Consider the following 141,792-nt stretch of genomic DNA (forward strand, 5'->3'; position numbering starts at 1 on the left):
CCAAAGAGGACATCCGCACTTTCGCTCTACTCAGGCCGTGACCGAGCGGTGCCGCTTACCGGACAGAGGCCAGGGGTCGGACGGACAGGTCTGCAGTCAGGTGGAGTCACCGGCGACGAGGCTCCAGCGCTGCCCAGAACCTTGTAGTTTCAGGTTAGGTCGCTGCCCATAACCTGCAACCTTGATCTCCTCCGACCTCGATTGCTACCCAGAACGGCCTGGGATGCCTCCAGCCTCTGTCTGGCAAGCCCCAAGCCGCCATCGTAGCCTAAAACACCGCAGAAGGGTCGACGTCAGCACTTTAGCAAAGTACCAACGTCCGCTTCAGAACCCGCCTGTATGTGTGTGTAGGAAGGATATGAAATGGACGCTCGTACTTTCGCTAAACTGTGGACGTCGATGCACAGCCCCGCTGAAGCCTCGATGGCTGCGCGAATCAGGCCGGAGGCATCCCAGACCGCTTCTGGGCAGGTATCGAGGTCGGAGGAGATCGAGGTTGTAGGTTTCTGGGCAGGTACCTCATTTGCAACTGCAGGGTTCTGGGCAGCGCTGCAACCTCGTCGCCGGCGACTCCACCCGATTGCAGACTGTCAGTCCGACCCCTGGCCTCTGTCCGGCAAGCGGCGTCGCTCGATCTCAGCCTGAACAGAGCTGCAGCGTCGACTTCCGCACTTTAGCGAAAGTGCGGACGTCCTCTTTCGAACGGCTCCGTGTGTGTGTGTGTGTGTAGAGAGGTTCTGAAGAGGACGTCCGCAACCCAGAAAAAGTGCGGACGTCCAGGATTTCTTCACGACCAAGCTCTAACGACAGCGCTCCTCTTGCCAGACGAAGGCTAAGAGCATCCCAGACTAGTTTGTAGTGAAGACAAAGGTCAAAGAGATCGAGGTCTGGAGGTCTGGGCAGCGTGGTCGACTGCAAAGTGGTAGTCCGATCAACTTCGACTGGAAAGTGATAGCCGGCTGGTCCACCCGACTGCAAATTGGTCTGGGATATCCAGAGGGTTCGTCCGGCAACCGCAGCACAACCATTGCCGCCTTCTCGACGCCGGAGGAGGGACGTCCGCACTTTTTCTGGGTTGTGGACATCCTCTTCAGAATATATATATATATATATATATATATATATATATATGTTGGAGTAGGTTGGTCAGAAGAATTTGAAAATTTTGGAAGCAAATCTCAAATTAAAATCGAAGAATGAAATTGCCCCCTTAAGGAAGAATACAATTAAGATACTCCCGAAAACTCGGAACTAATCCGTAACCTAGCCCAAGGTTTCGTGTTGCAGTGCGGCGGTGGCCTCATGGCTTTGACTACAATAGGACCCCCGACGTCGCTCCCTCAAGCAGAAGCGGTAGTAGGAAGATGAGGTTGGCTTCTCCTCGTCGTGAAGCAGAAGCGTTTTGACCGGAGATGGGATCGTCTCCTTGTACCGGGATTGATTCATGTGGGTGGCAGCGTCGGGTGTTGCTTGGTCACTATTTGGATAGTTTTTCGTGGAGTCGGTGATCTCAATCTGCTTCAGACCTTGATGGCGTCATCTGGATACCAGAGGAGGCGCACAGATTTCCTACTTGGCGGCGCTTGTGGTGTATCAGTCTCTCCGGGTGCGGGTATTATTCATGTCGAACTTAGGTGAAAAACCCTTGCAGCCGCTTCACTCTTTTTGAGCTGCAGTTTGCAGTCTGGTGTATTGGGTCCTTGGGCTAACCCATCTCTCCTTCTTACCCTTACTTAGATTTGGCTTGGTTTGGGGTGCATTTTATGATTGTTGCCTGCTTGTAGTGGCATTCTCTATTGCTTTTTGGTGGCATACAACATGATGTTCTTAGGCGATTGCACTTACGAGAATTGGAGGATGAGTCTGGGTTAGAATATGTTTATTTTTAGATCTTTTTCGTTTTAAGTTATTTCCCTTTTTTTTGTTAGTATTTCCTCTCTTCTTTTTTTTTGGTTACTGAGCTATCGTTTTATATTGATTATCACTAGTTTGAAACTTAGAATGGTTTCTAGTATGGCCGGCTTGTGGCTTTGACACCATAATAAGACTGGCTTTGACACCATGATAAGACTGTTCTTTTGAGGTGATTTGTATAGCCTAACCTAGTACGGTCATATGATCTTTTGATCACAGGAATGACTTCTTCTTCTCTCGAAAATCAAAAGACTGAAGATAATTATTTGATAGCTTAATAGTTAATCTTCATCCATGCTCAAATACTACATAACATACTGCTAAAGTAGAATAATGTACTAGCACAACAAACTTATCCAATCCACCAACCCACTCATGACTCATTTGAACTTCATATTATCAGCGTTCTCTCTGTTTTTTTTTACATGATATAGAATCTGATCGGTCAAAGTCAAAATTCATTGTGGTAAATACAGACTTTCTAGGACTATAGTATATAATGAAAATGGGTCTTTCTAAATGTACCCAGCAAATTTTTATGTAGACCTAGCAAATTAATTTTTCATAAAAAGACAGTTATATTCTCGTACGAAATGACAATAATAGTCATGGACTCATGGTGAGCTTGAGAGGCCCCGTCGATGTTGAGTTTCAACCTTCCTGAAGGTGGGCAACGCCACTTAGCACCAACTCGTTTTGTCTTCTTTGAATGAGTTGGTATCACTTTCTTATAATCCTCCAGAAATTTCCAAGCTCCATGAATCATGAACAAAGGGTTAAATAACCTTTGTCTCCATATTATATTGTTTCTGTCAGACCAAATAACCCAAAACATGACCAGGAATAATTCCAAAGACTGACCATGCAGCTTCTTGAACATCAACCTAACCCAATCACCAAGTGATAAATGCAAATTATCAGCCAGAATGAGTTTAAGTGGACTTTGATACCAACAAATGCACCTTAATTGCAGAGCACCCATGAACAAATGTTTCCCATCTTCGACCAAGTCAGAACAAAATATGCAAGCCAAATCTGGGAGCTGCACTCTTTTAGAAAGCGCCGCTCTTGTGGGTAATATTCCCTTCACTATGCTGGAATTTCAGGAAGAAGAAGAAGAAGAAGAAGAAGAAGAAGGAAAAGAGGGGAAAGAATCGCGAAAAGAAACGAGAAGCTGTATTGTGATTGGATTTTCTTGTTACACTCATTTTTGCAGTATACTCTTCATATACTAGAAGAAAATATAACTAATGCTTTTTACTATACTACCCTTAACATCCCCCCCTCAACCATATGCTCGGGTACCAAGCATAATGGTTGGAATGGGTCATGTAATCAACACCAACATTCGTAAAGTATGACTCTGCTTTCTCTACAACATCCTTGAGCCAATCTTCACTAGAAATTTTCACACCATCAGGTGCATGTTTACTAGTAAGTTGCTTTTTGACTCGCTCAATTCAGCTTCACTATTACAAGAGGAAATATTGAGCTTGGCTCCCAAATTTGCAAGTTGCTTAGCAAGAATCTCCCCAATTCCACGGCTAGCACCAGTTATCCAAATAACTTTGTCTTCAATTTTGTTGAGGTTGGCATGGTGTTTGGACATCAAAGTGAAATCATCATCAGCTATGGCAAATTTGATTAATGCAAACAAGAGACGAAGAAAGAGAGAAACGAAGAAAAGCACCACCATGCTGAATGATAAACCCCCAAGCTGGTTGTCTTCTGAATATCCTTTGGTTACTGTGGTTTTTATGTTTTTACTTTTCATGGTATCTGGTGCAATCATGTCCTGTAACTTAGTCAGTTCTTCATCATTATGATTCTCTTCTCCATATGAACAAACAAGTTCTTGAGGTTTCTTGGCCCCACAGAGAACACCAAGTCCGCCCAGGGATTCTTCTTGCTAAAATGTAACAACTTTCAGATTTTCCATGTCAGCTTCTAAGTTTCTTAGACAATGCTTTTCTCTTGTAATCTGAAAACTTTGAATTTCTGGTTGCACCAAGTCTATTTCCATCATCTCCTCTTGAGCACTTTGATGATTCTCACCAGTAATCACATGGCAGGAAGGTTCTCTAGTATTCCCATAAAAGATCTTGTCTCTGTCTTCTGCTAGTTCACTAGATGAAGTTCCAAAACCAAAATTACTTGTCGGTTCCAATGTCTTGCTCACATCTTCAGGATTATGGCTTTGTTCAACATAGTATTCATCTTTGACCACTTTTGATTCCGTCTCATAATATTCTGATAGGTTGAAGAATGTCAGGTTGTCATGAGATTCCGAAGTTATATAATAAACTTTAACTGACTTTGCATCCATCTCATAATGCTCTGGTATGTCAAAGTACTTATGTTCTTCGCAATATAGTGGCTCAGTTTCACCCGTAACAGACTTTTGCTCAACCAGAGGTTCACTAGGAACATTATTTTCATTCCCCAGCATTCCACTAGAATCAAAATCAATGTACTGAGAGATGTCATCATCCGCATCGAAGTATGTAAGGTACTCATCAAGCATATCAAAACCTGTAGAATTCGGCTCAACTTGATTGTCTGGATTTGAAAGATCATTAGTTTCTAAGAATTGCCCATCACCGAATGGTGGGTTTTCAATAGCATTTGAATATGGATCATTAAGAGAACATGTGTTCACATTTTGACAAAACGACTGAAAATGCTGCTGACTAAAAACAGAATTTTGAGGGGAACAACCATCGTGTAGCTGTGATATTGCACCACCATAAGGAACCTGCATACTTCCACTATTTTGAGTGATTCCTCTGCCATTTTGAGCAATGAAGCCAGTTGGTTGAGAGAAACAACCATAAACATTTTGCTATGTGGTACTAGTGTATGGTGCAGATTGATATCCAATAGATCCACATTCAGAGACATAAGTACCATTGCTCAAGATACCATTATTCATCATTGCATTAGTGTTGAATGCAGATTGATATCCAATAGAGGGAGCATTTGGACTAGTTATCCCAGTAGACACTAAACAATTATAAGGTGAAGCAACACCACGAGACCCATTCCATTGAATTTCTTCTAGTAATGTCATACTATTTTGAGCAGCCATAACAGTAAAAGAGGATAAAGGCAATGCCTTGTGCACCAACTCAATCTCAAATTCAGTAGAGAGTAATAAAGACCTGACTTCATCCATGGTTATATCATGTTTCCCTCTAATAATTTGTCGTGTGTGACCATATTCTCCAGGTAGACCAGCAAGAATTAGAAACTTAGCATCTTGATCAGACATAGAAACACCAGCTGCTGTCAATCGATCTCTTATAGATTTAAAACGCAATAGGTACTTTTCTATAGATTCTGAGCCTTTTTCAATATTTTGTAGAGTTGCCTTCAATTGCATAATATGTACTTCAGACACAATAGCATATCTTTGCTTCAAAGTAAGCCATACCTCCATTGATGTTTTGCATCCAATGACCAGGGCAAGTGCTTTTGCTGAAAGAGTATTTGTGATCATTAAAATCAAGGAACTATCCTGCTCAAGCCAACACTCACAAGCCTTTGAATTTTCAGAAGTAGGTGAACCATCATTTGCAATGTGGAGCTGAGATGGACAAGGGTGAGATCCATCAACGAATTTGAGTAGACCATGGCCTCTAAGATAATGAAACATATGAAAGAACCAAGTGGGATAGTTGGTTTCATCGAGCCTCACAGAGACAGCATTACAGCTTTGAGTGTTGAAATACGCCATTATTGATGAAGCTTGAAACTTTGAAGATTCTTGATGAGTAACAGATCGAAAACTTGAAGAACTAAACAAGAAACGAAGAGATTTTGATGTTTTGAGAGGTAATTTTACAGAAAATCAAGAACAGACTGAGAGATTTGGTATTTTAACCGGTAATTGTACAATTTTTAGGGTTTTGTTTAGAGCTTTCTATTATCTTTGCAGATTTCTATCACATAACAACTAACATTGCAGCGGAAAGAAGAAGGATGAGCAATGGTCAGGCCGCCATGGGCTTTGATACCATGCTGGAATTTCAGGAAGAAGAAGAAGAAGAAGGAAAAGAGGGGAAAGAATCGCGAAAAGAAACGAGAAGCTGTACTGTGATTGGATTTTCTTGTTACACTCATTTTTGCAGTATACTCTTCATATACTAGAAGAAAATATAACTAATGCTTTTTACTAGACTACCCTTAACATACTAGACGCCAAGCATGCATATGGATTTTTGGGGGAACTTTAACTTTCCAGAGCCTCTTCCAAAACGCATCAGTTACACATCCTAATAGAGGGTTTCCAGTTTCTACTCCAAATGGAGATGTGGGTTTTGCTGGGTATTATTGGAAAAGATGTTGGGTGCAATTAAAAATTCTATCATTTTGCTGGATGTAAAAAACTTGCTGGATCTACATAGATATTTGCTGGGTACATTTAGAAAGACCCTTCTTTTATTTCTGGTCAAAATTGTTATTCAACTTTTACGAAAAACATAATTTGTGAACTAATTAATTGAATAAAAATTAAATTAAATTCAAAATTGGGAAATACTGCAATAAGGTGATTAAGGTCTACTCACTTAAGGGACATTTTTGAAGAGGACTGTGAGGGACAAGTGAATCTGACGGCTGAAAAAAAATACGCATGCCTAAGTTATTATAATTTAAGCTTTTAAATTTAATACATGTGGATGTGATGCATCTGTCCCTCATAGTCTCTTAAAATTGTTCCTTAGATGAGCAAAACTGATACTGCAATATATAGATAGTAGCATTATATTTTCTGAAAATATGTATAGTAGCGTTACATGTTTGAAGGGAAACATAATTCAGGAGACAAAATAGCACATTGACTCAATCTGTTGTTTTACAGACGAAAACTTGGAACAACCCAAATTGGTAGTCGATTGCTCTTCTTCACCAAGTTCTTAGCCTGTTTGGTGTAAGGCTGTGAAAAACTTTTATCTTTGATGTTATAAACACCATAATCATGAGGTCCGTAACGGCTAAACAAATCACTATCATGGTTGAAATATATTTGATTCGGTCGACATCTGGAAAATTTTGAAGGCTTCATAGCTACTGAAGTGTTATCTCCCAAAAAGAGCGCAAACTCACCTAAGGTGGTTTCTTCAATCCACTTGCACAAATTGAAATTCAATTTGAAAATTCTAAATTTCTTTGTCACGCGTATATATTTTTCATCGTCAAACTCAATGTATTTTTGAACCATCCACAGTTCTTTCTCTTTTGTTTCCACAAGGTATCTCTTGATTATGCAATTTTCTTTCAATCCGGCCGGTACAACCAATTTTACATTTGAGTATGACTCAGCAGTAACATCAAAAGATATGAATTCACTCCAATGGTTGACAGCATAATATTTACCTTCAAGGCAGGTAACTTCTTCAACCAAGCGGCACCCTCGATCAGTATTATCTACACTTGCATCAACATAAGTCCATGTTGTGTCTTTACCCGGTTTAATAAAAGCCAAGAGAGTTTGTTCCAAATATATAACAAAAACTATGCAATTGTTTGGATCTTGTATTGGGTCACCTGACATTGTAGCCTTGTAGACATAATGCTCACATCGTCTAAGCCACTTTTCCCAACCTGGAGGGGTTAGTGGAGGAAGGCGAATGATGGAGTTTTCTTTCTCTCTTCTTCCTCTGACCCTAAAGAATGGATTAATTAGGGTTACTCCAAAATTCTTATCCGCAACATTTTTATCCACAAATATTAACCAATCTTTTGAAGACCCACAAAGCCGCTTATTGGGAACTCTCACTTGCAAATCCAGGAACCTGTTAACCATGATGTCGTATAATTTCCAATAATCTTTTTTGCCTGTATAAATCAAGAGCAGTGGAGCTGTCATCCTTGCACGAATAACTTTATTATCCTTTGCTGCAGAATACCATGACGTACAAACAATGCTGAATCGCAAGTAGTCTCCTGGTAACACTAATCTCTCAAGAACTGAATAAAGAAGGTCCTTAGGCAAAGATGCCCAATCTGGAAACAGAAGAAAAAACAAAATTAGAGACAGACGATCTCAATCTTCTTAATCGACCTCTAGTTTTTTGAACTGGAAACAGTCTTAAAACAAAGTATTTCTAGTTAATTCAGGAGAAAAATAAATGTAAATTTAAGAGACTATAACACAAAACTATACGCGTGCGTTGATCAGATCTATCATCTTAATTATATATAACGGCCATCATAACAATACTAACAAGCTTGCAGTATCTACTGATAAAATCATGTAAAGATATAGAAACAAAAGTTTCACCGAGAAAACGTACCCCGAGGTCCTGGATCCATAAAGACTTTCTAACTCAGAATGGTAACTCGTGCTCTAAAAACCCAGAAGATAGAAGATATGGAAGGTAAAGATCACTTAATTAAATTTATTTAATTGTCTCCCACTCTCACCCTCTCTCTCTTTTCTCACAGATGGATATATATCAAGGCACTAAGCTCTGTTGTTTATCCTAATCCGTACCCATTTTGTTTTCGTTTCCAATGTTGGTTTGGTCACACAATTCTCGTGCTACCGGCCCACAAAGAGAAATTGATGGTGTTTTCGTTTTCTTTTTAAGTAGATACTATATGTTTATGTTTTCATCTGTTTAGGTTTCTGCTATGTATAACCACTGCAAGTGGCATAATGATTCTTGTCTAGATGGGTGTGCTCCCCAACCTAGGTTCGAACTCCAAAACTGTCAAAATGGTCAGGCACTGTGCTGCAATGTATAGTTGGAGCATTTCACATGCGCCGAAGGGGTTTATCTTTGGCCTAGGAAGCCTTTGGATTCCCCTTAACAAAGTCAAAAAAAAGGTTTCTGCTATTTATTCTCATATCTCAAATTATATCAATTGCATCTCTCACTGGAAGCATTTATTGTATGATCTTTGATTTACAATATATATATATATATATATATATATATATATATATATAAAAGGAAAACAACAAAAATAGAATTATATATATTAAAATAACTTTCAAATTTAACATCTTCATTGGAGCTAAAATTTGTCAAAATGTTAACATGTCAATTTTTTTTTTGTTTTTTTTTAGAAGAGAAAATAACCATTAATCAACAAAGCTTACATTTGGGGGGGGGGGGGGGGGGGGGGGGGAGGGGACATGAACCAAAACCCCAAGAAACCGCGGTTACAGAGACCATTAGGCCAAAGGGCCCAAACTCTAACCACCAAACGCCTATTTCCAAGGCTACGTTGAGCATATAAACTTGAAAATTCCAGTAAAACCTCGTAATCAACTGCGAAGAAGACAACGTCCTCTTCAACACCGTGTCTGAAGGTGCTAGACCACATGTAAAAGATCGCTTATTGGCAAATCGACAACAAAAGTAAACCAGAGTTGAACAAAATCGTCCTCGTCCTTGGGAATGACACCATTTACATGGCAAAACACCTAAACCAATTCCTACCTCAAGAGAGTAGGAAACCAACCCTAGCTCAGTAGAGTAGGGACTTATTAAACTCAGACAAACCAAACTAAAAACCCTAACTAAAACCAAACGACACCAAAGCCCAGAGACAGGGGCCCGGCCCAGACCCCACTTCCCCTAACAGCAACCAAGCACTGCAGACAACCAATCCCACCGCCGGCAAACACCATCGTCATCACCCCACTGCCTCGCCACTATCTCTCCATGCCCAAGTCGAAGGTGACCAGCGTCAGTTCTGCCGCACCGCCAGCCCCCCTGCAAGTCCCGTGTTGTCCTACCACCGGCAACATCACCGGCAACCCCTGCTTTGCGCCGAGATCCCTCCATCCCGCCATCAATCTCAGACCGCTAGCAAGGAATGTCATCCTTACCACCATCCACCCTCCTCGGATCGAACTCTAGCAACCCAAACCAGATCGCCATCTGCCGATCTGATCTGCGCACCATAGATTCCTACAATGCCATCACACGCCTATCGCCATCCGGCGACGTCGTACCACGCGCCACCCAATCGGTCCATGTACCAGTCTCCGAGCTCCACACCACCAGCCACCCCTTCCTCTCCCTGGCAAAAACCCCAAGCGTTCTAACCAGCGAAGCATCTCCCACGCTGCCATTCCATCGACTGGACGAATCACCGGACACGAGGTCCCCGTTAGCCCTTCTGACGCCGTCGCCGCAAGGGCATGTCGTCAGACAGGGCATGAGCCTTGACTGAAGAGACCTAGATGGGCAGCGCTCTAGGTCAGAACAACAACAAAAAACCTTCCTTGGCTTCCGTTTAGCTAATAATGTTAACATGTCAATTTTGCCATGTCATATGTCAAATTCAAATCTGACCAAAGCCAAAAGACATTGCCATTGGAGATGCTCTAAAAAGCCTTGTTTTTTTTTTTTTTTTAATACAAATATTAAATTCAAAATTCTTTTAAAATATTTTAAGATTTTTTTTTCTCAAAGAATTAAGAAAATTACAAACAAAAATGTGTAGGGCAACTAAAATTAACCTAATCTAAACTGAAGTTGAAAGGGCAAAGAGCGAAATTTGCTTTGACCAAGTCTAGGGATCTATTTTGTTATGGCCAAGAGATGTTATTGCATTAGCCATGTAGTTAGCTTCATGAAAAACATAGTGAAAGGAAATAATATTTCGATAAAAATAACTAGACACAAGGATGAGTCTCTTAACTAAACTCGGATCCAAACCCTTTTTCTCTAAAAAAAAAGAAAAGTGATTTACATATGTATCACAGCTGTAACTATTGTGATTGCATATTGCGATTCCATCAATTGAAACTACGGTTCAACTAATCGAAACTTACTACACTGATCAAAACTGTGACTGCACTAATCAGTATTGCGACTGCACTAACCAAAACTATGATTGCACTGATCAAAATTGTGACTGTACTAATTGAAATTGTGACTACATTCACTGCACATGAGTCATAATTGTCACTCCGTATTGATAAATTTTCACAAAGTCAAAGAAAGTGAAATTTAAAATTTTTTATTTGTAGGGGCTGCACTTTTTTGTATCAGTTACGTTAAAGATAACTTAAACTTGGGTGCTATCTTTTATTGTCGTGCCTTGTTATCATTTGCAATCTTTTTGTAGTACGTTGTTACATATCATGTGTAATGTGTAATGTTTGGTCTTAAGGGTGACTAACTGACTATTCATATAATCATATCTCTATATTATTTGGATGTTTGCTTCTGGTGTAATGTCTGGTCAAGGTCCAACTCTATTTCAAGAAACTATGAATGACCCCTTTTGCTTCTTTGATTGTGTGAGACTTTAGTAGCTTTTCAGTCCAGTACACTATTAAATTTATTTGCCACAATAGAAAAAGAAAGATAGTTGCAGCAGTTGTCTGTAGAAGACAGCGTTGTCACATTGAGTCACCAACACCACATGCCATGTGAACCTAGAAACGGAAATAATCAACACAATGTTTACATTCTTATAAAATAAATAAATAAAAGCACAATGCTTTACATTCACAAATAAAAATAAGACACAAAAAAACGATATCGGGTGTGGAAAAAAAATCACCCATGTAAAGGACAGAAGACAACCAAAAGAAGCTAAAGCTGCCAGAATTTAGCACCAAGTTTACTCCTAAATCATTAAGGCTTCGCGAGGTACCTCCTACAATGGCACAGATACAAAGTGTTGAAGCTGCTGGAAAAAAGAAAAGGAGGGGCGCCCTCTTGGAGCTCAGTACTCGGTAGTTCAAGCGTTTATCCTGTTTTACGCGAACCAGTTGTTCTCCATCCTCCTTAGGTTTTTCACTTCGAGCAGCATCTTCAATGTTAAAAGGCAAAACAGCAGCCTTATACAGTACAACTTTCTAAATTGCACCTCCACCTGCTGTGAAGCGCCTTTAATTGCCATAACAGGAACAGACACAATCCTTTGAATGACAATAGTCGATTCCCAGGGCTCAACGCCACCACGTACTTCACCATCTGACGGCTCACAATCTCCGGCTGAACCGTCACGACTCACTGAACCGTGAACTCCTTCCGTTTCTTACCACAATTAAACGCCATGTTCTTCCCGAAGACCCGAAGGCACAGATCGTCTGTGCATGACCGCGTATCAGAACCTTCTGGTCCTTCAATGCTGAATGAGCGGCACGTCACCATAGTTAGCGGCGAGCGGGTCCTCTGGCTCTGCAGACTGAGCGCAAGAGCGAGCCGCGGCGGTGCCGCTTCTTGCTCTTGGTTGCGACGGAGCTTCTCGAGTTTAGCCTCTTCTTTCTTCGCCGCCTTTTTGCTCAGAGATGCTGATTCCTCGTTCTCTGGCTCGTGGTTGGGCTGGGTGGCTGGCTGGCTGAGGTTCTAACATTTTGAGAATCTAGGGTTTATGGAATGAAGGCGTTGTTTTTTGTTCGACGGACTAGGAACCTGAATTGCTTGTTGTAATTGATAGAGCAGGCTTAACCGCTTAAGTTCCTTATATAGACAACCATGGGGTAGCAACCTCTCATAAAGTTCCTAGTTCTAGGTTTGCAATCCTGAATATCCATGATTACTTGTTTTATCATAATGCTGAGTTCTTAAAATTTTAGGGCCGGGCATGGAATTGTAGGGTTCTTAAAATTTTAATTTACTTTGTTTGACAATAAAAATAAATAAAATGAAATACTTAGTTAACAAAATTTTAAATATATACGAAAGTCCCGTCCAATCAATGTGGCAATTGACATGGTTTGACACTTATGGGTATGGAATATGGATTAGGGATAAACTTTTTTTTCACGCAAACTAACTGATCGATTGACTTGCGGAAGTAGTACATTCTTTCTCGCCAAGCAAAACCAGTTTTAAAAAAAAAAAAAAATCCTTAAATCACACCCAACTCCAAAAACCAAAAACCAAAATGATCCAATATGGTTGTTAACCCTCCCCTAATCCAAAAAAAACCCTGCTAATTATGCCCCTGTCCCTTGCAAAATTTCTTGCTGGTCAAGCTGCAGCTGCTGCTAGGAGCTCTTTTCTTCGACAAACGAGGCGGTACGGATCATCAACATCATCATCATCGAGTCACTATCAGAGCACCACCATAATGCTTCCATTGATGAAACTCGGAACTCTGGCCATCAGAACAATTTCAAAGCCCATTGCTGCTCGCCTCAAAACACATGCTGCCGTGCACCCCAGGTTTCGTGCCGCCATCATCTGGATGGCCCAGGTTAATATACTCACTTCAATCCATCATTTGTTCTTCTTTTCTTTTGTTTCATTTTGTGAAATTTTATTTGTTTTTCTCTGAGTTCAGATTATATATATATATATATATATATATATATATTTATATGTTTTTCTGGTATTAGTGATAGGTAGTAATTTTGAAATAGTTGGATGGATGGTAATTAGGTCAAAATCTTGCAAAAAATCTGAAAAGGGGAAATCTTAGTCTTCATCTCCCTAGCTTCTATCTAAGTAGTTAATTTTCGAAGCAATCTGCTAATATTGCTCAAGAATAATGTCAGATGAGGTATTGGTTTTGTAAAGGTACTGGGTATTGGTTTTGTTAATTTCGCATGAACTTCTTTTAGTTTTCCCTATACTTTGATCAAGTTTGCTTATCCTTGGTGTGTCATTGTACCAATGGGGGAATACAATAAGCTGCAAGCGCTTCTTTTTTTTCTTTTAATGGCTAAAATGAGTGGGAGGCTAGGCCATCACATATGTGATTTCATTAGATAATGAAGAATGTATTGAGAGCCGGCATAATGTCAGAACTAGGGGTTTAGAATTTAGCCTGAAGCATAAGCCCTGCGCCTTGAATTTAAATAAATAAAATAAGGATCCAGGTTTTAATAAAGGAAAACAACAATTTTCGTGAATAAATTTTAGTGAACAAATATGGTGAACGTAACCTTTTTGTATAGGTGAGTCAATAATGTTAAATATGCTGAAGAGTTCCACAGTTGCCTCATATTATTTCACTTCCCAACAAAACTTGAAACTTTAGCTTAGCGTGACTGTGTGATTACAAATTGCTCTAACTGTAAAGACCAACAATGTTGGTGTTCGGTGAGGTTAGTTTTAAAGCCCTATTTACCGCGAGAAAAGATTTCGAGTGGTGCGCAAGGCGTCAGTTCATTTCCAATGATTCTACATCAACAAAATGTTATGCAAGTTGTGCCTCATGCACTCTACTGAGTTCCAATTCATGTAGCATATCATGCCATTATAAGCATATATAATATTCTTGCGCAGCTAGACAGATAGTACTTCGGTGCTGAAGCCATTGCATTAGCTAGCAATATGTATTCTGGTGTTTCCAACTAGCAAGAGCTTTAGATTACTTATTTTCAGTTGAAATTATCAGACAAAGTATCGTTGGGCAACACAATTGCAAAGACGTGTGCAATATGGACGTGCAATAAATGTTGCGATCCGCCCTCTCGATGAAGCAAAAGCTATTGCAGCTGCTACAGATTTTCTCGGAGAACTTGTCATCTTCACTGTAAGTTAGCACCTCTACATTAGACATATCAATATAGTATGTAGTTTAGGATATTTGACTGTGCAATAATCCATTGATCCATAAATGTTGACCAGCTCTATGTTGTCGTAATAAGCTTCATCCATGGCAAGGTGAATGTATCACTAGCTATTTCCCACTGGTTTACCATGCACTATTTGGTCTAAAATCATATGGTACTGGTCTACGTACGCTAATTGATGCATCATTGCAGTGAATGGGTGCCCTAGTACTTTTTAGTTGGCAATTGATATCTTTGATCCCTCAGATGCTTTGTCTTACTTAGGTTGCAGGACTTGCTATTGTGTATGAGGTGAATCGGAGCTACAAATCAGAGGCTAAGAAGGAGGCACAACGCAAGAAAGAATTAGAGGTATATATCCCACTCCAAGAAAGAATACAACTGCTTTGAAGTGTTTTTGGTAATTTCTGGCAGAACTTCCCAAACAGGCCTTCTGGGTTATATAAGCACTTTCAAATTAATTTTACAGGAAGTAATCGAATTTCCATATAACAAGCATTGTTGTGATTCTAAAGAACTGCATCGAATTTCACTATAAGGAAATATCACTCTCAAACAGTCCCGAGGGTCATATCTAATCATTGTGGGATTATCTTCTTTCGACTTGGACAACCCTCACGGACTTGAATTTAAATTCAGATGTTTACTGCTACTTCATGTGATGATGAACTATTTTCCGGCTTGAAAATGATAGCATACACAATCCTTTATTAGCTCACGGGACCTTTGGTTCTTAATGTGAATCTTAACCTACTTTGTCAACATTGACTAAGAGTAATTTAGGTTGTTCATCTACAGTAGCTAGTTTTCTCTTTGAATATTAGAAATTAAATACTGATAACCATCATAATATGTTGATAGGCACTGAAGCTGAAGGACAGAGATTTAGAAAAAGAAGTGGAATCTCTAAGGCTCAAGCTGCAAGAAATGGAGAAACAATTACAAAGAAGAAGCAGCTGGCTGGATTACTTGAGGCTATCATTACTATTCCGACAAGCTGCTGAACAACAAAAGACAGCATAGTCCTGCCTCTAACTGATCTTTGAATCAATTCACTGCACTCCCTTCGTTAAAATTAGTATTCTTTTTTTTTTTTTTTTTTTCTGGGAGTTTTCCTTACTCTTCTCATTGGAATTAGCATTTCCTTTCAAAAAAAAAAAAAAAATTAGCGTTTTTGACAATGAAAACGGGTAGTTAACTGCTTCTGTGAATATATTAATTGTAGTGTTCTTGAGGGATAGTTTCACTTTCGGTCGCTTCGTGGTGCTCAATCTTCGCCATCTCGATGTTGCAATTTCAGCTTGTGTTTTAAGATCAACTTCTATCATCTCCATCAATTTTTGAATACTTTGGATGCTCTCATAATGAAGATTATACTCACACCTTATGAATTATCATGCACACATATATGATTTTTTTAATTTTTTTTTTTTGTATATATCTTACAAATATCTTAATTTTATCAGACTCTAATCTACCTCCACCACCAAATAATCCATATCTACTCAAAACTTCATTTATGGCGTAGGACTATGGCGGAGAAATTGAGTGAAAGACTCAAAAGTTTTACAAAACATTTTAAGCGGATCTCGGAAGTGTGATTCAAATCACCGAAAAATAACAGGGTTATTTCTTCCTTACTACATAACTAAAAGAAAAAGACAGTTACATGTGATATAGAATGTTGGGCAACAGAATCTGTGTGGGACACTTCTAGAGTTCTAGAGGTAGCACATTGTAATGATATTATCTTCACTTATTTATATCGGTATTTATTTCAAACGATTTCGATATTCTCATTTCATATTCTTAATTTATATCAAGCCACACAACTCTAATAGAGTAAGAATCTGTGAGTGTGAGCCAAACCTTGACCACATACTGATTATACTTTCAACATCAATTTATTTTTGACTTTGCATGATTCAATCTCATCAATATTTTACCTTGAGGGACAATTAATCCAGAAGTAGAGTAGATGTATCATGGGGTGGGTCAAAGTAGTAGAGATCTAATCCCTAGCGTTTGTGGTGGCTCAGCCATGGACCACCTGATCTTTTAGAGGTCGAAGGTGGTGCATTATGAATCTATGATCGAATCATGTATTAGAAACCTCAAAAACCAACCTTTTTAGGGTTCCCCTACAGTTGGCAATAGCATTATCTAACTTTTCGGCTTAATTTTAAAAGCCTACATGGTTCTTTATTTGAGTCCTAAATCTGCTTTTAATACTTTGTTTTGTTTGCTTCTGGTGTAAATGTCTGGTCAAGGTCCAACTCTATTTCAAGAAACCATGAATGAATCCTTTTGATTCTTTGAATGATTGTGTGAGCCTTTAGTAGCTTTCTAGTCCTATGTATTAAATTTATTTGCCACAATAGAAAAAGAAGGATAATCGCAGCAGCTGTCTGTAGAAGACAACGTTGTCACATTGAGTCACCAACACCATATGCCATGTTAACCTTGAAACGGGAATGATCAACATGATGTTTATTCTTATAAAAAATAAAAATAAAACACAATGTTTATGTGCACAAATGAAAATAAAGCCATAATAAAATAATAATGAGTCATACTGTGTAAGTAAATTATAATTTTTTTATTATTTAAATTCAGTTAAAAAAAATTGCATAATCCTTGCAAGATATTGAAAAACAAAAGACTCGTAATATGGATGTTAGTTCACGACATCTACCGTAGTTTGTATGCAAATAGGAGGTTGCTGGCCCTTCGTGTATTGGTACCTCCTGCTTCTTATTGGTTTTGGAATATGTTCGAGCCAACAAACAAATGAACAATAGACCTAGCAAAGTTAAGTAGCTTCAGACCATGGCTAACTGACACAACCCTAGCACAATAGGATTGCCATATATTGTCACCATTGTCATCAGCCACCACGCGTAGCATTACGGCCCAAGATTGTCGTTGTGGCAAAGTTCAGTAGAGCAATCACCGAAGCCACCATGTACACCACAATGTAGGCACTTATCATTGCCTTATCGTTTTCAAAATCATCTGTGGGCAACATCACACCCTCGGGCACCAACAACATACTGATCAGCTGAGCCCGCGTGTCACAGAAGCAAATCATCACCCGTTGTTTACACCACGTACTACGGTCAATTGACTCAACTCTCCTAAAAACGTTTATTCTATAATTGCAACTTAAATTATTTAATTATAATTTAGTTAATCCTTTCAAAAAAAAAATTATAATTTAGTTAATTGAGGTAATCTTTTATATTATTTTCTTCCATTTGAGTCATTAACATGGCAATGTAACCATTCCAGGTTGGAAGACATTTCTCGTTTGTCCTTCCCTATCTAGACATATATCTTCTCTGTTCTAAAATTATCCTCTGATCCTTTATCCCCATCACGCGCCACTCATGTGCGCTTCTCTATGTCAAGACTCAAGCGTGGTACCATAGTACATCGAGCACAGAGCTCTCCCAACGAGGCCCTTGCCCTTCCTCCAAAGTCCAACCCACTCTCCAATCAGAGGCGCGTAACAGTATTGCTCTGGCACACGGACCGTCAGTCATCCCCCCCGCCACCGTACATTCCACGCTCCACTGCAGCGCTTCAACAAACGGTCCATGGTCTAAATGGTCATGATGGACACAATGAGTAAATGACCATATGGTCCATGGTCTAAGGTCTAAGGTCGTGGTATTGATATTATCGGGCTTTTTTCGGACTCGGGTCACGTGCAAGTTTTTGGAGTCTTCTCTGTTTGGCTGTCGGACCCTCCATGTGATCCCGGCCTTCGGAAAAGACTGCCTTTCTGGCGAATAATATCGGAACTGCCACTGCGTCTTTGTCGCGACTCGCGAGGGAAAGAAAGCGGCCAGCGGTGGTGGGCCGGGTTGGTTCGGTTAACGAAAAGCGGGGCAAAGTGCCACGCGGACTGGAATGGTGATTGATTTTGATTATTTGATGTGATATTCCCAATACAAACTACTGGCCTTTAGTTTAACTCGTCTCTCCTGTCTCGCTTGTCTCATTAATTCACCGCAAACTTTACTTTACCCTGTACGCTTTAGTTTAATTACTTTATTTTCTGGAAAACTACAGGTCACTTGTCTTGTACCCGTCTTTTACATCAGATACAACTCACCGTCTCATGAGCTTAAGGTTTCATGGGTCACCTTGATTTCGATGGCTCGATGCAAATCGAAGCTCAACGTCCCTCTGGTTGTTTGCTGTGTTGTCTCTGGTAAACGGTGCAAAATGCAATGTTCTTATTTGAGAGTTGACATTTATAACATTTTTTTCACTCTCTTTTCAAATTAATCGCAGGACGATCAACAGGCATTGCAACTCATTCTCTGACTATGTTTGTAATTTAGTAATTACACTGAGTGAATTCAGCGTTCGAGTACAGGATCTGGAGTTTCACATTTCGAACATTTATGTGAGGAGACCCAGTGTATTCATGAACTATTTGTCGCTGATATTTTTAGCATTTTAAATAATAAAATATCACTTATTTTGTCAAATTTGTTGATTTTCCATATTTAGAAACCCAAATTAGACATCTGATTATACTTTTTTTTTTTTTTTTTTTTGATCAAGAAGAAACTTCATTAATAATGAACTGGATACAATGAGTTTTGGCAACATCTCATACACAGAGATGACCACTGGACTTCACACTGGAACTCCAAAATGACTGACTGATGGAGTCAAAAAGACCCCGACTCAACTACAGACTAAAACTTGCACAACAATTAAAGGCAAAGACAATATGCGCAGGAGCAGTGAATCCATGACACACAACTTTGTCAACACTAACGCGCCACTCAGAGTCCTCTTGACCTGCCTTTGATCGACCAAGTCTACACTCGTTGTGACTTCGAACCCGACCAAATTGAAATGCTGGACCGCCAGACCTGAGACTAAATGAAACCCTAATACCATTGCCACCCTATTGTCAACACCGTCAATCCACAAATGCTCCAAATCGTCAACACCCTAATACCATCTGATTATACTTTAGATCCGATAATTTTAATACCATCTGATTATACTTTAGATCCGATAATTTCCCACACAATATTTTAATGTCATTGTTAGTCGAGTAATTACATAAATTCCGTCAAGCTAAATAGAATTCTTCTGTTTGGTACTGTTATCAATTAATTTCATATCAAAACGACTCACGAACCAGATAATATTGAATCAAACAAGTGATAGGAAGCCACAGAGAACACAAAGAAAGTAAGAGACTAAATGACTAATCATAATTATCTAGTGTAACAAACGTTGTACATCACTAACCTATTCCAATGAGTACACCTGTGACCAGTGCATCAATACTGTGGTCAATGAAAGTAATTTCCTTTACCTTCCCTTTTCAGTAAAAGCTGGTCTTTGGTGTGGCAGCGGTGTGACCTCAATTTTGCTGCTTTCCCACACATTTGCGCACCAAGATTCGACACCTAAACGCCAAAGAAAGCTTTAAAAAGATCGAGCCCCCATCCCTGTGAGCGCTCACAGTCTCCCTAGTAATAATCTCCAAACTCAAAGGTCACCACCGTCATTTTAGACCAACCCCAGCAAGCTTAGTTGTACTGGCCATGTAACCAGATCCTCACTCTCACTCCCTTACATTTTGATACAGACAAACCACCACTCTCTCTCAACAAATCTTCATCAATCCAACGCACCCATCTTGCTCTGTTGTGTCAATGGCCGCAACAGCTCAGTCCCACAAATAATTTACGCTAAAAAATAATGATGGTGGAGTCAGAGAGACCCCATCGCAGCAAGAGTAGCAGCGGAACCACGAGCGAGCTCTTCATTTGCTTCAGCACTTCTCGCCTCTCCTCTTCTTCATCCATGAAGCTCTCTTCCAAGTCCCTACTCAGCCCGGGCCGTACTCGAGACCAGACCCCCCAAATCTCACTCTCTTCCTCTCTCAGCCGCCGCCTCAGAACCAGCAGCAGCATCAAAGGCGGCGCCTCTCCGATGTTCCCGAGCGGCAGCGGCGGCGGCGGAAGTAAGAAGCGAGGGGGTTTCGAAAACCCGGAGCCTTCGTCTCCCAAAGTGACGTGTATTGGGCAGGTGAGGGTGAAGACGAAGAAGCAGGGGAAGAAGATGAGGATGATAAGCAGCAGATCGAAGCGGAGCAGGAGCGGCAGCGGCGTTGGCGGAGCCGAGGCGAGTTTCCGAAAAGCGGAGCAGAGTGTTAACCAACATGAAAGTTTCCAAGCACTTCATTTTCCGACTCACCAGATGAGTAGCAGCAGCCAGAGGGAGTGCTTGCGGCAGAGGAATAACCAGAGGTGGGTGCATCTTCCTTTAACCATTTGCGAAGCGTTGAGGGCTTTCGGGTCGGAGTTTAACTGCCTGATTCCGAATAAGTCGTCGTGTTTGAGCGGCGGCGAGGCGAAGAAGGATGAGGAGAACAAAGGGGTGAGATCGGAGAGTGGGAATAGCTCGTGTGGGGCGGTGTTTGCGAGGTGGTTTGTGGCGTTGGGAGATGGGGAGGATGGGAATAAGAGGAGGGAGATAGAGTTGGTGGTGGGGGAAGAAGAAGAGGAAGAAGAGAGAACGGAGATGAGCAGTGGGAGCCATAGTTTGAGGAGGCAAATTTTTGAAGGGATTGAGTTTAAAGAAGAGATAGTGAGTGAGGCTTTGATGAGGGAAGAAGAGGAAGGTAGAGTTAGTATGTGTGTTCCGCCCAAGAATGCGCTTTTGCTCATGAGGTGTAGATCTGATCCGGTGAAGATGGCGGCGCTCGGGAATCGGTTTTGGGAAATGCCGGCCGCTCCGAAAGAGGAAGTGAGTGAAGATGAAGATGAGGATGAGGGTCTTGAAGAGAAAGAGAAACCACATGAAGAAAAGGAAAAGGGGCAAATTGGGTTACAAACAGACGTTAAGCTTTTTGGAGACGATGGTATGTGTGAGAAATGGGTTTTGGACGGCGAAGATGTAGAAGAACAAGAAGAAAAAGAAGAGGAATTGAGTTTGGTTTTAGAGGATGAGAAACCAGAGCAAAGTGAGAGCCTTTATGAGCAACCAGAGGTAGTAGTAGAAGGAAAGGAATGCCGAGAAGAAGAGCCAGATCGAGAGGAAAATACGAATGAGCCAGCATTGGTAGAAGAAGCTGTGCTGGATTGTTCTCTAGCTGAATTTTTTGCAGATCCAGAAATGTCTGAAGTTGAAGAAATGGGGTTACAATTTGAAGAAGCACATGAAGAACAGAGAGAAGAGGAAATGAGAGAAGTAGAGCTTTCAATATCAGAAGAAGTACTGTATAAACAGGAAGAAGAAGAAGAAGAAGAAGAAGCAGAGTCTTGGGCTGAAACTGAAGCAGAGGTGACAGAGGATTCAACGGCGGAGGAAGAGAAGGAGTCCAGAGAGAGTACTAGGGAAGAAGCAGAAGAGAGTCGAGCGATAGTGACCCAAGATAGACCCGAACCCGAATCCGAGCGCCCGAAGGCCCAAACGGATCTCCAACCGAAACCGTCAAGTCAAAACCAGGTCTTACCGGACTGTTTGCTGCTAATGATGTGCGAGCCGAAGCTGTCCATGGAGGTATCCAAGGAGACTTGGGTTTGCAGCACGGACTTCATCCGATGCCTCCCGGAGCGACACGTCAGCAGCAACAAAAAGGACGGTAAGGATGAGGCGAAGAAGCCGCCGCGGGTCAGCATAGCCTCGAAGCCCGCGGCGGTTCAGCAGCAGCCGATGATTCAGCCGCCGAGGTCGTCTTGTTCTTTTCCGATACAAGCGGGCGGGGGTCCGGTTTCGATGGCCGAGATCATAGGGCAGAAGCTGGTGGGGTCTAATGCCTATGAGCCGTTTGTGCTCACGCGCTGCAAGTCGGAGCCGATGAGGTCGGCGGCTAAGCTTGCGCCGGAGGCTTGCTTTTGGAAGAACAGGAAGCACGAGCCGCATCGCCACCCGGGTCCGCTCGGAGTCGGGGCGACCGGAGTCGGGTTTTAATCTTAGGTAATTGGGAATGTGAAACGAAAAAAAACCAAAAAAGTGAAATCGTAGGGATGTTGTCTTATGGGATCATGATTGTAGGTTTTTACTTTTCACAGAGGGGTTATCATTGCTCTCTCTGGTTTGTACATTTTCATGTAGTGTTTTTCTAGAAATTCGTTTCTTTTTTACCCTTCTCTTATAAATCTATAATCTTTTTCAATTCATCTGTTTTCCTACTAATTACTCTTCGTTCCAATTCTTTTTTCTTTTTCTTTTTTCCGAATGGATCTCTGGTGGTTACTTCAACATTAGCTCATCGGTTAGCATCAAAACCTTAAAAGTTCATCAATTTTGGGTACACAAATTATTAGGAGATATCAAAGTTTATCACTTTGGAGAAACCAGTATTTGAAATTATCAATTTTAGTCCGTAGAAAATAATATTTGGGCAAATGGAATGTCTTGCGTCAAGTAATTGATGGATTTTTTTCAAGGAAAGGGGGAGGGGGGGAAGGGTATTTCATGGACCGGCTCATAATCTGCTTTATAGATCTTTTCAGAAGAAAAGAAAAGTTGAAAAATGGTACTAAGCTACAACCAATTGATTATCTTTCTGTTATATGGGTTCCAATGGAATGAATGGTAACTTTCATTGGGCAATGAATAGGTAGTACAAGGTGCACGTTTGTTTGTACGTAAGGTGGTGAAACACATGGGCTTCTTCTTAGAGCAGAGTGCACTGGTAGATTTACATAATGGAGTAGCAGAGAAATGCAGCTTTGCGTTTGAGCCACAGTAAATCACAAACCTTTAGATAGGGACTCGAGCTCCATGCCGGAACTTCTCCTTTCTCTTTTCAGAGTCAGTGGCTACAGGATTCACATACTTATTAATATTTGAAAAGTTACTCTTCTACCCTAATTTGTTTACTCTCTTATTTACATTATTCAGATTCCTTGATTGCTCTGTGTTTCCTAGTCATTGTAGAAGAGAAAATTGCCCTACATATTTGAACCGAACCGATCTTCACTATTGTGAAAGTGAAGACCTATATTCGAGAAGCAACTATGATGTAAAGAGAAGACTTCTCGTGAAGTCCTTTTGGTCGGACTCGCATTTGCTTTGCCACAAGCCCACAACCACTAAACTATGCCTGGGCATTTTAACCCGAAAATCCGGATCGGACTGGTCCAGACCGCCGGGATCGGGGCGGGTTTTGGAGAAAAAATGTAAAAATTTAAGGCCCGGACTGTTTAAGAATAAAACGGGCCAGTCCCGGGCCTAAGAGTACACCAGTGTGAAAGCCCGGATAAAAGCCCGAATAGGTTTTATATGTCATTATGCCATATGTCTTTCTCTTATAGGCTGTACATACAAGCCTAAAGTCGTAGTAGATCATCCAAAGTCTTCAACTTCTTCATCAGTCTACTTTTCTAATCCGTAGTTGACCACTTGACCCCATTTTTCTCTAACTCAAATTCTCTCTATTCTTCAAAGAACAAGAACGAAGAATCCTAAATTTCTCTAACCCCAAATTTCCAATCCCAGCCTCTATTCCAAAATCCCAATCCACAGCACAATCAAGGATAGATGACTGCCCACCTACTTCCATACCCATCCAGATTTTAATCAATTCGTCGAACCCAGCCTTCAATCCCTTTGTTGAACCCAGATTTCAATCAGTTTATTGAACCCAGCCTTCAATCCCTCCGTCAAATCGAGATTTCAACCAATTTGTTGAGCCCAGCCTTCAGTCCCTCCATCAAACCCAGGTTCCAATCAATTCGTCAAACCCATTCTTCAATCCCGTTGAATCCCTTCCTTGACTTCATCAAATATTTGATTTCCCAACCCTATCCTTAACCCCAAGCCTCTTTTTAGAAGAATGAAACCTTGGAACCCTAATTCCTAAATGGAAACCGCAGCTTCGGTTTATGGGAGTGAGATGGTGGTGGTTCCTGTCATTCCATCCAGTTTAAAGGGTTAGAAAGTTTGAAGATGGATGCTATTTTCTTCGTTTTGTAGTTAGTTTGTGATTTGTATGATGCGTTAGGCTGTGCTCTAAACCCAAAAAATCAAATCATGATGAAATTGTGGAGAAGATGAAGCTAAGCCGAACTGAACTTTTGGGCCCGAAAAACTGGGAGGGCTAGCCGGTTCATTCACGGTCCTGGCCTTCCTAGTTCTAAGACTGAAAAATGTGATTCAAGCCCGGCCTGTTCAATTCATGCTTGGTCCCGGGCTTGCAAATGTCACGTCGGGCTGGGACCGTGCCCAGGCCTACACTAAACTGAAGAAAAGGGGACTGTATGGCTTGCCCGGCTGGCTGAGATAGTTTACCCAAGAGATCGATATAGAAAAAGTCGCTAGGAGGCTTCTATCTGATCATGTCTTTCTCTAAAGGCCCAACCCGAATTCAAGGAATAGAAAAACAAAAGTTAGTTACCGGATCCCAAGCCTTTCAAATGGTTGTCACTGGCGGAGCATATGAACCCAAACCTATCGCATCTAACAATCTTAAATATGGGAGAGTAAAATTTTGGTTTTAGTATTAAACCAGGTTCAACAATTGAAGCCAAAAAAAAACAACAACAACTAAATATGGTAATAAACGGTAAAACATGACCAAATAGTGGAAGAACGTGAAAGTACCACTACTCCGATTACAATATGAAGTACAATATGGGTTCAGGACCATGAAGTGAGGATCAAGAATACAAACAATATAAATTCTCAAACTCAGGCTGAAAAGAGGGGCAGAATGATGGCTAGCAAGGTAACAAATATCAACTCAATTTAATGTTTGACTCATCTTGACTTGACATTGACTCTGGTGTTGGAGTGATTTTCAGTTTTGCAGGTTTCATTTCCTCTTGGTACTTGTTAAGTGTTGTATACCGAGAGAATAACAAAACAAAATAAGCCCAACAAAACAGAAGCCTGCCCCTTTCCAAAAAAAAAAGAGAAGCGTGCCTAGTCAAAAAATAATAACTCTTCCTGTTTACTAGAAATAGAAAAATCTAATTTTTTTGGGTCGATATTATCCAATGGAGCCTGCACCGTGGCTTTAGGGTTATAGGGTGGGCTCGCGAAACTGAAAACCTAAAAAAACCGCATCGAAACCCTAACTGAAGCCGAACAAAACCGCACCAAAAAAAAAAACTGAACTGAACTGATTATGTTCGGTTTGGTTTTCAGTTTCAGGTTGGTATAAACTAACGAACCGAAAATTGAAACCCTGTTCACATATGCCAAAACGACGTCATTTTGTTTTAGGGTTGGAGAACAACTAAGCAACCTTGAGTCGAATCCCCACAACCTCACTTCCTCAGCCACTCAGCTCTCAGCCCCGACTTTTTCCCTCTTTCTTTTTCCTCTTCGTGGGACTCGCCGCTACCAGAGCCAGGACCGTCTGCCGCCACTCAATTTCGAAGACATGAAGACAGGAACTCACGAAGCCTCCCGAACTCGAAGTCAGCAGCTTTCCATCTTTCAATCTCTGTCTCTCTTAAAGGTAAGTTCAATTTCGCCTCCGTCTTTGATTTTCACTGATTTGAGATTCTGAGCTGTGTAGCTAGTTGGTCTCTAGTCCTATGTTTAAAATCTCTAATTGTGTGTGTAGCTAGTAGTTCCCGATTCATTTTGCTTCTCCTTAAACTCAAGTCCTCAGTCCTTACTAGCAGCGCCATCTTGTCTTCTTATTTTGTGTTTTTCGACTTCAGAGATTGAAGAAGACTCGGTATTCTTTTCTCCTCCATAGCAGCAAGTCAGCAATGCTTCACTTTTGAATTCTAGGTTAGGTCTGAACCGATTTCAATTGCTCACAACCAACTGCTGTATTCATTAGGTGATTGCTTCATTGGCTTGTATCCAAAACTCACATTTCTGTTTACTGATAGGAGTAATCAATAGCTCGAAGTTGTCTTTCCTCTTAGTTCTAAAGGAGTGAACATACTCGTGTTGACTATGTTCCGATTGAAAGGTAACTAAGTTGTGCTTTTGTGCTTTTGTTTAAGAGATTTCATTGTTTTAATTATATTCTTGCTAATTTTTTGTTCTTCTGTCTAATTTGCATATCAATACCAGGAAACATTATGATGAGGCAATCTAAATCAACTGCTACTAGTTCTGGTGCTGATCCGAAATCAACTTCATCATCTCAAGTAGCTGACTTGTTTACTACGGGTTTACAATTTTCGAGAAATTGGATATTTGGATTGGATGTGTTGAGACTTATTGTTGCATTTATAACTTTGAAAACATGCTAGTTTGTGAATTAGAGAAGGTGACTTTTGAGCAATCATTCTTCTTTTGTATGTTTATGTGGCAGATTCTATATGTTATAAATGGTTGAGACTTTAAGCTTAGAATTAGCTTGTTGGTATATTAGTTTAAGTGTTCTTCTGTCCTATTAATACTAAAGGAGCTACTGGTAATCTGGTATATATAGTATATATGTGCTGAAGGATTTGTTGCCTTGTTGGTATAATAGTTTAACTGCTAGCTGCACTTTGAACTTGAAGTGACTCCCTTTTTTTTTTTTTTTTTGGATTGTTAAATGTTGATGTAAGTAACTAAGTAAGTGTGTTCCATTTATCGGTTTATTGTTCAAGTAATGCATTTGCTGCACATTTTGCGCATGTTGCTGGTTTGCATGTTTGCAAGGATTTGTTTGACTTGTTGCTGTTTCTTTTTTCTGTTTTGTTTTCAATTTGTCTTCCTTGTGCAACATGTGATATGCTTTTATGTGCAATCTATATCAGGCTAATAGACTCGAGGATTTGATGGTCAAGGCTAATTGATAATATCCATTAGTACATAGGTGATGCGATCTTATATGACAGCTCCTACTTGATAAAAAAAATTATAAGACCCTGCACATTTGCTGCTAAAATATTATATATTGTGATCATATATATTGTTTTGCTGCTGGTATTTTTCAGAAATCTATTAGTCGTATTTTTTATCAAAACTGTTTTGCTGCTCATATATACTGTTTCTGTTTAGCAGTTTCTGTTTTGCAGAATCTGTTATTCTGTTTGCAGTATCTGTTTTGCAGTTTCTCATTGCAGTTTCTGTTTTACTGAAACTGTTTTGCTGTTTGCTGTTTCTGTTTTGCTGCTCATATATACTGTTTCTGTTTAGCAGTTTCTGTTTTGCAGAATCTGTTTTTCTGTTTGCAGTATCTGTTTTGCAGTTTCTCATTGCAGTTTCTGTTTTACTGAAACTGTTTTGCTGGAACTGTTTTGCTGTTTGCTGTTTCTGTTTTGCTGGACTGTTTTGCTGCTGTTTTGCTTAGTTTTGTTGGACTGTTTTGCTGGAATGTTGAATTATTATGGAAATTGAATCAGTTTTGCTGTAAATGCTGTTTTGCAGATCAACACTAGTGTTGGTGAATTGACAACACCAATACTGGTGAGAGAAGTAATGCTGCAACTCTGGAAGAAAAAAGAGGAAGTCAAGCAACCGAGCTTGAAGATGACGGAAGTGTGGAAAGCATCCTTGCTGCATTGAAATGGAAAGAAAGGTCAGATATTTGGAATCATTATGATAGGAAGGTGGTAAATGGTAGAATTAATGATGAATGCAATTATTTCCATAAAGAATTCTATGTTGATCCTAAGAAGAATGGTACAACCTCTCTTATAAATCATGTAGAAAAATGTCGAAAGTATCCCCAGAATATTAAGATGCTGAAAGCTAAGAGACAAAAGATTTTTTCTTTTAAAAAATCAACTAGTGAGTTGTGTACTGTAAAATGCACTAAAGAAGAGTTATCCTTGTTATGTGTGGAGTACATTATTCTAGATGAGTTACCATTTTCTTATATAAAGGGAGAAGGGTTTAGGCGTTTTATGGGTAGAGCTCTTCTTTATTAGAGAATTTCTTCTTGTAAGACAATAGCAAAGGATGTGCATAAGCTTTATTTTGGGGAAAAGAAAAATTTGATGAATCAATTGAGTAGATATAGGTTGTGTCTTACAACCAATACATGGACTTTTATTCAAAACATTAATTACATGGCTCTCACTGCACATTTTATTGATAATAATTGGGTGTTGCATAAGAGAATTCTTATTTTTTGTGTGATCTCAAATCATATAGGAGAGAGTCTGTAGCTAAGCTTTTGGAGGATTGTTTGTTGGAGTGGATATAGAGAGGATTCTCACAGTTACCGTTGATAATGTTTCGTCAAATGATGTTGCATTGAGGGAGTTGAAAAAGTGGATAGGTGATTGGCAGATCTCTAATGCACTTTTGCATGGAGGGAAGAATTTGCATGTGAGGTGTGTAGCCCATATTTTAAATTTGATTGTACATGATGGGTTGGGTGTAATGAAGATGACCATTGAGGCCATTTGTAATGCAATGAGGTACATTAGATCCTTCCCACAAAGACTTTGTTTCATCAAAGAGTGTGTTGAAAGGGTGAAACTAGAGTGCAACGGGCTTGTGATTTTGGATGTCCCTACTAGGTGGAATTCCACATTCTTGATGTTAGAATGGGCTTTGAAACTCCAAAAAGCCTTTGATAGAATGACAGAAGATGATGCCGGTAATTTTTGGGTATGGCTCCAAGGTGACACGAATGAGAAGCCAAAAGAAGGGCCACTGGCAAGTGTTGATTAGGAGTATGGGGAGCAATTTGCAGATTTCTTGAGACTATTTTATGAAGTCACTTTAAATGTGTATTGTTCTAATTCTTCTACCATTCATAACACTTTTGGTGATTTACTTCATATTTATGGTGTCTTGCAAGAACAATCTAACCTGCAATTGTTGGAGATTGCATTACCCATGCAAGACAAGTTTAACAGGTATTGAGATAGCTTTGAAAAGTTGAATCCCTATTTGTTCATTGGTATTGTTCTTGATCCACGTCATAAGCTTAAAAAAATTGTTGATTATTTTGAGATTATTGATGGGGAGAAAAGGTGGAAGCTAACACAAAGAGTGTGAAATATTTCTTGTATGACCTTTACAAGGTGTATGAAGAAGAGGGAAGTGAAAGTGGTGTTAGTGAGGTTAGTGGTACTCAAGCATCAAATGAGGGGTTGTCTTCTTCAAGTAAAGGTTGTACGGAGTTAAAAAGAAGGTTGAAAGAGAAGGAGCAAAGGAGAAGAGCAAAGAAAGTCGAGATCATCAACAATGATGTGGATAGATATCTTGGAGATCCTATTGAATGTGATGGTGAAAACTTTGACTTATTGAATTGGTGGAGGGTGAATGGAGTTTGTAAATATCTCATATTGGCCCGCGTTGCAAAGGAGATTCTAGTTATTCTGGTGTCAACCATAGCTTCGGAATCTTCCTTTACACTACCAGAAAAAAGGTCTTTTACGGCCAACAATGTGCGCCGTAAATGACATTTTATGACCCACAAATGTAGGCCGTAAATGGACATGCCATAAAAGACAATTATTATTTACGGCACGCATGAAGTGCGCTATAAATGAGTCACAATGTGCGTCGTAAATGAGTCAAAAGTGTGCCGTAAAAGAGGAGTACATTTATGGCACACATACCGTGCACGCTGTAAATGAGTCAAATGTGTGCCGTAAAAGAGGTTACATTTACGGCACACATACCATGCACGCCGTAAATTAGGGTTGAAAAAAAAAAAAAAAAAACAAAACAAAACAAAAAATCCACAATTATATATATTATTTCATATTTCTATATTTTGTTAGTAAATAAATTTCATTTAGATAATTATTTTACATCATATAAAATTTGCTTACAAGCAAAGAAAAATAACCTTCACTACTACTTTACATCCATTTTCTACACTACTTTACATTCATTCGCTCATCCACTCTGCAAGATAAGCATATACTATACCAGCTAAAGTAATTTGAATTACCCTCTTCCCACCGAATAACTTGTGTCTTGCAGTCAACAATACCAATGGGAGCTGACAAAAGATGCTCCAAGTCCAGCATTCTTTAAGACCCCAAAAAAAACATATGTGATCCCCGTTAATTATCAACTTCATTGATAGAGCTCAACATAATTGTGGAATATCACGTAACAGTACTCCTCCTATCATTCTGTATAACAGCTACAAAAATCTTATTGAAGACTTATGAATTGCATATCCAATATCAATTTTCAAAATAGAATGCAAACCAACTTCTAAGCTTCAAAAAACTAATTCAAAGGCTATAAAAAATAGTGATAAGAAAGCAAGCAAATTGAATTTGTAATACAGGCACTACTACAAAAATTGAATCAGACGATGGCTAAAAATCGTCTGATATGAAGGCAAATCGTCATATATCGAGGCACCGTCTGATGAAGGTCGATTATAGGGAACCGTCGTGTGAAGGGCTCGGCAGCATGCCAGCAGCCTGTCGACAGCATGCCAGCAGCCTGTCGACAGCATTAGCTATTACATGACTATTCTTTAGACGACAGGTGACTTTAGAAACTGTTGTGTGATTGCGATTTAGAGGTCGCTTTATTTTATAGCCATTGTGTGAGTTTTATTCAGACGACAGTTTTTATTTTGTAGCTATCGTGACTATTGTATACATTCGACCGTTCTTTTGACAAAAAACGTGGTGTGAAGACTAACAATTAAATGTATTTATGCTTTGAGACGACACATTGAGCTTTTACCATTGTGCTATAACGTGTTGGACAATACTTTTCATTTATTCTTGTTGTCTAATTGTTACAAATGTTCTCAAAAATCAAATTAACACAAATCCCACTATATATAAAATGTATTCAGTAAATTGATATCAAAATGGGAGTATCCCTAATCTCCATACATAAAAACACTAAAAGCATTTGGTCCTTCCATGCATCAAAACCAAGTCTCTTTTATCTAACTCTCATCTTCCTTCCATTTTTGCTGCTTGAAATCAATAGTAATATGCAAAGTAAGGCCAAGAATCCCATTTCTTGACTAAGAGGCATCTCTTTGCAACCTCCTGTTGATATCAGCAACTTATTTATAATACATATTCACCATACTCAAAACCGAAGCCTTATGAATTCCTGCAAAGGAGTACATACATCAGCTACTTATCTTGCATGAGTCCAAGTAGTTACCAGGTTTAATTAATTAAAGAAACTGAGTATTAATGTGTATTACACTATTTTAGTATCCCACTATGATGTTAAAGAAACACAGATTGCATAATGAAGATATTGAGATAATTACCTATAAAGCCATTTGTTATCATACCAAGAGACAAGCTTCACAAAGTAGTCATTCAAAGCAATTCCAGACTTGGCATCGAAAATGCTCGACCTACAACATAACATAAGGTGCACTCACTGAGAAATAGCTCATGCAATATTTGCCATGAAAGGCATACAAACTTGCCATAGCAAGAAAAAATTCCAATTCTATTATAATCACACACACACACACACACACACACACACACACATATCCATCATGATCTAATCAAATCCCATTATAAAAACACATACAGAACACCGAACCCACCGTTTATCTAAACTAGAAAAAACCAACTAAGCAATCATATGCAGGTAAGGTTAGTTAGTTAGTTACAACCATTAGTCAGCTTGAAAGAATCTTTATGATCATATGCTTCTGCATTTTCTAATACCATGTGCTTGAAAGAATCTTTTTTCAGGATCATAAGCTGCATTTTGTAGTGTAGAGCCTTGTGAATCTGTACTTTGGCTTCCTGGCTCTCTATCACCAAATGCACTTGGAGCTTCCTTGTTCTCCAATTCTAACCCTTTGTTATTATTTGTAGTGTTTGTGCTTTCATGAAAAGCCACAGGCGGATCTGCAACAAATTCAGTTGTAGCTACCCTGGCAGCAACCACCACCTCTTTCTCATTTACAAATCTCTGAAACCATAGACATAAGACTAGTTAGACATAAGAATAGAATTTGCGTATGTTACTGCTTCTATACAGATATAGAAAGTAAGTAAACTTCTCAGATTGAAGGTATAGCTCCAGTTTTAAGAATAAAAATGAAAAATAAAGTAGAAGTTTATTTTAAAGTGAAAACACAATTTCAATATACATGAATTACAAATTGAAACACAAGATAAAACTAAATTAATGGAATGGATTCCAAGAAACAAGAAGAACATCATATAATGGTATTTTTGAAAATTTTCTAGAACCAAATACTGTAAGAGCAAATCTCTGGATGCTTATGATAACACCAAACAACTGATGAGGTATTAACTTCAGACAATCTAAAAGAAAAGGCTTTATCATTTTAGCTTAGTCAATTCTGTTCTAATTACAAACTAATGAGGCATGCATTTCTAAGAACTGCATAAATCAAAGTACACACCCAATAAGACAGAGAGAGATCCTCAAAGCATTTTTCTTTTGATCTTAACATGCCTAAAGTTTCAAATTTCCAACCATCAACACCTTGAAAAACAAGAACCATATGCCAAAACATAATCCACATTTGATCTATTCAAGCAAATTAACTACCATACCATACCATACATTCCAAGTAAAAAACCCTCAACACTATCAAAACCAACCACCATTTATGCCAATTATCCTAACCCAGAAACAACCAACCAAGCAACTACATCACACCCACTGAACCCAAAAAGGAAATCCACCCAGAAATTCCAAACCAACAAGATCTTACAAGCTTCACAAATTGCAAGACACAAATGAGCCCCAGCTACCCCAGATCTGAAACTCACTTACCAAATGTAGAACCTTCCAAATCTTTAAACCAACTTTCCCTGCAAAACACAAATCTAAAAAAAAATTAGACCCAGTAAAACACACAACATAAAAAAGCAACTCCAATCATTACACACATAACATCCAATCCACCTCTGAACCAGAAAACCCCAAACCAATCAGTTCACACACAAAAACGCAATTCAATTCCTTCAATTTCAGAAACAAAACAAGAAGATGATGATGAAGAATATGCGTTGGAAATTGCAAGAGAGATGAGGTTGTTATCGGTGCGATTGTTGGATTTGATGTTGGCCTGAGCGCGGTCGGAGTAGAGCTTGGAGTTGTTGGAGTTGACGGTGATGGCCTGGGTGTAGAGGTTGACAACAAACTCAAAGTGGTCGTCGATGAAGGCCTTCACTATTTCCCAAATCGAATAACCCATTAGGTTTTAGTCGGGGTTTGGCAAGGAGAGAGAGAGAGAGAGAGAGAGAGAGAGAGAGAGCTTTTGGTTGGGGTTTGTAGAAGAAGAGAGAGGGTTTGACGAAAAAGGATTTGTCGAGTAGAGAGAGAGAGGTCGGGTTTGTCAAGAAGAGAGAGTTTTGGGGTTGCCAGTGAGTGCTGAGTGTGAGGCGAGTCGAGAGAGGGTTTTGTTATAGGTTTGGATCTGTCGAGACTCGAGAGTGAGGCGCTGTCGAGAGAGGGTTTTGGTTTTGGGTATGTTTTGTTATTTTTTTGTGCAAGGCCCGACCCTATCAATTTGGACAAGGACTCACACAACAGATTTGTATAAGAATGCGGTCTGAATGTAGTCATTTAAATTTCGGGTTTGTCTCCTATTAATTTGGCTTCCCTCATTAGGGAGTTGGAGAAAAATTTTGGTGGGATATCTCCCTTCTTTCTATCAAACATATGAATCAGACCACAGTTTTATTGTTTCTCGTCATATGATTAATACACATTCAAGGAAAATTTGGGGTTTGAGATCAGGTTTGGCACCATATACATGGTGGGAAACTTGCCACTCAATTTTTTTAGGGTCATACAAAGGTTTTGTCCTTAAACGTCTTCTGAACTAATTCATAATTCTATATCAGACGACGGATTTTATAAAAATGATGTCTAAAAAAATTAATATCAACCAGATGATGGAAAACTATAACGCGTCGTCTGATTCATTTTTTGTAGTAGTGAGGGAAGTAGAGTAACTTGTAACCCAAGCTGTGATTGGGCTATAATTGGCACAATTGCCATTGCGGGTTCAACACTATGTGAGAATTTGGTTTCTATTCGGGTCTAATGTGCAGAACCACCATTCTAAGATGCATCATTTGCATTGGGCTACAAAATTCTTGGTAAAAATATCTGAATCCAAAGTCACAGCTGCTATGCTCATTGGCATTGGTTGAGCCAACAGCCCTTGCATTACTGTCAGTTTGGAGAACTTCCCAGACTTCATTCATGTTTTTCATGTGTGCCTCAACAAGTCCGGGAACATGATGTCTCCTTTCTCCAGCTTCTCTAATTTCAAGCCTACAAGACATTGCAGTATTGTTAGATACCATTATCTTGGAATTCACCTCACTTGTAACCTTCATAGCACTGAAAGACGTGGCTCATCAACAGTACCCAACAGATTGGTGGATTGTTAGAAATGAAAATATAGCAACAAGTACGGAGAAAACATGGATATCACATATAACTCTATCTTCACATTTTAAAAGGAGAGTCATATTAAAGTAACAGAAAGGATTTCAACTTTGAGATAAAGAAATGAGAGACCATGGTGCTATTCTAACTGCAGTTAAACAAGTGGGAATTCATGAAAAGTAGATTATGCAATGTCTGAATAGGTAAATGACTTTCCATCTAAACAAGGAGATAAGAGAACCCATATATCAAGAAACATACAAGATTATAACCATATAGTAAGATACAAGCAAGATCATATAGAACTTTCAACACATTCATGAAGGGGGAAAATATGAGAAATGTTTAAGGATCTCTTGGACCTTTTGGCAGCTGCTCCCGGCTAATTCCTTGGAACAAGTAGATCCTGTATTTGCTCGTTGTACACTTCTACAACACTAACAGACACATCATATCTATGCAACTTTTCTTGCTATTTTATTATACAAAACAGTTGCTCAAGAGTCCTAAAATTGAATCCCCGAGCTTCTTCTGTTCCCTCTATTGTAAAGGTTTTTCCACTTTCAGTTTGCCGGTAAGCAAATATGCAGACATTGTACCCATCTAGAACTGAGGTTGCAAATGGAACTGTACCTTCGAAGACATCAACTAATATGACAAACAAAAAGGATGTCTGTTATTCAAAGGTGCTTTTTGTACTTCAGTAGATAACCAACAGAAGACTTGCATCATATGCATGTATATATGCATGTACCTTGGTCTGCTTGAGGGCTGAAAACTGTATCAAACTTAAAGGTCCTTCTTGTAACCCCATTTGACTTGACAGCAAGCTCACCTTCTTTCGCAAATTCAAAGTCAATAGCCATTGAAGCCCCTGCTGAATCTTCCTCAGTGTTTAGAGGCCTACAGCTGCAAAAGACCCTTATGTTTCCTACAAGAGAGCAAAACTAATGTCAGAAACCCTCTCCAGAATCATAATCGATTGGACCTCTATAGAACAACATACACCTAACCTTTCAACTCTAACACCTTGTTGTAAAGTTCTTTACATTCTTTGGCCCCTTTAATAAACTTTGTCTTCAGATCATTATCCAAACTTACATGCTGATTTACTGTTGGATTAAAAGACAGGATCAAAAAAGGAAAAACATATATTATATCTCAAAAGATTGGCATTGTCAACTTACAACGTTGGCACCTCAGGCTTTTGGCTGATCAGAAGTTTCCAGCTACTCTATCCGTCTAACTTTATACCCTAACAGCTAATGTAACAAAGAACAAGTCATTTATGATGTATTAATATATTAATCTAGGAGGTGAGACTCTTCTTGAAACAAAGGATGCAGAGGATGATCAAGTTAATAAGGGCAGTCAATCACATACCCACAGACAACCAACTTTTGAACATGTCATTAGGCATCAACTCAACTTCAGGACCACAAATTCAACAAAATATCAGCAAGATTTACACCAATTAACAAATAAACCCATAGCACACGCGCATTCAACAACACAAGATTCCATGTTTAAGCTTCCATATTGCTAAATGATAAGCTTAAACTACAATCCCAATTGAAAATTATCATGCCTACTATAATTTAAGAAAGATAAGAAACTGGAAACTTGACTATCCATGTCCGGGAAAACGGCCCTAAGCTGGTCGATCAAGCACGAAGCAGTAAACGACGTCGTCGGAGGGGAGAAGCGTAACGGAGAAGAAGAAGAAAAGCAAATTGGTGCGGAGGAGGAGGCGGTGGCAGATTAGCGCTTGGCTTTGGCTCCTAATTTCATGAGTCTAACAGTAGCGGCTGCGATCTAGGGGCTCTACTACCACCCTAATGTACTTCTCTGCTGCTCCATTCAACCCAATTGCAATTAAGATCAGCCCAAACAAATTCATAAAATCATGGCCAAATTGGGAAGGGAGAGTTGTAGATTGTAATTACCGTGGCAGATGCGAGCTTTGGGATCGAGGCCAAACCTTTGAAAGGTTCGATGATGAACTGCTTCTTGCCGGGCTAAGGGGGCTGGGCCTTTTGCAGGACATATTATAGGGCTGGGCACGGCTATCGTCATAGTTGTCCGAGTGGTGGTGGCGGCGTTGGGAGAGCCAGAGGCAGTACATATCAACGCAGAGAGATCAAATCCAGTTTACAGTGATGGGCTCGCCCTTCCTTGTATGGCTGCCCTCCCGAACACTTGACGCTTTGATCTAATCTTGTTTGGAATAAGATAAGAGAACGAGAGAGATGAGAGGTAACTGGGAATTTGGGCGAGGCTGAAGATAAGAAGAGAAAGTAAGAGATGAGAGAGATTTTCGAATTACGAAGAGGGAAATTAGAATTTGAGCCGAAAATATTAGCGGGCTTTTATGACATTCACAGCGCTCATCAAAGCAAGCCGTAAAAGATTATTTTATAAACATGATACTTACGGCGCAAATCAAAAACACGTCGTAAAAGATCATAAAATGAAGTCTTTTACGGCTTAGAAAAAAACACGCCGTAAATATACTTACGCATTTACGGCATACATGAAAAACACGCTGTAAAAGACAAAAAAGAGAAGTCTTTTACGGCGCACAAAAAAACACGCCGTAAATGACCATCTTTTACGGTGCACACGATATGCACGCCGTAAGTTACGCATCGTAAAAGACAAGTTTTCTAATAGTGTTAGCACAAGTGGGAGGATTATTGATCCATATCGTAGCTCCCTAAGTCTTAGAATGGTGGAGGCCTTGATATGTAGCCAAAATTGGCTTAGGAGTGAAAATGTGTATTTACATCATGTGCCTACTATTAAGGAGATGGAATTGTGTGAAGAAGCAGAAAGAGGTAATTGTTTCTATTTTATTATTTAATGTTTTTTGGGTTAATGAAGTTGTAATTCTAATGTTATTTATGATTGTATGTATTTCTTTTTATTATTCTCTTATGCCAATGTAGAATTGCTTAAGATGCCATATGGAGCTGCAGTGGGAAATAGTCGGAGGGGTATGTTACCTCCAAAGTCAAAAACTTCATCTTTCCAAGCTTGAGATCATGCCCTCCTTTATATGTTGATGTTCGTTCATTCTCTTTGTGATGTTTAATCTTTTAGTGAACTCAAACATTTTTAATTTGTGAGGTTAGTGTTGATGACTCGATGGACTTTATAAACTTTAGACTCTATATTTTTTGGGCTAAATACAAATTACTACCCTGTGGTTTAGGTCCAAAATCAATTCAGTCCCTGAACTTCTAATTTCATCAAAAACACTCCTGCACTTTCAATTTTGATCTAATAGGTCCAATTTGTTAGTTTTCCGACAATTGAGTTATTTAACTTGTTAATGTGGCTCATATATGGCCTATGTTTTATGATGTGGTGTCGAGGTGGTCTGCATAGTCAATTTAGGAGTGAGTCCTACTAATAAAAATAAATAGTTTTTCAACAAATAATCCAACTATAACTTGAATCCATAACAGAATATTAACGAATTGGACCTATTAGATCAAAATTAAAAGTGCAGGGGTGTTTTTGATGAAATTAAAAGTCCAAGGACTGAATTGATTTTGGACCTAAACCACAGGGTACTAACTAGTATTTAGCCCATATTTTTTTATCATTTCATATGTTGATGGACTATATTGCTGATGGACTCTATAAATTTTGGACCAAATTCTTTATTTTGAAGCTTTGAAGTTGGGTTATTATCACAAATGGTACCTGAACTTATCATCTATTTTATCGATGGTACCTGAACTTCAATTTTGATCACAACCAGTACCTGAACTTTTCGATTTCATTTTAAATGGTACCTAAGGCCACCTTCGAACACTATTTCGGCCAAAAAAGCCAAATCTAAAAAAACAAAAAATAAAAAAACAAGTTCAAGGCAAGTCTATTACCAAAAAATCATCACTATATATGTTCGCAACCCTCGAAATCATCAAAAATCATCACTATGATCGCCTCCCATGCCCTTGTTAGTCGGAATAGTGATCAGAGGTCGCTCTAGGTACCATTTAAAATGAAATAGAAAAGTTCGGGTACTGGTTGTGATCAAAATTGAAGTTCAGGTACCATCGATAAGATTGAGGTATAGTTCAGATACCATTTGTGATAATAACCATTTGAAGTTTGAATTATGAACTATGGATATTAGATATGGACTATGGAGTATAGATTATTGTCTATTGGATATAAAGCATGCATTAGTAAACTTGTAAACTCATTGTTATGGATTGTTATTATAGGTTTGAAGAAACAAAGAACTTCTTGAGTTAAAATACCAAAGAGGTAGAAGTAGAAGTGGTAAAAATCTGTTTTTTCAAAAAAAAAAACGAACTGGACCGAACCGAAGTCCGTTCAGTTTCAGTTTCAACTTCACAAAACACAAAACCGAACCGAACCGAAGTCCAAATTCAGTTCGGTTCTCGGTTTCAGCCCTAAACCGAACCCACCCCTAAACCGTACTCTCCTTTATATAAAACCTTGTGCTAGGTATGCCACGTACACGTAAAATACAACCTCTTTGGTACTTAGGGTTTGAAAATTCTTATTTGATCAAAAAGCATGGATTCTGTTAGAGAAGCACGCGTACGTTCAAGAAAGCCAAAGCAACAAGGAACAAGGGTCATCATAAGCCATTCTTCACCTTCCCTGCGAGATAATCTTTGAAATACTTGGCAAGACTTCCTGTCAAGTCTTTGCTACAATTTAAATCTGTGCGCAAGTCATGGCTGTCCTTAATCTCAAGTACTGAGTTCGTGAAAAAACATCATTTAATTCCGTGTGCTCAAAATTATTACAGCAGCAGCACGACTTCCAAAAGACTGAACATAAGTCGGGACTCTAAAGTTCTAATGTGTTACTCTCCAGAATCCACACTGTGACAAATTCCGATTGATGTCCTCATCGAGAAGCGTAATCCTGCTAGTGGCCAAAATCGTCATCAAGTCAGACTCGATTTCGATATCATAGGTTCTTGTGATGGTTTGGTATGTGTAGAAGTCCATGATAGTTAAAAGGTTAGGGTTTTCTTGTGGAATCCATGTACCAGAGAGTGTGTTGAAGTAAAAGAAGGCAATGGTGAAGATAGTCATAGTTTACCGCTGTTCCATGGATTTGGTTATGACTACAATAGTGACGACTACAAGGTAATAAGTGTGCTTTACCAGTCGAAAACTGCAACTTTTAAATCAATGATCTACACATTAAGAACAAATACTTGGAGAAGGATTCAAGACTATCCTCTTAGTGCCAGTCTGACTAAGAAGTGTGCTACTTTTGTAAGTGGAGCTCTATATTGGTTGGTGAGAAGAATAGTAAATATTGACGCGGTCACTAAGGTAATTATTTCTCTTGATCTAATAAGTGAGGCATACATGGAAGTGCCACAACCTGATTATGGAACAAATACATGTTATGATCAGTACGGAGTGGGTGCTTTAGAAGGGTGCTTGTGCCTACTAGTTTGCAACATAACTAGTCGTGCTCAGAACGAACTATGGGTGATGAAGGAATATGGGGTGAAAGAGTCTTGGACTAAATATCTCACAATCCCACAACCGTTGGGATGTGAATTTTTGATAACCTTATCACGATGATATGGTTTTTGGGAAACGATGAAAACGTATTAGACTTGGGTAGGGAAATGGTTTCGTACAATGCAAAGACACAATGAAGAACGTATCTCGGAATTCAGTATGTAGTTATTATGAGAGTCATGTCTATGTAGAGAGTCTTGTTTCACTCAATGCTTACAATGAGCTTGGAAGCAAGTAATATCTGGCATTGCACGCAAGAAGTCTCATTTATACTTTTGCAATTCATTTTTTGGTTGAAATTAATAGAGGAAATAAATTCATTATTAAGCTTTTCCTTCTTGTTTTTACGTTTATTAGGATGAGGAATTTACTGGGCAATGATGTAATGGGGGCAGCAGCTTTTTTGCTCTGATATTACCCGATCTTTTCTTTTTCAAGTTAATGAATTTCTCCTTGAATAATAAAAAAAAAGTTTATAAGGATGTTAAAATTTGTTTTGCTCCATCTGGGGTTAAGGTATTGTCCATTCCCCAGGTTGTAATGCTATTTTCTAGCTATTCTTGTTCTCTTTATACGACCGAGCTCTCATTTGACAGAAATGTGTCCGATGTATTTTTTAGGCTTTGAAATAATGTGGTGGCGCATAAAATTACTACACATGCGTAAGAGGTCTTGGTTAAGAATGTAAGATATAAAAAATGATGATGAGGACCTATTGTTTGGTTTTTATCATCATCGTCATCATCATCATATGAGAAGTCGGTCACAAGTAAATCCAATAATCTCCTCTACTTAACCAAACCCACTATATTGGAGCTTAGCGTTTAGCCAGGATAATATATTTATTAAACCAACCAAACCTAACAATTTGTTTGTTCATCTTAGACTCTTAGCTAAGAAAGAGAGACTAGTATTTGTTTCTCTTTTATTCCTAGTTTTATTTCTCTCTCTGTGTGTGCGTGTGAGAATCAAAAAAAGAAAATGGTTTGGAAGAAGGAATACTTGGATTTAATCTTGGTCCCAACTGGGTTGCTAATCATGTTATGCTACCATCTCTTTCTCCTCTACAGATGCCTAAGGCATCCTGAAACCACAGTCATTGGCAATGAAAACCACTGCAGAAAAGCTTGGGTTGAGAGAATGTTGCAGGTCAGTCCAAGTTTATTTTCACCAACCAAATTAAGCTCTAATTATTACTACCAACTCTTTGATGGGTCTTTGATTCATTGTGGTGCAGATTGAAGCAAAGGATCGAGGTCAGTCCCTAGCAGTAATCTCCAGCACTATAACAGCAGCAAATTTCTTGGCTTCAACCTCTTTAGCCTTGAGTTCTTTGATTGGAGCATGGGTTCTAAACTCTTCAAACAGCATCCTCCTCACTAGTTTTACGTATGGGGACACAAGTCCTGCAATGAATTCTATCAAATACGTTAGCATTCTGGCCTGCTTCCTATTAGGTCTAGCTTCTTTCTTACACTGTATAAGAAGCTTTGTCCATGCCACTTTCCTCATTAGCATGCCAAACAGTGATACTCCTCTGAGTGATGTTCAGAAGGCTGTGATACATGGCGGCCTTTTTTGGACATTGGGGTTGAGAGCAATCTATTTTGCCACTAATTTACTCCTCTGGGTTTTTGGTCCAATTCCGATGTTTGTTTATTCAGTGACCCTGGTGTTGATTCTACACAAGCTGGATTCGAATTCCACTCCATTGCATCAGTTCCAACCAGCCAGGAGTCATGACAATAGGTTGATGAATAAACTTGCTGAAGAAAAACCCCAAATAGATAGGGTTATCGAGCAACATGAAAAATCACACATGGATGATGGCAGAATTCAAGGTTCCAACTGTCAACAATCACCTGCCTCTGGTAAAGATTTAAATTCAGAGGTAACAGGTTAAACTATTGACTAAAGGATATTGGAGACATAACGAGAGATGCATATGCTGTGTAAGCTTATTTCTATCTAAACTTTTTTGTAACAAAACTGAACATGATCAATTTGACAGAAACCGTGTTTGTTAAAATCCCCTGTTTTTCACTAGGCATATTCTCATTCAGCAACTTTATTCTGATAGATTCAACATATTTATGTGCTAGCATCAATCTGAAGTTATAGACAAATGCAAAATCCATAGGACAGCAAAGTCATGTTCAACTACTCTTTTCAATAATCAAAGTTGATTTTGCAGCTCCTAAACAAAGATTTTCAAAGCTGTATACAAGTTCACCAATTCTGCGGGTTGCAGAAATCACAAATTTTTGGGCAGCTTCTTTGAAGGCAGAATCCCTTTTCTGCATAATTTTCCTACTTTTGACAGTGTTCAAGGTAACAGACAGGAAAACATAAACTTGTTACCAATTAAGCACATGATGGATGGACTGCAACATGTTTTGTTGAATTGTGTACATCCTACCAATTCTAGTAAATACGATTGACGTAGGTATGAAGGCAGTATCAAGTTTCATCCAATAGCCTGAAACTCCTGGATCATCATTTCTTGATACTTTCTCGCCAGATGAATAAGTAAGATACAGAAACATTACAACTGCTTCTATAAACCATTGCCCCTATTATAATCATATAATAATGCTTGCAAAGAGGATTTGATGAACAAGGAGCATGAAATTACATGGCTTCCATTCAAAAGAAATTTTCATACAGTTAAATGATGAAATCCTATTCCTCTGCCTCAATCTTGGTTCTACCCCTTTCTATTGTGGCTCATCTGAACTTTGATCCCCCTTGCTACTGTCCACAGCACTATCTGTGGGACTCTCGACCATTGAAGTCGGTGAGCCTGACTGGTCGTTACTTTGATTCTCAGTTTCTTTACTTTTAAACTCGTCGTTGATGAAAATCTGGCCAGCATAAAGAACTAAACCAACAGCATTGATGCCAAAAACAAATGTTGCAAGGTAGCACAACCCATTGATAATGGTCCTGCATATAGAAGATTAGAAATGATCATTCTTGAGATGGAGGAAAAAATCACAGCACATTTGAAGGAAGTAGTACCAGGACCTACCTTATTGTTATTGTAATCTGACGAACCTGAAAGGAAGACAAACAAATATGGTGTTCAGAGTCTAGATTGAGTAATCAAGTAAAAAGACTTGACACTCCAAGAAACAGGCTAGTATTCAGTACATTTGCCAGTCATTTTCTTCTTTTTCTTATTACGCAAAATGAGAAAAACTGCTAAAAGCGGCATCAGATATCAAGGAACATACTGAAAAATTATCTGAAATCGTTTGGCGGTTGAGAGATGCCTCAATTGTAGTAGTGAACTTGTAAAGAATAAGTGCAATGACTCCGGCAGATATTCCACCCAACAATGCCTGAACAGGTGAAGGTGTCTTTGATTCAACGGACCCTGAAGCCATCACTTTCAAGCTATCCAAAGCCTCCTCCTTCAATGACTTCTTCGCTCCATTAGACCTAAATTTCTAGGCACCAAAATTACTCCATCAAAGTCCACATATGGATTTCAAATATCAATGTAAACTGAATGGCACAATGTCAAATCTCAATTCCTCAAAATCCAAACAATACATTTACATAGTAAAATCAAATAAAGAGTATCCATTACAATCACTCCAAAATGCAAAATCTCAACTTGAAACATAGTAGAGCATAAACACCCAGCTCACAAAAAATTGAACTAAATCTCAACAATACATAAAGGGGTGGCATTAGAATCAAAGCAGCAATACCCAGTTCCTCATCATTCATCACAAACACAAAAACTTACAGTTACAAACAAAAGGGTTAATCCCATTTCATAAAGTTCCAAACTTTAACACAACAACAGAGTAATTAGAACACAAAAACGAAGAGAAAGCCATGATCTTTACCAGCTCTTTTGCACGCCTCGCACGACGTCGTAGCGAGCGAAAGAGGAAAACAGTGATGGCTCCAGTGAGGAGAACACTGGTGGCAGTTTGGATAAAAGAAGGGTCATCACTGGTAGCAAACACTGGAGAATCAGAATCCAAAATCTCAATGGGACCCTCTTCGTCTGGAATCGTATAGGTGCCGGTTCCGGCGGAAGGTTCTGGAACTTCGGCGAGCCATTGGTCCGGTCTGGGAGTAGAGTGCGCTGAGAGGGAGACGTGGTTGATGGGTTTGTGGAGAAAATGGAGAGGTGAGGAGGAGAGATTGGGAGGAAAGAGAAAGTGGGTTTGGGGAGGAGAGAGAGAGATGGGGAGATTGGAACGGAGGAGGTGTTGGGTCTGCAACATTTGAGGGTTTTAGAGAGGGAGAGAGGAGCTGCTTGGTTTCGTGGTTGGTTTTTGCTCTGTTCTTGGATAACATCTTTGCTCATTTGGATTTCTGGTGGGCTTTGGATATTTGAAAATATCTTGCTATGCAATTTTCGATTTGGTTTTTTGTTAATTTTGTTTTTATTTCCCTTTAACCAAAAAATTTATTTCAGTCTAAAAAAAAGAACACTTATACAATAATGCTAAATCTCATTAAGTGTTAACTAATATTTAGTCTAGTGAATAAAATATTTTATATCAAACATAATGTTGATAGACATCTCAAGTTCGGATGCATACAATTTTCATATCATATACACCAACTGGTAATGAATTTGGATTGGATTATTTGAGTTGGGGAGGAATCATACTGTTACAATATAATCAGACTATGAATTAGCGTGTGATTATTCAAGTCAATAACTCACAAAAATTTCAATGACAATTTTTAGCATTTCTAGCGCACATTAGATGCCACAGCTCTAGCCCAGAACTTGATTTGTGCCTTCATGTCTTCAGCAGACATACTTACACCCAAATTTGGAGGTGGAGGAGCACAGCTTTGCACCATCCATGCCTCCGAAAGATAAGGCCGACGTACCATATCCGGGTTTAAATCCTCATTGCGCTTCTTTTCTTGCAAACCAGGAAGTATGCTAACCACACTTGGGGCTATGTCTTTCTTGTCAAAGGTGAATCCCAAGTCCTTGAACCCTTGCACTTCTTCAATTTCAAGGTCGCTTAGGCTCTTTCTAGAAAGTAAATTGCGTCTCATTTCCTTGCTAACATCTGCATTTTCCCCTTCTGTGCTTCTGACTGGAGGTCGATATCTTGGAATGCTTGAACATTGTGTCATGCCCTGCAAGATTCAAATGTAATAATGTAAGAACAACCGGTGAATAGCAAGGTAAGTTGAATATGGATAGTTGGCTAGGGGAACTCTTGCAGTCAAGATTCACTCTCTGCTGACATTTCTAGCCAATATTTGACAAGATAACATTACCCAATATTTGGTAGTGCCTAACGTTGTCCTAAAATTATAATATGCCTAGTGATTCTAAAAGAAAGGATGATTAGTACCTTAGGTCGCGGTGGAACACAGTCTTGGTTTTTCTCCTCCCTCCCTAAACACGGTGGCAATGATGGTGTCCTTAGCAAACTGCGCTGCACCGATTGCCCATTTGATTTGCTTCTTCTACTATCACTCCCCTCTCTATCTTGAACTTCTTCTTTCGTGCTTACACAAGGTGGTGATTTGGTTGGTGTCTGCAGCACTTTCTGATGTGATGTCTGCCGAGTCAATTTGCTCATACTCTTCTTCGGAGTACTCTGTTTCACTGCTTGCTCAACTTTCTCTCCTCTCCCTACTTGAAGTGGCAAAGACGGTGTTCGAAACAAGGAGTTCTTGGCCTCTGAGTTCTTCACCAACATTTCTTGACCAAAGCTTGATGATGAAGGGCAACAAGGATCAGAATAACACCTCAACATCCTCTGCTTTCTGATGAGCAAGTTGTCAAAGAACCAACACTCTTCCAAAAGATCATTGGCTTCTACTTTTTGGTTCTTACTTGAGGATGCCTCAAAAGGTTCATCGTCAATAGGCTCCATGGCTCCACACGACTAACTATTGCACATCTAAGTTTTCAACTGGTAAAGGCACACCCAAATGCATATGGTTTGTTGTTTAGTTATTTATATTTGGGGATGCAAGAATATTAAAACTAAAACTATGGGCAACCCAGCTGAGGTGACTACGGAAGCCATGTGTTATGGTTTCAGAATCAAAGCATATTATAATGTGGAAATAGCATTTAATTTGGAGAAGATGTTCCATGATTTGCTCCAGGGATAAGAATTTAGATTTTAAAGTCTAACAACTAAGAAGTTGGGGGATGCATATTCATGACAGGGTCAAGCCAGCTCAGTTCCCATGTGCTGGGGCATTTGTTTATAGATAGATACACTGAAGGGGTCCTGTTTGACTGGTTTCTCTCCCCAATTATATGACAGCCAATGGTTTTTTAGGTTCTTTCTTTTGTTATAGCTACAGTACATATGTGTGTGTGTAATATGCTCAGCCTTAGACAGTGAGATTAAACTAAGAATCTCATCCGACCCCATAAATAAGAAATACTACTAAGCTTACATATATATGATTAAGAGTACCGACTTTTTCTTTTGACAAAAGTTAATAGTATTAGTCAATTCCTTGTTAATATTTTGAAATTGGGTATTGCTTTTTCCTTTATATATCATATCATTGCAAAGAAGTAGTTGAAATAAACAAAGAAAACTTTTTCTGTTACCCGGCAGTAAGATATAAAAGGCACTGTAGAGTGGCTCTTTGATGATGATGTTATCTAAGACTCTAAGCTTTTATGTCCGAGGCTCATATGGAAATTCAAACCTGTGCAGAAGAGAAAATAACCAACAAGCTTATCTTCTATTTTGTAGCATGGTAAAAAGTCTGTAAGTATGATTTCCTCACACAAAAAGGAAAAAAGAAAATTAAGCTTGTGATCACCTCTCTAGGAAGTCTGTTCGTTTAGCACCAGTTTATCAATCTTTTCAAAGATGATCAACCAAGTAATTAAGATCGTCAGCCATATGTTTCAAGTGAGCTACTTCGATCAACGGCTGAATCCAACACAGTATCCTGGAAAAGCAGAGAGTACTGGAAGTTGCAAATATTTCAGTCCAGCAATGGGCATACAAATTGCAGTTATAATTATAAAAAATCTCTTAGCAAATCATGCACATGGAAATTATGCCTTCAATATGGGGCATCCGATCAATATGCAAAATGTAAACCAAGTTGATTGGCCCAATGTGGTTTGTTTGAATATAACTAAAATACTATTAGTTTGGAAGAGTTCCTGTCAATCCTTGTGGTGCTTTAGACGTGTGTGCAAGTCAAGGGTGCTGCTTAATCTCAAATCCTCAATTAGTCAGAAAAAAAAAAACATCCAAGCACTATCTATCTACCATAGATACTGACACATCCAAAAGAATAATCATAAACTCATTTTACAATGTAATGATCTTTGTCATTGACGAGCTTTATCATCCTTGGGATTCCCTTGTTCTTGAGGTTGTGCAGAACAGCAAGATAAGCAAAAACAAATAATTACAAACTCCTAAGTCCCAACAGAGAAGCGACATATATCTTGAGGTTATATGTATTGATTAATTTGGTAACCGAAGCAACAAAACATTAAAGAGGTAAAAGACTAACATTCAGAACAGATGAGCAAAAACAATTACAAACTCCCAACTTACAAGCTACATATACTTCGACTAGCTAGCTAAGTACCACCCTAAACCAGAAATCATCAGATCAAAAATTAGAAAGAAAAAAAATTAAAAGATAAACTAGAAGATCACCTTATGGCTAGAAGAGCATTTTTGGTACTGCGCCTTTGGATTGGTGCTGTTTTTTTTCCAACTTCACTACAAGATCTCCATACCTCTTTTGCAGAGTTTGTTCGAGCTCCTTTTGTTTCTGAACTTCCTCCCACATATTATTTATCCGGCTTGTTGCTGCTAATTGTTCTTGCTTCTGTAAAGCTTGGAAGCACTCAAGTTCTTTTGTGGCTGTGTCCATTTGCTTGAAAGTTTCCTCTATTTTTGGCCAAAGAACATCTTTAGCTCGCTTCTCATAACCATCTGTACGAACTTTAACCTTGTTCTCAATGATTTGTGCCTTCTTCTTCACCTTCTCGAATTCATTCTGCACCTTCTCAAATTCACTCCGCAAACAAGCCACAGGGTTCCCATCTTCAGCAATGCTTGATAGACAACAACCAGGACTGCAGCTTTTTTGTGCTTCACCAGGATACTGAGCTTCTTCAACTATCATTGAATCAGCCTCCCTCAGTTCATCTTCTTCAAAAGTAGTTACCACTTTCTCATCAATTGGATACTTTGCACAATCATGCTCTTTTAAGCTAAGAAGCTCCTTTCTGATTATTTGGTCAGCCTGCTCAATTGTACTAGGAAGAACAGCTACCGCGCCATGCTTATCCTCATCTGCTCTCATATTCAGTACTTTTGATCTCTTCTTCGTAACTAATGCCTGATGTCCCGCTTCTTCATTATCTTCTGGGACTGGTTGCACAACTATTTGGTACTCACTTTTGGGTTTTGGCAAATTGCTTAAACCCTTATGCAAGTTATTTATTCTGAACCGCTGAGAACACTTTAATTGCTTCAAGTTTACTCCATCATCTTTATCAATGCCTTCATTGATATGGAGTTCATCCCTAATGACAGTACCCTTTGATGGTGTTAAGCCAAATCTACGAGTTGCATGAGTAACCCCGAAATAATTTGCATCTGTGAATCCATTCTCGCTACCAACAAGATCACCTGCATTGCTCATCTTAGCAATCTCCTCCAATTCAGTGTCAGATATCTGCGGTGCAGGAAGCATAAGTTTTGATCTCTTCCTAACTGTTTCCACATTGGAAAAATCATCAATATTCAACTTGTTGGAAATTTTGTTCTTTGCAATATCTTGTTTTCTCAGCTCAGCTTCCACATCAACCCTTCTCTTCCCTTCAAGCTCCTCAATAGTCAAGGGAAACTGATCATGCTGCTCCAATACTACTTCTCTGTCCTCATCACCGACATTATAAAACCCCAAAGGAGGCTTCTTCTCAAAGGGAATTTCTGCATTGTAGTCTATTCCATTCCTTTTCCTCTTCTGCTGATTCCAAGTACTCTTATCATCAATCCCTGCAGCCTTTAATTCTCTCCTCTTCTGTAGAGAAGCAATCCTTCTAGCCTCTTCGAGCTGCGCCTCTCTAGCCTTCCTCTTCGCCTTCTTCCCTTTGGTGTTAGCCAACCGAGCTCGAGCCTCTGAAAGCATCTCCTTCTCATCCTCATCCATGTCCACAGGGTCCGGGCGAGCCGGCCTGGTCTCGGGGTTGGGATCAATCTCTCCTGCCCTCAATCTCCTCGGATCTTCATAGTTATCATTACATGCTGCATCGAGAAGCTTCTCATACCTCTCAATGCATTGAGATGCAGTACGACCATTAACGTTTTTGGCTATTGTTCTCCACTGTGAAGGCATGAGCTTTGCAAGATGGAGAAGCTTCTCGTCCTCTTCTCGAGTCCACTCGACCTTCTTGATTGAGGGTTCGAGCCACTGGAACCAGCGAGCCTTACACTGCTTTGCGGATTTGCTATTCAACAGCGTTGAGATGCGATCCCACTCGTTGATTCCATATTTCATGACTGCCACCTTCAGGATCTCATCCTCAGTGTTCTTCCACAGGCCTCCTCGGATCATCATCTTGTTGCTCATCTTTAGGTCACAATAAAAGAAAAGCCTGGGGTTGGGTTTAATATTGGAGTATTTTGATCAAACCCTAGCCTTCCGGTGGAAAACGTACCTTAATGAAAACACTTCCGAGTCCTACTCCTTTTCCAACATGGACAATGAGTGTAACTTATGACCTAAAAAAGAAAAACCTATTAATAATCATGAAAAAAAAAAATTACACACAAGTGTCAGTTATAGATGTACAGATATTTAACTCCTAATATATTCCAATATTTGTAAAAATCGACATACGTGTGATGTGGGCTAAGAGTATTTAAAAAAAAAAAAAAATGGTCGTACTTGTACCGCCCCCGGCCATTCCTTCTCCCTCAAATTGTTTCAACAAAGAGTGCTTTGATAGATCTTCAAAGATACCGGCAGAAAAAGAAAAGATGTCTTCATTGGCTAACTGGTCAGATCTTCCTCAAGATCTTGCTATCTCTATTGCTAAGCTGATGGTTTGCATGGAGGACTTTTTATCTTTTGGGGCGGTCTGTAAATCATGGAGATCCACTGCCACAAAAGAAAACTTTACTGGTGGATTAAAACGTCAAGTTCCGTTCCTTATATTACCCGAGAAGGAGGGCACGGCCAATCGTGAGTTATACAACTTGACAAAGGTTAAGTGTTTTGAACTTTCTGGGCTAGAAGTTAAGGGTCATAGTTTGTTTTCTTCTCTTGGATGGCTGATAACTGAATCAAAAGATGCAAAAGTTTTAACGCTATTGCATCCTTTAAATCATACCCAAATCAAGTTACCAGAGAACTTCCGATACGAATTTATAAAGTCGTTTGCCTTATCAGCAAGTCCTTCCTTGACATCGGATTTCGTTGTCATGGTTCTTTATCATTGCCACAGGGGATTGGCTTTTTGCAGAGCAAAGGACAACGAATGGACTAGAGTGGATGCAAAGAAAAGGGGAAACAATTCCTACTTTGATCTCACTTATTATAGGGAGCAATTTTATGTCTTGGATCTTCATGGCCGTGTTTTGGTTTGTGACATTGAAGACCCTAAGAAAGCAAAAACACGGGTAGTTGTTCCACAGATACCAAGGGATACAAGTTTTGAAGATTATCAGACCAGATTATACCTGGTGGAATCAGCAGGAACCTTACTTGTTGTACGAGTGAGCTATCAGGATAAAACCATTGGGTTTAGGGTTTTTGAGGTGCCATTTAGCAATTGCGATTGGTCATACTCCGAAGTTAAGAATTTGGGAAATAGAACCTTGTTCTTGAATGTTTTCGGTTCTTCCTTTTCAATTGAGGCTTCAAACTACTCCGGCGTCAAGTCCAATTGCATATACTTCAGATCTATTCTATTCAGTTTGGACGAAGAAGCGGGCTCGGGCATGTGTATCTTTGATACGGAAGATGAAAAAAGTGACTTGCGTGGGGTTTTTATAAACTCTTCTCGTTTTGCAATGTCCTATTTATGGATCCAACCCAGTTTTTAAGTAGGATGGGAACTGCTTTTATATAACGATCTTTTCCATAAGCAGATTGGAAGCTTATATTATCATGGTTGTAGAAAGCGCACTCTTCACACTGATGCACTCCACTTCCACTTACCCTATGTTAGGAGTCAATCAAGGCCTTCCAAAGAACCACCAAGTCTTCTTTAATAACTGCACTTGGCTTCGACTCATCCACTCATCCCCATGCACAGCTGCATTTCTTTCTTTCCAATTTGACCATACAAGATAGTGATCAAAAGCTTCACACATCACCTGGAGCCACTTAATCTACAAAAATCTAGGTTTACAACTTCATTTTCCTCAAGTCTGACTAAAGCGAGATAGTTCTAGCTAAATCAAGGCTTTGGCATATATATTAAGTCACGGACATCATACATGCATATGTATATGTCTAGCTAATGCTCTGCATTCACTTCATTGCATTACTCTGGTATTGCTAGCTAGTCTAGCTTTAATTTGTATCACATGTCCTCTGCTTATCTTTTTGAAAAGTAATTGTATATCATATGTATCTAGGAAAGTGGCTACTGTCTTAGGGTGGTTCTAAAATAGCAAATCAAATAAATGAGGAAATTATTGGTTTGATATGTTTCTTGACGACCACCATGTTTTTCGTCTCTTACTACAAGATTGTGGGCTATGCATGCAGCTGCCAGTCATGTTGCAAACTTTGATTTTTCATTGCATATACTGCATTCATATATGCACATTGTGTTGTAAGAATTCCCATATATAAGTGATAAAGTGGTACGTTGTAGTTTATCTCAATTAACTCATTGAAGAGTTCATCAATAAGACAGCGCGCAGAAGTTAGTCTTCCAATTTCTCTCATCTTTTGTTTTGTTATATTCTTGTTTCCTTTCTTTAACTGTGAGTGAGAGTGTAGTGTAATTTTTTTGTAAACTTATCACCCATTCTAGTTGGTGTTAGTTTGAAAGCTTAAATACCAACAAGGATAAGCTTTCTCTTTTATTTCAAACTCTATCTCTACGATCCAAGCTTTTCTATCACTAACAGCTTACGTCAATATCATATATATTGATAATCGATCTTGACCTATTTTAAATACTGCATACGTCCCTCAAACTCATGCAATAAATCTTTACCACATTTACTTGGTCATCAATTTTACCAACTACCACCTAAAACTTCGCATATCACAGATCTTGACCCGCATTACTAATTAATACTACTACTATTACCAACCCAACAACTGCAGACAGCACCACCGTCGTTATGGATCCCTCGAGCTTCCACATAGCCATGTTCCCATGGTTCGCCATGGGTCACATGACCCCTTATGTCCACCTCGCCAACGAGCTCGCCTCTCGCGGCCACCGCATCACTATCTTGGTTCCCAAGAAAGCTCGAGACCAACTCGAACACCTCAACCTCCACACCAACCTTATCATCTTCTGCCCTGTCCTGGTCCCCCACTTCGAGGGCCTCCCTGAGGGCACCGAAACAGCCTCTGAGATCCCCTTGTCAGCCAACGGACTCCTCGCCGCAGCAGTGGACAAAACCCGGAAGCAGCTCGAGGAGTACCTAGAGGCTCATAAGCCCGACATGGTCTTCTACGACACTGCGTATTGGATACCAGAGATTGCTAGAAAGCTGGGGATTAAGACCGTTTGCTACAATGTCGTTTGCGCGGCAGCTCTTGCCTTAACACTTGTCCCGGCTAGGAAACTGCCCATTACGCCGGAAGACCTCGAGAATCCGCCGGCCGGGTACCCTTCCAAGACGGTCGTGCTTCGCGGGGCAGAGGCCCGGTCTTTGATGTTCATTACGATGCCGTTTGGAGATGGGATCACATTTTATGACAGGACGGTAAGGGCGTTGAGAGAATGTGATGCCATATCTATTAGGACATGCAGAGAGTTGGAGGGTGATTTGTGTGATTACATGGAAGCTCAGTTTAACAAAACTGTGCTTTTAACTGGCCCGGTGTTAGGCCTCGGAGATGAGAAAGACAAGTTAGAGGAGAAGTGGGCTAAGTGGCTAGGGGGGTTCGAGCCCAGATCCGTGGTGTATTGCGCATTTGGAAGCCAGTACATTCTTGAGAAAGACCAATTTCAAGAGCTGGTGTTAGGGTTTGAGCTAACAGGGTTGCCATTTTTGATAGTACTGAAGCCACCTATGGGATGTGATAGTGTGGAAAAGGCACTGCCTCAAGGGTTTGAGGAAAGGGTTAGAGGGAGAGGGGTGGTGTTTGGGGGTTGGGTTCAGCAACCATTTATCTTGAGGCATGCGTCGGTCGGGTGCTTTGTGAATCACTGTGGGTTTGGTTCAATGTGGGAGTCCTTGCTGACCAACAATCAGATTGTGCTGGTGCCGCACTTGGGCGATCAAATGTTGAACACCAAGCTACTAGTGAATGAGCTCAAGGTTGCCGTGGAGGTGGAGAGGGAAGCAAATCGGTGGTTTTCGAAGGAAAGCTTGAGCAAGGCTATTAGAAGTGTGATGGATGCAGAGAGCGAGGTGGGTGTTATGGTGAAGAAAAACCACGCCAAGTGGACTAGGACACTATCAAGTCCAGGGTATATGAGTGGTTATGTTGATAGATTTGTCCAGAGTCTGGAAGATATTAGTAAATAGTCTCGAGCAACTGTGGTTTTACCATTCTCACTCTGTTATCCTTGTGTATTTTCTTGCTTTTAGGCTTTGCCTTATAAATTGTAGTTGATTAATGATTACAAATGCACAGGTTCTTCCTAAACCCAAAGGAACCCAATTTTTCGTTCCAAATCCCACTCTAATATTTCATTATAGCAATCAAGCGAGCACTAAAAGTCGGTAAAAAAATAAATGAGAACATCAAGAACAAAAAACAGTAAAAGATAAAACTAAATATAAAATGGAACACAAGGAACCCATAATCCAGGACTTGAGAGCTTCACTGAAAGAAAATGAAATTCTAAGGGTATTGTGTTGCAATTTGAAAATATATTTGTGAATACATCTAATGCTAGTAACATTGATTATGAGAAAATGAATGAAAGAATAGTGTCAAGATGCTATACATGGTGGCTACGTCCTCTCAGGGACAGTCACAACTTCAAAAGGTACTTCGGTAAAACGTTGTCTGAATAAATATGAATTTCATTTTTTAAATGACACTAGAGAAAAATGTTCACGTCGAAATTCCCGCAACAGCACAAAATTTTGCCATGGTTAGGCAATCCAAGCTGTGAAATCATCAGATCAATGAAAAGGTGACTTGGTCATTACTATCAACTCTATAAGTGAACAGAGGCAGAGCGTCTCGAATTTACAGTGGAAAGAAACATCTTTATCTGGATGCATATGAACCAGCAAACCATCTCGAAAAACAAATTTTGAATCAAACCTGAGATGAGTATTTGCGGAAGCATTTGCCTTTTGAGTAAAGCTCTCCCTGCTGGGGTGGCATCTACATTCAGCAGGTGAAAGAATCTTATTTTCTGAGATATTGCAATCACATGTTCCTGATTCCGGCCACTCATATGTTTCAGTATTTCTGTGTCTCCTTTTATCACCAAATGAATTGTTGAAACCTCCGGAAACATGAATTCTTCTAACCGCTGAAAGAAGATCCACAGATAGTGATGCCACAATATCATGAACATCCTCCACTGTCCATTGGCTCCCATTTGATCGCCACTCCTCGATAAGAATTTTCTGTGTCAAACTGTGAAGGGTATCTAGGCATTCAGAGCAACAATGATATACGCAGACAAACTCAGACTTCGTAGAGGGACTGATTTTGGGAGGGAAGTTGACATCAACATTATGCACATCAGCATTGGTTTTACTTGAGAAGTTTGCATCAGGCTTATCTATGCACTCAGGCAGATTGGTTTTACTGGTGGTGCTTGGAAAGTTGACGTCTGCAGTAACCTCATGAGCATCAGCCTTACCATCATTATGTCTACTACCAGCCTCTGTCAAGGACAAACCATTAAGGTTGTTGTAACTGGTCAAAGAACTTGAGAGCTTAATGCTGCCAAATATATCAGAAGTCGGACTATCCTCAGGAATAGCAACAGATTCGGTGCGTTCAAATCCATTTGGACATTTCAAAGATTCAGAATCTCCTGCAACAACTGTATGGTGTTTGTCATTTTCTGACTCGTGGGGTTTAGGGTTTGTCCCATTCTGGTCATTCAAAACTTCATCTGAATCTTTAGGACAATTATCCAGGGTAGAATCAGATGGGACAATCTTCTGTCCAGAACAATCTAAACTTGCAAGTCTAACCTCAGAACAACCCAAATCAGCAACTTGTTCATTCAAGTCAATACTGACAACTTTTTCAGCATCAAACCCTTCAGGGACAATTTCCAGCACTTCGTGCTCACTGGAGCATTTGCTTGTAACCTTTGGCTTGGAATCCTCGCTTTGAACTTGATCATCCATATGGTTATCATCCGGAAGTCTCGGAGCGGTAAGCTTAGCATCTGCCAATGGAGCATCCTGCTCTAAACTGAAATGGGAGCAATTGCTATTTAGGTAACAACCCGGTAAAAAAGAAAAAAGAAAAAATCCACAAAGACACTAATATGAATATCAAATTACCTCTGCAAGGTGTATGCCCAGCTATTGACCACATCTTCCAGATAGGCCACTTGCGACAAAAGGCGAACATATTGATATCTATCTTTCCCGGCTTGAACTTTTGCATTGATCTGCGCAACTAGAATCTCAAGAACCTTCCGTACCTCAGAAGAGACTTCTCTGAGAGATGTGTAGAGACCTCTATATGCCGATAAACCAACAGCAATCAGGCCTCTAACTAGGCCCAAGTTTTCTTTGCTTTTAATATTCTTTGCCACAGTTACCATTTCTAGCGAGTTGTTAGGACGCACTATACAGGAATTGAATGGCCAACCCTTCCAAGGTCCACTTATGTCTGCAGAAGGACCTTCTTTAAGTTTTGAAGTGAACCAACAAAGTTCAGCAAAATGAGGATATCGCAGTATCTGATAGCCAAATGAAGATATTGCTAGCAGAAGGCTTGATTTCCCATTTCCAGTTATATTGTTAGGTGGTGCAAAAGCTTTAAGAAGAGAATCAACAGGAGGTAGAGTTAAATTGTTGTTTGCATCAGCTGATCCATGATCTGCACTGTGATCAACCATCTTGGACTGACCATTTATACCATGAAAGCCTCTCTCCTTGCATGAAGTTGTATGAATGTGAGAAGTTTGATGAACTAACAGAACAATCTGTTGAACGAGATCCCTTGATAACTCTGCTGAAGATAGATTGATCACCAGATCATGGTTGAAATTTCCATCAACCTGCACAGAAAACCTGGGAACTGTATGCTTCACAGGAACTGACCGATGGCCATTTAAAATGTCACTCTTAAAGAACTGCCTTATTCTAACCGGAAGCACTGGACATGGAACTTCTGATGTAGCCTGTTGGAAAATTAGAAAAATGTACATGTTACATTACTAGTATTGCATTAGTTCGCCAGAGAAATGAAAGTTGAAAAAAATAGCCAAGGAAGCAACTTTATGCAATCTAAATGAAAATTGCACACTTTTGTCTTGTTCAGTAATTTCTAATAATTTAGGGATTGGGTGTTTGTTATTGACATGTACAAAATGTCAATCTGCACACCCGGATTTCATTTGTTTATTATTTCAATTTGACTTCACCATACACATTTCTGTGAATTGTCAATCTACACACAACTTTATGCTTATAATGAATGAGGATGAATTTTTTTAAAACATAAGAGCGTATTTTAGACAATTAATATAAACTCAAATTGCAATAATATTAAAGTGAAAATGGTGTGTTGAGTCCCTGTTATTATTAGATATTTGGAAAGACAGAGCATGCAGCATCTTTCACCTCTCCCTATTACCAAAAAGAACCCAAACATGACCATTTCATCATTTAAATCCTGGAAAATAATTATTCTGCTTCAAGCTTTTTTATATAAAAATGAGTCCTTTTGGAAGTCTGAAAAAAAAAATTACAAGTAGTTTTCAAGGAATTTGCTCAATTTAGTATTAGGTATTATGTTTTGCTTTTAGTGAAAAAAAAATAAGAAGCCTATGATGCATTCAGATCAATCAGAAAACATGATCCCTCCTTGGTAACAGAACTGACCATAAAACATGTTCTTATATTGTTTAATACTCGGATATACCAGGCAACTAGCGCCTTTTTTTTTTTTTTCCATCCGATTGATTTGTCAGATAAATACTCAGATAATGCTTAACTGAACACGTAAATTTATAGCCACAACAATTCATGTATGTTGCTTAGGCTACAGGCCTAACGAACTAAAAGGAAGAAAAAGACAAAGGAAAAGAAAAGAAAAAAAAAGCACAGGAAACTAGGCAATTCCTAGAACTGGAGAAACCTATAACATCTTGAACGACTAGCTCTTGAAGGACTGAAGGGAATTGATTAGGCATTTGGAGCCCAGTAATTGCTGGAGAATTAAATGAATAAAATCCACAGTAGTGACCTTCCATGTAGGTATGGTGATAGACATATACCACTCAACTGTCATTAAACATTTTATTTTTAGCAAAAGACTGAACTATATACTGACCTCCGAGATAAATTGATTGTGAGGTTTAAAATAAAAATATAGGGGGCATGCTTCCAAATTAAATAGCATTAAGAGTGGCAAATGTAGAGTTTCACATATGGAAGAAAGCAAATTCATAGAGGTTATGAGCATTAGAATTAGCCCTTGTCGACAAAGAAGTGGCCAGAATTCAAACCTTGTCATCAGCTACATGCTACACCACAGCTAAAGAAGCTCTAAAATTGTGTGATAAAAGGAAACAAAGAAAACAAACCAGCAAAAGAAATGAAAGAAACAATAACAGCCTACCAGAATCATTAAGGATGCAGAGACACTTAGAGACTCCACCTGCTCCACAAACAAGTTCCAAGCATGTGAAGCACTCTGAGCAACATCATCTTGGCACAACATTTCTTCTGATTTGCATTGCTGTGATAAGGAAACACTTTCCTCCAGACCACGCGCAAAATATGACTTTTCATTTTCAGGATGTTGATGCTTTTCATTTTCAGGACATTGATGGTTTGATAAATCTGCATCACTGTCTTCTGTTACCTGATTAGGTGTCTCCACCGCCCACAAATCAATTCTTGGCATGAAAACTATACACGACCCCATGCTGGCACATTTCTCTGCAACAGAAAAAGAAAACTGCTCACAATATTGAAATTGAGTCGCTTGAGAGAGCATCTCATACCAAAGGTGAAGGTGAATATTCATGTAACTGAGAGAGAGATCATCTCATACAAAAGGTGAAGGTGAGTATTCATGCAACTGTCAAGAGCTCAACCCAACAGACTCCAAACATGGCTAAAGAGTGTACATTAAGAATAGAGTAATGCTAGTTTCAGTAAACTAAAATGCAAACTTCAACTAAAAGCATATTTCTTTCTTGGTTCAGGAAGCACATCTGATGAATTTCATTGTAATATTGTATGACCAGGTGACTTACAAGGCTTCCTTGTGAAACGTAGTAATCAATTGAAAGTTGCCAATGAAACTAATACAGTCACTCTTCCACCTTGATAAGAGAATTCACAGTCACAACATTCTTTTTTCTTTTTCTTTTTTTGGGCAAAAAATTGAGGGGCAAAAAACGTTGGGCAACAATAAACTCGAGCATTTGACAGCAGTAGGAAGTAGGGAGGCATTCATGTAGTTAAAAATCTCTATGCAAACAACAAACAAGATAAATAGAGAGTCACATACTTAATATTTGTGTTATCCCTTGCGCCATATCTCCGTGTCCTTCTAGCAAAACTGTAGCCAAATCAACCTTCTGGATTTCTACATTCCCAACAAAACAGTGAAGAAGGCAGGAAGCAAGATGCCTTTGGCCAGATCTGGGATTTCCAGCAATCAATATCCGAAATCCTGGTTTGTACGTTGAGGCAACTAATGTGTTTTGCAACAAACTTGGGCGAGTACCACCATGATGTTTAACAGAAGGCTCAAAATTCAAAATTCCGTCGTCAACATCATCATTGCAAACATCAGAATCAGCAAGAGCAGTATCTCCATGTAAGATTCCAGCATGCAAAAGCTTTCTCTCTATGTCCTTTGCAACATCTGCTTCCTGAAGTAAAACATCAATATGGGACCACCAGCGATCACTGAGCATATTTTTCCTATTCAAGGCAGAAACAACCACACTTTCAATCATTGTTGCAGCTCTTCTCAGAGGAGTTGGCAACCAGAGCCGTTCATCAAGATAAAGGGATACGAGCATGGTAGATAATGGTTGTAGAAGACATGGGATAAGGTGGGTTGGAAGAGGAGAGCATATTACTTCATTAGCAGCTATTCCTACTTCCCTACGAGAGCAGGGAGGTGGAGAACATGTCAAAGCCTCCAACCAATCCCTGTCCTCCACTACAAAGGCAGGTAGAGGGAGGCGTTTGGACTCGGAATCTTTCTTTCCAGCAGCAGACAAAACTTCTTGCAAAGGGAAATTCCTTTTCAAAGAAATTATGGCTGCTTGAGTGCAAAGTGCCTGCAGATCTGCACCAGCAAATCCAGCAGTTCCTCTTGCAATCGACTTAAGCACGGATCCACTGACTGGTTTGGGCCATTTTTGAGTATGAACAGAAAGAATGGAAGCTCTGTCCTCTTCTGACGGTAGTGGAAAATAGATTTCCCTATCAAATCTTCCAGGCCGCCTTAGTGCTGGATCAACAGCATCAGGACGATTTGTAGCACCTATCACTACAACAGAACCTCGAGATTTCAAACCATCCATTAAAGCGAGCAGTGTTGACACAACTGAACTATGTGTCTGATCTTGTTGCCTAGTTCTGGAGGGTGCCAACCCATCAATCTCATCAAAGAATATTATAGAAGGTTGACATCTCTCAGCAACCTGAAACAAGAGTCTTAGCTGGCGCTCAGCATCACCAACATATTTTCCTAAACAATCAGCACCTTTACGAGCAAAATATGCTATTCGTCTATCACCACGTGCACATGCACCTATTAATGCCCGCACAACAAGAGTTTTACCTGTTCCAGGATACCCATGCAATAGAACACCTCTAGGAGGTGTTAGGCTGAGACTATCAAAGAACTCTGGATATAGAAGAGGTAATATGACAACTTCCTTCATGCATCTAATGACATTTTGAAGACCTGCAACAGATTCCCAACCCTGAAACAGTTTGCCACTCTCAGAGTCGGAGCCTCCAATGTACACAGGTGCAATTCTCACCAAATCTCGATGTAGCCTCTTGCTTTCACGTTTCAAAAACTCTTCATCATCGCCACAATTCTCCAACCACTTTTCTTCTGCCTCAATATCCTTTCGCAAAGCATCATTTGATAGCTTTCTGATTTCGAACTTCATTTTCTTAACCTTCAATTTCTTTTTGCGGGCCAAGTACTGATAACCAAGAGGCTGGAAGAGTTTCCTATGACCAGTACAGGCAATAAGAAACTTGCGATGATCAAATACGCAATTCATAGCTCGTGCACAAGGCTGCAAGACACAGAATGTAAGAAGCCATATAAGATATGCAGATCAAAAACATATACTAAGTTTGGTGAGGGCGTGTTATCTGTCTACTTACAAAAATAATAAATAAAAAGACCAAAGAAAAAAAAAAAGTAAAGCACATAAATACATAATATATCGATAGTTTTCCTTTATGACAAAGAGCAAATACAAACCAAGTGGTAAGTTCTTGAACACCGATCAACACGGCATCCAATAGTTGCTCCTGGCCTTCCACAGCGGGTGCATTTTAACGCTCTCCCTCTGCACAGAGCGGCCCTTATATTTTTTAAGCATCCTACACCCGCAAAGTAAACCTGCAAACAAATCAGATGAATTTATTGAAACATGACCTAAACTAGTAAATACAGATTCTTAACTTACAAGAGCAGATCTACCAATACAATCAAAATTAAATTAAAAAATAACAATTAATTCCATATATATAGAAATATATGTTGATGGATCAGGCAAAAAAGATTGTTGCTTACTTCCTAACTACGTGTTCCAGCACAGGGAAGACAGAGAAGGTAATATGTAGATCCCTATTAATCTGATAAAAAGACATCATCAGTGCACATTCATGCAAAGGAATCTATTGTCCAGATCACCAACAGCATAGAACAAACTAACCAGCCATAATTTCCATAAGTATAAGTTAATAGCAGGCTACTATATAAAAAGCATAAAACAAAGAAAATAGCCTATTATAATGGAATGAGAACTTTAAATGTAATATCGGGAAGATAATAAGGATTATCAAAATAATCTGTGAACTCGAGAAGCATGGCTCAGAAGATAAACTATCCCTAGGTGGTATTTGCAACTTCAATGTTACAATTGACTAAGGCATATGCAGTTTGTAAAGAGTGCTAGAAGTTTTTATATAAGAAAACTGACTATATATCTTTCTAATGCTGTACATGGAGTCCAATGACACGATATGAGCCCTTTAGACAAACCCTACCACACACATAAAGCAATTAAGTTCAAAGTCATACTTTTCATGACTACATATCTTTCTAATGCTGTTCATCTAAACTCGTCCTTCTGATATACTTTTCATGAAAACATGGTCCAGGACACTATGATGGATCAACTTTTTGAACACAACACTGACAACAAGCAGGCCATTGCTACGGACCTATGATATAGTAAAAACTATAAAGTATAAACTATTTATTATGAGCATAGATGCGATGGTGGTATTACAGATAAAGAGAAAAAAAAAACAATGAATACAACTTGTAAAGATGTGAGAAAAGCTCCAAGAAGGAGTCGATATGTAAAAGTGGCAATGATCTGTAGTGGGAAGTTCATCCTTTTTTCAACTAGTGTGGAAGGGTGTGAAGAAGCACAAACACGTTCACCACCGACAAATAGAGTTTTATTCTGTTCCTAACTCATCACCAACGTGAAAAAAAAACGTACTGATAAAAGCAAAACAACATGTTCATAACACTTGGATATGTAAAATCATAAATACAGATCCCATGATGTAAAGCAAAAAATGTTTCAACAGTAAGTCAAGAAATCACACCTCTGGACTCCATACAGCACAGTGTTGATGAACCCATGTTCCAGCAATGCCATAACGATCATTTATTGGACCCAAGAGACGTCCAAGCCAGCCAGGTTCATCACCAAAACCATCCCATATGTTATAGTCAAATTTCTCAGAGGCTGAAGAGCCACTATACGCTTCATTCTCAACGTCAACCGTATCCTGAGCTAATATTTTTGGAGGCATACCATCAGTCCCTCCCCCACACAAACCACATCGTCTGCCCTCTTTAATCTGTGACTTTCCATCTTTGGACATGTCCACCTTCACAGTATTCACTTCTATTGGAAGTTTGCCATCATGCTCAGTCAAATGTGAATCCTTCCCATCATGACAACCTTCAACTTCCGCTTCATCTCTGGGGACTCCAACAGCTTCTATGGCCTCACTTTGATCTTCTCCTTCAGCAACACACGGTACTTGCTCTTGTTCCATCTGTTTATCATCTTTTTCTTCTTCAATCACATCATCTTTTTCTTCTTCAATCACATCAACTGATTGCTCCAACTGTTCATCAACTTGTTCCATGGTTTCCCCACCACCTGCAGTTTCAGCAGCTTCCACTTTCTCATTGCCAGTGCACTCCTCCTCTAACTGTAAATCCTCCACCGCCTCAATTATCTTTGTGGAATCACCTTCCACAGTTTCCCTCTCAATTCCACCATCATCTTCGCAATCCAACTGCATTAAATTATCCATGTCCTCCCTCATCACCTCCTCTTCTTCCCCCACAACTTCCTCCTTAACTTCAAGCAACTCATTCTCTTCATGTTCCGAACCATGCGTTGCTCTAACCCTCCCTGGTCTCTTCGACTTCACAACCTTCGGCCTCCCACCTTCCAACCCTTCCTCATTCTCATCATCCAGCTCACTCCCCACTACCTTCCCTCCACTACTACCTCCACTCACATCTTCAAATAGCTTCCTCTTCCCCTTCACAAACCCCGAATGCCCCCTCCTCGATCTCAACCTCGACTTCCACCCTCCCTCCACCTCCACCTCCTCCTCCTCCTCCTCCTCCTCCTCCTTCACATTCTTCCCCCCACTCAATCTCCCATTCTTACCAAGCCTCCTCCTCTTCTTCGGCGGCCCCGGGGACAAATCAAGCACAACGGGGGCCCGGCGTGCCCTGGAGCTCCTCCGAAGCTCCGATTCACCGCTCCCGGGACCCGGCCCCGCCCCATCATTAGCCTGAAGATGATTCCTCTTATACACGGTTTCACTAATAGCATCAAGCCTCTTGTGCTTCTTCCGATTCCTCTGCCCCCACTGTTTACCACCACTCGGCGATGATCGCATCACAACAACAATTTCTACACACCAAAATTTCAATATCCACAAACCAAAAAAACTAAAAAATCTAATCTTTTGGAGAAATGAGAATCAATGGATCGCTCTCTTTCTCCAATTGGGTCTCCGATTCAGCTCGGATTCAGACAATACAAACTGTATTGAAGCAGAAGTGACTCACCAGGTCATGGCTGTAAAGATCGGTTCTTGATTGGTAAAAAAAAAAAAAAACAGAGAGAAATTTCAGCAACAGAAACCCTAAAATAACATTCCGGTGGAGCTCCGACGAGCTTTAGAGACCGAATATTCGATTTAGGGTTTTGGGGTTTGGACTCTCTTCTCCTCAAAGGTTCAATCTTTTTGCGTCTTGCCTCTGGAATTCTGTTTGAGAGGGGTCTCTTCAGTTATAGAAACGACTAGGGCTCCCATTCAAGAGAGAAGCTTCCCCTACTGATTTTTATTATTTTCCCCGCTCTCCCCCACCCGCACTAGTAGCGCGTGCATTACACCGACCCGATTTTTGGGGTTTATCCGCCCAGAAAATATAGATATATTGTGAGATTTAGTGCACGCGCGTGGGGAGGGAGTTGGGGAGTGGGTGCCTGAGAATGGGGGTTTGGTTATTTGCTCGGGTTTTTGGTGCTTTGGTGTTGCCGCCAAATTATGTTGGTTTCTAATTTGTATAGTGAGAGAGAGGGCACAAAGGGATATGGGGAGATTTGGAATATGTAGTGTGAGGGGTTTGAAGAGCACAACGGCTCTTTTTTAGTGCCAAAATCTGTTGGAGATTGATGCCCTTCTTTTTTCCCATGAGTGGGGCAAGGAAATAGATGTATAGATATATTCACCATTTGTGATTTTTCACTTGGGAAACGATTCTAGTGCCTTTAGTGGAGTAAATTTCTCCTCCTCCATAATTTTTCACCTAGACAACAATTTGGGATGTTCTTTCTGACATCATGCCTCATTCATCATCATTTAACGAGTTTCATATCCCCCCACCTAAAAAATTGAAGAGAAAGGTGGATCATTTAGGATTATGGTTGAAGTAAAGTACAATTAGCCGAATTGGTAGTTATTACTTTTGTAAGTGGGGGTGATCCCAAATTAGAGACTTAAACATCTTACATGTGGATTCACTTATTAGCATGATGATCTATGTTGGTATTATTATTCGATTAAATACGACATCAGTTTCTTTAGTGCTGAAAATTAAATCAACTAAATTAAAATTTGGTAACAATTATTAGAGCAGTTCCAATGACGAGGCTATACTGCAGATGAGAAAGAAAAGAATAAAAGTAGAAAGGGAATATAGAAAAGAAAAGGCACTGCTCTTCATTATAATCATTCCAACATTCAAAAGAAAAACATACTATTCACAATGAACTTCAGTGATACGCTAAGCCAAGTCCCCGCTTGATTGGGAGGTTGAGATGCCCATGGAGAACACATATATTTGGTAATATTTTGACAAGATCGAAATGAAACCTAAACACAGTTTTAAACCCTATATATGGGCAAATTCCTTGGTCCAGTAACTAGAGATGATTACCCAGAAAAAAATTTAAAAAAATAAAATAAAGAGAAGACTTTTATCACCAACAGATTTGCTTCACTGAAGCTCTAACAGCCTTGGTGCCAACAGTTACCTGAAAAATGCAAGGATGTGGCATCCTCAGAAATCCTTCAGATCTTCAAGAGATTGTAGAATAAGAACTAGCCAGGGAGAGAACCTTGAACTGAAGAATTGTATATTTCTCTTCTTTATCTTACAAGTTACAACTAACAGTTCTAGAAGAAATCCATACAGAATCAACTACCTTATTCTGTTCTTGAATAGAAATTCAACCTTCTCAGGAGAATTATGATCCCTCCTAGCTGTAATCTGCAGTATTGCACCATCAGCAAGCATGTGTTGCAACACCCTTGCTATGTTCTTTGAGTCATCAAATCCAAGATGGTGACTTCCCAACAATGGCATGTGAAGTTCCTTCATCATTGTCATCATTCCTGTGGCCTGTCATCCATAACAAAGCAAACATCTTTATGTTTTGTTTGTATTTACAATTTAGAAGAATTTTTTTGGATTTGAAAACTTCGTATTGGCCAAAAAAGTATTTAGTGTAAACTGTTTAATGAGACTTCAAAGTTTCATTTATAATATCCATATGTAAAAATGAATGTCAAGTACTCAACAGAAAAGGACAAAAGGAAACGAAAAAACCATTGTTTATATCCGCTCTCCTTTTTCTTATTTCCAATGCAAACAAATAAAACTAAGTAATCAAACATAAATCCCTCATCTTGTTCCAGTTATCCAAATGCAACCTAAAAGAGTTCAACACAGAGACTAAAAGAAACATCCTAAAAAGCTTGAAAAGGAGGTGAGTTCTGGTCTAGCCTAAAGAACCTAACTTGGATGCTCGGCATCAGATTGTGGATCTAATTTCACAAAACTGGAAACATGTTTGATGCATCATTCATGTACATAAATTCATGGTTGACAATGAGATTGTTAATGGAAATACTTGATTTAGAAAACTACCGGTCAAGGCTTTGTCCTACACATGGCTGTGATCATGATATTCACCACAAACAATAATCAGAAGGGAATAGTTAACTAACTCAATACGCCATATGTGGGCAAAGTGGCACTAATCCACAGACTAACAAAGTGAATATGGGCCACACTAGGCTGATTCTATGAACCTGTCTTTAGATTCATATTTAGCGTCACCAAACCAAAAGTGACCAACCAAAATAGAGTCACTTGCACCAGTCGAAAGTAGATAAACTGCCATTTTTAAGTTAAACTAGTCATTCTTATGTTCCACAAATACAAGCAAAAGGCAGACGGCAATTTCTTAAATCACTAAAGAAAATATAAATTGAGTGAACATTACCCTTCTCTTGTAAAAATTTAGATAGACATCTTTGAGATTGATCCATTCCATAAAATATGACGGAAGCTTCACCTTTGCCACTTTGCATTGTTCAGGAACTTTTGTTTTCAAATCCCAGTTTCCACTGATACAACAAAGATATATCAGTAAAATCCAGACGTTGTTTATGCTTCATCTCAGTCGAGCATATGAGAAGACATTTTATTAGCAGGTTTGTGGCAAGAAATCATGGAGTAACTAAGCAACTTTTATATAAAACTTCAAGGTAAAGACACAACATGGTCTCATTATGAGGTTTAGTGGAAAACAATACTTCTATCCTGCATACTCAATGTCAGAGCATTACTAGCAACATCTATAACTTGAAATGAAAGCAGAACAAGAAATCATAAGACTAATGAAGTATTAGGGCAGATAATTTATTCATACAGGAATAGAAAGAATTACCAAGTTACGAATGCTGCTTGATTAAGACACCCGCCCACCTCTTCTCTCCACAGTTGATGCAGAGTTAACCATTCTTCAAATTGTTGAAGAACATCCTTAAATGGTATAGCTGTGTCATGCCAAACACTGCAAGTCCATATAAGTGTCACATTGATGTTTGAGTAGCAGCATATAAGAAACAACAATTGTATTTTACCAACATTACTACAATCTGAAGATGATGTCGTAGTAATAAGGGTATTATATGAAACAGTTCTCAATCTAACAACGAAAATCTTGTTTGTTGACCGTCTATCACAAAACAACTCTCGTCAATCACCACCACTCATTGATTATTGGCTCCGTTTTAGCCTGCATTTATAAGTCAAATCACTCTATATGATATTTAACCCCCTTTTTTAGTACATTAAGACTCGAACCTAAGACCTAAGCCTTCACCTACCACTCCAAATACTGCTTGAGCTAAAGCTATGGGGCTTTGAATTATCCCCTTGAGTACAACCTTCTAGGCTTTTCTACCCAAACACTCATCTCAAGAAATCTCTTACAAGTCAGATGTTCTTCCCATACATTGTGAAAGACTACTTGAGGTTGAAAATTTTTTTCTTTTGGTTTATATGGTTTTATGTATCCTGTGTATTGGGGGGGGTTTAACTATGAATTTTCTTTTCTTGATCCTCCAACACTAATGTGATAGATGTCAGGAAGAGGTGTGGTCAAATGAATGAGATCTGAAGCCTGACATACCGGTCGACTCCAAATTTGCCATACTTTCCTTCAATATATTCATTTATCCTTTTCTCGCTCATCTCCGTTGGCCTTACAAACCTGCAAAAGAATAATAAAACTTTCAGAACAAATTAGCCAGTTCCGGAAATCTTGCCTTTCAGATGAAAAAAATAATAATAATTACTTTTGTGCATATACATTATATAGAGGTATGAACTGACAAACAAAGAACTCCCACGTAAACTAGCACACAGTAATAGATACCCCCTCCCTTTAATTGTCTGAATAATGTTTTTTTACATTTTTCCTCTTGGAACATGTCAGATATATTGTTAAACAAGCATGAAGAGCATACTAGAGTAGACATTTCTAATAAAGTTACAGAATGTGAAGCAAGTAATTGGTCGTTTACAACTTTACATCATATGGTCTTCTGTAAAAAGAATACCAGTGATTGCCGCCTGTTTAGATCCAACACAGTCATCAGTAAAGTTGTTGACTCTGATTAAGAGCTGGCATATAGTAACTTATTGCTTTGAGGACTCTAAATTAAGCTTAACCATAAAAAGAAACCATGAAAGTGCAAAGGTTCATGTTCTTTTTCCCTTGAAATATTTAGAAATAACAGTAACTATCTATTATCTACAATATGAATAATAGTACTGCACTGGCCTTGCTATACAAAGTATATGTAGAGATCTGACCAAAATAGTATTAGTAGAGGAAAGGCAGATTAGTAACTGAGTTGCAGTAAAATGTCTTGAGGAAGTGTATCAAACCTGTGAAAAAAATCAACAACATTCATGGTTTTTGCATCAATGATTAGAACTGGAAACTCAAGAATTTCAATTTTTCCCTCCAGATCAAGCACAAGAAAATAATCCAAGTGCTGAGAGCAAATGAGGTTTGACATGGAATTTTTCACTTGAAGATCTCTGGAGCAATCATGATTGAACTTCTCCATGTGGGCAGGATCCTCCATCTTCAAAACAAAGTAACTCTAATAAGACTACAAGTTAATGTACATACAGAAGCCATGACGAAACTGGCAAGCGAAAAAGACCTATTGCTACATTAAATTCTATTTTTTGGCATTTCTGCTTCTTACATGCATCCCTTTCCCCTTTAGTTCCTTTTAAGAATACCTACAGACCTATCTAGGAAACTGCAAGTTGTGCCCTTTCTAAAATGCCAATATGCAATTACGACTTCTGTTTAGATTACGATTCAAATGAGTTTCTAAAAAGTAGTTGAGCTGTAACTAAATGCTCCTTATTCTGACTTTCAAATTCAAGTCATGCCCTACTCAGCAGCTAGTCTGCAACGTGACGCCAATCGAAAATAGCCAACCAAATAAGATTTGCTAAAAACAGTCCAATTTCAGCATCCCGAAAACTCCCGATCCCAATTCACAATAACAAAACGCAACAAACATCATCAAAAATCGAGACACACTTTCATTCAGGCATTTAACCAAACAGGTGGCGTGCAACAAAATGCACTACTAACACACAACCCAGACCACTATCCAAACATCAAAACAGTACGACAACTATCACATTTCTCACTAAACTAAAAGTGGGTTCAGATTCAAGACTTAAAAATTCAGGGTGTTTCTGGAGCCAGACCATGGTGCACTTCCCTTGTGTGTAGTACAAGCACATGGGCTTCCACCTCTCGCCGCTCCTTTTCGGAGCTGGGAATGCCGGAGTGGACGGCTCACCGACTTGTTGGGAAGCAGGGAGAGAGGCGAAGGCGGTGAAGGGACGCATTGAAGGGAGTGGGCGAGAGGTTTTGATGAAGGGTTTAGTAAGAGTGGTCGAGAAGAGTAGTGGAAGCAGAGGCCGAGTTACTATGGCTCTTGGGAATGACATAATTCCCACTTTGCTTTCTTTGTGAGGTTTTAGGGGGTTTGAGTCGGTTAGAGATTAACGGCCTCTTGGCGGGTAATCACGCAAATGGTTTCACTCTTCTGTTTGTGATCCGATCTATCTATATACACACTTGTGTTGTAGTACGTGTACCCTCTCAGTCTCTTTAGTACCCAAAATGTGTCCTCTAAAGGGTACAAATACTACAAAAATAAAAATTGATTTTGCTCGCTGCACCAACAAAATATTGATAGGGTTCTCAAAATATTGGTAGAGCTAAATATTCCATATTTCTTTTTTCTTAATGAAATCTTTAAAAACGAGAATAACTCTTTTGTGTGTGCATATGTGAATAATAAACACACGTTACGACAAAATTTCATGAAATACTGTGGAGCATGTTTCAGGTTTTTGTGAAGTTTTATTCCGTAAAGTTTAGTGAGACCATGATTTGCACTCTCTCCCATTGTATTTAAAAATGATAAGTACCCTGTCAAAAATAAGTTTAAAAGACATTAGAATACAAGTTTACCACAAAGAAGTCCTAAAAGTTGGATAGGAAGCTAATTGTTCCATTATAGAATCGAACATTTTCTTTGCCAAAAGTACATCCCAATAGCAAAGTCCAAAAATTGAAAGATGTACCATGCCAAACAAAAGATAGGAATACAAGGAACTTCCTTGAAGTGATTTTAAGCATATACCGAATTGCTGTCAACTCCTAAACCAGGGCACTTTACAAAAATCAGTTTAGGAAAGGCACTTAAACATAGACAACTAGTCTACCCGTTACAAATCCTTGAATCATTAATCATCTTCATCCAGCTCAGTGAAATCCTCTATCACGTTAGTATCAGCGGTCTGGTGCTTCCTCATATCACGCAATTCTTGAATTTCAACTAGTAGCAATGGATCACGAACCAATTTGTCCACCTGCAACATCTTAGGACAACCTGACGGGAGGAGGAAAAACATCCGATGATGAAGCTAATTCATCCAGACCAAAGTGTAAAAAGTCTATTGCATCCAGGGAAACAAATGAAGGAGTACCTGCAATTGGGCATGGTCCACGTCCCCCCTTTAACTGCAAGTAATGCATAATCTCCTTTGTTTGATATATATGCTTGCAGTCAACACTGCATTAGGCGCAGAAATACACCAACAAAAGAAAAATTAGAAGAAAAAGATCTGCATGTCATTGCAATATAAAAGACTTTGAATCAAGTAGAAGGTAAATTATTCAGCAAAAAAGTAGAAGGTAAATTATTCAGCAAATACTTCATGTCATTGTAATATAACCATAATGTTTTTGTTTTGTCTGAGAAGAGAAAAAAACTTCAAGTTCTCTGAAAGGTGAAAACAGACAAAGAAGCGTTTGAAGGGACTTGTACAGCACCTGCAGACTGGATCTTCCAAATCCGTGATAGCCTTTCCACTTACTGGGCAAGTGGTATTCCGAAGATTGCCATCAGTACTAGTCATTACGATGTCCTCCTGGTCGTCACCTGGCATAGGCTGTCCTGCATGATGAACATTCTGCAGGAAAATATCAAGAATACCAACCTTTAGACAGAAACAGCATTGTGGTAATTGGTAGAATACTTGGGATCCCTACCAAATCTTTGTTGGAGAGAAATGCTAATCACCAGACCAAACGCTAGTAGAGAGTACTACTATTCTACTAATAAGAAAACTTCCAATATTACATATAATAGAAAATCCAAAAATGAGATTCCCTTCTTTAAAAATAAATAAATATATATTATAATATAATACACACACACACAGATGCACGCAGAGACAAGAATGTGGAGTAATATTGTAAAAGGCTTCATGTCCTGAATCACATTGCAAACTTTCCTTCAATTTTGTGAGCAAAGAAGAAAAAGAAATAGTTTTCCGATAATTCTACTTCTACTTTTTATAGCATATTTTTGTACAACATTTCTAGAAAAACTGGAATCAGTGTAATTTCCAAGGTATTGCCATATGAAATGAAGGTTTACAAACAATTAAAAAGGATAGAGAAATATTTCCTTAATCTAAAGATAACAGAAGCACAAAAGTAAAGACTGTAAAGTTATGGGGTAGAGAAGGATGAAGAAATGAAGCATGCAGAAGGATTTAAGAAGAAATCACTGAAACCAGAAAATAAGTAGTAACCTTATGAACAGCTAACAATTATGGATGACTGTAATTTTTGGTATATAACAAGACCAGGTAAAATTTGAAGATATTAATGATGCACTTCTATTAGTATCTTCCCAGCAAAGCACGGAGGCACAATACGATCCACAAACAGACCCTATTTTAATAATGAGATATCTTCAGTATGAATTGACGCAGGACTATCATTCACAGTCCGGAGAAAGCCTGTATTTGATCATATTGAATCTAGAAAACAATACAACTCCTTTTTTATCAAGGAAAGAAATAACACCTAAAATCCTCAATGCATAGCCAAACTGAGACTGTTTTATATTCTTATGTGCTTCTCTCAAAAATTTATTTGTTTTAGCGGGTAACAAATAACTAAGATTCTTACAGTAAGAAATTCTACAGTTTGCACCATTACCTCACTTCCAAACTATGCAATTCTCACTATAACCGTAATCCCATTACATATGCATCACATGTGCAATCCATCTACTAATATATTAGGCTTTCCCTCAATTCAAGAAATAAAATAATTATACAAACTGTTTCTAGGTGGAAAAAGTTCTTTAACAGAGTTTGACTTTTAGACTAGTTTGCATCATTTCAGATGAAATTGCGAGGCATATACAAAGTCAGCAAAAGTTATTACTTTGAAACATGCATTAACATAACAACAGTTATTAATCATCATCGTTGCTTTAACAATGTCCAACGCCAGTGTAAAATATTGACAAATAACATATTAGTTTGCACATTCAAAGGAAAAAAAAAAAAAAAAAAGGTCAATACCCAGACAGCTTCCCGGAATTGACGTATCATAGAATGGTTTACTGTAGTTGAAGATGATTTAGCCTTTTGCTTTGCAACCTCATTTTTGAGCAACTTCTCAAAATCAGTAAGCTGACTCGGCTGATATTGAATACCAGATAAACATATCAGTTTGATGGAGTACAGATTAGCACATGAATAAGCAGAGTCACTCAAGTGACTGAACCAAAACTTTGCATGATGAATAAAAATGCAAGAACCTAACCTCTGGAGGAGGTTCGTAGTTATCTCCAACATATTGAATTGCTGATGAGAGATGCATACAGTGTTCACAAGTAGCCAGCAATTCAACAGCAGCATTTTCAATCTCCTTCACCTGTTCAAAATTCAGAATTTCATATGGTGAGGAAAGACTCCTATCTTGTCCCTCTGACATGTCAATTACAGTTTCTACCTAAACCTCGGTACCAAAGTCCCCATCACAACAAATACAGCATCTTAAAACACCTTTTATTAAGCTAAAACCACAAATCAAAACACATAGGGTAACTCGGAATCAATTACGATTACAATAGATAGAGTAACTTCGAGATTTCAGAAATTAGCATACTTTTAGCAACACCTACAAAGTCGAAACTAGTAACTATCCCCCAACCTCTGCAGAAACAACTTAAAACCGGAAGACTTGTACTCAAAGAACATTAAATTTGACACAAAAGCAAGCTTCACTAAGCAATTGGGCAAGACTACAAAAAAGGGTACCTCAAATGCAGGACCAAAATTCCATTTGGGGGTTAATCAAACATGTTCTTAGAAGCCAAACAGAGTTGAACAGCAGAGAAAAAGAAAGAAAAAAAACCTTGTCAAACTGATTAGCTCTCTCCAAATCAACAGCAACTTCCTTCAACACATTGAAAGATTTTCGAATATCCTGAAACAAAAGATTAATTTAGAATCCCCATAAAAATCCCATTTTTAGTTTAATCTTTGCAAAAGATAGATAGCAGCTTACGCCGAGCAGGGACTGGTTGTCGGAGTAAAGATTGGTTGCAGCGGTTCGGATCCGACCGGCGATGCCATGAGTCCGAGAGGAGGTCGAGGCCATGGAGGGATTTGGGGTTTTAGGGTTTTAGAGAGCCGGGTTTGGGGCTTTGGGCGAACCGGTTGGGCAATTGGCGGGTGAGTGAAGCTACTTTTTGGAGGGAGTTTGAGACTCGAAGCACGAAGGAAGACCGAGAGTGGGGGAAAATGCAAAATAAAAATTCTAGACATAAGCATTGGCTTATATATATATATATATATATATATATATATATACATTAATGTGCACAGTAATCTATACTAACAAAAACAGCTCACCCCGTAGGCAATTTATAATAACCTGACTCTAAACACCGAGCATCCTATTGTGCTACGTTGAAACCAAATACTTCTACAAAGGCTCCTAGAGGAGCTTCAACTAGCATAGACAAGACAAACTTGATCGAGCTAAAAATGACCGAGGTTTGACCTAACTAATGACTCAAAATTAGAAAGATCTAGACTGAGCCGAAACCCACTAAAACAATCCCCCCCCCCCCCCCCCCCCCCAATAAACTAAGGGGTTTATTGAAAATAAAAAACTAGCAAAAAAAGTAATTTAGAATAGCAGCCCAAGAGCCTAACGGAGGCTCAGCCCAGACACAACCAAAAGCTGGTCCAACCCTTACTTCATTGTGCAGCACCATCGGACCCAAGTAACACAAAATTGAGTGCCATCAAAGCCGGACATACCTCGATACCATCTCCAATTAGCTTGCTGCAACAATCCTCCCAGAACTGCGCCCTGATCCATCCGCGGTACCAACGCATAACCGCGGCCTTCTGGTGAACCACTTTACTCCAACACACAGTCATTGTCATCTGGTGAACCATCCCACGTCGCCTAGTAGTCCTATGAAACCCACAACCACACCACCTTAACACTACACTGAGACCAGATCTAAAACTGACACCACCATTAATTCGCCTCCAAGCAAAAATCCACCCCCAGGCTTGAAAGCAAGCTCTAAAACCACCACCCGTCCAACAACAGCTCCACAGCATCGAGCGACCAAGGTTGACACCGACGCTGGGCCATGCCATCACGGTATGAGTGACGCTAGAAGAAGAGGAGGAGACCTGGACTATTATAGGAGAGAGAGCTAGGGTTTTACTTGAGGACGGGGTTTCCGCGTTAAAGTCAATGTTGAGGCTTGGCCACTTAACCAATTAGCTTGTATCCAAATTTACATGGAATATGTTGTTGGATCATAATTCATATACTATTTGTGCCCTAAAATATGGAAATTACTTGTTCTAAAGTCCAATTTAATGTTGACTAATCCAATTCCATTATTCCCCTAATCTTATACTTTTGCTTGATCTTTGTATTTATTTATTTATATATATATGGACAAATTTCAGTTTAGTACCCTGAGGTTTGGGGATAACATCATGTCAGTCCCTGCCCTTTTAATTTGATCAGCAACACCCCTGTGCTTTCAATTTCAATCAGCTGTACCCAATTTTTTCTGAGACATCCAATTTGGACGTTAAATGTTGACGTGGCAGCGACAAACTCAGCTAGTGGGCCTAGAGAAAGAATTTGACATTTCACTTAATTTCCACATTAAAAAAAAAATCTTATTCTTCTCTTCCTCTGATCCTCCTCTCTCAGATCCGATGGTTTCTCTCTCTCTTTTTCTCTCCTCCCTCTTTGTCCTCTCCTCCTCCTGTCTTCTCCGATCGAGCTCTCTTCTCACGTCACCCTCCATCGCCTTCTTCTTTCTCTCCCTCTTGTACTCCGCGTAGTCGTTCGGCATGGCTGGATCATACTCTTCCGGCATCATCATCTTCATCTTCGTCTTCTGGGAATGGATCAAAGAACGACCAAACTGATTGGAGGTGTTTGGCTTGGGATTATCGATCTCCATAGATGACATCAGCATGGGATTGTCGATCTCCATAGACGACATCGTCTGGTTTTGGTTCTCTGTTTGGCTTGGGATTGTCAATCTCCGATGTTTCTGCATTTTTCGGTGACTCCGGCCATTCTTTGACTTGCATGTGGTGGAGTGCATGACGAGGCCCAAGCCGCCAAAACCCTCCCTCTTCCTCCTCTGTCCAAAACACTAAACCCATGGCGATGATCAATCTTTTTCTCTCTTTTCTCTGCATTTTCACCACCACCGCCCTTTCACAACTAACCAGTGCTCCGCCGTACTCTCAAGAACCCATCGACGCCGCCGCCCCATCTCTCCTCCTCCTCCTCCTTCAATCTCCCCAACCCCACCACTGGCTTCAATCCCACCCAAGACTCCTCTCGTCCCTACCCTCTTCGTCATCGGAGACTCCTACGACACCAACAATTTCCTCGGGACATTGGCACGCGCCGACAGCCTCCCCTACGGCCGTGATTTCGACACACACAAGCCCACTGGGCGGTTCTGCAATGGCAGAATCCCAGTTTATTATATTGGTAATTTTGCTTCTTTAGAACACCCTTTTCTTGATTAGAATCAAATCTATGGTCTTTTTGTCATCTGGGTTCTTGAAACCCCAAATGTCCAGAATTTGAAACTCAAGGACTTTCGCCGAATAGGTTCTGTGTGTTGGTATACATAATAGTATGTCAGTTTCTTGAAGGAATTAAATGGTTCTAAATGTGTTTTCTTGCTAGAAATTTTTTGATAAAAATGGGTTTTAGCTTATGAGGGTTTTTTTTTTAATTTTTTTGTGGAATTTTGGATTAGCATTGCGGCTTGGGCTTCCTTTTGTACCCAGTTTTCTTGGGCAGACTAGAAGAGTGGAAGATATGCTTCATGGATTGAATTTTGTTTCTGCTGCTATTGGAATTATATTCACCAGTGGGTCAGAATTGGTATGCTTAATCCTTCTCTTTTCGAGATAGTTGCGGGGAGAGGAGGATCAGAGGAAGAGAAGAATAAGATTTTTTTTTTTTTAATGTGAAAATTAAGTGAAATGTCAAATTTACCCCTTTCTCTGGGCCCACTAGATGAGTTTGTCGCTGCCAGGTCAGCATTTAACGTCCAAATTGGATGTCTTAGAAAAAAAATGGGCACGGCTTATTGAAATTGAAAGCACAAGGGTGTTGCTGATCAAATTAAAAGGGCAGGGACTGACATGATGTTACCCCCAAACCTCAGGGTACTAAACTAAAATTTGTCCTATATATATATATATATATATATATATATATATATATATTTATTATGCGTTCCTTATCATGCTAGGAAATGAGTTGAAATTTTTCATATCCATTCTAGACATCCTAAGGATCGTTTCTTATGAAGAGTGCAAGAGCTAGTTTGGAGTGTAAGGCCTTCAAAAGATCGAACCAAGTTTCTGACTAAAAGATGAAAAACTGCAAAACCGGACCTGTACTGATTCTGGCAGCATTTCCGGCCAAACCACAATGAACTAAGTTATGAAATTTTACTAAGATGATCTATACTTATCAAGGAACATTTGGTATGAAGAAGTCGAAGGCCAATTCCGAAGTCTCAGTGGAGATTCAATTGGAGGAAGCTTCAGAAGCAGAAAACAAAGTCAAAACATGACAATTTGGCCTAGAACCTTCTTTGAACAGATTCCTTATGAATTTTCTATGTGTTTTCTTGTGCTTGTTAAGTTATCGTGTTTCTGTTTTGAATTTATTTATTCAAAATTCGGGGCGTGACACTTTGTCATTCTTTTTAAGCTACAAAATTTCAAAGGAAGATAGCAAGATAATTGCAAAAGGCAAGAACACTAAATACTGCAAGCACAAAATATAGAGAAATAAAGGTCTTAGCTGAGGGACCTATAAACAAAGAACCAGAGAAGAAACAAATTGGACAATGCCTTTGTGTTTACCTCCTTTGACTTGTTGCAATGTCTTTTATTACATTTGTTCGTTCCAGGCTTTATACTTCTCTTTGCAGCTCCTTTTGTCTTCGACACTTATGGGTCAAGAACTGTTGTTTATTGCGTATTATCCTCATCGCATCTACACTAGGATTCTGAACTTTTGATTGAATGGTTGACCACTGCACACTTTTTCAAGGTTTCTTTTAGTCCAAGATATGCAATATCAAAACTCTCTTCAGACATTGATCCTTCCTTACTCAGTTTCGTATCTTCTTGAAACAATTCGTCAAAACGATCTTTTCTGTACTTAACTTCTTTTCTAGTTTGCTTTATGGTACTGATGTATATGGTCTTCACATTTTTTGTCCACCGCTCTAATATATAATGAGATGGAATTTTGAAAACTTCCAAAGAGTGGAACACAGCAAGAGCATGTCTGCAAAGACACCCATTATATTCAAATAGGTGACAGCTACAATAAATCTCCTTCTTTCTTGCATCCCATTCCACCTTGAAATCATATTTCTTCTGAAAATCTTCAACTTCAAATGTTTTAGTCACATTGTCTTCCTTCAATTCTATAGGATAGCATCCTCCAGCTCGTAAAACCTCTACTTGAAACTTCTTAAAAACTTCATGTGTGTAAACTTTGGACATTTTTCTCTCAAAAGGTGAAGGAGACAAGAAAGCAGGTAGTGTGTGCCAAGTTCTGAAATTAGCTTGAGCTTCTTGTTCTTGTCTATCCTGTAGAGCCACATTGTATTGTCCAACAAACTCTTTCAAAGTAGTCTTCTTACCCACATATTTATCGAAGAAATAATTGATGCTTTCAGATCTGTCAATCATATCCCACAATCCTTTCTCAAACTCTTCACTAGTCCATGAATTGTAAATGTATTTATCAAATATCTCCATAAAATCTTCATTTTCTTTGATTACTTGACCAAGTTTTGAGGGATTTTCATTAATATATGCCATAAACAAAAGTGATGTCGAGACTTTGGAAATACCTCTGCAATGGCTGATTTCATGGTTTTGTCTTGATCATTTAATATAGCGCCCGGCGGTTTTCCTCCCATTGCTCTCAGCCATGTTTGCATTAACCAAACAAAATTTGAAGCAGTCTCGTCTCCAAGCAATGCACATCCAAGTAGTGTAGACTGAAAATGGTTGTTCACAAATGGTATCTTGTACTTGTTAGTGATATATGTAGTATCAAAAGAAACAACGTCTCCAAAAATCTTAAAATCTTCACGACCTTTTGCATCAACCCAAAAAATATTTCTCAAACATTGGTCCTCATCCAAGTCCATTGCATAAAAGAGATTGGGATTCTCTTCTTGCATGTGCATAAAAAGGTCAAGCATAGCATTAGCATCCCCTGCAGCTAGCTCCAAATGCCGCACTTTATCAAAATGATTTCTAAGAACCTTTTCTGTAAATCCAATATTTTGATATCCCCCATGTTGTTTAGCCACTGCAGCATATATTTTACTTGTTTGTACTCCAACTACATGAAAATCATTAGCAGCGCTCATGTCAACAGATGAAATGTTTCTGTGACATGGAAAATAATGTGCATATTCAGGAAAGAGTTCATGGTTGTGTTCCTTGACAAAATTTTGGACAATCCATTTTCCATCTTTATTTCTCACATGCAAAATCACTTCACAACCAATTTTATAACTAGGTCGGGGGTTAGTAGCCTTACTATCTTGTCTTTTCCCGTACCATGTACAAGCAAAGATTGCATCAATGAATTCTCTAGATGCCCTTGATTGACGACTGTGTTTAATAGAAACACCAAATCCTACAGATTTGGCATACTTCAAATAATATGACTTGCATCTTCAAGTGAAACAAATACCATACCAATGCAAGGTTCTGCCATTTCATTCTCTTCGCCATCTATGGGACCTTTATCCAAAATTACATCAGAGTCTTCAGCATTTAAGTTTAAATCAATGTTTAGGATCATGGTTCCCTAAATCAATCACCAAAAGCACACATACAATTAGAATTATTAAAGACATAGCTCAATGTAATACAATTTACCTGCAATGAGTGTGTCAAAAGAATACTGTGTTTAATAGAGTAGAATGCACAGATCCTATATATAATGTAGACCTTTTGATCAAGCTATTGTTGATTACTTGATTTATATAGGAATAAGGAAACAAACAACATGTTTAATAGAATAGAGTGCACAGATCCTATAATGCAGACCATTTGATCAAGCTATTGTTGATTACTTGATTTATATATGAATAAGGAAACAAACAACATATTTAATAGACTAGAGTGCACATATCCTATATATAATCTGCAGACCTTTTTTTTCCGGCAAAGAATATAATGCAGACCCTTTGATATATATGAATAAGGAAACAAACAACACAGATTATATATGAATAAGGAAACAACAACACGGATTTATATATGAAAAAGGAAACAATCAAGCTACTGATTCCCTACAAAACAGATCATATATATAGATGATTCCTTACAATCAACCTACCAATTTCCTACGATTACGTCAAATGAAAAAGGAAATCAGGCATATAAGAGTAAAAGAATTACCTCACAATAGAGTACCGATATAATTAGGGACCATCATAAGTATATATCAATACCAACTACCAACACAAAAATCATATAAATTGATTAAGAATCTGACCTCAATGTAAAAGGCCCATGAAAGTAACTAAGATGGCTGGAAATTGCATCTCAGAAGCTTGTTTTTTTTTTTTTTTTCTAAATCAGGGATCTCAAAAGTTTACTTTGAGGTAATTAAGTCTTTTGGCGCGAGAAAATTGAAGCTTTAATTGGCTTGTGGCAGGAATGGAAAGTAGAAGGAGGAGGGTATTCAAAGTAGCTTTAATTGTTATTGTGTAATTAAATAGTATGTAGAAAGCCATGAGAAATTGGCACTTGTCTTAGTGTGGCTCACACACACTCAAGTGAGTGTTTATATAGCACTCCCCTTTGAAAAATGATCTTACCGCATCCAACGATGCTAGAAGGATAATTTTTAGGTTCACCCCTGGCGTGAATGAGCATATTCACCCTTTATTTTATTTATTTTGAGAGAAAAAGAACATTTATTCAATCACCAAAACCATACAATTGGGGGGGGGGGAAGACATAGACCAAAACCCCAAGAGAAGACAATTACAGGCACCATGAGCCGATAGGGGCTCAACTATAACCGCAATACGCCAATTTCTCAGGTTGCTTAGACCAAATTTACCCGAGTTTCTCAGTAAACTCTTGTAATCAACAACATATATAAGAGACTACGTCCTCTTCGACACCGTGTCTCAAAAAAGCCAAGACCTTGCAAGGATCGCATGTCAGCATATTGACACCAAGAGTAAATCGACCATAAACCTAATTGTCCCCAGGTATGACACCATAATCATGGCACCACAAAATAAACCAACCCCAGCTCAAGAGAGTAGGGACTTATTAACCCTAACAAAACCTAAAACCCTAATCAAGAATAAGAACCATCCACAACCCTCTCCCTCCTTTCCCCAAAGCTCAGACACCAGCTTAAGAGCAATCATCAGAAATCCAAGAATTGACCAGCTGATCTTCTCATCTCCAGGCCACCAACCCCCTCCACTCACCCAGCCATCAACCCTATGCCATAGGGCCTGACGACCACCAACATACCACTGTCCCCATCCATGGTCAACTGACCATCGACACTGATCACCGCTCCACCAGCCATAGCCACCATGCATCAAAATCAAAGAAGCCCAGCCTTTGAATCCTTGTCTCCCCGTCCACCATCGTGCTCCATGAACCGCCGACGTCACCGTGTGGAAGCAAAAGAGATGTCGCACGACACCACGCCCAAAGAAACTACATCCCCGCCCGGCTGCAGCCACCATACTTCGACTAGGCAGAGCCTTCATCGGCGCTGGGGTGCCGCCAGACGAGGGAAACCATCGCACGAAGAAACCCAAGTTTTGACTCCGACTTTTTTGGGGTAAAACCTAAACACAGAATAATTAAGTCCACCATTTATTATTAATGCATTTTAACTTTATAAATTTCTAATCCAACCATTCATGTTGCATAACATCATACAAATATTAGCTTTGTAAAAAATCAATCAAATTGAAGACCTTTTAGGCTTTTAATTATTCATTTCTATGAAATACATGGATCATTTATCATAATAATAGTAAGATCGAGTTGTTAGAACCATTCATTTGTTTGATTCAATTAGATAATTAAACGATTTCTGATTCGATTGATTTTTTACAGAGATGATCTTTAAAGGCTAATCTAAAATATAGACCGTTGGATAATAAATTTATTAAGTAAAAATATGTTAATCGACAATAGAGGTGAATATGTTCGTTCACTCCTTCACACAAGGAGTGAACCTAAGAATTGTCCATGTCGTATCCAATTACAAGTCACATTTCCTGATATATCATACATCCAACCCCTTTGTTCCTGAAAATTAAATAGTAGCTAGCTAGTGCTGACGAGTACTCACCCGGAAATAAATTGAAAAGGCAGATTCTAAGATCAAAAGTAAACCCATATCTACTACATGCCAATCAAACAAGCATAGAGCTCCTCAAACTCCTTAACCTCATGATTAACCACATGATCCCCAAGCTGCAAACTAGAGCTAGCAGCACCCTCTTGATCACAAGAAGCTGAAAACACTGAGCAAACCACAGGATGATTATCACCACCTACTTGTCTTTGGTTATTCAAATCCAACAACAGCTCATGAGCCCTGTTTAACTCTCCTTTAAGCCTCTCAACATCTTTCTCCAGTTTCCTCTTTTCCGCTAATGCAGTCTCCAGCTGCACTTGAATCGCATTGTAGCCGAGCTCGAGGCTCTGCGTCTTCCACCGCGCTCGCTTGTTTTGGTACCAAATGGCAACCTGTCTGGCCGGGATTCCGAGCTGTTTGGCCAGCAGGAGCTTGCGGTCTGGCTCGAGCTTGTTGTCGGAGCTGAAGCTTCTCTCCAGAAGCTTCACTTGGTCTTGGGTTAGCCTCTTTTTCTTGTGATGGAATTGGTTCTTGTTGCTTGGGGTTTGGAAAAAATCCATGTTAGTTTCCGGAGCTTGGAAATTTTGAGAGATGAAGATTAGTGATGAGGGTGAGGCATGTTTCGACAAGCAGGTGGGTTTTATGCTTTCTTGTAAGGGTTTGAAGTTGAACTTGAGAGAGAGAGAGAGAGTTCTTGCCCCGCCCTGTGGGTTTCACGTGGGAATGGCCCTACTTCAACTTGATCTACCTGCATTTTAAAATATTTTTATGACCTTTAGGTGTGATAATATTGTATAATATCCATAGACTAAGAAGTTTAAGGACTTCTCACCGGCGGCCTTCTTCTGCGAGGACACTATGCCTACAGTTCCCCGCGGCGGTATGGAACTATGGATAGTGATCATCACCTTTTTTTCTGGTCAATGAAAAGGATGGAGGAATGGGACTTGAAGAGGCAATTGTTTGCGTGGTTTGAGAGAAGTGTGTATGCTAGACTTCTGTGGAGAGTTAAAAATAAAGTTTGCGAGGTATTCCCACAACACGTAAATAGTAAGAAATTAATATAATTTATTGTTAAGATTCATTTATTTTACTTTTTTTATTTTAACATGTAAACTTGTTTGTGTCCTTGCATTATTGTTTGCATCACATGTGCTCTTGCACGCTTCAATGAGTTAAATTAATAATTTTGAGCGTATTGTTATAACACTTTTTTTTTTACTTTGTCAAGAGAAACTCAAAGGCTTCCTAGGCCCAAGATAAATTCCTTCGGCGCATGTGAAATACTGCAATTATGCATTGCAGCACAGTGTCTGACCACTTTGACAGCTTCGGGGTTCAAACCTAGGTTGGAGATCACACCCAACTAAGTAAGAACCACTATGCCACTTTCAGTGGTTGTATTGTTATAACACTTGAATAGAATGTACTCATATTGAGAAACTAAATTTTGCATGGCCATATGTCTTGAGTTTTTATTTTTCCTATCGAGTCTTAGATGGAAAATTGTTGTGCATGTAATGGCTACTCCATAACTTGCACGTCATCCAATATAATATGTCATCAATTCTTTCTATTTCCATATCTGAGTTAGAGACTTCATGAATGTGGTGTTCGTGAAACTGTTCTATTCGGTTGTGGTCCAAGATGTCATATAATTCTTCTGTCATTATTGGTCAATCATTACTGTGGATATACAATACGTATCTTCCCAACACATCCATCTCTTATTGCTTTCAAATCCTACAGTAAAGGGACGCCAATGGCCGTATTTGGAAATAGGCAGTGGCTGGCTGAACGTTTCTCGTTTTCCTTTTTCATTCGGCCGCAAAATTAAGCAGCAGTTGTATTTGACCGTTTAATGTATCGATCTCAATTGGCAAAAAGCTAGAATTTGCCTTAAATTTAGTCATTAACTGGTGATGTCATGATCCAAAAAAACTGATAAGATTCGAGGAATCCTTCTTTAAGGCATGTGTTTGAAGTTTTCAGTAGTCATGATGGAAACAGAGAAATGCAGTTGCCTAAACCTTGAACCTGAAAGAGTAAAAGAATAGACAGTTGCCAGCATTGAGTTGTATCCGTAGACATTTGATCTTGGCTGTTTCTTGTACGTAAATATCTTTGGGGTGACTGATAGCGCCTCCATGTATCTCTGGGTCTAAGCTTCTGGAATTTTTTAGGGTTCCCCCTCGTGGTCAAGCTTTTTTTTTTTTTTTTTATATTAATTAGCAGCCCTCTGGCAGTCTGGCTGCTGCTTGTATTTTCTGTAGTCTATTTTTAACAGACGCTGCAACTGTGCTCTGGATTTATTGCTTTAGAAGGATATATGAATATATCCACTTGGTGGCACCCCTAATTATCAAGTATTCGTTGAAACAACTTTGCCGACGAACTTGGGGGAACGCTTGTAACCGAATACTTTAATTTCTCTGAAGGGGTTACGTATCAAAGAACTTGACATATAAACTATAACATATCCGGCCATCTTCTGATATATGCTGTCTCCCGAGAGCTACTGTGCTTACCAGGTTCTCCACGGCTTTGGGAATGACGTGTCTCGGTGGTTGGACTGAGAAAATTAATGCAAGAATTTATATATCAAAAGCAAAGAAGTGAGTTTGATGGTGCGTCTAGCAGCTCTGAGAATGCTATGACCTCCCATTGGATTGTATGGGTGTTACGGGTGTCTGATCAAATCTTGTTCTTATATATATTTTTGTTTGCAATTTTTTTTTCTGAGTAGCGTCACTTCTCAGTTGCCATTGACACTTGAGCTAATAAGTCATGGGACGTCTACAAGTTGATTGAAAAAACCTACTGATTTTGCAAGTCTATCTCTCATCTCTCTTTTTCAAATTGATTTCATGACATATGACAGATGCTATCATCATCCACTTGCACAGCCAAAAAAGTTGAATACAACGAGAGATAAACGTGGTTAATTATTTTCCGGATGAGGCTGCTCATGTTGAAATCACAAAAAATATATATATAAAAAAATCTTTTAATTATTTTCTGTAACATGTTTGCATATCTGATACAAAACCTGTTAACCATCATCAAATTACGTGGAATAGATGTTCAACATCAAATTTAAGTTAAAGTCAAAAACTATAATTTTATTTGAGTAATCTAACTAAAAATGTATTTAAATTAGAAATGATTTACGGAATATATGTGTGTATACATATATAATGCATAGAATGTAAACTATGAAAATTTTAGTGGAAACTCAACACATTCTAGAGTTAAACCCTAGAATATGCTTGCTCAACTATGAACAAGTTGACGATCCGCACCAATTTTATGTAAATTCCATTCAAACTGAATTAATGAAATAATTACTCAACTAATTAGGTAAAGGAATTGAATCTAGTATCAAGTAATGCTCAATATTTCTTCACTATTGCTTACGTTTGATCAATGTGATTCTGTCGTTTGGATAGGTTACACTCTTCCCCACTGCTCTTATATTGTATCATCATTTGTATATTAGTATACTATATCAGGTTAGTTTGGTGGGTGGAACTTTTATTCATGCACCGTACGACTTCAATCTATATGTCATGTTAAGCCAGGGTGTTGGTTGTGACTTGTGTGATAGATACACGAAGAAGCCAGAATTAGGGCATATATAGGATTAATGGAACATTGAATACTGGCTATTTTTATAGCCCTACGACGTACGTTGCCGATTCAATGTTCTGATGGTAGCTTCCCAGCTAATAAGTTCATCAACTTTGGCCAGCCATCGCTCTACGACACTAAACGTTTTGACCCCCACCATCGATCCATCACAATTAACTCAGCCACCACTTTCGATCTCAATCAATTTCTATGGTGGATGAATGATGGCTCTTGTCCTTATGACAAGAAATATATTCCTTTTCAGGTGGACAGTTACGTGTTTGAAATAGTGAATTTCACACTCACGAAAGAGTAGGATTTTTTTTTTTTTTTCATATCATGAACGAAAGAATAGGTTATTTGCACGGTTGGCCTTAGAAAAGGTGAAGTAAACCTACGATGTTCGAATCTTTCTAATCGATGTATAAGAATTTTTTTTGAATGAATCTGAACCAAAAATTGTATAGCACAATATATGAATGTACTCCGATCAAAACCTTATTTCAACAATTGAGAACCAATATCGAATTAAGCCCCTATAAGATACACATATAACTATATTAGATGCTTATAATAAGGATGGACTCTCGCCATCTCTAAAGTATGTCTCTTTGTTTTTTTTTTTGAGACATTTGAATGAAAATATATTTGTCGGCAAAGGTGTGCATCCATATAGGAGGCTTTTACTGACACTCAAATAATTCTGAGCAGAGCTGCGTACATTTGTATCTTTTTATGGGTTGCGCTAGAGACCCCAAAAAATTATATCAAATATGAATCCCAAATGACGTGGCAGCTGCCACATAATCTCTTTTAAATTAGTAACTTCCAATGTGTAAATAAAAATTAATTTATTTGAGGAACTAATATACTTTTTGAATTAAAATCCTAATATTAGCAAAACAAAAGTGGAAATAAACATGGTCCCATGGTAGAGCTACGGTCCTGGAATGGCGAACGGGTGCGTGTGCTCGGCAAGGATAGATCGACCTAGATCTGCTCGTGCTTCTGGTTTCCGACGGGTATCACGGAGGCGGTTTGCAGGAAGGTGGGTGGTGCTACGCGGTCAACGTCGGAGGAGGTTGGCGAAGACATTGGGATCGGCGGTGCTCAGATCCGATCGGAATACACCGATCTGGTTTGGGATGCTAGGATCCGATCCAGAGATCATGGTGTCTTGGCAGGCTGGTGATCCTTGCTGGTATTTGGAGAATGATGGCAGGAGGGAGAGTTGGCCCGAGTTCGCTCGATGCACAGCCAGGGACGAAGGAGAGACCGCCGGTGGTGGGACGGTGCCGGATTTGCAGGCAGGAGGCTGGTATCACGGCCTCTGTCGTATTCCATTTGGACTTGGGCTCGTTGGTAGTTGGGCCTGGGCCTGGGTTAGCTAGTATTCGGCTCAGGTCCAGTGTTACATTTATGTTTTATTGTATTGCTTTTTATTTTCAATAAGTCCCTATCGAGTGCAGGTAGGAGTTTGTGGGCTTGGTCCCGGTAAGTGCACTCTGTATGCCTGGTCTGCTCTAAGTTGGTGGCGAGTTCCTTGTTTTGGCAAATGGTTGCAACTTTTTAGTAGCAGTAACGTGTCTGCTCTAGGTAGGCGGCGAGTTCCTTGCTTGGTCAAATGGTTGCTGCCGCCTAGTGGCAGGGTGAAACTTAGTGACAATGAATGTTTTATCCCGTGGCAACATGATGAGAAAGCTATACTTATGGAAATTAAGCTAAGCTGTAATTGAGTTGCAGACCAAGTTATCTTTCCATTGTGTCACCACTGTATGACTTATGTCAAAGCAAATAGAGACGCCAGTAGAGCTCTCTTTACTAGTTGGTGCCTATTAGGATACATGTTTGTAGTCGAGGCTCCTGTTATTATCTCAGGAAGTTCTCTTGCTGTAATTTGTTCTCTGGGGTTTAGGTATCATATCCCCCCCATGTATTCCGCTGTTTCACTAATCAAGGCTTGAGGGCAGCCGCACTGGCCCTTACTTCAAAAAAAAAAAAAAAAAAAAACACCGATTCTTAAAATCACAAGTTATTGTCATCAATTTTTTAATGCATGCAGCTCCTCAATTTGGATTCCATTTAATAGAAAGTGATAGCACCAAAAATTTCACTTGATCTAATTCAAGGAATCATCTAAGCTTTTTAATATTTTGAATGGCAACATGCACAATTGTAAAGGAGACAGCTCCATTTCAAGTGAAGATTCTTAATCAAAACACTGTTTGTATAATCTTAAGAAACAGTTATTGGAGTTGGTCGGTTGCTAGCACGTTGGGGGATTTGGCAAGAAACTTCGTGGTCGTTAGGGTTTTGAAAGCAAACTTATACGTAGATATTAATATAATTCCATTTCTTTTAAATAATTCCAATGATAATCTAATTATTGGGGCTTCAAGAAGATGAGACCTGAGTTAAAACCATTTGATCATAATTGGTGTGGTTGAGGTTCTTGAGGGTCTTAACACACCAAGGAAGGACGTACGTGGATTGAAAATACTAGTTTGATTGCAGAGATTTTGTCCAAATTGGAGAAAATAACCCTAAAGTTTTCGCTCTCTAGCTAAAAAATTGGATGCAATGGAGGAAGTTTTGGTTGCAACTACTGTTTAATAACTAAACACTTTTTTTTTTCTCTTAAGAAAAATATAATTTTACAAAAACATATACCATGTAGAAATTATAGGGTGATGATATGGCAAGTGCCATGTCATTTGGGATCTTATTTTGGTATGGGATCTCTAGCATTTTTCTTTATTATATTTTACGTGAGAGCTTTTGAATGACATATTATCAGTCATAAAATGTGAGTCATTTTCTATACATGAAATTTTTTGGGGCTTATTAGGTAAGTTACTCCACCTAGGCCGAGGATTGACCCAATTGGAGAGCTAGCTGAAAAATATACTTACCAACATGTTAACCTTGGCTCAATCGATCTTATGATGAAGTGATCCAAGTTCAAAGAAAATTCTGTAGTAGATATCTCAAAAGAAGTTGGACATGAGAAACACTTTGTCAAACTATGAATCGGTTCTCTTTATTCTATTGTGTTCTCTATCTTTAGATATGCATGACCCTTTCTTTTAGGAGAAATGATAATTTCATTGATAATGTGGCAATATTACAGAAAGATTGGTCAAACACCAAAAAACCCTTTAAGCGTAATATTGGCAATTGAAGCAAAAAACAGTCGAACAGCATGCCGTGGCGAAATTAACGCTAATGCTAACCCTACCACCAATCCATTCAAATTGCCAATTATCTCTTCCTCTAAACTAAATGGGCCGCCCGCCCTTCAAGAAGGAGGAGCTCTCTTATTCAAATCAGAAGACAAAATTGCAGGGCCAACATTGAAAATGCTAGATCAAAAACTAGCCTAAGATCAAATCCTGACCTGAGCATAGAATGAAACCCTATCCACCATTACCATCCACCAACCATCGTTGGCACGAACGTCGGCATCAATCAAGCACCACTATCGAGGAGCAACCATCTACCAGCAAAGCCATGAGAAGTTGTTAACCAAAACTACTACAAATAAAGGCAAAAGCCGTGCAGTGTTTCCCACCACAATGTAGCGAAGCTAGCAACGAATCCAAACAAGTCACCATCAGATCTGACATGGGAAAGAAAAGTGATTTCTCAAAGGGAAGCAAGCCCAAGAAAAAGATCAGGTCCTGTGATGAGCACGAAGAAATCTGCAAGGAAGAAGAGAGACCACCTCAAACAGACAAAAACCAGTAACGCCTAAGCAGGATGTAAAAGAGATTCGCTATCGGGGAACGCCGACAAAAAGATGAGGGCCATGTCGAGCACGCTTGGCATCACCAACTACTAGCAGACTAGATGCAAGAGAGTTAAGCCGAAGAAATCATGGCTCAAAATATTGAGGGCACAAAGGGGAAGCCCACTAGTTAAAGTTTGCGAGGAAGAAATCCGGTGACGAATAGAAGTAACCGCGTTTGTAGTAAAGTTCACTTCATAAAAGGATGTGTTGGAAGAAGATATTTTCAAACTTCATAGCCATGTATTTTATGTCTTGAATGATTGATGTTCAGCGTCACGGAGGATCACAGTTTTGATTCATGCAGTCCATAATAAGTAAAGAAAAGAGTGTATTTGATGTATTTGATCCCACGAGTAGATTAGAGAGCTACTTTTTCTTTATTTTGGGTGAGTAGTATAGGTAGTGACTCAACTTCACTTTGGGTCATCTAGGCATTTTATTGGGAGGCGTAATAGGTGTACGTGAATCAAATTGGTTTTGAGAGAAATACTTTCATAGTGTAAATCTACCTAGTGATGGTGGACCGTAGAGTTGTCCAATCAAAACTTAGAAAATTTTAAGTGTGTTCTGAAATTATACTTACTATATTAAAGTGAATACATAAAACACCCCCATGCATGTGCACTGATATATTGTTCAACCCTACCAGACACAGAGTACGTTTACCCTATGTAAGAATTTCTCTGATTTTGAATGAGATCAGGGTCGACTTAAATGGTTTATTGGAAAGGTAGTATTTATTGAATCCGTGGTTGATTCTATGAGGACATGTGTGTGAGCATCGAATATTCAAATTTGCTCACCAGTCACCACCAATACTTCAGTGGTGATATCACCACTCAATATGAAACTGTCATGTGTAATAAAACACATTTATGGTTAAATATAATTAATCATTTTGATAAAAAAAGGGCTAAATACTAGTTAGTACCATGTGGTTTAGGTCCAAAATCAATTCAGTTCCTGGACTTCTAATTTCATCAAAAACACCCCTTCACTTTCAATTTTGATCTAATAGGTCCAATTTGTTAATATTCTGTTATGGATACAAGTTATAGTTGGATTATTTGTTGAAAAACTATTTATTTTTAATAGTAGGACTCACTCCTAAATTGACTATGCAGACCACCTCGACACCACATCATAAAACATAGGTTATATATGAGCCACATTAACAAGTTAAATAACTCAATTGTCGGAAAACTAACAAATTGGACCTATTAGATCAAAATTGAAAATGCAAGGGTGTTTTTGATGAAATTAGAAGTTCAGGGTCTGAATTGATTTTGGACCTAAACCACAGGGTAGTAATTTGTATTTAGCCCATAAAAAATATATATATAATTAATCATGGTCAACTTAATTATCAAGAAAAAGAATTTAACCATGGTTTTTTGTTTTTGTTTTTCTATATGTTGTCACCTCTTCACTAGTCATAAACCCATAAAGAAAAAACTCTACTTCTTGTTCTTCCACATCTCTCTTCTATATTCAGACTATTCTTCACTAATAAGAAGTAAGAATTAGCCTTCCATGTATGTTAAAGTTTTTTTTTTTTGACAGATTCACTTGTCAGATACATGACATGAATTCTTAATTGTGTTGTAGAGAAACTGAAATTGAGAGGAAATTGTTGTGTATTCTCATTGATAATAAGAGCCTCTTTATATAGAGGATTACAATGTATAGAATCTCAATTATACAAGGAAAGTAATCGTACATTGAATAGGAATCTAGATCCTTCTAATTTTACCCTATTACCACTAGGTCAAGTAACCTAGAGTTTGAGCCAAACACAAATTAGGGTTTACTTGAACACTCCCCCTTGTGTTGCCCAAACGCGGTGCTTCTCTCGTTGTCTCGTTAAAAACCTTGTCCAGTAACAAAAACCTAGTATGACAAAAATAACCTCGGTTGAAGGGGGAAAAGAGCACAACACACCCTTCACGTTTCTAGGTGAACATGTAGACATCTCCCCCTGATGTCTGCGTCTCCCCCCTGATGTCTGCGTCTCCCCCTGATGACTATGATCATGGGAGTTCAGATAATTTCCGCAAGCCAATTCTTGCCACATGTTTCTCGAACGTGGATTTGGGCAATGACTTAGTAAACAAGTCTGCCACATTATCCTCAGATCGAATCTAGTTCACTTTGGTATTTGAGGAGAGTCTGTTGTTGCTGATTATGCTTGGTGTTGTCGGTTTTGATGTAGCCTTACTTCATTTGTTCAAAACGAACAGCATTATCCTAAATGCTCGTAGGCTCATCTTGCGGTAGACTTTAAACCACAATTGTTCGAACATGCGTGATTATGGATTCAATCCATAAACATTCACGAACCACTTCATGAAGAGCAATAATCTCTGCATGGTTCGAAGATATAGCGACTACGGTCTGTTTTGTAGACCTCCAAGATATCATGGTCTTTTCCCATGGTGAACACTTAACCAGTTTGAGAGCGACCTTTGTGTGGGTCAGAGAGGTACCCAGCATCATCAAAACCTTCCAAAACACTTATATCGTTTTGGGATGGGGATAGAGAACGCAGGCCAGCGTTGGCGGCATTTCTTGTGTGTGATGGGTCCGAATCCATCTTCTCTCTGTAGGGATAGAATAAGCCCATATCAATCGTACATCTCAAGTACTGAAAGATATCTTTTACACCAATCCTAATGGGGTCGCGTTTGGGCAGAGCCATATCTTAGCTAACAAGCTTACTGCAAATGAGATGTTCGGTATTGTGCATTTAGCTAAGTACAATAATGCGCCTATTATACTAAGTAAGACACTTCTGCCTCTAATACATCTTCGTCATCATCCTTTCGACGAAGAGGATCCTTTTTAGGATCAAGACTACGCACGATCATTGGGGTGCTTGAAGGCTTGACCTTGTCAAAATGCCTAAGCATTTATCGACACAATGCTCAAGTTCCAAACTGAGACATAATCGTGTTCTCCCAAAATCCTTCATCTCAAATTCGGATTTCAAATGTTCAGAGGTTTCCCTTAACTCTTCGAGAGCTTCCATTGAAGATCATGTCCAACATGAACCGCGATAGAATCCGAAACTTGTTATGGAAAAGCGTGGGCATATCCCTTCCCGATCAAGTAGTCACTTTAGTGAGCGTTTCAACCTTATTGTAAATGCGCTCCGTGGTCTAGAGCCACTTAACTTGGGTAGATGAAGTTCATCATAAACCTTCATGTATATTTCGTATCTAGATCCCCATATAGAAACGTAATGACCACATTTGTAAGCTGCATGTTCAGTTATTCGGAAACTACCAAACTGACAAGGTAATGGAGTGCAATGACATCCATTACGAGAGAATATGTCTCATCGTAGTCGATTCCGGAGCGTTTTGTGAGAAGCCTTGTGCCATAAGGTGAGATTGCCATCTCTTTTTCTCATCACTCTTTCTAATGAAGACCCATTAGTCAATAAGTTTTCTGTTATGAGGTGTTGGCATCACTGGCTCGAAAGACTTCCTCTTCGTTAGAGAATCCAACTTAACCTGGATCGCATCTTTCCATTTAGGCCAAATTTCTCTACGTTGGCATTCATTCATCAACGGAGCGTGGTTTGATATCATCTGACTCAACAAACTCATGCGCGACTACATCATCAATTATGATGGAGTTTTTATCCCAAGTCTCATGTACACTAGTGTAAGTTTCATAGAGCTCTATATTCTCAGGAATAGGTTCTGATGTTGAGGCGTCCCCCAACGATAACCATAACCTGGAAGATTCTCATGAGACTGATTTTGAGTGTCGATGATCAAAGGATTGGAGTGTGCCAAAGCATCCTTTGAACCCACGGCCCTCCCACGCATCCTAGCTGGGGGCCTGGGGCAATGGCCTGTAACGCCAGAGTGCCACTCTCTTTGGCGTTGGCGTCATGCCTACCTCCATGTAGGGTGGCGCTATGTCCTCTCGTAGGAACGTCCTTCCTTGCAGGCTTGTTTACAGCATATTTGTGTGATCTCGTCACTTTAACAGGATCGAGCTGAGACATAGTAGGGACATGCCACAACAATTCCTGTCGTTCCTGCTGAACATCCGTGTTCTTATCTCCCCCTAACGAAGGGAAGACTGTCTCATCAAAGTGACAACCTGCAAATCTAGCTGTAATGAGATCGCCTTGCAAGGGCATCCATGTTGTTCCTGCTGAACATCCATGTTCTTATCTCCCCCTAACGACGGGAAGACTGTCTCATCAAAGTGACAACCTGCAAATCTAGTGGTAATGAGATCGCCTTGCAAGGGCATTAAGTGGGGGACGATTGTTGGAGTCTCAAATCCAATGTAGTTGCCCATTCGTCTGTAAGGACCCATCATAGAGCGCTATAGCGGCGCAATTGGCTCATAAATGGCTCACTCAAATATGCGTAAGTACGATACTTGTACCCAGTCACTAACTGTAATGCAAAGGTACATTGAGTGGCGATGGGTCGTAGACGAATTAGCATAGCTGCATGCGATATTGCATCACCCCAAGCGGATATATGGAGATTAATTGGTTTGCATTACCAATGTCCGGACTATCATCGTAGTCGTTTCCGCAAGACCATTTGGGTGTGTGTATGGAAATATGATGTCCAACATCAGTCCCATTTCAATATCCATCGAAAGTCTTTTGATGTAAACTCTCTAGCATAGTCAAATCCAATTGATTGAATAGGATGATCTGGGGAGTGAGCCCGTTGTTATATGATATGTGCTAGGAGTGTAGCATAAGCAGCATTTATAGGTGAACAATGGCACAACACGCGACCAGCGTGTTTGCGTGTTAACTAACATCATGAAATATTTACGCGTCCGCAAGTTGGTTGAATCAATCCATAAAATCCCCATGGATTCTATGTAAGAACAGAATGAGTATGTTCATTTCCTTTGCATAGGACTGTCTTAGTCCTAATTTCCCTAAGGAACGGGCTTTGTAAAACGAGTGAGAGCCTTTAGAAGCAACCAATGAGTATTTTGGTTAGGCTTGAGCGTCTGAAACGCTATTTGAAGCAAGTTGGTGATTGCAGCATCACCTGGGGCGCCATCACCATGATGGACGCTATCCATGGCGTTATGGATAAGGACTGCGCCAGCCCTAGGCTGGTGGTGGACGGAGGCGGGGCCCTAGGCAGCTGCGTCGGTCACACTTAGTCCAGAAATCAACTTTTGATTCATGCTTCGTTTTGCTCGAAAGAAATGATGTCCATGTGAAGTATTTAGTAGACGAATCATCATATCATGACCAGGATGACCTATCCTGTCGTGACAAATCCAATATGTGTCTAAATCCAAGAGATCTTCTCTCGTAACTTTATTGGATTTAATAGCTCGAATAGTGACATAAAGTTCACTAGAGAGACACATAAACTTCTCTAAGATGCGTCTTTATTCGCAATCATTAGAGGTATTGCAAATGAACACATTTCCGTTCTCTACATGCGTTTTCGCATGGAATCTGTCGGCTATTCATATGTGTGATTCGCCCTAGAAGCGTAGAGAGTTTCTGTGACAGTAATTAAGGTGTCATTTGGCAAGTGAAACTTGGACTATTCCATGTCCTTGAATTAATACTGATGGCCCAGCTATCGTAGTCACAAAAGTCATATGCTTAGAATCAAAATGGAGTCATAAAGAACTCGAAATTTTATTCATAAGCCAACGGAGTTAGATCATTGTCTCTTTGACTAAACAAAATCTAATCCAAAATGATAGCTAATGCAAAACAATTGTAGTCATCTAACTTTTTTGGTAATTCCAAGATAAATGTAACCAGATGAGTAGAGAGATGTCGGTGGAGCAAGGCTCGCTTAAGTACCACTAATCTCATAACCTTCCTAGACATCACATTTACTTTGAGTGAGCCGACTTTATAGAAAAGCTACTTTACTACAAAAATATATGGCAATTGCCTATTACATCTCTTGGAAAAATAAAGACTTAAACAGAATTGGAGATCTATTGATCCCAGCTAGATTTTTAGTCTTCAGCCCTTCACTCTAGATCATATTCTTGATCTTCTTATTCCATATAGTGAGCTTCTCTTGCTTCACTATATGCTTTGTAGGCGGTGACAATTTCTTCACGAGCTCTACAAATGTGTGCCCAATGATCAGACACTCCGCATCAAGAACATACATCTCTTTGCTCAAACTCCATTGATTGAGGCGTTTTGAAAGCGTCATTTAGATGGCTCTTAGTGTTGGTGGCGCCACCAACGTGGCCAGAGGCGTTGCCTCCCTCTCTCTTTCCACGTTTACCTCTTCGGTTCTGTGTTCGCCTATTTTGGCGATTACCTTCCCAAGCAGAGCGATTGTATGGACCAGAATGTCCAAATGTATTCCCAAGATTAGGATTTTGCTCTTGGCGCCCTCTCTTTGGGGCGCGATTATAATTGGATTCTGGAATATACTATGTTCCCACGGATCTCGAATTATAGTTCTTCACAAGGATGTTGTCATGCTTTTCAGCAACATTCATAGCTCCAAGGAGCTCATGAAACCTTGTGATTCGTCTTGTAGTAACATCGATTCGATAGTTCTTAGCAACCATCAATGCAGAGACGGGGAAAGTAGAGAGAGTCTTCTCAATCAACATCGCATTTGTGATCTCTTTACCATAGAATTCCATTAAGGATTTAATGCAAAGTGCTTCCGAGTTGTAGTCAAGAACTAAGTTGAAATCACAGAAGCGGAGGCTATGCCATCTCACTTCTAGGTCAGGAAACAGGGAGTCACGGACGTTGCCAAATCTATCTTCGAGTGAGACCCACAACCTTCTAGGGTCTTCTTCATTCATACACTCGTACTAGAGCGAATCATCCATATGACGAGTTGCCTTATTTGCCTCTAAGACTGCTCTATTTGCTTCCAAAGCTTGAGCTTGCTCAACAGTTAGCACGTCCTGGCTAGGCTCGAGAATCGTATCCAAGATTCCATTGGCCTTGAGATGTTGGTGGATATCACGAACCCACCTGTGATATTCAGAGCCAGTTGTTCCCAAAGGAGCAAAGTCCAATTTTTTCAGGTTACTCATCCTGAAAGAGAACAAGAAATTAGGGTTAGTTTCGGAGCGAAAAAGGCTACCACGAAAACTAATAAAATTTCTGAGCGTAGTCGCTTTCAAGAAATTAGGAATTTCCGAGTGTAGTCGCTTCCAAGAAATTCGATTCCAAGAGGGGTTGGATTAGATCGAAACAATGAAGTTTGCTGTCGATCGTTTTATCTCAACAAACTCTAAGTTCGGAGAACTCTATAAGCTCCAAGCTTGGAGTGAGCACAAACCCCACAGTTCGGCTTAATTTGGTCTCCCTTATGATAAAGAAAGGGGGTAGAAGAAAGGAGGTTGCAAGTCCCCGAAAAGAAGAGAAATTAAATTTAAAAACTCTAAAAAAAGGGGAACGTTTAGTAAAAAATACCTCGAAATAGGTCGCGGGAAAATTTGATTGGAAAAAGTGGTCGGAAAATGGCTGGAAAATTCGCCGGAAAAGTCATTAACCAGAAGGCAGACGTGGCAGTGGGTCCCTGTGCTGACGTGGCAGTGGGTCCCTGTGCTGACGTGGCAGTGGGTCCTCCTGCTAACGTGGCAGTGGGCCTGCGTCAATGGGCCTCTGCCTTGGGCTTGGTATTGGGCTTATTTTCCTTTCCCCTTTTTTTATTTATTTTATTTTCTTCTCTTTTTCTTTTCTGCCGGTTCAAGACGCAGATGTTCAGGTGGCCGGTTCACGTATGTTTAGGCCGGTTTTTGAACTTTTTCTTCCAGTTCCTAAAACTTCAAATCAGTGGGCTTCTGCTATCAAAATTTGGTGGAAATTGGAGGTCCGGAAGATGGTGAACCGGTGGAATATTTGCTGCTAGATGTATGGAGCTTCCGGTGGCCGGTTTGGTAGGTTTCCGGTCGGTTCTTGAACTTTTTCTTCCGGTTCCTGAAACTTCATATCAGTGGGCTTCTGCTATCAAAATTTGGTGGAAATTGGAGGTCTGGAAGATGGTGAACCGGTGGAATATTTGCTGCAAGATGTATGGAGCTTCCGGTGGCCAATTTGGTAGGTTTCCGGCCGGTACTTGGGGTGCCACCCCTGGAATCGAGTTCTTCAATGTGTGAGGTGGAAGCAGAAAAGGCTTCAAGGTTTTGTATTCGGATTCAAGGTTTTTAGCTTCTTGAATCAGGGTTTGGCTATTTGTTTCAGGGTTAGAGTTTTGTGCTGATAACGTGTTGTAGAGAAACTGAAATTGAGAAGAAATTGCTATGTATTCTCATTGATAATAGGGGCCTCTTTATATAGAGGATTACAATGCATAGAATCTCAATTATACAAGGAAAGTAATCGTACATTGAATATGAATCTAGATCCTTCTAATTTAACCCTATTACCACTAGGTCAAGTAACCTAGAGTTTGGGCCAAACACAAATTAGGGTTTGCTTGAACAAATTGAACTTTTTGTTAACTTCTATTGAATTGCTCTAAGACATCTACACTACGTACGGGGGCCCGGTTTTCTACTGAGACTCGGCCCAGACGTACTACGAACAGTCGTGAATTTGACTAAAAAACAAAAAAAAAAGAACCCCGAAAGGATTGAAATTTTGCTCCTACGACATGTGTCATTCTACTATTGGTTTTTCGAACAGGCTTAGAATAGACTTGACCCAAGTAATTAGAATCCCAAGTATATAAAAGCTTAATCCGATCCTATTTCGCCATTTTCCCTCTTCGATTCAAACCCTAGTCTTTTAAGTCTTTCATCTCTTCGGAAAAAACCCTAGTTCATCCCCAATTCTGGATTAACGACGTAACTCTCCTCCCTCAATCTCTCAAAAAACTCAACCTCGACTCTCAAGTCTCTCAATCTCTCACTCACCTCTCTCAATATGTTCATCCCCAGTTCATTGACTCTCGCAATCTCTCAAAATCGAAACCCAATAATGGAAACCAAGTCCGAGAGCCAGAAGCTTCTAGATCAGACACACCGCGGACATCAATGCCACTGTAGTAATCGGTTCTCCGCCATCCGATTTCCAGTCCATTGAGGACTTCTAAGAGATTGTAAACGCCACCGTTTTAAGCTAATTGCTCACCATCAACGTCCTTCTGGAACTGTGTATTGGGCCCGACGAACCGGCCCGAAATATTTCAGTCCAGGTTCTAGTTGGGCTGAGAAATTGTAATGCGTCACTTTTGGGGTTTGTCACTACGGCCCAGCGCGCGCCCAACCTTCATCTAATGATCTACTCTAGTCTGGGTTCATAAAATTTGTTGATAGTTGAAACTAGAGGAAACCAAGGAGATTCTCATTCCTCTTCAATGGGATCAATTCAAAGTAATGATACCAACTTGGCAAAACTTGTATATTGTTTTAATGAGTCTACCAAAAATTACTCATCGAGTCATGGGTGATAATTTTCACCACCATCAGATTACAGATGAGGTAAACTCTTATATTGTTTGAACGAGTCTACCAAAATTAGTCATGGCTGATAATTTTCACCACCATCGGATTAGGATACCTCGTTTTCTTGAATTCCAAGAGGCGAACTAGAAGTCTTGTTAACGGGCATTACTTGGGAATAATACTTGCTAGAAAAGTTCTATTAGGACTAAAGACCATGTTGTCTCAGAGATATTAGATTTTGGTGTGGGTATTGAACTGTTGCATTAGTTCAAGTGTTCAATTCGTTGAATGAATCCCAACACAAATTCGCAAGGCTCCCGCTTTGAGCTTTTGCCTTGCTATCCAACAAGGCTCGGAAGTTATCAGCATAACTTTCTCAATTGAGTCCATGAATATAAAAGAGGACCAGAACCAGCCCCCGTTGACCAAATTCAAACCCTGAATTAGAGTTTCGAGAGTTTGTAATGCACATAATAGATTAGTGCGGTTTAAGAATAGAACAGTTGGGGGTGCTAAAGATGAGAAGTTTACATTTCCACCTTAAGTAAAAGGCACAAGCTGTTCCTGCTCACATCCAACCAAACCCTATGTCATAATTATATTAAAAATCACCAAGTCTTTTTTCTCATAAACATCTTCCAACCAATCCCAAACTAAGCATTTCACCAATAGGACATAACCAAGCAGCAGTAACAGCATATCACCAAGAAATCCGAACAAAACCAACCATCAAAGCTTTATGAATTTTGATTCTTCTCTTAAAATATACTAGCTGCAACGAGACCCCGATCATTCTTCTACAACACTCACCAGCTCATATTCAACTAAAGAGAGATTGTTGTTCTCCTTGACTACAAAGTTTGCAGGCTCGGTCACCTCAATACGGCCCCATTTGTCAACTGCTAGCCTCATGGATCCCTTAAACATGTCGATCTTAGCATTCCGGAGAATAACAGTGGTATCAGGTTTCATCAAGTCAACTGGGAAAAATGGCAAACAACAAAGCAATATAAGATAAAGAGTAAAAAAAAATGAACTCAGCAAAAGCACATAAATCAAGAAATTCAGACAGCCATATTTGGTTTAGTATGTCTTCCTTACCATGTTGAGAAAAGTTAATTCAATCATTATTACCTTTTTAACAGACAAGTGAAACTAATAAAGATTGATTATCAGTTTCAGCTTAAACATATTAGGTTAAAAAATCAAATCAATAAAAACTTCCATCATGGCAGAATGATACCAATTCACCACATAATGTTATATCAAGATGACCAACTGTCGGTCTCTAAGTAAAGCAAAGATTACTACAAACAGATCAATGAAAGAGTTGCACAACTAGATCTAAGCATAATTTCCTCAACTATCAGGCTAAGTATCACCAAACACTTTGTAATTTGAAAAAAAATAAAAGAAAACCATAACATTGGGGCTCTGCAACATAACCACCAAAATTCTATGCTGAAGTACAATTGAACATCACCCAGCAGAATAAAATTGTCATTCAGACTCACTTCATAAACAACATGTATATAAAGTCATATTTGCACTACAATGAGCTACATCATGTTCAAGACCTCAGGCCTTCGAACTTTGAAGGCAATAATCAGCAACCCACCATATTCTAATCTTCTTTAGTAAAACTTTAAAACAAACCAAAAATCAAAGTCACACATCTGCTTCCTCAAAAGATTGAGCATTCTGCGGATGTTCTATTGCAATACATAAGCTGTTTGTAGATCCAGGCCCATTATGTTTTCAATTTACATTCTACAAAGTACTAAAATTTAATTACTTTAATAATGCAGAAATTACTGCTAGGTTTCAAATCTTGCATATCACAGTTAAAAGAAAACTTAACAGCAGAAGCACAACAAACAAATAGTACAATAACAAAAGACAACTTGATCAACCCAACCTCACAACACCAAGCCACTACAAGCAGAATTTAGACCCCCAAAAAATTTACAATTCACACAGCTTGTCATTCCCTCCAACAAACTTACTACTTTGGCTAAATTTTTCGTTTTTCCAAAACCCAAACAGTCTAGTATACATAACAACATTCCCATCAAAGAAAATCCAACACCTAATTTGATGGCTTAATAGAGACATATATACTCGAACTAATTTGCAAACAAGAGAAATGTACTAAACCAGCATTGAGAACAATGCGAAAGCCCCACCGAAACCACTAGCTCTAATTTGCCAAATTTCTCTCTTTCATCATTCTAATGATCCAAACACATAAACACAATACCCCATCTCCTTCGCAACACGCACCATTAACCTCAATTTTCTCACACATTTCACATTACGTGCTCAATAAACAGATACAACAAATCCAGAAAGATCGATACCTTACCTTGATCATTTCTGGCGGTGAAGAGAATGGTCCCGGTCTCATCCCCAATGAGGCACTCGGAGATTCGGGTCTGGCGGAGGTGCTGAGACACCGATCGGCCCTTCTGCAACACGGTGGTGGAGCTGATGACCTTGACGACGAGAGTGTGGCCGCTCGTCCCGGGCCTGAGATCGCTGACCTTGACGAACACGGGCTTTCGGAGCCCCGGCTTCGCATTGCTCTGCTGGGCCGACGCCGGTCCCGCTTTGTTGGTGGCGGTCGTCGACGACATGGTTGGTTTCTCAAGTCCACAAACCCTAAAATCCAAACCCTAGAAATTGAAACTGAAATGGATTCCCAATTTCGGTTTCTTTCTCTCACAGCTTCTCTCTCTCTGAGACTCTGGCTCTCTTCTTGTGCGCCTTTTATTGTTAGCGTGGGTATTTGAGTATTGACTATTAATTACGACGCTTTGGTAATTGGGCATTAATTATTAGTTCCTAATGTTAGAATGCGAGTAGGTGAGTGTAGTAGGGGACTGTTGGGGTGCCCTTATTGGATGGACACCAAACAAATGCAAGGCCGTCGAGTCTCTGGACCTCATGGCATCAAACTCACCCTCTCGTTTAGGGTCCAAAGGACAAAATGAAGGACAAATTCTTTTCTTCGTGATTAAGCGAATCATCGTTTTAGAAGGTTACTTTTTTTTTTTGTGTGGTTCTTAAGTTCTGTAAAGGCGCTTTCAAATATCGAAACTTTCTGAGTGCTTCATAAGGAAGGTAAGAGACTCTTATGTGCTTTTAACAAGACTATTTCTAGTGGAAGCGCTGTGTCATAAACTTACTTTTTGAGAAATAATTCTAAATTGTTATATTTGTTTAAGTAAAATCTTAATTTGTATTTGACCCAAATTCTAGGTTACTTGATCTAGTAGTAATAGAGTTTAATTAAAAGAATCTAGAGATTATCTTTCCTTGTATGATTCAATTCTATGCCTTGTAATCCTCTATATAAAGAGGCTCCTATTATCAATGAGAATACACATCAATTTTCTCTCAGTTTCTGATTCCCTAGAACACGTTATCAGCACAAAGCCTTAACCCTGAAACAAATAGCCAAACCCTGATTCAAGAAGCTAAAAACCTTGAATCCGAATACAAAACCTTGAAGCCTTTTCTGGCTCCACCTCACACCTTGAAGAACTCGATCCCAAGAGTCCAGAACCGGCGGCGCCACCCAAAGAACAGGCCTGAAACCTACCGAACCTGCCACCGGAAGCTCCATACAACCCACAGAAAATACTCCACCGGTTCACCACCTTCCGGACCTCCAATTTCTACCAAATTTCGTCACCAGTCCACCCCAAAATCAGGGAACTGGAAAAAATTTTCCAGGAACCGGCATAAAATCAATTGAACCAGCCTCTAACAGTATCTGCACCGTGAACAGGCAGAGAGAGAGAAAAGAAAAAAAGGGAGTGGCAGCCCAGAAGCCCAGAAGAAGTCAGCGGCCCAGAGAGAATAAAAGAGGTAGCCCAAGCTCGTAAAGCAGGCCCACTGTCGCAGCCCAGAATCAGGCCCACTGCCACAGACTCTGCCATGTCAGCAAACTGTCAGCAGCCACGTCAGCACGGTCAACTGTTTTCGGTGAACTTTCCGGCCACTTTTCCGACCGCCGCCGGCGACTTTTCCTGCCTTTTTTCCGGTCAAATTTCGGGCGACCTATTTAGAGGTATTTTTTTACTAAATGTTCCCTTTTTTTAGAGTTTTTTTTTAATTCAATTTCTTTTCTTTTTCGGGGACTTGCAACCTCCCTTCTTCTACCCCCCTTTCTTCATCATAGGGGAGACCAAATTAAGCCGAACTGTGGGGGTTCATGCTCACTCCAAGCTTAGAGTTTGTTGAGATCTCCAAACTTAGAGTTTGTAGAGAATTTATGATCGACCACTTACGTCATTGTTTCGATCTAATCCAATATCTCTTGGAATTTAATTTCTTGGAAGCGATTACGCTCAGGAATTTTATATGTTTTCGTAGTAGCCTTTTACACTTCGAAACTAACCCTAATTTCTTGTTCTCTTTCAGGATGAGTAACCTGAACAAATTAGACTTTGCTCCATTGGGAACAACTAGCTTTGGATATCACAAGTGGGTTCGTGATGTCCGCCAGCATCTCAAGGCTGATGGAATCCCGGATATGATTCTCGAGTCTAGCCAGGACGTGCTAACTGTTGAACAAGCTCAAGCTTCAGAAGCAGATAGAGCAGCTTTAGAGGCAAATCAGGCCAAAGACGTCATCCTAATGACTCGTCATATGGATGACTCGCTCAAGTACAAGTGTATGAATAAAGAAGACCCCAGAAGGCTGTGGGTCTCACTCGAAGAAAGATTTGGTAAGGTTCGTGACTCCCTGCTTTTTGACCTAGAAGTGAGATGGCTTAGCCTATGCTTCTATGATTTCAAGTCAGTTCTTGACTACAACTCGGAAGCACTTCGCATTAAATCCTTAATGGAATTCTGTGGTAAAGAGATCACACATGCTATGTTGATTGAGAAGACTCTCTCTACCTTCCCTGTCTCTGCATTGATGGTTGCTAAGAACTATCGAATTGATGTTACTGTAGGACGGATCACAAGGTTTCATGAGCCTATTGGAGCTATGAATGTCATTGAAAAGCATGACAACATCTTTGTAAAGAACTATAATTCGAGATCCGTGAAAATAGAGCATATTTCGGATTCCAATTATAGTTGGCCCCTAAGAGAAGGCGCCAAGACCGAAACCCTAATCTTAGGGATACATTTGGACGTTCTGGTCTATATAATCTCTCTACTTGGGAAGGTAACTGCCAAAATAGGCGAACACAGAACCGAAGAGGTCAATGTGGAAAGAGAGAGGGAGGCAACGCCTCTGGCCATGTTGGTGGCACCACCAACACTAAGAGCCATCTAGATGATGCTTTCAAAGCTCCCCAATCAATGGAGTTTGAGCAAAGAGATGTATGTTCTCGATGTGGAGTGTCTGATCATTGGACATACATTTGTAGAGCTCGTGAAGAACTTGTTACCGCCTACAAAACATATTGTGAAGTAAGAGAAGCTCACTATGTGGAACAAGAAGATCAAGAAGATGATCTAGAGTGAAGGGTTAAAGACTACAAATCTGACTGGGATCAATAGATCGCCAATTCTGCTTAGTCTTTATTTTTTCAAGAGATGTAATAGGCAATTGCCGTATACTTTGTAGTAAATACCATTGGTTTAGTTTTTCTTCACATAGGCTCATCCAAAATGAATGTGATGTCTAGGAAGGTTTTCAGATAAGTGGTATTTAAGCGAGCTTTGCTCCACCGACATCTCTCTACTCACCTGGTCATATTTATTTTGGAATTACCAAAAGAAGTCAAACGACTACCTTTGTTTTGCAATAGCTAGCATTTAGATTAGATTTTCCCAATGGTTAAGAGACAATGATGTATTCCATTGGCTTATGAATAAAATTTTGAGTTCTTTTCATTATGACTCAATTTTGATTCTGAGCATATTACTTTGTGACTACGATGGGTGGGTCATCAGTATTAATTCAAGAACATGGAATAGCCCAAGTTTCCCTTGCCAAATGGCACCTTGATTATTGTCACAAAAACTCTTTACCCTCCTAGGGCAAATCGCACCTATGAATAGCCAACGGATTCCATGCGAAAACGCATGTAGAGAACGGAAACGAGTTCCTTTGCAATGCCTCATCCTTTTGCTAATAAAGGCTCATCTTAGAGAAGTTTATGTGTCTCTCTAGTGAATTCTATGTCACTATTCGAGCTATTAAATCCAATGAAGTTATGAGAGAAGATCTCTTAGATTTAGACACATATTGGCTTTGTCACGATAAGATAGGTCATCATAGTCATGATATGATGATCCGTCTACTAAAGACTTCACATGGACATCCTTTCTCTCGAGCGAAACGAAGCATGAATCAAAAGTTGATTCTTTGACTAAGTGTGACCGCCGCCACTACCTCTGGAGCCGCCGCCGTCCACCACCAACCTAGGGTTGGCATAGAGGTGGCAAACGGGCCACTAAGCACGAGCACGGCACGGGCCCGGCACGTTTAAAAGCAGCCCGGCATGGCCCAAGCCCGTTAGTGGCCCGACACCGCCCGAACACGTTAGAATAATGGGTTGGGCTGGGCCTAAGAATATTGGCCCATTTGCCCGACCCGAGCCCGTAATGGGCCCGGCACGGCCCGAGCACGACATATTGTGGGCCGGCCCGTTACAAACACAAAATTTCATTTTGTTTTTAAAAATATTAAAAAACTACAATGATGAGGTTTGAATATGAGACATTTTTATTTAAAATCTCATGACAATTCCACCAATGCTTTCTTTTATATTGTCAAAATAATGAAACAAAACATTATATCCGTGTTTTGACATAAGTATTTTTTCTTAATATTAAATATATGTTTATTAATAAAGACTAATCTCATAATAATACAACTATAGAATGAAGGAAAGTTTAATAAAGATTAATCTCACAATAATATACTAAAAACAATATATTTTGAGTTTTTTTTTTTTTCTTTCTTTCTTATAGTGGAATATAAAAAATTATTAGAAATCTAATCTTCAAAAGCTAAGATTAAGAAAAACGTTGTAGAACTTAATTTATTTTAATTTTCTAAATAGTTAAATAAAATTAATTTTTATTTGTTCAAATTAAGATTTTAAAATCGTGTTTTATAGTGGGTAGGCACGAGCACGGCCCGTTATTGACCCGGCACGAGCACGGCCCGGCACGATATGAGCTCGGGCCATGGGACGGGCCGGGCTTAATGTTTAAGTAAATGGGCCGGCACGAGCCCGGCACGATAATAAATGGGCCGGCCCAAGCACGGCACGAGGCACGACTAGGCCCGCTTAAAATGGGCCGGCCCGTTTGCCACCTCTAGGTTGGCATAGGCTTTATCCATGTTGCCATGGATAGCGTACATCATGGTGATGACGCCCCAAGTGATGTTACAATCACCGAACTTGCTTCAAATAGCGTTTCAGACACTCAGGCCCAACTAAAATCCTCATTGGTTGCTTTTAAAGCCTCTCGCTCGGTTTACAAAGCCCGTTCCTTAGGGAAATTAGGACTGAGACCGTCCTATGCAAAGGATATGAAAATACTCATTATGTTCTTACATAGAATCCATAGGGATTTTGTGGACTAGTTTAACCAACTTCAGACGTTTAAATATCTCATTATGTTGGTTGACACGCAAACACACTGGTCACGTGTTGTGCCATTGTCCATCTGTAAATGCTGCTTATGCTACACTCTTAGCACATATCATACGACAAGGGGCTCACTCCCCGGATCATCCTATTCAGTCAATTGGATTTGACATTGCTAGAGAGTTTACATCGAAAACTTTCTATGGTTATTGCATTGGGACTGATGTTGGACATCATATTCCCATGAACACACCCAAATGGTCTCGCGGAAACTACTACTATGGTAGTCCGAACATTGGTAATGCGCACCATTCTCCTTATATCCGCTTGGGGTGATGCAATATCACATGCAGCCATGCTCATTGATCTACGACCTACCGCCACTCAATCTACCTCTGCGTTACAGCTAGTGACTGGGTACAATTATCGTACTTACGCATATTTGAGTGTGCCATTTATGTGCCAATTGCGTTGCCACAGCGCTCTATGATGGGTCCTTACAAAAGAATCAGCAATTACGTTGGATTTAAGACTCCAACAATCGTCCGCCACTTAATGCCCTTGCAAGGCGATCTCATTACCGCTAGATTTGCAGGTTGTCACTTTGATGAGACAGTCTTCCTGTAGTTAGGGGGAGATAAGAAAATGAATGGATGTTCAGTAGGAATGACAGGATTTGTCGTGGCCTGTCCCCATTATGTCTCATCTCGATCCCTGTTAAAGTGACGAGATCACACAAATATGCTGTAAACATGCCTGCAAGGAAGTACGTCCCTACGAGAGGACGTAGTGCCACCCTACACGGAGGTAGGCATAGCGCCAACGCCAAAGAGTGTGGCACTCTGGTGTTATAGGCCATGGCCCCAGCTAGGATGCATGGGAGGACCGTGAGTTCGAAGGATACTTTGGCACATTCCAATCATTTGATCATCAAGACTCAAAATCCGTCTCATGAGAATCTTCCGGGTTATGGTTATCGTTTGGGGACGCCTCAACTTCAGAACATATTCCTGATAATATAGAGCTCTATGAAACTTACACTAGTGTACATGAGACGTGGGATAGAAACTCTATCATAATTGATGACGTAATCGCGTTTTCCATTACGCATGAGTTCGATGAGTCCGATGATATCGAACCACACTCCGTTGATGAATGAATGCCAACGTAGAGAAATCTGGCATAAATGGAAAGATGCGATCCATGTTATGTTGGATTCTCTAACGAAGAGGAAGGTTTTGAGCCAGTGATGCTAACACCTCCTAACATAAAACCTATTGACTAATGGGTCTTCGTTAGAATGCGTGATGAGAAAAAGAGATGACAATCTTGCCTTATGGCGCAAGGCTTCTCACAAAACACCCTGGAATCGACTAAGATAAGACATATTCTCTCGTACTGGATGTCTTTGTACTCCACTACCCTATCAGTTTGATAGTTTCCGAATAATTGATTATGCAGCTTACAAATGTGGTCACTACGTATCTCTATGGGATCTAGATACGAAATATATATGAAGGTTCATGGTGAACTTCATTTACCCAAGTCAAGTGGCTTTAGACCACGGAGTGCGTTTACAAAGAGGTTGAAACGCTCATTAAGATGACTACTTGATTGGGAATGGATATGCCCACGCGTTTCCATAACAAGTTTCGGATTCTATCAGGGTTAATGTTGGACATGATCTTTATTGGAAGCCCTTAAAGAATTAAGGGAAACCACTGAACACTTGAAATCCGAGTTTGAGATGAAGGATTTTGGGAAAACACGATTATGTCTCGGTTTGGAACTTGAGCATCGTGTTGATAGATGTTTAGGCATTTTGACAAGGTCAAACCTTCAAGCACCCCCATGATCGTCCGTAGTCTTGATCTTGAAAAGGATCCTCTTCTTTCAAAGAATGATGATGAAGATGTGCTAGAGGCAGGAATGCCTAACTTGAGTACAATAGGCGCATTATTGTACTTAGTTCAATGCACAGGACCAGACATCTCATTTGCAATAACTTGTTAGCTAAGGTATAGCTCTGCGCCAACGCGACGCCATTTGATTGGTGTAAAAGACATCTTTCAGTACTTGAGATGTACGATTGATATGGGCTTGTTCTATCCCTATAGAGAGATGATGGATTCGGACCCATCACACACCAGAAACGCCGCCAACGCTGGCCTGCGTTCTCTATCCCCACCTAAAAACGACATAAGTGTTTTGGAAGGTTTTGCTGATATTGGGTATCTCTCTGACCCATACAAAAGTCATTCCCAAACTGGTTAAGTGTTCACCATAGGAAAAGACAGTGATATCTTGGAGGTCTACAGAACAGACCTTAGTCGCTATATCTTCGAACCATGCAGAGATTATTGCTCTTCATGAAGTGGTTCATGAATGTTTATGGATTGGATCCATAATTACGCATGTTCGAACAATTGTGGTTTGAAGTCCACCACAAGATGAGCGTACGAGCATTTAGAATAATGTTGTTCGTTTTGAATAAATGAAGCAAGGCTACATCAAAAGTGACAACACCAAGTATAATCAGCAACAACAGACTCTCCTAAAAAACCAAAGTAAACTAGGTTCGATCTGAGGACAGTATGGCAAGACTTGCTCACTAAGTCATTGCCTAAATTTCATTTTCGAGAAACATGTTGGTAGCATCGTTTGCGGAAGTTATCCGAACTACAATGACCGTAGTCATCAGGGGGATATGGAGACATCAGGGGGATATGGAGACATCAGGGGGAGGTGTCTACATGTATGGTCTCGAAATGTGAAGGGTGTGTTGTGCTCTTTTTCCCCTTCGACCAAGGTTATTTTTGTCCTACTGGGTTTTTGTTACTGTACATACCACCTATATCACATACCGCCAAGCATAAGCAATGACCTCTTAGGTGGGCCCCGCGACATGGCTTGTCCCGCCTACGACATGCATCTGGTAGTCCGACACTCGAGCTACCTCGCTATGGTGGAGGTCGGCCAGTACCTTGCTAGGAGGCCACCCTCCCATGCTCTCCAAGAGGCTTCAAGAGAAGCAATATGTACATTGTATCCCACATCAAAAATATAGAATAGATGGGGACTTCCTTTAGCTATAAGAGGAAGTCCTCCCCTTCTTAGAGGGGATGGGATCCATGATCCCCACACTTGTATCACTACAAAGGTCACTTAACCTCACTCATAGTAAAATATCTAAGTGGACGTAGCCTTGCCTCAAGAGCAAGGTGAACCACTATACATGCGGTGTCATCTCTCTCTCTCTCTCCCCATCATGCTTCTTGGTTACCGTATTCTTCAGTAGAAACATTGGCGCTAGAAGGAGGGGCCCTAGGAGTTAGGGTATGAACCTCCGACCTTGAGCAAGGGTCATGTACGGGTACATGAGCTTCCGGGTACACGTACCACTCCTCACCTTCCTCCCCAAGCCTCCGAGTCATCGGGTACATGAGCTTCCGGAGACGTGAGTCAGCGGGTACCACAAGCCACCAAGGTGCGGCAAGTCCAAAAATCAAGGTCCATTCCCGGAGTAGCTAGTCTTGCACATCAACTCTCTATTTCTACTTGAATCGGGTTCATCACTTCCAGGCCCCTGCTAAGCAACTTAGGCCCGTAGCATCTAGCATCCCGCTAGCACAACTTGGTCACACTTGGACCTACTAGCCCAACTCCGGCCCGCTCTTGTACATTTCATGATTAAGAGCCCGGTACCCTAATCATATCATGCCTCATCCCGGATTGTCAGCACCGAACCTCGATCTTCGGCACCTACCCGGTAACCAATGCCCTATTCCGGTACCCGGACATTAACATTTCTGCTTCCGGCGTTCTTTCTCGTACACCGGTTAGAACCCGACAGTTCTGCAGACCCGTCCGAGCGACACTCATCACTACCTTGGTCAACGAACCATCTGTCCAGCACTTTGAATACCCGCACCGTCCGGGACCTCTTTGATTTCTAATCCTTCGCAAGGTCATCAACATCTCGGTGACGGTCACCGCTGCAAGTAGCTAAGCTTCTCTTCACCGGCATCACCCATCCATGTCTTCGGCAACATCTTCCATTCTCGGTGACTTACCAGAATGGAACCAAATTTGAATCCTGGTAACCTCTCCACCTCTCCGTGACCCAACTTGAATGCTTCCAGCACCCCAACTTCCCGGTGCCTCTTTCGAGCAGCGATGATCTTCCGGCGACCCACCACTCGGTCTTGGTCTCGGCACTGATATCAATCTCAGAAGCATGTCTCGGTGACTCACCGGTAACTCCATCACCTCACGGCTAGCTCCCGCCCGGTAACTAACCACGAGTCTCAGCGGAACATCCCTCCCGGCATCAATTTTGCCACTCGGCATCTGTACTTTGCGAGAGCTTCAGCGTGGTGGTTTCACTGGTACTTTGATTAATGCATACTCAGCGGTATCTCAACAAACAAAAAAAAGGAAGCTCTGGATACCCGGTATACCAACGACCCATCCTGGCAGTCGCTTCTACTCTCGGTGACTAAACATTGAAACTGTTCCCATCTCCGACACATCCCGGTGGCATCATGTATAGGCTAACGTCCCGGGAACATCATTTCTGGAAGCCCATCCTATTCGACGGTTCAAAAAAAAAAAAAAAAAGAGCCCCCGGTACCCGCTGGTCCTGTTCCAAGCACACTTTGATCAAGTTCTCTCCAAGCACCAAATAAAAACCTTCCAAGCTTCCGGCACTAGCAGTTTTGGATTCCAAGTTCACCTGCAAATCCGCTCCAGTAGTTGCCAGCTCTTGCTATCGGTATCCCACCCCTGTAGCTCGTCCCACCCCGGTGCCTCCAAGTTCATCTTCCCGGTGCCTCAACGATCATCTCCCCGGTGCCTCCAAGTTCATCTTCCCGGTGTCGCCTGCATAAACACTCTCCCGGTACCGGCCCAGTGTGCTCGTTCTGGCAAAACACTTCTTCAAATGTGTATCTCCCAGCAAGATAAGTATTTCAACTCGTACCACTCGTTCTGGCTATCATAATTGACACACATGCTACCATGCATACTTGTCATGTTTTCCTTTACCAATAATCTGCCATTATACTAAACTGATGCCACGTATCACATAGCATGGGAACACTTGTCTTGGTGCACATGCAATTCCACCATACAAATCTCTGAATATATATACATATACATGCACGTGCCTATGTGATAGAACCCGTTGAATAGTATAATCATGGAGGTGACCAACATGATTTCTGTCCTATGTATTCATTCATGCTTTAAGACAATGGCACTTCGTGCATATATGTTGCATATGTCTATCTAAATTCAATATTCATATATCACTTGCTAACAAGCGCTAAAGCATACCTGCAAATGACATAGCTGCTAAGCCTACTAGTCATATTTTCATTGAATGCATGATATACTATGCCTTAATTCAATGAAGGCCACATGCTTCTATTTACACAATTGAACTCCTATATGAGCTACTGTCTATCAACAGCTTCTAAGGAGTAATATATACAATTATATGTACCTTACGTACACTCACAACTTTTTACTATATCCATTGTTGGATTCACGCCACCGTGCAATTAGGCATGTATATGCCTACTCTTCCATCAAAGAGCGAAAAGGTTTAAATGTGGAGGTAGCCAATTAACTCGGCCACACATGCATTATTTTAATCATCTTAATGCTATACTCTGCCATTTCAATGATGCATGCAATAGTCATCCAAAACGCCAACAAATTATACAAGCATATCATATTTAAATTAGCCAGTTAATCTAAATAGATAAAGTCGCTAATAACTTGTTTATTTTTGGGAAGTCACACTTACTCAACCAGGCACATCCTTATACAAATAAGGTCAAACAAATTATCGGCACCTGCTAGCCGACGTGGAGCGTTATACTTGGATAACTCCAACATGATTTGGTATTCGGGTCAATCCCAATTTTCAACTTCTCCAATCGGCAAAAGATAAGTTCTCATTTACACTTTTAAATTTGAGCTAATGCAGTGGTTTACATGCTTCAGTAGCAATTACTATAATCTAAGCATGTCTTTAAATGCGTTAATTTTTGATAGCATATTCATTTATGCTTACGTGTTAATGCTTAATTTAATTGCAATCCAATTAAATTGCTACATATACACATGTGAAACTCACTAAATAAATGCAACATGCGACACTTAAAATCCCCGCCCCGAGCGAGGTACCCCAACAGGGTCACGAGGCACAAGCCATCATTCTACCCGGGGCCATGCCACCGGGTACCGGGGCCCAGAGCCACCGGATACCCCAACGGGGTTACAAGGCTCAATCTCTGATTCTACCCGGGGCCACGCCACCGGGTAAAGGAGGCCTACAGGCCCTCATTCAACCCCATTGGGTTAAGGAGGCTCAAGTCCTCACGTGACCCCACCGGGCCACGCTGTCCAAGCCCTCATTCTACCCCATCGGGTACGAGAGGCATCCAGCCCTCATGCTACCCCATCGGGTACGAGAGGCATCAAGTCCTCATGCTACCCTATCGGGTACTAGAGGCATCCAGCCCTCATGCTACCCCATCGGGTACGAGAGGTATCAAGTCCTCATGCTACCCTATCGGGTACTAGAGGCATCAAGCCCTCATGCTACCCCATCAGGTACGAGAGGCATCAAGTCTTCATGCTACCCCATCGGGTATCAGAGGCTCAAGTCCTCAATCTACCCTTCCGGGTATCAGAGGCTCAAGTCCTCAATCTACCCTTCCGGGTATCAGAGGCTCAAGTCCTCAACCTACCCTTCCGGGTATCAGAGGCTCAAAGTCCTCAACCTACCCTTTCGGGTATCAGAGGCTCAAAGTCCTCAACCTACCCTTCCGGGTATCAGAGGCTCAAAGTCCTCAACCTACCCTTCTGGGTATCAGAGGCTCAAATCCTCAACCTACCCTTCCGGGTTTCAGAGACTCAACTCCTCATTCTACCCCATCGGGTACCATAGGCTCAAGCCCTTAGAAAACCCCACTTGGTACCGGAGGCGGGGTAAGCCAAGGTCCAATCGCTTGCTTCTGAGTCATCTCACCTCTCGAGCGTTCTGTACACTTGGGGGACTTATTCATACCACATATCACAAGTGGAAATAGTACCCGACCGGGACTATCATCGGGCTTCACGCTCATACTTTTCGTGCTATGGTCTATTAAATGGAAATATAGAAATTTTTCACCTATTGTTGATCGCGACAATTAAATTTCTTTTACATCCCATTAATAAGACCATAGGACAAAACTCACTCCCGCTCAACATGAGTGAGCTCAACTCTTACCTTCCCGTTACACATAAGCTAAACAATCGGGTTATGGCTTATACGTTCGGGTTAAGTAAGTTACCGTTCCTTCCTCTAACCTATCCTTCGGGGACTATCATAGTCACGCCATAGTCTCGCTAGTATTGTCAATGGTTACTTCGATATCGGAGCTTCATTCTTAGTCTCACTGGCATCATCGAACATAATCCAAGTCCGAATTCCTGTTTTACTAACTGCGTGACTTGGGGGACTTGGCGAGTAACAACACTCCCGATCCTAACACATATGCATCACGTGCATACAACATTACATATCATTATGTCTTACCGTGTTCATCACACATCTTTGCATCATGCATCTCATAAACGTTCATGCACCTTGATGCATTTGACTCAAATGTCACTTCGATTGCCCTCGTGCAATCAATATGCTCTTTGTACACTCTTATCTTATTTACAGGTACTAGCCAGATGATGGGCCCCGTGGCACCAACCTGTCATGGAAACTTCACACGACCTGGAAGAGTTCCTTCTTACTCGGGGACTTAGGGGACTAGTATGGGTATGGTGTTCAACGAGGTCATCACTCATACTTGGCGGCATCACATTTAAACTCCCCAACCAAGAAGCGCCTCTTACTCGGGGACTTGGGGGACTTGTACATACCACCTATATCACATACCGCCAAGCATAAGCAATGACCTCTTAGGTGGGCCCCGCGACATGGCTTGTCCCGCCTACGACATGCATCCGGTAGTCCGACACCCGAGCTACCTCGCTATGGTGGAGGTCGGCCAGTACCTTGCTAGGAGGCCACCCTCCCATGCTCTCCAAGAGGCTTCAAGAGAAGCAATATGTACATTGTATCCCACATCGAAAATATAGAATAGATGGGGACTTCCTTTAGCTATAAGAGGAAGTCCTCCCCTTCTTAGAAGGGATAAGATCCATGATCCCCACACTTGTATCACTACAGAGGTCACTTGACCTCACTCATAGTAAAATATCTAAGTGGATATAGCCTTGCCTCAAGAGCAAGGTGAACCACTATACATGCAGTGTCATCTCTCTCTCTCTCTCTCTCTCTCTCTCTCTCTCTCTCTCTCTCTCTCTCTCTCTCTCTCTCTCTCTCTCTCTCTCTCTCTCTCTCTCCCCATCATGCTTGTTGGTTACCGTATTCTTCAGTAGAAACAGTTACTCTGCAAGGTTTTTAGCGAGGCAATGAGAGGAACACCGCGTTTGGGTAACACAAGGGGGAGTGTTCAAGTAAAACCCTAATTTGTGTTGACCTAGTGGTAATACGGTTTAATTAGAAGAATCTAGAGATATCTTTCCTTGTATGATTCAGACTCTATGCCTTGTAATTCTCTATATAAAGAGGCTCATATTATCAATGAGAATACACAGCAATTTTCTCTCGATCAGTTTCTGATTCCCTAGAACAATATTCTCGTTTTCCAGTTGTGCGATATATTAAAAACACTGTTTTTTTGTGTGGTTTGACTATTTAAATGACGTAGGAAATTTATGACCGCTTGAGCTTGACATTCAAAACACTTGCTCTAATATTCGATGCAAGGGCTTTAAGTCTCAAACCTAAAACTCATTGGCAATGAGTGATGGTTTCTATCTTTTTTTTTTTTTTTTTTTTTTTTTTCTCTTAAAACTAATGTGTAAGTGCAACAACGCAGTAAAAAATAAAACAAAAATGATGTAACAAAATACAGAGTATACAAAATGGTACAACAAAATACAGAGTATATGAATAATCTTCAAGAGACTATGGACCTTATAAACACGACAAACTTGATTTTTGTTTCAGTCATGGACTCCACGTACTCGGTTCAAATAAAATGTCTCATGGTTCTGTATTGACTTCCTAAAACATGTGTGGCATGAATCCATTGGAATTCAAACCTAATACAAGAACTAATTGATGTGTGGACTGACCAAGAGCTAGATGGAGAATGTCGATGCTTCAGTCTTTGACTCTTGCATGTGTTTTGGGATCTTTCTAAACATGGAAACAATTTTTTTTTCCCCAAAAAATATGAGATAAGAAGGTTCAAATAGTACTCTCAAGCTTTCACAAGTCTTCATGGGACTGCGATGATGAAACATTAATCTTCTCCGAACTTGGTTGCATGGCTAGACCATAGGTAGAGGAACCTTTTGAGACAAAACAAAGTGCGGAGGAATAAAGCACTCGTCGATATCAGATATGGTGGCTCGTGGTTATGGAATGTTACACTGTTCTCATCCATGCGTCCATATTGCACACCATTAATTGTTATTAGTCAATTGTCCAAAATAATATAGAATTGACATTTCCTAACTCAAGATTCTAGAGTCATTATAACTATGATTTGTTCATCTCTTGGAATTTTATAAATATAAACGACTCCAAAGCTTCAAGTGCTACTCTCCTCAACACATCGCCATCAGCTAATTCACTAATTCTTACATTCACATGCTTGCTCATACTTGTCTATAGAAGTGATATTGTTATTCTCTCCTAAGTCAGGATTGAATCTGCGTTTCAATCTTAATTAAGGTGCTGACTTGGAATTGTTCTAGTATATATTAAGCCAACGACCTATTTATGTAGGCTTTTGTTATGTGTCGTTTATTCTTGTTCATTCTCAATAGAAAGTCGACAAAAAACCTTATCCCCTTCATTCTGAATAAATACTCAGTGTTAAGTGGTTTTAGGGTTGTAGAGCGAATCCATCATAAGATCATCACTACCCCTCTCTCTTGAGATATTCTCTAGGTTTATCACCAGAAATCATTGTGCTTAAATTTCATGAGAGAATGTTTCAAGAGTTGTTCCTTACTTAGTTCTTGAAGGATTATCAAATTCCAAAACTGATTCTTCAAAAGTAATATGTTCTTATGCTCCTAAGTGCCATGTTGCATCACTTTAACTACTTTGTTAGAGAGTTGAGTTGTGCCTCAAGGCTATTGACAAGCGAAAGAAGTCTTGTGTCGTTGTTGAGAAGACAACCGTGAATCAAGACTGTATGACAAAGCAATAGCAAGAGCGTGTAGGGTTCTACTGCCTCATGGAATGAGTTTGGTGAGATGAGTATGAACTAGTCTCTTTGTATTTTTTTTTTTCTTTCGTAGTGGATTGATTCAACTGGCATAGTGCCAAAAATTGTTTCCCTTTTCCAAGGGTTTTACTGGGTCAACAAATTTGTGTTTGTGGATGATATTTTTGCTTTTGCTCATGGTTTGATAAGTTGAGAACATATATCATAACTTATTTAAGGAATTTGATATCAGTGGTTACGGTTAGGATCAAAGTTATTCTGCAATCTTAACGTAGAACTCAAAACACTTTGCAATCCTAAATCAGAAGTTTGAAGTTGTTGTCATATTATCCCTAAAAGATCCCTAAAAGATTAGGAAATATTAACTCCTTGTTAGACCTGTAAATGGACCGGATTTTAATCCGGACCCGCTCCAGATCCGTAGCTATTAAACGGGTTTGGATCGAACATTTTGATCCGTTGATCCATTAATGATCCGAATCCGTTAAACCGTTTAATTAATGGATCGGATTTGGATTTAGGTTGATCCGATCCGTTAATGATCCGACCCGTTTTAGTAATAAAAAAATATTATTTTTTATTAATATATTATTATTTTTTTAAAATATAAAATATAAAAAATATAAAATATTAAAGATTTCTAATATTACTTTTTTGCATAAATCTAAGAGGCAGTCTTCGTAATTTTATTTTTGGTGATACTCTTCATGTAGATCATGTTATTTTAATATTTTATTAATATCTTATGAGATATTATGATATAAATTTAATATTATTATTTAAAATTTAAAAATATTTGAAATTATAAACGGATCGGATTAGCGGATCAGGTATCCGTTAATCCGACGGATACGGATTTGGATCAAGGTATCAATGATCCGCCGGGTTAACGGAGCGGGTTTGGATCGAATTTTTTTTTTAATAAACGGATTTGGATTTAGGTTGATCCGATCCGAACCCGGTCCATTTACAGGCCTACTCCTTGTTATTGTCATTGCAACTAACGCCTACCTTCCCTAAAGAGAGGAGTAGAGGACCACTACACTCAGAGGCTCACCGCCTTTCTTCTAATTTGAATTATTACCGTGCAAATGTGCGCTGACGAAGATAAATTTAATGGAAAGGTAAATGGCATTGTAAACCAGCTGTAGTCCACCACCAAAAACACACGCACCGACAGAAGAGACCATTATAAAACTCGCACGCATATTTACAGAAGAAGAAAAAGGTCGAGAAACATGGCCTGTAATGGAAACGTGCAGTGGTTGCGAGTTCCCCCAAAAGTAGGCTAGAAGAAGGTAACTGAAAGATAATGAAATGCCCTTCCACACCGAAATTTCAGTTCTTTGTACCATTTCAAGGAAATCCGGATTTAGTCCCCGAATCCACACATGCACCTTATCTGAAGTTCTTCCTTTGATCGAGAATCCAGACCCAAAAAAAACCAAAAAAAAACTTGTAGATACCTTTTCCTTTCACATGCTGTGATTATAATCATATATGCAAAAATATGAAAAAGAGAGAGTTAGGAAGTTGTTATGCAACTAAATCTACACAATTTTAGAGATGGAGAATTCTTCCACCGTTCTTTGTATCATATTATATCATGTTTACAAGTTTTACCTCAGCTTTATATAGGATTTCATTCTACTTTCATTATTGTTGGTGCTCTAAGGTATTGTGATTAAAGTCACAACTCAATGGTCGTCGATTGCTAATTTTTTAATTGAGCAAAAACATTTACATTGTTGGTGATTTCATATGAATAAGAGGTGTTTCAGACTCATGGTCTCCTACATTGTCAATACCTAGTGTCAACTTTAAGTTTGATCATATTATTAACCCACATTATAGTGACCTCTTGCTCGTCTAATTATGTCGACATTATTAGCTAATCTAATGCATATATTTTTGTGTGAGAAGTTGATTATTGTGTGCTATTAGTTTTGTGAAAGTTAATTGTGCATGTTCTTCTTTAGCATTAGATGTAAAATATTAAGACAATTAAAAGAATCATTTTTCTAATATAAACAGAATAATTAAATTGATACGCTACGCTTCAGACTTATTCCAATTTTAGAAATTAGAATGTCAAAATATGTATTTAACTGAACTAATTTGCTGTACGATTCTGACCAAAATCGATCCAAACCAAACCATTCATTTTGTAACCATTTATGTGCCCTAATCCTACACATTCACAACATATATAACTATCGTAACCAATTTTAGAAATTAGAATGTCAAAATATGTATTTAACTGAACTAATTTGCTGTACGATTCTGACCAAAATCGATCCAAACCAAACCATTCATTTTGTAACCATTTATAGCCCATGCAATTGCAAGCTTTGTAGCCCGAGAGGAAGGGCGAGTATTATGGTTAGAGGATGGGCCTTCTTGGCTCATGTCCATCACTGAGAGTGAGAGGCCTTTAACCGAGGTAGAAGGGAGGGAAATGAGTAGTGTTTGTATCCCTAGTGTGTTGGGTGATACTGAGGCTACACCGGGTCATTCCCGAATTATGTAATTTTGATTTTCATTAATAAAGTTTTATCAATTCTCAAAAAAAAAAAATTAACTATCGAAACACATGTTGACGGACCTAATTGTGTATAAGATAAATAACCAAAAAAAAAACAGTGTAAAAGATTAATTAACATAGGTAGTTAGGCGCAAAAGTTACATTGTTTTCTATTAATTTTTACCTTACCAAAAAATCAAGGACAATAAATTATACAACGTATAGTTATAGACATATAGCCATCCTAAACGTGTCCTTTCAAGATTTAACAGATGCACCGTCACACCCATCAAAGAGCCAGTAGATTAACGGGTCACAGCTCACAAGCACAGCATCATCATCTCGGATTCTCGGGTAAAACCAAAGGTTGAAAAAAGAAAAGATGCCCACGTTATTTCATCGAGAACCGCTCAAAACTCACCTACATAAGCCTTCCCGTCTGAAACCTAGCTCATTTCTTTTATAGCCGCAAACCCTCAGCCCCTCACATATACAGAAACAGATCTGCAGATCTTGCTTCAGAAACTCGTAGAAACCCTCTTTCCTTTCTGTATGTCTGAGATGGTCGAGCCGTGGTCGGAATCTTTCTGCCGGGGTGGTCCGCCATGGCAGATCAGTGGTTTGGGGGTTTGTAAAGAGAGCCGGGAGTTGTTCTGCAAAATTGTTCTTAGTCACTACGGACAGTGAGGAGAGCTGGGAGTTGTTCTGCAACTAGTTTCTTATCACTTGTATGATAAAACCCTCTCAAATTCTCGTGTCAAACATCTTTGGATGAAGTTGTAGATAAAGGATTCTACTTTTCACCTGAAAAGCAGGAGCCAAGAACAACTCTGGAAAGATAGAGGAGGGTTTATGTAGTTGGGATTTACATTGGGATAATTCTAATTGAAATCAGGATCTGGAAACGAGACTGACTACACGAAGAATTAAGCAGTCATTGCCGTGCTCTTGACGCTGTATGTTCGTCTCCAACTCTGTTATATTCCAATTTCTACAGGGTTGGAGATGAACATACAGCAGCAAGTGCATACTGCAGCAGAAGATCGATGGTATCATGGCATCGTCAGTTATGTTTAAGATTCATTTCCAGTTTCTTATTATAGTTTTTTTTTTCCCTTCCTATTTATGCTTTCTGGGTATTAGAATGAATTTGTTTGTAGCAGAGCTATGTGAAACATTACTATAACTACTTGGTTTATGTTCTTTATTAAAGTTTGGCTAGTGCTGGATTATTTGTAGCTAAAACGCAAAATTGTAATGAAGATGTTGGTTTAGCCTTTAGGAGAAAGTCTCACTCTATTTTTGCTTTATTTCGGAGCATTCAGATCAGTGTTCGTTTGATAATATACCTGCATCTAATTGCAACTTATATAGCTTTGATGTGCCTGATCAAATTGTTTACCTTATCTTTACTACTATTGATACAACCATGGAATCAGTTTTATTTAACCATATATTTGGCTTCTTTGGATCGTTCTGTACAAGATCGTTCTGCATCTAATTGCAACTTATATAGCTTTGATGTGCCTGATCAAATTGTTTACCTTATCTTTACTACTATTGATACAACCATGGAATCAGTTTTATTTAACCATATATTTGGCTTCTTTGGATCGTTCTGTACAAGATCTAGTTGAATTTTGAGAAGGTGATCCATGACATTTCTCTTAATGCTCTGTTTTGCTCGTAGTTTTTGTGATTGTGTGTGGCTCTTGTAAAGAAGTGGGTGCTTATTTTGAGTAAAATGTAATGAGGCGTAGTTGTATGTAAAATTAAAATCCGTTGTTATTGCTAGAAGCAGCGAACTAAATCATGGGTAGGTACTGTAGAAACTAAAGTCATGACCAAAATGAGCATAAGAAGATTGTGAAGAGAAATGCCCTTCTAAATTTTAATGGCCCAAAACTGAAACTCTTTTCTTTTTCTTTTTTTTGAAATAAAACTGAAACTCTTTTGAGATAAGCTATTTAATCGTGATAGACTAAAATCATCTCTTCATAGCCGGGAATCGGAAACTTATAGAAACCTCTCTTTCTGTTAGATTGTTTTTGCGTGACACTTCTGTTTATCTGGGATATGATTTCGATTTTGGGATTGTCCAAAAAGAATTTCCCAAACAAAATATATTTAATCTTTCGGAATGGGTGAAGTCGGTAAAATTGTCATTATACTATGTAACAAAGAGTCAAAGAGTTGTTATCTGGCAACAATCACCTCTATTCTCTTCAATGTTTTTAAGTTGTTAACTAAACATCTTTAACCACTAAGTTTTGGCTCCTAACTAAATTGAACACACTTGTAAGGATAGCTTAATAGATTGCCAAATGATAGGAATTAGCTAAGCTTAACTTGAGTAGAATTTATGATATTGAACAAGTTTAAGAATTTTTTCTTAATTATTAATATAATGTAATAGTGAATAGACATCTATAATTTCAGAAATTTGGAGAAGTCCTCCCTTTCAATGGCTTCCTCAATTAAGTGCAAGAAATTTTCCCTAAATTAATGGGAAGCTAGCTAATCCATGAGTATGATGGTTCATTTGTTGTTGTTGCTTACAATTCAATCCGTTGTGACTCATTCTTCGATTGCGGACGTCAATCAACACCGCTCTGGACACTTGAATTGAATAGTTTTTTTTTTTTTTTTTGAGTGGAAGACGTCAATAGAACTAACACACACACCCATGCAGTGTATCACAGCATAGCCAGACTAATCATTGCACCGCAGACGCACGAACTATTGGGTGTTTTAACTAACCCAGGTCCCTCAAATCTGCTGGCCACGGGATGGAGCTGGGATTCGAACTCTAGACCTGGGGGTTCCAGACTAGGCAGCTCGACCAACACACCACACCACGTGGTTCTTGAATTGAATAGTTGAATATGTATTATTGTATGTTATACAGTCTCAAGGAGGCATCTGGCTCCTTCAGATTCTACTAGTGACTAAAATCATGTATGTCCATTTATACGAGGGGTTCTTTACCTTGTTTTAGATTGCCACTAACTAGGCTTAAAATTAGTAAATCTGATCTTCATTGAATATTAACAGTTGTCAATTATTGGTCCTTTGATGATATTGAGAGAGCAAGTGAGATCTTTAGGGTTTTAGTGAAAGCATCACAAGAATTTAGTAGTCTTCTTTGTTCCTATTTGGTATTCTTCTATAAATGAAACCCGATCAGTACCAGGAGTAGGTTTATTGTTGTCGTTCGTCAACAATTTCTTGTGTCGTGATCCATAAATGAAAAATTCCTTTTCTTCATACTCATATTAGAAGTCCATGTCTTGGCAAAGAAGTAATCTATTCAAAATAAAGGAAATTACAGCAAACCAGAAACAAAAATAGTTAAAATACAACTAAACAGAAGCTAAAAGGTCAGAAGGTCAAGAAAAGAATACAACAGCCCAAAGCCACAAGACCAACTACAAAAAGAACAAGACCAGAAAAACAACATGGGCTAGGTCAAAGGAGTATTTTATTTTTCTTTCCTCTAATCTACAAAAATAGGCATTGTCCAATACTCCAATGGGATTGTCTACAGTACATTAATATACCGATACATTAAGTAGACTACGTTCAATACAGAGGTAGACTAGCTCAATACATGGGTAGATATGCATGGAGTTAGTCTATCCTTGTACCGAGCTAGTCTACATCTGTATTGAACCTAGTCTACTTGATGTATGGGTACATTAATGTACTGAAGTATTTTCCTACTCCAATACCCAAATCACTCGTACATTCTTCTCTAATTCCCAAATCCTTAACATCTAGATTTGTCCACCTCCTCCACGTCCTCCTTTAACTTGCCTATAGCTCCAACCTGCTCAGGTTTTATTTATAGAAGAGTACAATAATAAGACTATAAAAAATCTCCGACAAAAAGTACTCATTTATTCCTATAAGACATTGGAAATTTCTTTCCAAAACCAGAATTCAACATGTACAACAAGTCCAAAGATATCGATTGTTATTTCGAAAAATTCTTACATACGGCAACTGCATCATAAAAATCTCCGACAAAAAGTACTCATTTATTCCTATAAGACATTGGAAATTTCTTTCCAAAACCAGAATTCAACATGTACAACAAGCCCAAAGATATCGATTGTTATTTCGAAAAATTCTTACATACGGCAGCCGCATCACGTGGTTGTACCGCTGCCCAATCAGAACCCACCAAAGATTTCTTTCATTCTGAAACTGCCCCAGTTTTTTAAAAATGAAATACTCAAAATACCTCCTGCTAAGGGTCTGATTGGTCAGCCTGTACCACGTGTTTCTTACGTCTGTCGTACGCAAGACTTTCTCTGTTATTCTTGGTCAAAGGGGAGTCTTTATTGAGGTGGAGCCGAGTTGTACTCTCAAGGAAAAATCTAGATAGAAGGGATTAGGATGATAGGTGAAAGTTTCCAACAATGCAAGTGCTCAAAAAAATTATGATTAAAAGCAGAGTCAAAAGAGACCATGATATGACTCGATGGAATTACCCCTTCCATCAAGATGATTTTAGATACCCTAGCTAGCTCATAGAGTTGCTTATCAAAACAAGGAGGGAAAAAAAAAAAAACAGAATACTTTGTTTGAGTAAATTATATTTATAAGACAAAATTAACGGAATGACTAAAGTGAATATTTAAGCTGAGTGATTTAAATATTTTTAAAAAGTGAGTGAAAAAAATATTTCTGTCTTAATTTTAACCCGTCCTTGTCACTTATACAGCGTTGATACCTAAATACTCACAGCCGAAAGCAACAGTACCTACAGTAATTAGTCATTGCAAGACCTATAGTTATACCAAACCCCCTCCACAAACTTATTATCTAATAACTACCCCGATTTCAACCAAAAATAAATAAATTAGATAATATATCTAAACTAAGCACATCTACATCGACAAAAGGGACCAATATATTAAAATCTCCCGTGCACCACGAAGAAAACAGTGGTAGGCAAATGTCACTAGCGCGGTAGCGTGGCATCCGCTCGTCTCCACTGTCCAACCAAACGACCCAACTAAATAAAGACCCTCTTCGTTTACCTCAAACGAAACCCTCATTCAAGATCTGAAAACCTTCCTTTCTTTCGTTAACTTATTCTCTTTCCTTCTGCTGAGATAGTTTGTGTGTGTGAGAGATGATGGTAGAGGCTTGGTCAGATTCTTTCTCCCAGCTGCAGGGTGATCCGCCAGGGCCGGTCATCACTGGTTTGGAAAAGAAAGCTAGGAGTTGTTCTGCAAAAGTGTTCATTACCGTTACGGATGTAGAAGAGAGCTGGAAGCAGTCCTGCAACTAGGACCTTCCACTGTTTTCTACACATGCTTCTTCAGTTTGTTTCGGGACTGGGATTCACTGAATAATCCTGCCTCCTGAGCCATCGTTGGTTATAATCTAGAAACCGAAGCTGATAATGAAAGCACAGGTATGAGAAGAGAAGAGCTGGCTGCTTTACAAGTTGCCGCTATGTCCACCTCTATAAGGTAAGGCTTTGGAAGAAGGACAAGGTTTATGTTCTTCTCCGTCAGTAGGTTACCGCAGCAGAGTTGGTAGTTTATGGGAGAGTTGGAGACGAACATACGGCAGGAACTGCATATGCCACCACTAGTTTAATTAGATTCATTTTCAGTTGCTTTTGATAACTGTGTTTTAATTTCTTCCTGGTGGTTTTTGTGTAAGGCCTAGAAATTTGATGAGTTTGTTTGGTATAGTTTAGCCTCTATAATCCCTATGATCTGGGACTGCTTGATCTTTTAAGTTGAGCTCATATCTGGATTTTAACTTGTAAGTGATGAAGATTTTGGTTTTGCCTAAGAGAAAGCAGAATTAAAGCACCTTTCCTTTTGCTTTCGGAGCGTCCTTAATTACACATCAATAATTGTTCCTAGTATATATTACAATGACAATTTACAGTACATGTTACAACCTTCCCAGCATCGAAGATCAATAAGTTGATTGTGTTAGCATTAGTAAAGAATTATATTGTTACATTTACTAGGCATGGGAGAAGAAATATCTGAAACATTCACTTCCCTCAAACATTGCTGAAGGTGTGTTCAGTACTTCAGCATGTAGGGTCAACTTAAATACTGAAGGTTTGTTCAGTATTTAATTAAGTTGATTGTGTAAGGAGTACGTGGACCATCAACGTGTCAATACCAAATGAATCAACGACAAATCCTATCCCTACTCGATCCAAACGTATGAGCAAATGTTATTTGAAACCAGCTACGTTAGATGACTTTGATCTGTGAGTGCGTGACAAGTAATGTATTGACAATGTTATTTTTGGTCCAAAATGTTGGATGACTATATGAGATCCTAACTTCGAATTCTCTGTTTTAATAAATAAAACACTGCATCTTAGCCTCTTGGTAGGTAGAGGGTGGAAACTAGAAAGTCACGAACCAATTGCGCCCAACAAGACTAATGTGACCAACAGTGTCCTTTCTACTCTATATTTCAAAGCAGAGCTCAATTATCTACGAGAAGTCTCATCACTCACTTGCCCCTCTCTTCTCCACAAGAGCTGAAGATCATTGTAAATTGAAGAAAGGTTTCTGTTCTTATCGACCGAGTGATCCACTCTGGTGGATGAAACAAGGCGTTACAAGTCCACTGTCGCATGTCTAATATTTTGATATTTCAGTTTTGAATGGGTGGAACCGGTAAAATTCTTCTCCATTATTTCAGAAATAAAGACCAGCTTAATTTTATCAGCATATATCGCATCATCCAAAATGCAAATCCTCACTTCTTTTGTAAACTCATAAGAGACCATATGAGTAAAGAAAAGAGAAAACTGCAAAATGCACAACAATTTGGCATTGTGTGAGCGCTTCGTTGTGGTCAATGATGTTTAAGCATCTACTTTTTGATATCATCTTCATTTTATATAATTTATGGATCACATGAGCCATGAGAATTGTAATACATTGCATTAGTTGAAAAGTAAATTGTAATGAAACATTTTATTTTAATCAAGGAAGAAGCAAGTATTTTCATTTATATTAGTAGGAAATTCAGTAATTTTAGAAATTGAAAATACATATTCATTGTGAAAAGTTGCAATAAAAAGTATAATACATTCTTTCGAGCGGAAACTACCAGATAATTGCACATTGATAATCGTTAAGCTCATATAATGTCTGTAGAGTTTGGGATCAATAATTGAATTTGTTTATTACCTTATCAACAGTATGAAAACGTGGACCAAAACAAATACATGCACTAAGCATACTAGAAGAAATTTCATAAATAGCCACTTAGCTCTGGTTTACCAGAATCACCCTTATAGCACTGCAAAGAAAATCGTCTGCTATGTCTGAGTATTGAAAATCAGAATGCATGCCGTGGCAGACGAATTGCAAAGCATTTGGGAAATAGGTTTTCTAGCTATTGCTCTTCTATTATTAAGAAACAACGTCTTTTTTTTCTTAAATGATTTTTCCATATCTAGATTCATCTATGTTTTCAAGGGTGTTCTTTTCAATCTTGAGTGGTTTTACAGTTGGCCTCACCGAGATTAGCAATTCATTTGAGCACTCCTAGTGAAGCCTCCTCTGTTTCTTCTTCTATGCTTCTTACCTAGCTTCTAAAAAGAAAAAGAGAAATTACCCCAGGACTCTATATAAGAAACTCCGTATGGATGCACACACTGATACACATATTTGGGAATAGTTTTAAGTAATTATGCAATTACGCATCTCATGCGAATAGCTGCATGAAATGAAGTTATCCTGTGTACTTGACAACACTAATGAATTCAGTCCATAGTTAAACATTGCAGGCATATTTTTGAAACTTTCAAGTGTCGCGAGGTAAATTTACTGTTTTTGTGGTTACTAATATGCTCTTGTGCTATTCTTTAAAAAAAAAAAACTTGTGCTAAACTTCTAGTAGACTTCTGAGAAAGCTTTCTGATGTTTTTTTATTCAAGATTTCAATGTTCACAAAGGAAGAAAGGAACAATGCTGCAGAACACAAAGCATTTGTAATACCAGGAACAAGAAGGATTTGATCATTCTGTGAACCCTTACACGTAGGGAACTGCCGTCCTCTGTGTTTCAGTAGATCCTGCTACCATATCATCCCACACCAGATCGGAGAGTGCCATTGTCAATTCTCCCACCTTCCCTGTTGTCGCAAACAAAAATAGAAAATGCATTATAACTTGAATGATTATAAATAGCAAAGTCATCTATTCACTTAGAGGGGAAAATGAGTTTAATCATCAAGAGAAAGTCATTACCATCGCCAACGGGCTGTTCGTCCCACGCGATAATTGGCAACAGCGGCAGTGTGCTTCCTACAAACATCATCTCTGCTGAGCTTTTGGCTTCTTCCACACTAATGTTTCTAGTTGTCACACCTTTCAGACGCCCCGATTCAACCAACTTGGGTGCTAGTTCAAGAAGCCTTAACACGGTACAACCACTGAGGATCTTGTCAAAGAAGGGTACAATAAGCTCCTTGTCATGTGTTATAAAAGCTACATTCACATTTGGACCTTCTGCTATGTAACCCTTCTCATCCACCCATATGGAAGCAAAGGCTCCTTTGTCTTCAGCTTCCATTTTTGCAAGGATATTCGGAAGGTAGTTCACATTCTTCATTGTCGCCATTTCTGGTGACTTCATGGGAATAGAGGAAGTGATCACTTTAACCCCTTCTTTGCACTGATTGAAGTCCTCATCAATGACTACTGCATAGAATGCAGATGTTGGGCACCCTGTAGGTTGGAGCAAAAAATCACCAGGACCGGCACTCATCCAATATCGTAGAGTTCCTTTCTTGATCTGTGATGCTGCCGCCAGCTGCACAAGAATGCTCCGAAGAGTTGACCGATCAAAGGGAGAGGGGATCCTTGCTTTTGAAGCTGATCTGAGGAAGCGGTTTAGATGGACATCCAGCTCATACAGGTATCTGCAGGAATCAAAATCAAATTTACAACTCAAGCTCATTCTCACTTGACCCCAAAAAAAGCTTAAGCAGTTAGGAAATGAAGCAACAATGTATATCAAGCTAACAAACTCTAGCTAACAAATAATACTAAACTTGGAAACCTAGAATTGCATGAACTAATTTTTGCAATAGAAATGTTGCAAATCATAAGCGCTATGAAACTGGAGATGTCTCAAAGAAATTGTATTGAAGAGGAAATTGTAATGCCTACCCATTTAAGAGAATGGCTGTGTCAAACACACCATGGCCTCGATGAACCATGTGATCGTCTATTGGAATCACCATCAAAGCTGGATCAAGAATGATTCCACCATAAGTGCTGGAATACATGGCTGGGTATGGTTTCTCTCCTGCTTTGCTCCACTTCTCATGAAGCTTTTCAAGCAACTGCTCAATTCATTAACCAGCATGAACTTACAGACCATATTGCTTCTACCCATGTAAAATTTGAAACAAAGAGTAAAAACATATGCTACAACAACCAGTGCCTAATCATATAGTGAGTCAAAATTACAGAAGCCCAAGTTGTCTGTGAGAGTAAAATTAGTGGTTTTGAGTTCTCACCTCAGATGATGATCTGAACACATGAACCTTAAAATCCTCGACATTTCCAGCCTCCAATGAATCTTCAACAAAGCAAACAATAGAAAGTAAATGAACAACAAAAGCACCAAGTATATTCACAATAAATAAAAATATTCAACTCAAATGGAAAAACTCCAAATCAGTCTTACCTGATTTCGGATCAAAAGAGGAGCTGTAGCTAGCCATGGATCAGCAGAAGCAGAAATCAACAGAGTTAATACAAATTAGCAGTAGAGTGAGGAAGAAGGTTGAATAATGGATTGGTATGAACTGGGTTTTATTGACATTACTTAAAACTATAAATTAATTGGAAGGAGGGGAATCCATTTCTGTTTCAACCCTTTGTTTGTCTTGCAGTGTTGTGGATAGTAGTGTCAGCTGAACTGACTTTTGTTCTTTCTGATGCACCTTGTTGGTGGAGAGATTCTCTATGTAGGTACACTGTGATGAATTAAAGTAATACTGAATCTTCTTGTATGCTATTGGTTTACATATATGCTGACAACAATGATTATGTGTAACTAAAAGTCTAATAAAACAAGTATAAATCAAGGTTCATTATCAAATCATACCTGCTCTGTCTTTATATATGGCAAAAGATGAGGAATAAGACAAGCAGGAACGCCATTAACATTCGGACATTTAGTAGTTCAAATTAATTTGTTACCAGAAATCCATATTTTTGTATTGAACTGTGTCCACATTGAAAGTAACTACATTACCATCATTTCCATTTCATGGTCATCACTCATCAGTGTCGGTGACATGGTTTCCTGGTCTGACAAAAGTTTTCGAAGCAAAAACGCCTAGAGGAACATGCCTTAAGTAGCTGGTTGTTTCAGATTATGAATAACTGCGCTTCAATGTTTTAAAGGAACTATATCTTGGTTCTGTGTACTCTAGCTGCAGCCGGAAAACGCAATTGATCATAACCGAGTTCTGTTTTTGGTCAATTGTAACGCACTTGGGGGTATCACAATTGTGTACATGCTAGTTCTACAGTGCTGTCTGTTGTCAGTTTTACTCTACAAACAAAAAACCCAGCTGATTTAATGTTTTCATTTCATTGTCACTTCCAAAATGAATATAGACTTTCAACTTCTAAAAAGCAGGGTTTTCATGTAATGATTGTTAATTTCCAATAAATGAGGAAACAAGGCTATTTATCATTAGAAATTCCATTTCAAAATATGTAGAAATTGATTTCCCTTGATTACTTTAAGCTATTACATTCTATGCATTATATAGATGTGAGTATTGACAGTTACATGAATCAACAATATTACATTAACAACAGTATCAAAACCGAAGCATAATCCTAGGAAAACGGTAAACTAGCTGTAGACAAACTTAATCAATGGAGGAGATTGATGTTCGTTAACAAAATATATTGGATATTTCTTTGTAACTGGCATATATATACGCATATATCTATCTATAATTTTCCTGCATGCCTTTGATAGAAACATTTCGTCCTCCTAAAAGCTTCTTCAAGAGAAGGTGGATCAGCAGCAAATGTAACGCGTATCCAGTTTTTCAGCCCTACTGCTGTTCCTGCAAAACGAATCAATGTAATGTAAACCATTTGTTACTCATTATGGAGGTGATCATAAACTCCTGCATAATCGTAAGTTCGTAACTACTTGCTTAGTGGAGCTTAGAGGAAATATTAAGTTGAAAATATTGCTTCTGATAGATTTCTCAGATGGATTCTATACTCAAAATATAAGACTGAAATTACATCAAGTTACATATGTACACCAAATGTCCAAAAATCCTCTTAATCGGGTAATTTATACAATGAATGTAAGACTGAGATCTTAGACTGTAAGACTGTAAAGGGATCAAGCTTTCATTAAAGTACTCTGGAGGTTTGCCAAAGAAAAAGTATAGGGATCCCAAGCTTGAGTTTTTGATTAATCACCACCTCATCTCAAATCAGGGATGGACCTGGGAGGTAGTGGACTGATAACCAAAATCTCTAACTTGAAAAGTACATGTCTTGTAAATGACACTTTGGGGAGACTCGCCATTGAAGTTAGCATCCATGATCCACCTGTTTCTAACATTACTTAAGCCCAAAACTACCTAAATGGGTAGAAATTGGAGTATTCAACTCAAAACAAATCAAAAGTTGGTGGACACTTCAAACTATTATATATTGTAAGACAAGGCTTAACATTTCCGACATGGGATGCAATTTCAATATGCTTATTCCATGTGTGGCACAACTTGATCCAAACAGTGGCCTGCTTTGATACCAGAAATTGGAGCATCCCATCCAAAATTATTGGGAATGAGTGGAAGGACGAGGACATTGTATACTGTAAACCCGTAATGCAAGGTTTAGCTTTCCTAATGAGGATGCATGTTATACAGCTAGTGGGTCTAGGGCTAACTGTCTAAAAGAATGGAGCCTTCTTATTGTTCTGTTACTACTTTCTGATGTCCACTAGCTCACATGTGGTATAAGAACATCACAACATGACTTGTGGTTGGTGGTTGATTGTCCACAATGAGAAGAATAGCAATTGGCATTCTGGGCAACATATCATGTTTGTAAAGATCCTAAAAAGACGCCAAATAATCTTCTAGAGAAAGAAAAGACGCAAGTGACCAAGATCACATTTATGTAATGCAACAGACCAAGATCACATTTATGTAATGCAACAGAACAAAGAAAATTCATAAATCTGACATATTGCAAAAGTTGTACTAAATAAATTTTTGATTGACAATTTCTTACCTGGAAGAAAGATAACAGATTCCTCTTTGGCCAGCTTGAAACAAAAATCTATATCATCACTAATATCTTCCAGTAGTGAAAGGTCTAGTTTCACCTGCATCACAAAAAAAAAAAAATCAAGCTTCTACATCTACCTACACAATAATGCTAACTCCAAAGGAAGGAAAAACTACATTCTGCTATTGTTTACTCACCATTACAGCCATAGAACCCTCTGGTTTGTTTGGACAGGTAAGACAAGGGATGTCCTTTATCTTATCAGAACAAATATCTGATGACTGCTTCAATAAATAGATAGTTTTCTTGAAGAAGACATCTTCAGTTTTCTCAAGGATGCTCGGAACTGCTGCCTATAACTTGCCAATTATGTCATTAATAAAAGAGGGATGAGAAATAAATTGAATATTTGACATGAATAATTTAAGCTTGCGAAATTCACAATAGTTTCAGACTTTCACCTAAAAGTTACTGTCTACATTTCATGTGGCTGAAGCAATACCCAAAACTTTTGGTGGCTGACAGACTAAGGTCACAAGCATGAAGCTAGCTAGTAATGGTACTCTTAAGAAAATTTATCTCATATCGTATAGCCAACTTATCTCTCATATTGTAACTAGTCAAGTCAACATTACAGCCAACTTGAGTAGTTACAGAGGAATGGAACATAGATATGTTGTATTTTTCAGGTCTTGACAGCAATCCAGAGGGACTGTGCCCAAATTTTTATTTAATTACTAATTTGGAAAGAGTTTTAATATAAAGTAACTTTTGAAGCCAGAAGCTGCAACTTGCAGGATCTGAAATTAAAGAATTTTACTAATCAAGAAAACTAGTATATGTGTTCAAGAACTTTAAAACAAGCATTGGAGATACCAACCTGAATGAAGGTTGCAGGACCGCCCAAAATATCAAAATATTTCTTAATGCGCTCAATAACCTGAATAGAAAAGAAGTAGAGTGAGTTTACATCACTACGATAAGTGAAAAGTTATTGATTTTAAAGATGTGAGCAGGGTACTAGTAACAACACAAATTTCAACTTTGATATACGAATAGGAAAAGCACAAGTTTCCTTATGATTCTATTATGAATGGAAAATGTCCAGATTGGCCAATTTATAACTGTATCTATATTTGGGAAGTGCTTCAAAATGCTAAACCTGACGAAAAATACAGACCGTTTGACATCAGTGTCATGTAATGCAGTTAAATGGCAATCTGTTTATTGAAACTGGATCATAATTGTTTAACATACTATAGAATGAGTATAATGAGATTGCTGATAACCACAAAGTGGAGAAATACGAAACTCTGCTAAAGAAATACTAAAGAGAGAGAACCTTGGGTTTTCTAAACATGCCACAGGGATCAGTTGTCACAAACCAACCAAGCCGCCATCCAGGAACTATCCATCTCTTTGATAGAGACCCAAGAGTAAGAACAGGAACAGTTGATCCAAACACTCCCATTGGCACAAACGGTTTATCCCCAAAGGCAAGGTGTCCATAAACTTCATCAGCAATTACAAGAATTCTCAGTTTCTTTGCAGTTTCTGCAATCTAATGCAATACAAAAACAATAAGTCAAAACCATAACCAATGCCAATAACATAAAAAACATGGATTCTCAATGTACGGTATTGTCTTCCGAAGCAAGATCATAGACCACTAACCTTCTCCAAATGTTGGTGACTGTACACATTCCCACAAGGATTTCCAGGGTTTATAATTACCATTGCAACTGTGTTCTGATCGGCAAGAGCTTCAACAGCATCGAGATTAACCTCCCAGCCACTGTCTTGCAAGAGATCTAAATGTCGAACCTCAAGATTTCTAAATGCAGAACAAAGTTCATAAATAGGGAAGCCTGGCCTTGGAAGCAAGATATTTGCACCAGGGCGAGCAAGCATTGCCAATGCGACATCAATTGCTTGTGTGCAACCAGATGTGACAAAAACATCATCTGTTGTTAGATTGTATGGAAGATCCCGGGACAAATATTCAGCAATTGCTCTGCAATGAATTTGGATAATAGAAAAAAGTTAATTTATATACCATTTCATGAAACTAACCCCTCAAGTACAGATCTCTTTGAGCATTTTATCAAACATATTTCCTGCCAACTCCTAAGGAAGTAAAGCAAAAATTGATTTTTCAAGGATTAATTTTCGACAAATAAGAGAAGGTCCGTTATCCAGTTAAAGACTTCAGGTATACTAATTTCACCTCTTGATGAATTCATTATTACTGAAAGTTTGATCAAATCTGGAAAATGGGTCTTTGAGGTTCTTGTATTTCTCTGGGAAAAGTATTACTCGTTTGGCAAGACTCTTCTACTGAAGCTTGGTTTAAACTATATGTAAACACATGAAAAGAAACTGAAAAGAGGACTGTAGTCCACAAATGAGGAAGAATTACAAAGTAGCAAACATTAGGTTGATGTTTGCAAACACCAAAAGACAGGCACTCTTCTGAAAAATGGTATAAACTGTATACAACTACCACCTTTCTGACGTTTTTTTACCCTAACAAGTAGTTTCTTACCTGACAAGGCACAGCAAAGGTTACAGATCATGCCACCCTTTATAATCCATTTCATCTACTAAAAAGTTTTTCCCCTTATACTTTTCCGATTCCTTCTGTTTATCTCGTCTCTTTTCTTTTTCATGAGCTGTTCTACTTTCTCTCTTTAATTGGTAAAATAATTAAAAGGCTGATCACCCGGGGATGTTAAAAAGAAAATTGATCTATTAGTGAACAAAACTACAAAGTCTTTCTTTCTTCCAAAAAAGAAAAAAAGAACAAAGAACCCAGAAATCCCATTTGGCAGCACTTGAATTCAATGAAAACAAGAAAGGCAATTTGAAGCAATAAATAAATAAACAGAGCAAGAATCAATTACCTTCTGGTTTGCGGAAGACCCACAGTGGGAGCATAGCCATTGAACTTGTCTGATTGGATAGCATCAACCACAGTTTCTTGAGCAATATGGGTTGTGTGGAAGCAAGAAAAGGCAGTTGGGTCTCCCATACCCAATGAAATCAGCCTCTTCTTGCTCTCACCTTCATCAACATTTTGCAATAGCATGCTCAGAATGCCTTTAATGGTGATTGTTGCAGCAGTTGTGTCCACTAGTCCTCCTCCTCCTTGATGGTTCACATCGGTTCCATTCTCCATGGTTGATTTTGGATTTTGGGTTTTTCTTTTCCGTATTGGGAACTGGGATTAGTGGGTTTTGAGGATCAGAGGTATTGAAATAGTAGTCAGGGGAAGGACAGAGACAAATGGAGTGGTTTCAGCAGTACAAGCACCACACGTTGTAACTTCTCTGCATATGCATGGAAACAAAAACTAATTAGGGGGGTTGGAGGTTCCAGTTCCACAAAATTACAAACACTTGCATTTTTGTAAGAAATTTTATTATACTGTACCAAGATCATCACACGTTAAAAAAGAGATTTTGGCAGTTTCTTGCATTCTCACAAGTGGTTGCCTGGAAAACAAAAAGGTTTAGGTTAAAGTTTTTTAGGGTGTCTATAGGAAGGGTGTTAGAATATCGAGTCTCGAATAGTAATAGGTAACATTTGAGTCTCTTTATCCATTTTTGATTCAATTTGGGTCCTAATAAATACTAGTATTTATCTACACATGTTCTGCATGTGTAAGTTATTATTATTTTTTTCTTCAGAAAATAAAAAAGAAAAGAATTGGTTATTGCAGACAAAAAAAAATTGGAGAGAGAAAAGTGGGCTGTGGGTATTTTTTTTAAATAAAAATACATTTTGTAAATGTCTCTATTATCCTCGTGATTTAATTTATTCTCAAAGTTTATTAATTTTCTAGAGTTAATTCTGTCAAAATTTTAGATTTTGTCTAACAAAGCCTCTATTTTTAATAATAGTATAGATATATTTTAGAGTATCTCATGTCTTTATTTAGACAGATCATCTCTCTCTCAACTAAACAAATCATTCAATTTCATGTAAATAAATCTTTGTGCGTACTAATGTAAACATTTCACATGTCAGATTTAATAAGGACACATTTTTCGTCAAGACGTACATTTTCATGAGGGCAATTCTACTAATGCACAACATTATACGTGTCAAACTCAACGGCCACACATTCTTCATATTAACCATTCAGTTAGGTCGCACAATTAAATGCTCAAACTATTAGGGTCACAATTGTGATGGGGGATTTTTCTTGTTACCAAACAAATAATAGGAGTACTACTCAATTGAACTGGTGACGTGAATCATCACAATTCATATTTTTCCAAACTTATACAAGGTGACAAAGCTGTCCCTTTTAGTGCCAAGGGAGTTGTTTTTCAATGAAAGCTTGTTGCACCCAAAGGCCAGGTCCGGGATGATATTTGGTACCAATTGCAACGTACATGTTTGGCTTTCTGCCTAATAAGTCAGCAACTAAAGGGTCGAGAAAGCGTACTCCACATGTAAACATTGGCTGTTGAATGGAATACCCACCGCTCAGATTTCCGTCGGTCTAGTAAATAGAGTCATCTTCATCTTTCTTTTCATGTCGACTTGTGGAGAAGGAAATATCAACGTGGGCTTACTTTACTCTACTCAGGAAATCTTTAGGAAATGGTGCACATGGTCATATTTAACAGAATTTTCATTATTGAGATATTAAAATGTTAAATGATGGAGTTACAAATTTACAATAATAAGATATAGATTATTAATAGATTATAGATTTAAGATACTAAAATGTCGTCTAGATATAATGAGGGCCCTTCCACTAAGGGATTCATTTTTTGGTATTTTTTAGGGATTAGACCAACTTTTCGATTACATTTCGTAATCTCAACCGTTCAGTTTTTAGGTCATAATGTGTAGATCATCTCTGCAAATTTTAAGTCAAATCGGTGATCGTTAAGGTATCGAACTATAATAAATCAATGGACGAACCGAATCTGTCCAACTTGAACTGTTCATACTTATAATTGTAAATCACAGTTTTGAATACCTTAAAGATAATTAATTTGGCTAAAAATTTCCAAAAGTGATCTGCACATTATGACTTAAAAACTGAACAGTTGAGATGCCAAAATATGATCAAAAAGTTAGTCTAATATCTCTAAAAAAGACAAAAAAAAAAAAAAGAATCCATCACTAGAAGGGTCCTATAGATTAATAGTTCAAAAAATATTTGTGAACTTTGCTCTGTTGTTCTAAATGTTCTTTAGTTTTTTATTAAGAGATGAAAACAAGAGTTATCAGATTAACAATGGGAGAATGAAGACAACCATTTTTTTCGGAGAATGAAGACAAGTAATAATTCTTGTCCATGTTTGAATGCCAAGGTCCATGTTTTTAGTATCTTATTTAAGGGTGTAAAGAAATAATATTTCTAAAAATACGAGGCTTGAAGAGAGAGGTAAAACCACAAAAGTAGGTGTTGAGGAACTGAGGAAGTGATGGAGATGCAGCCTGCATGTGTGGCTAATTTCATTTTATTTTCCTGACATTTATAGCACTGATGAAATTAAAAGTGTCTCATGTGATATGATTTAGAATATAAAGGTCAGAGAGAGGTGAAATGAAATTTGCTCTAATATATACTTCTTCTTTTCTCCATAAAACATTTGAAATTCTCAAAGAATTTGTTTTTCTTTTCATTTTTCATATTAAGTGAAAAAAAAAGTAGGAAATTTGGGTCAATTTGTACAAACTAATTCAAACGAATCTGTAGTCCACCAATAGACACGGGTTGGGCTTTGGTTAGACGCAACAACGACTGTTGTTGCCTTGTGGGCACAAATTGAACAATGCTCTACCACCTCTCCTCCTTAAGTTTTCATGATCCTATTGTACTCCCATGCAGGTTGTTTTTAATTTTTTTTTTACCAACTATTTATTTCACCAAACAAAACTCAGTGCTGTAGGCCCCTAAATCCTTATCCACTCATCCAATGCACTCTAATCACAAGTTAAACCATGAGTATATAACTTGACGGTAAAGTTCAAACCACAAAATAGATCGATACAGAAACGAAAAGATCGAGTATGAGATTACATTACCAGGAAAATATAAGCAGAAACTTGGAAGGCATACGAATTGAGCTCCCTTGTATGAACGCTTGCTCTTTGAGGAGTACTGGTGATGGAGTCTGCTCTAGAGATAAGAGGTCTTTGTATTGTTCAACTATTTATATATATGAGGGTACGTTAACGTTCCACATTATTTTCGTTTTCAATGTTTAAGATAAGTTTGATGATGGGTTATCCCATTTGTTCCTTTTATTAATCGTGGAGTAGACTACTTCTGAACGTCTATCCAACTGGGAAGTAGTAATCAGATAAGCTCAAGCCCATGCTTTGCATTGTGCATTGAAACTGACACAAAAATACATGATCAAAAATGATTCTATTATTGTATACTTGTTTGATTAGCTAGCTTCTTCAATCAACACACCATCAGCATTCCAACACAAAACATTATCTCAAAAGAGAGAGCAAACCTTTACTCGACAATCATGTTTTCTCTCCTGATCATTTTCTTTCATCTCGTTTCTCCGACTGTGATTTTGCCCTCCTAATCTCAAGACCGGAGAGCCTGATGCTTTATAAGCATGATGAGAGTAATTCATCATGCAAAGAAGGTATACTTTTGAGAAAAATTAAGATGTCGAATACACCTAATTCAATTGCATGCACCCTTGATCAAAAGGCATTGCAATTAATTTGTAGACGAATGAGATGGAAGAATTTAGAAAGTGCAGTAGCGACATGATGATTAGCAATTCTTGTTTTCACCAGATAACACGATCATCGATCATTTGACTTGTTAAAATATCAGGATTTGTATTGGAAATGTTTGCTGGGTTCAGGGGCGGATCCAGAATTTTTTTTCAGGTAAGGCAAGTCAATGTCAGGAGGGGAAGGGAGGAAAATTAGAGAGAAGCTATAGATTTTGGAGGCAATTGTGAAGATTTTGCCTTGTTTTGGCCTAATTTCTGTCATTTTCTTCCCCAATTCACCTATTTTTGCCATTTTCACATCCCTTATCTACACCAAATCAATATAAAATCAAAAATCCAGTCTAGACAAGTGCCAAAGCTGGGCTCTATGTGGATCCGCCCTTGGCTGGGTTTGTATAAGGGTAGGTAAAGCTAAAAATATCAGATATTTTTTCAGGTGCATGATGCACTAAGATATTTGTTAGGTTCATATAGAGGCACCTAAAATATATCTCTACTACTATAATGGAGGCGCTCCTTTTTTTTTTTTGAAAAGAAAAATTCATTGAATTAGCGATTGAAATCGCTTAAGAGGGCATCCCAATGAGGAGCATACAAAAGCCATAAACGCCTAGGTCTTAAAACTAAAGTAGAGCAAACTAGAAGATGTACTACATCAACCAGTTGGTCTTGTACAATAAAGCTCAGTTCTGAAACTTTTCTAGAAACACTAGCAAATTTTGAAGGTGAGTCTTCATCATCCACAAGATAATTACCAACAATGGAACCATTGTCATGACCTTGAGAATTGTAGACCCAGCAATCAGAACTTGTGATCCGGGTATGCAAAAGATCAGCAAACCAAACAAAACTAGACTTGACCCAGTAGAAGGGACATTGCTCGCCAATGCATGTAATTGTGGTACTCATAGCGTAACTATACCGAGACTTTTTATAGAATCTAGAAAGGCTTAATCCACCTGAAAATAAACTTGGCATACTCAGAGGGATAATCCATAGTAACATAAAGGCAGGCAAAGAGTCACCCGGGTCCCAAATCCAGACCCATGGGAAGGCCTGGCCCAGCATATGTGGGATGTGAGCCCAACATTAGCCCATTTGGGTAACCCAAATTACCCTGGGAATCCAATGCAGGGCACCAACTTGCCTTATCCGGCCGCCGCCAACACCCTTCTACAACCATCCCCGCCACCAGAACAGGAACCCTCCCCTGCTGCCTAGGAAGCCCTCCATTAGATCTCGCGCCAACAGACCTACCCACCAAGCGCCGTACCTCATAGTCTCTTCCATCCCCGACCTCTCCCCTGATCCCAGCAATGGCCGCAACAAGATCAGCCACCGCATTAAGGTCCAACCGCCACCGTGCCAGGAAACAGGATTCAACCTAGCCCGATGTCGATGACGCCGCCCGAACCAGATCCAAGTGAATCCTAGCAGAAGCAATCCACATCGTGCCTGCACCCACTCTCTCTTCCACAACTCGCCGGCTAGGATCAACAGTACACCGAACAGAGTACCACCGGGATCCCACAGTCGTATAAGTCCCCAGACCTGAAGTAATAGCACAATAAAAACCCATCCTATCCGATCACTCACCATCATCGGACGAAAATTTTGTCGAATGAAGAGCGACGTGTAGCCATGGCGTGGAGAGCTCGTACGCTTGAGCGGACGTTGGAGAGGAGGCGTAAGAAGCATCTAAAGAATCCACCTATCAGCGGTGGCGCTAGGGTTTTGCAAGGGAGAAAAACTCTCGCTCTCTCCCATCTTTAACTTGACCCTCATCTTTGGAGGCGCTCCCTTGGTGTCAAAAGCTTCACCAAAAATGAAGTTGCCTAAAAAATCATTCTAATAAAAATCAGTCCAATGCATTAGAAAAATATAAAATATAAAATAGGGGTATTATTGACAATTAACATTTAAAGAAAAATAGAAAAACAATAAGGTGAGAGCAGTTAAATAATCCACCCACATCTCTCACTCTCAACTCCATGCTGAGAGCAATTAAGCCTAAAATAATTTCTCTAATTCACTCTCTTTGAAGAATTTTTTTTTTTTCTCTTTTCATCATTGGGTTTTACTTTAGGGTGGTTTTAGTTAGACCTCCCCATTTACTATTTGGACATCCTCTTCAATATTTCTCCCTTAATCTTCCAGTTTTGTACCTTTTTTTATATTTTATTCTTGTCAACCTCCACACCACTTCTCTGGTTCTGGCTATATCTTGCGATTACATCTGCTGCCTTAGCTACATCCTTATAGCCTATTGTTTAATCGTTTGGAGGAAGGACATATAGTACTATATTCCAAGAGTCCAAGTTTGGATATTTAATTCATGCTTTTGGTATAAAATTCAATGGGAGTATGATTTTTTTTTCCGAAACTCAATTGCAATGGATTAATGACTAATTGTCTAAATGAAGGGAATTCCTCGAATTTGAATGGCGGCAGAGATAAAGAGAAAAACTTGGACTAGATCACATACCTCAATAAGAAGCTTGGTTCTTAGGGCTGAAACTTTCAAGAACGGTTCAAACGCAGGGGAAGAGTTATCAATCACATATATATATATATATATATATATATCAAATTACTAATCAATAATTAAATTCTAACAATTGGATATTGATTATGAATATATAACAATAGACGTACCAATAATTTGATAGCTAATAAGAAACCTAGGTGAGAGAAAGAGTGAGGGAGAAGAAGATGGAGACAGAATTGGTTGTGATTTTTCTATATTTTTTTTGTTATTTAGTTTTCGATAGGGGTAAATTAGGAATTAAATTTTTACAAAAATTAGTGGAGGTCCATAGAGCAAATCTGGAGGTCTGAATAAAATCACCCTTTACTTTATCACAATGCAATTAGGATTTTATTCTCTATCAAGAAGCTGTGTTGTTCCTTTGTGTGAACGCACGGGTAGAAGACTAGTAGTAAGAAATATATGCTTAAAAACATCAAAATATGAAATTGTAAAAATGAAAGGTGGGTCCGACGGCCAATTCAACACCAATAACAAAAACAGCTACAAACTCTTTTGACTCTATTATTTTTTAAAAAAAAATTAAAATTGCTCCCCCGTACTCTTGTTAAATTTTTTTTGATGTAAGATGTAACAAAAACCTCTTATTGTAACAAAAACCCTAGCACCGCTGCTGATAGGTGGCTTCTTTGGAGGCTTCTTGTGCCTCCTCTCCAGCGTCCGCTCAAGCGTACGAGCTCTCCACGCCATGGCTGCACGTCGCTCTTCATTCGACGGAATTTTCATCCGACGACGGTGAGTGATCGGATAGGCTGGGTTTTCATTGCACTATTGCTTCAGGTCTGGGGACTTCTAAGACTGTGGGATCCCGGTGGTACTCTGTTCGGTGTACTGTTGATCCTAGCCGACGAGTTGTGGAAGAGAGATTAGGTGCAGGCACGATGTGGATTGCTTCTGCTGGGATTCACTTGGATTTGGTTCGGGCAGCGTCATCGACATCGGGCTAGGTTGAATCCTGTTTCCTGGCACGGTGGCGGTTGGACCTTAATGCTGTGGCTGATCTTGTTGCGGCCATTGCTAGGATTAGGGGAGAGGCCGGGATGGA

General features: G+C 39.2%; 17 protein-coding genes across 19 annotated transcripts; 6 read left to right on the forward strand and 11 right to left on the reverse strand.

Annotated features, from left to right (window-relative positions):
* Window positions 1–6,769: 6,769 nt before the first annotated feature.
* LOC112203522 (putative F-box protein At5g55150) lies at window positions 6,770–8,318 on the reverse strand. The gene is made up of 2 exons (XM_024344482.2): window positions 8,211–8,318; window positions 6,770–7,920 (listed from the first exon to the last, which is right to left on the reverse strand). The coding sequence occupies exons 1-2, from the start codon at window positions 8,227–8,229 to the stop codon at window positions 6,770–6,772; spliced, it is 1,170 nt and encodes a 389-aa protein (XP_024200250.1). The 5' UTR covers window positions 8,230–8,318.
* A 4,501-nt stretch (window positions 8,319–12,819) lies between these two features.
* Window positions 12,820–15,473, forward strand: LOC112203523 (OPA3-like protein). The gene is made up of 4 exons (XM_024344483.2): window positions 12,820–13,089; window positions 14,236–14,373; window positions 14,678–14,764; window positions 15,275–15,473. Exons 1-4 carry the CDS (start codon window positions 12,832–12,834, stop codon window positions 15,434–15,436), a joined length of 645 nt encoding a protein of 214 aa, XP_024200251.2. The 5' UTR covers window positions 12,820–12,831; the 3' UTR covers window positions 15,437–15,473.
* A 4,451-nt stretch (window positions 15,474–19,924) lies between these two features.
* On the forward strand, window positions 19,925–22,574 carry LOC112165948 (histone acetyltransferase KAT6B). Its single transcript, XM_024302661.2, has one exon. The coding sequence runs from the start codon at window positions 20,153–20,155 to the stop codon at window positions 22,367–22,369; it is 2,217 nt and encodes a 738-aa protein (XP_024158429.1). The 5' UTR covers window positions 19,925–20,152; the 3' UTR covers window positions 22,370–22,574.
* Window positions 22,575–37,385: 14,811 nt separating this feature from the next.
* Window positions 37,386–40,251, forward strand: LOC112203524 (F-box/kelch-repeat protein At3g23880-like). The gene is made up of 4 exons (XM_024344484.1): window positions 37,386–37,494; window positions 37,606–37,669; window positions 39,336–39,407; window positions 39,705–40,251. The coding sequence occupies exons 1-4, from the start codon at window positions 37,386–37,388 to the stop codon at window positions 40,249–40,251; spliced, it is 792 nt and encodes a 263-aa protein (XP_024200252.1).
* Window positions 40,252–41,088: 837 nt separating this feature from the next.
* On the forward strand, window positions 41,089–42,534 carry LOC112202145. The gene is made up of 2 exons (XM_024343064.2): window positions 41,089–41,340; window positions 41,429–42,534. The coding sequence occupies exons 1-2, from the start codon at window positions 41,173–41,175 to the stop codon at window positions 42,092–42,094; spliced, it is 834 nt and encodes a 277-aa protein (XP_024198832.1). The 5' UTR covers window positions 41,089–41,172; the 3' UTR covers window positions 42,095–42,534.
* Window positions 42,535–42,746: 212 nt separating this feature from the next.
* LOC112202144 lies at window positions 42,747–44,535 on the reverse strand. Of its 2 annotated transcripts, none has more exons than XM_024343063.2 (4): window positions 44,052–44,535; window positions 43,428–43,643; window positions 43,223–43,248; window positions 42,747–43,137 (listed from the first exon to the last, which is right to left on the reverse strand). In XM_024343063.2, the coding sequence occupies exons 1-4, from the start codon at window positions 44,436–44,438 to the stop codon at window positions 42,909–42,911; spliced, it is 858 nt and encodes a 285-aa protein (XP_024198831.1). In that variant the 5' UTR covers window positions 44,439–44,535; the 3' UTR covers window positions 42,747–42,908. The 2 variants fall into 2 exon arrangements, with proteins under 2 accessions (XP_024198831.1, XP_040375317.1); XM_040519383.1 differs by having other exon boundaries at window positions 43,428–43,635; window positions 44,052–44,182.
* Window positions 44,536–44,784: 249 nt separating this feature from the next.
* On the reverse strand, window positions 44,785–46,507 carry LOC112167133. The gene is made up of 2 exons (XM_024304099.2): window positions 45,540–46,507; window positions 44,785–45,318 (listed from the first exon to the last, which is right to left on the reverse strand). Exons 1-2 carry the CDS (start codon window positions 46,065–46,067, stop codon window positions 44,917–44,919), a joined length of 930 nt encoding a protein of 309 aa, XP_024159867.1. The 5' UTR covers window positions 46,068–46,507; the 3' UTR covers window positions 44,785–44,916.
* Window positions 46,508–47,850: 1,343 nt separating this feature from the next.
* On the reverse strand, window positions 47,851–49,759 carry LOC112203525 (cell division cycle 5-like protein). Its single transcript, XM_024344485.2, has one exon. The coding sequence runs from the start codon at window positions 49,756–49,758 to the stop codon at window positions 47,851–47,853; it is 1,908 nt and encodes a 635-aa protein (XP_024200253.2). The 5' UTR covers window position 49,759.
* Window positions 49,760–50,078: 319 nt separating this feature from the next.
* On the forward strand, window positions 50,079–51,248 carry LOC112203526 (F-box protein At4g35733). Its single transcript, XM_024344486.1, has one exon. It carries the CDS (start codon window positions 50,079–50,081, stop codon window positions 51,246–51,248), a length of 1,170 nt encoding a protein of 389 aa, XP_024200254.1.
* A 1,226-nt stretch (window positions 51,249–52,474) lies between these two features.
* LOC112201527 (UDP-glycosyltransferase 79B6) lies at window positions 52,475–54,003 on the forward strand. The gene has a single exon (XM_024342420.2). It carries the CDS (start codon window positions 52,506–52,508, stop codon window positions 53,865–53,867), a length of 1,362 nt encoding a protein of 453 aa, XP_024198188.1. The 5' UTR covers window positions 52,475–52,505; the 3' UTR covers window positions 53,868–54,003.
* A 142-nt stretch (window positions 54,004–54,145) lies between these two features.
* LOC112167855 lies at window positions 54,146–64,069 on the reverse strand. Its single transcript, XM_040507294.1, has 6 exons — window positions 62,334–64,069; window positions 60,970–61,110; window positions 59,017–60,778; window positions 58,117–58,439; window positions 55,827–56,674; window positions 54,146–55,734 (listed from the first exon to the last, which is right to left on the reverse strand). The coding sequence occupies exons 1-6, from the start codon at window positions 63,654–63,656 to the stop codon at window positions 54,474–54,476; spliced, it is 5,658 nt and encodes a 1,885-aa protein (XP_040363228.1). The 5' UTR covers window positions 63,657–64,069; the 3' UTR covers window positions 54,146–54,473.
* Window positions 64,070–64,962: 893 nt separating this feature from the next.
* LOC112202320 (uncharacterized exonuclease domain-containing protein At3g15140) lies at window positions 64,963–69,764 on the reverse strand. Its single transcript, XM_024343273.2, has 7 exons — window positions 69,358–69,764; window positions 68,509–68,711; window positions 67,748–67,828; window positions 67,001–67,126; window positions 66,554–66,677; window positions 65,471–65,667; window positions 64,963–65,299 (listed from the first exon to the last, which is right to left on the reverse strand). The coding sequence occupies exons 1-7, from the start codon at window positions 69,601–69,603 to the stop codon at window positions 65,296–65,298; spliced, it is 981 nt and encodes a 326-aa protein (XP_024199041.1). The 5' UTR covers window positions 69,604–69,764; the 3' UTR covers window positions 64,963–65,295.
* Window positions 69,765–70,132: 368 nt separating this feature from the next.
* LOC112166398 (E3 SUMO-protein ligase MMS21) lies at window positions 70,133–73,782 on the reverse strand. 2 transcript variants are annotated; one of them, XM_024303239.2, is made up of 7 exons: window positions 73,538–73,782; window positions 73,385–73,456; window positions 72,791–72,901; window positions 72,547–72,666; window positions 70,997–71,136; window positions 70,651–70,736; window positions 70,135–70,553 (listed from the first exon to the last, which is right to left on the reverse strand). In XM_024303239.2, exons 1-7 carry the CDS (start codon window positions 73,628–73,630, stop codon window positions 70,408–70,410), a joined length of 768 nt encoding a protein of 255 aa, XP_024159007.1. In that variant the 5' UTR covers window positions 73,631–73,782; the 3' UTR covers window positions 70,135–70,407. The 2 variants fall into 2 exon arrangements, with proteins under 2 accessions (XP_040361335.1, XP_024159007.1); XM_040505401.1 differs by lacking the exon at window positions 72,547–72,666 and having other exon boundaries at window positions 70,133–70,553.
* An 8,202-nt stretch (window positions 73,783–81,984) lies between these two features.
* Window positions 81,985–82,500, reverse strand: LOC112203527 (homeobox-leucine zipper protein ATHB-52). Its single transcript, XM_024344487.1, has one exon. It carries the CDS (start codon window positions 82,498–82,500, stop codon window positions 81,985–81,987), a length of 516 nt encoding a protein of 171 aa, XP_024200255.1.
* A 16,652-nt stretch (window positions 82,501–99,152) lies between these two features.
* On the reverse strand, window positions 99,153–101,540 carry LOC112168193 (uncharacterized protein At4g28440). Its single transcript, XM_024305309.2, has 2 exons — window positions 101,125–101,540; window positions 99,153–99,739 (listed from the first exon to the last, which is right to left on the reverse strand). Exons 1-2 carry the CDS (start codon window positions 101,393–101,395, stop codon window positions 99,549–99,551), a joined length of 462 nt encoding a protein of 153 aa, XP_024161077.1. The 5' UTR covers window positions 101,396–101,540; the 3' UTR covers window positions 99,153–99,548.
* Window positions 101,541–127,079: 25,539 nt separating this feature from the next.
* LOC112168181 (D-amino-acid transaminase, chloroplastic) lies at window positions 127,080–129,757 on the reverse strand. Its single transcript, XM_024305299.2, has 5 exons — window positions 128,875–129,757; window positions 128,705–128,766; window positions 128,352–128,527; window positions 127,428–128,101; window positions 127,080–127,312 (listed from the first exon to the last, which is right to left on the reverse strand). Exons 1-5 carry the CDS (start codon window positions 128,909–128,911, stop codon window positions 127,212–127,214), a joined length of 1,050 nt encoding a protein of 349 aa, XP_024161067.1. The 5' UTR covers window positions 128,912–129,757; the 3' UTR covers window positions 127,080–127,211.
* A 159-nt stretch (window positions 129,758–129,916) lies between these two features.
* On the reverse strand, window positions 129,917–137,688 carry LOC112168180 (probable aminotransferase TAT2). The gene is made up of 8 exons (XM_024305298.2): window positions 137,520–137,688; window positions 134,372–134,797; window positions 133,143–133,482; window positions 132,811–133,029; window positions 132,349–132,408; window positions 131,666–131,821; window positions 131,472–131,565; window positions 129,917–130,279 (listed from the first exon to the last, which is right to left on the reverse strand). The coding sequence occupies exons 2-8, from the start codon at window positions 134,644–134,646 to the stop codon at window positions 130,161–130,163; spliced, it is 1,263 nt and encodes a 420-aa protein (XP_024161066.1). The 5' UTR covers window positions 134,647–134,797; window positions 137,520–137,688; the 3' UTR covers window positions 129,917–130,160.
* Between the last annotated feature and the right edge of the window lie 4,104 nt (window positions 137,689–141,792).

Source organism: Rosa chinensis, chromosome 5, assembly GCF_002994745.2.
Source record: "Rosa chinensis cultivar Old Blush chromosome 5, RchiOBHm-V2, whole genome shotgun sequence".
Taxonomy (NCBI): Eukaryota; Viridiplantae; Streptophyta; class Magnoliopsida; order Rosales; family Rosaceae; genus Rosa; species Rosa chinensis.

Coding starts and splice junctions, on each gene's coding strand:
- LOC112203523 (XM_024344483.2), top strand. CDS start 12,832: ATGCCCCTGTCCCTTGCAAAATTTCTTGCTGGTCAAGCTGCAGCTGCT. Junction 13,090..14,235: donor CCATCATCTGGATGGCCCAG/GTTAATATACTC, acceptor TGAAATTATCAG/ACAAAGTATCGTTGGGCAAC. Junction 14,374..14,677: donor GAGAACTTGTCATCTTCACT/GTAAGTTAGCAC, acceptor TGTCTTACTTAG/GTTGCAGGACTTGCTATTGT.
- LOC112165948 (XM_024302661.2), top strand. CDS start 20,153: ATGATGGTGGAGTCAGAGAGACCCCATCGCAGCAAGAGTAGCAGCGGA.
- LOC112203524 (XM_024344484.1), top strand. CDS start 37,386: ATGGTGGAGGCCTTGATATGTAGCCAAAATTGGCTTAGGAGTGAAAAT. Junction 37,495..37,605: donor GTGTGAAGAAGCAGAAAGAG/GTAATTGTTTCT, acceptor ATGCCAATGTAG/AATTGCTTAAGATGCCATAT. Junction 39,408..39,704: donor TCCTTAATCTCAAGTACTGA/GTTCGTGAAAAA, acceptor TCCATGTACCAG/AGAGTGTGTTGAAGTAAAAG.
- LOC112202145 (XM_024343064.2), top strand. CDS start 41,173: ATGGTTTGGAAGAAGGAATACTTGGATTTAATCTTGGTCCCAACTGGG. Junction 41,341..41,428: donor GGGTTGAGAGAATGTTGCAG/GTCAGTCCAAGT, acceptor ATTGTGGTGCAG/ATTGAAGCAAAGGATCGAGG.
- LOC112202144 (XM_024343063.2), bottom strand. CDS start 44,438: ATGTTGCAGACCCAACACCTCCTCCGTTCCAATCTCCCCATCTCTCTC. Junction 43,644..44,051: donor CGAGGCGTGCAAAAGAGCTG/GTAAAGATCATG, acceptor TTTGGTGCCTAG/AAATTTAGGTCTAATGGAGC. Junction 43,138..43,222: donor CAGATTACAATAACAATAAG/GTAGGTCCTGGT, acceptor TTCTATATGCAG/GACCATTATCAATGGGTTGT.
- LOC112167133 (XM_024304099.2), bottom strand. CDS start 46,067: ATGGAGCCTATTGACGATGAACCTTTTGAGGCATCCTCAAGTAAGAAC. Junction 45,319..45,539: donor GTGTTCCACCGCGACCTAAG/GTACTAATCATC, acceptor TGAATCTTGCAG/GGCATGACACAATGTTCAAG.
- LOC112203525 (XM_024344485.2), bottom strand. CDS start 49,758: ATGATGATCCGAGGAGGCCTGTGGAAGAACACTGAGGATGAGATCCTG.
- LOC112203526 (XM_024344486.1), top strand. CDS start 50,079: ATGGTCGTACTTGTACCGCCCCCGGCCATTCCTTCTCCCTCAAATTGT.
- LOC112201527 (XM_024342420.2), top strand. CDS start 52,506: ATGGATCCCTCGAGCTTCCACATAGCCATGTTCCCATGGTTCGCCATG.
- LOC112167855 (XM_040507294.1), bottom strand. CDS start 63,656: ATGCGATCATCGCCGAGTGGTGGTAAACAGTGGGGGCAGAGGAATCGG. Junction 58,440..59,016: donor AGGGATAACACAAATATTAA/GTATGTGACTCT, acceptor TTTCTGTTGCAG/AGAAATGTGCCAGCATGGGG. Junction 55,735..55,826: donor TGGGCATACACCTTGCAGAG/GTAATTTGATAT, acceptor CTCCCATTTCAG/TTTAGAGCAGGATGCTCCAT.
- LOC112202320 (XM_024343273.2), bottom strand. CDS start 69,603: ATGTCATTCCCAAGAGCCATAGTAACTCGGCCTCTGCTTCCACTACTC. Junction 67,829..68,508: donor GTTGTTGATTTTTTTCACAG/GTTTGATACACT, acceptor ATTCTTTTGCAG/GTTTGTAAGGCCAACGGAGA. Junction 66,678..67,000: donor CAAGCAGCATTCGTAACTTG/GTAATTCTTTCT, acceptor TTGTTGTATCAG/TGGAAACTGGGATTTGAAAA.
- LOC112166398 (XM_024303239.2), bottom strand. CDS start 73,630: ATGGCCTCGACCTCCTCTCGGACTCATGGCATCGCCGGTCGGATCCGA. Junction 71,137..72,546: donor AATTCCGGGAAGCTGTCTGG/GTATTGACCTTT, acceptor ATTTTCCTGCAG/AATGTTCATCATGCAGGACA. Junction 70,554..70,650: donor TGGACCATGCCCAATTGCAG/GTACTCCTTCAT, acceptor TCCTCCCGTCAG/GTTGTCCTAAGATGTTGCAG.
- LOC112203527 (XM_024344487.1), bottom strand. CDS start 82,500: ATGGATTTTTTCCAAACCCCAAGCAACAAGAACCAATTCCATCACAAG.
- LOC112168193 (XM_024305309.2), bottom strand. CDS start 101,395: ATGTCGTCGACGACCGCCACCAACAAAGCGGGACCGGCGTCGGCCCAG. Junction 99,740..101,124: donor CACCGCCAGAAATGATCAAG/GTAAGGTATCGA, acceptor CATTTTTCCCAG/TTGACTTGATGAAACCTGAT.
- LOC112168181 (XM_024305299.2), bottom strand. CDS start 128,911: ATGGCTAGCTACAGCTCCTCTTTTGATCCGAAATCAG. Junction 128,767..128,874: donor CTCTTTTGATCCGAAATCAG/GTAAGACTGATT, acceptor GCTTTGTTGAAG/ATTCATTGGAGGCTGGAAAT. Junction 127,313..127,427: donor CGAACAGCCCGTTGGCGATG/GTAATGACTTTC, acceptor TTGCGACAACAG/GGAAGGTGGGAGAATTGACA.
- LOC112168180 (XM_024305298.2), bottom strand. CDS start 134,646: ATGGAGAATGGAACCGATGTGAACCATCAAGGAGGAGGAGGACTAGTG. Junction 133,483..134,371: donor GGTCTTCCGCAAACCAGAAG/GTAATTGATTCT, acceptor AATTCATTGCAG/AGCAATTGCTGAATATTTGT. Junction 131,822..132,348: donor GTCCTGCAACCTTCATTCAG/GTTGGTATCTCC, acceptor GGCAAGTTATAG/GCAGCAGTTCCGAGCATCCT.